The following is a 141,443-nucleotide window of genomic DNA, read 5'->3' as shown; positions in this document are numbered from 1 at the left end:
ACTCCTGCAGCCTCAGCTGTTGTTCCTTTCAATATGAGTAACTACAGCTGTGCATGAATATAATAATACTGTAGCTTAAAGGATAATTTTAATGCACACTGAACTGAATGTATTTATTAACTGGAGAACTAGGGGAATTATAATAAACCGATAAACAGCTGCTTATATACTGTAATGTCGCTAATCTCTTCAGTAATAACACACTTAAAATTGATATTAAACTTGTGTTTCACTTGTGAAATAGAGCTTTTGAAAAAATATTTTTTGTGTTAAGTGTTTATGGAACCATTTAAGATATTTAGTTTTGTAAAGGAAGCCGTGTTAAATTTGTTGGAGGGTCTCTCTTTAAAGTCTATTGTTTTCAATTCTTCAGCTGTTTTTCTTTTAATAAAGTCTGATATATTGTGTATTGTGTAATTATATGAGACAAAGTAAACCCAATAGTAATCAAAGCCTTAATTTAAAGCCTTAATATTTGATATTATATTTACTCCAGTTCGGTAGGTCACAAAGCAATATTTAAGCATAGTCATACAAAAAAAACTATAAATAAATAATAAAAAATACTGTGATATACTGTAAAACCATCAGAATCTTGCATAATACGGTAATATGCATTTTTGGTCATACTGCCCAGCACTATTTGGGTCCTATGTTACACTCTGCGCAAGGCGCGTCACGATGCGCATTGCTATCTTACACCCCACAAACAGTCTATTTTCACACCTTGCACCTGCGACATTAAAATAGCAACGAAGTTTAGGAATATATCTATGTCGACAGGCAAGGTCTGGAAGTGAGGGTGTTCAGTAAAATTTCTGGCGTATTGCTATTTTGGTAATAGAAAATACAAGTACACAACTGACTGATTAAAACTAAATCTTAGCTACACAAGTGCTCAGCACATACACCCCTGCTCGTTACACAAATTGATGTTCTGTTGCACAGAATGTAGAAGCACAGAAGTGCAGCGTCGTTAAAATACCAATCCGCCAAAGTCAAAGCACACCTGGCTTCTAAAGGGAATGGCAAGTGACACGCTGATTGGTTTATTACGTAATGTCTTAAACACACCCACGATTAATTAAGAGAATTACTACATGCCTTTTGCATGTTTCAAGCCGTGCAAGGCATATTTATCAAACATACACTGACACACCCTAAATCAAGCTGCATGGTTGACAACTCACCTATAGATTGCTAAAATAGAGCCTTTTGAGTTTAAAATGATCTAGGCATGCAGTTAGCACAAGCACCAGCAAGTACTGGTTGATCCACTACATTTAACTTAAAGAGGAAGAGAGGTGCACTTATGATTTTTTCACAAAATGCAATAAAGTCATACCTGTGTGAGCTGAAGGACCTGCGGAGCAGCATTTGGGGGCCTATGTGATTGGAGCATTTCTGGAGCAGTGCTAAATGATGGTGACAGAGTCGTAGCTGAAAACACACAAAGAAAGACTGCTATTAAAAATCAGATAAAAAAGCTTTAGTGCAGTAGTTATGAAGCGTCACCCAAACTTTTTGCCCTTCTGGTGTTAAATAAATACAATAAACAAATTGTGCATTTCTAAATAAAGGATTTATTTATAAATATGGGGACTGTCAGATGTTCCTCTGAAAAACTACACTACCAAGTTTCCTCACTTTAGGTTTCTTAGCAGATCAGTGCATCATTAGTTTTATCAGGCAAATCTCACATTTACATCAGCAATGACATGATTTTTATAGTTTCTTTTCTGGATGGAGTGTCTCTTCTAACACAATCTAATGAGTGTTTGCTAGTAAGTCAGGAAACCAGTGTTCTGTATCTTAGCGTTTGGGTGTTCTCTAACTTTCGTTCTGCATGACTCAGAATGTCTCCAACACTGCTGAGTTCAAGGGCGATGTGGGAACGCTGTTACAGGACGAAAAGTCTGTTCATGTACAAGAAAAACAATAACAACCGTCTGCTCGCTAAAAAAAACAGCTCATCCACAAATCAGGCGTAGGTGTTTTCACAAACCCCCAAAGAGGGGTGGGGGGTTCACACCAAGGCCACAGAGATTAGTCAATTTGAGATACTATCAGTATCAACTGAGGAACTGACTGTCTATAGTTACATGAAGGGGTCCAGTGTCAAGGCCACATCTTTAACCACAGTCAGCCTTCAGCTTCTAACCTGATCATACAGCTGTGGTCAGATGTTTCTGCATATTCAATTTAAATAACATTGATGTGTACAGAGCTTTTTACAGTGAATGCCATCACAAAGAAGCTTTGTAAAGATCTGGGTCAGAGCCTCCTTTAAATTAGCAACAGTGGGAAGAATGCATCATGGTTATAATGGGTTTACAGCATAGACTGTGTATAGCTAGCTGGACAGAGCATCGTCTCTCAAAAGTGAAGCCATCACAGGTCGGGCGCCCCCTGCTGTTCGGTTTCAGAAAGCTGTGTAACCCCACCCATCCCCATAGGTTTCAATGGCAAAACAGACAACTTTCAATTACGTTTTTTTCTAATATACTGTAATTTTACCTTCTTTATTTAAATGCAACAGCTAACTTAGTGTAACCTCTGCTTATACTGTCAAATTTTTATATCCCCACAGAATTCGTTTTTTAAAAACGTTATTCAGCTCTATTCAAAAAGGTGTGGTTATTGTAAAAGGGCTGGTTATGGGCGGGACCAATAACAGACCGTCAGCTCTGCTCCGCAGCCTGTGACCTCGAGGCAGTCCTCAGGGGCGGAGTTATTCAAATGAGCAGGCTGTCTCTCCACAGTCTTTCTCCCTCCTCTGGTCTCTACTGCGCAGACTCGGGTTTCAGGATCGCCAACATGGCGGAAGATTTTGACTTCATTTTCATTGAACATAATATAATATAATATATAATTATATAATATATTTCATAATATTTTTCTTAGAATTTTCTAAGCCCCCACTATTGAATACAGTCCAACGTCTGCTATTAGAACATACAGTTGTTTAGAAAAGGCTTTAAAAACATTTCTAAATTTAAGTTCCTTGGATTGCTTTGTTGCACCACAGAAACCGCTGAACCCCCAGAGCTGACACTGTCTGGTCAGCTAAAGAGCTAACAGCTTCTGTTTACACCAGCTAGTTAACGGTAGCTATCTTGAGTAAGTAACTATAGGTTTAAATCGGATCTCTGGTGGACTCACGTTTTACCAAGAACTTACAGTCATATGAAAAAGTTTGGGCACCCCTATTAATCTTAATCATTTTTAGTTCTAAATATTTGGGGTTTTTGCAACAGCCATTTCAGTTTGATATATCTAATAACTGATGGACACAGTAATATTTCAGGATTGAAATGAGGTTTATTGTACTAACAGAAAATGTGCAATATGCATTAAACCAAAATTTGACCAGTGCAAAAGTATGGGCACCCTTATCATTTTATTGATTGGAATACTCCTAACTACTTTTTACTGACTTACTGAAGCACAACATTGTTTTGGTAACCTCATTGAGCTTTGAACTTCATAGCAAGTTTAGGCTCCTACTCCTACTAATCTCCTCTGAAGAGTGGCATCATGGGCTCATCAAAACAACTCTCAAATGATCTAAAAACAAAGATTGTTCAACATAGTTGTTCAGGGGAAGGATACAAAAAGTTCAGAGATTTAACCTGTCAGTTTCCACTGTGAGGAACATAGTAAAGAAATGGAAGACCACAGGGACAGTTATTGTTAAGCCCAGAAGTGGCAGGCCAAGAAAAATATCAGAAAGGCAGAGAAGAAGAATGGTGAGAACAGTCAAGGACAATCCACAAATCACCTCCAAAGAGCTGCAGCATCATCTTGCTGCAGATGGTGTCACTTTTTAATTTTTAAATGACTATGAACTTACTTTTGGTCCCTTTTCCAATGGAAACTTCTAATCACTGCCAAATGATTATTTCTACACTTGTCTTAAGTTCATACATTATGCATCTTTATCTCCTTTGCATAACATTTAACACATTAATCACCTGTAATGTTACTATCACTATTACTATCGATATTAATATACATCTGTCTTTTTTACTGTCAGGCTGTGTGTGATATACAGAAATTATTTACTTATTTAGGAGTCCCACATTTGTCTTCACTCTTAGATTAGATTAGACTCTTAGATTTTTATAAGCTAAAAATCAGCATCACAACTATACTAGCAACTATACCTGCGTTCATTATAATTTATTTCTTTATACCTTACTGCAGTTACTGCAGGAAATCCGCTCTCGTAAATGTCAAATTGACCAAAATAACTTTTCTTTTAATTCTGGGGTGGCAGCAGGGGCGACAATGCTTTATTTTAGTGCAGCAGCCGCCACCCTATGTCACCCCAGTAGATCTGCACATGGTTGGTATTAAATGACTAAAATGCAATAAATATTAGCTCTTTAAATTATACTCTATATAATACAGTAAACAGTGTACAGAAGATGCTTACTGGTTGATGATCTACAAACATTTTTTCTCACCTCATGAGCTGTTACCCTGGAACAATAAATATATTATCCATAAGGGCAAATTCTTGTTAATGGATATTTGGTTTAACAGTAATGTTTATTTTTTTTCAACAGTTACGTAATTACAGTTTTAGATTTTACTCTGAATTCTGCAACAAATTTGGTTTTAAAATCGGTTCAATTACTGATTTTAAAAGGGTATGTTATTCTATTCCGAATGGTTCTCTTTGCTTGCTCGAAGGAAATTGCATGTTTTTAGATTCTTTTTCTTTAAATAAATATATCATTTCTTTAAATGGGGTTGATATACTTAAAACGAAATTTAATAGCATTTTGTTAGGAAAATATTATCTCTTAAATCTATACCTTTAGTAACCTTTAAATGGTCAGCTCAACAAAGGATAAACAGTGGTATGTTCTCAATAACAAAATAAAAGAACTGCTATATGAAATCTTGTATAGATGCTACTCAGTTTATACTATTTTGTGTTTATTTTTTTTATATAAGTCATGCATGTGTTTTCTGTAAAGGAGCCACAGAGTCCTTTGAAAAGGAAGCTAGGCAAGGAATTTCAATCAAACTCCAACATATATTGTAGATTTTTGATGACCGTTCATTTGACCACAAGGAAAAATGAATAGTTTATTTAATTATAATTTTAGGTGAATTTTATATTCACAAAATATATTATTTTTTTTTTAAAAAGATAACTTACTAATAGAATAACAATGAAATGCAAGTAATATCCACACAATAATTGCTATGAATTAATTATTAATTGTAATAGACAGTGTAATAGACACACATATTTGCTATTATAATATTGTTTAAAATAAAAAATATATACATCACTATTCTGAATGAGTCTTATTAAAAGAGACCTGAGACACGTGTTTCACTCATTGGCTCAGCAGAGTAAGCACCTATGATGGTACAGTGGCTGGATGGAAGCCTAGTTTAAATTCCAGTCGTGGTTCTACTTTCTTAGGACCATTATTATTTACATTATATATGCTCCCACTGGGCAAAGTTATTAGAAAACATGACGTAAATTTTCATTGTTATGCGGATGACACGCAGCTCTTCATATCAGCCAAACCTGACGACAGAGTGAGATTAAAGAAAATCGAGGATTGTGTAAAAGATGTGAAATTGTGGATGTCGCACAACTTCCTCCTATTAAATAGTGAAAAAACAGAAGTTCTCCTATTAGGCCCCAAAGCTGCTAGAAATAAATTATCAGACTTAATGCTAAATCTAGCCGACTTCTCAGTCACACCTGGTTCAGCAGCTAAAAACCTTGGAGTTATTATAGATTCAGATCTAGCATTCGATAAACACATATCTAATGTTACTAGAACAGCTTTTCTACACCTCCGTAATATTGCCAAGCTAAGAAATGCCCTATCACTGCATGATGCAGAAAAAATAGTCCATGCCTTCATTACCTCAAGGCTAGATTATTGTAATGCGCTACTGTCTGGATGTTCCTGCCGTAACTTAAATAAACTTCAGCTAGTTCAAAATGCTGCAGCCAGGGTCCTTACTAAAACTAGAAAATTTGACCATATTAGTCCAGTCCTGTCAGCACTGCACTGGCTTCCAGTCAAATTCCGCATAGACTATAAAATTCTCCTGTTAACGTATAACACTCCTGAGTATTTACGAGACCTCATCTCCTATTATGAACCACCACGATCACTTAGATCTCAGGGTGCTGGTTTCTTAGTAGTTCCTAAAATTCAGAGGAGCTCTGCAGGAGGAAGAGCTTTCTCTTATAAAGCGCCTCAACTCTGGAACAATCTCCCCGAATATGTTCGGGACTCAGACACAGTCTCAATCTTTAAGTCTAGACTGAAAACTTACTTGTTTAGTTTAGCTTTTGGTAATTAATGTTTTTTTCCTTTAGATAAGGCTGCAGATCCAGGGGTTCATGGACAGAGGGAATTGTGGGTAAACTGAGATGCTGGTGCTGTTGTTCTCCCACTGCACACGGTCACTCAGGTTTGTGGACGGTGGAGTGGGTGGATGCCAGTGTTTCAGGGAGCCTCCATGTCTATGTTACCTTCTGGCTCTCTGCCTTTAGTTAGACTGTTTTATTCAGATCTGCCGGAGTCATTTGCCACACTCTGATAATGTTTTAATATTCTCAGTTTTGCATAAATCCAGTCAAAACTAATTCCATCTCTCTGCCTTCCTCCGAGTTATTGACTGCCCACCTGTCTGACCCGATACCGATGTTGGACCCTCAGGCTCTCGCGTCTCCTGTCCGGCCAGACTGATGGAAGTTTCTGAAGTCAGCTCTTCTCCACCACCACCACAGATCAGCTGCTCATCGTCCATCTTATTCTCCACTACAGTTTACATCCAAGCCATTAGTGGCGCTATTACACTCCTGAGTACATAAAACCTATATGGATGTATAAAAGACTTTTTAAATTTTAATTTAAAAGCTGTTTGACCAGTGGTAGGATGGTCCCCCCTTAAATGTGAGTCTTGGTCCTCCCAAGGTTTCTTCCTCCTCCTGCAGCTCTGAGGGAGTTTTTCCTTGCCTCCGCACTCACGGGGGGTTCTGTATTCTGTATTTTCTATGTTTAATGTTTTGCCTGATTCTTTGTCCTGTAATCATGTTTCTGTAAAGCTGCTTTGTGCCAACACCTGTTGTAAAAAGCGCTATACAAAAAAATTTGATTTGATTTGATTAATGTTTTTTCATAATGGCAATTAATGTTCTCATTTTAAAAATATCTATTTAGTTAGCCAATATTTTCTACTTATTTCCTGTAATATGTATTATTTATAAAGACTTATTGATAACATTTGTACAGGCTACTTGACAATATTTTTGGACTGTAAAATGTTTCACTTTTTCTTTTCTTTTCTTGTATTAATTATTACATGTCTCTATACTTTTCACTTTTGTTTTAAGACACTTTCTTGTTATATTATTAAAAGACACAATCATGCCTACATCATGGATCATGGATACATTTGTTTTGCTGGGTACAACCAATGCAAAGATATGTATTGAAGTATATACGTATAGTGGTGTATTTATTCTATATTGTTTAATAGTTTAAACTATACATATTTTTAAAAATGTAAAATAAAACTTTTTAAATTTTTGCTTTTCTATTCTAAGAAAAAATTTAATGAAATTAGATTTAGCTGTATGGGCTATTAAGGCTATTCATCATGCTTAAGTTTTTGCTTTAAGTTTATTTAACATTAGTGTGCGCGCACACACACACACACACACACTCTAATTATAGGTATATGTTTCAGTAAAATTAACATTGTTGTTTTATTCTATAAACTACGGACAACATTTCTAAATATTGTCCTTTTGAGCATTTGCAGAAAATGAGAAATGGCTGAAATAACAAAAATGATGCAGAGCTTTCAGAACTCAAATAATGCAAAGAAAACAAGTTATAAAGTTTTAAGTGTTCAGAAATCAATATTTGTTGGAATAACCCTGGTTTTTAATCACAGTTTTCATGTTTCTTGGCATGTTCTCCTGTGCAAAGGTTTTAGGCACTTTGAATAAACAATGTAATGGTGGCTGGGGTGGCAGTGTGATGCCCTCAGTGATGTCATAGAATTCTAGAACAGGCAGCTCAGCAGCGTCTCCATGGTAACCGGCAGGTTCTAAAGGGAGGTGTTTAGAACCCTGAGCCTCAGTCAGCAGAACGTTCTGAAGGCAAGGTGAGTGTCTTTGATTCTCTCTCTAAGGCTACATTCACACAGCAACTAAAAGTGGTCCAAATTACATATTTTGCCTCATATACAGAGAGCGATATGAAACAGTTTGGGCACCACTGATCATTTTTATGATTTTCCTTTATAGATCATTGGTTGTTCGGATTAGCAATTTTTCAGTTAAATATATCATTTAGCAGATGAACACAGTGATATTTGAGAAGTGAAATGAAGTTTATAGGATTTACAGAAAGTCTACAATAATCCTTTAAACTAAATTAGCCAAATGGTTTTGTGTTTGAATAAACAGGTTTAATAGACTTAAGACTTAAGAAGCAGAAGTCATTATTGAAAAATGACATTTTCAGTCACCTCTGCTTTTTTTACATGTATTTTCTTGTATATTTTCTTCGGTATATTTAATTACAGTTTGTTTGATTGGAATTGCTATCTAATAGCTTTGACATATCTCGAAAAAATATGATCTATTTATTCTATTTATCAAGATTATCATAAAATCACCACCCATTTTATATTAACAATGTATTTTAATCATTTTAATATACATTTACAGAGAAAGTACTATAATTTCTGCATTGTGTTCATTAATGCATTATTTTTTCAATGAGAGGATATACACTTTTGTTATGTACAGAATTATTCCTGTAGACACAGCCGTTATAGATAATACTTTTTAAACACATTTCTGAGAAAATGTTCTCATTACATTTGTTTAAAAGTCCAGTCTGTGGCTGTGGGCAAATGAATGTATATCTATTAGTGCATTAGTGTTTCATTCAAATCAGCAGAGATGTTTAATCACATTATAGCCCTTTTTATAACTCAATTATTAGCCTCAATTATTCCATTTCATCCAGTGCAACATCTCTCAATCAGTCAGAAAAGTTTTTAATCTGCATTACACTAAGTTCGAGTAAGTTAGATGAGTTGTAGTCTAGTTATCAGATAGCTAACTGGCTAGTAAATCAATAATAATATTATTAACCATGTATTGCTGTGCTCTTGTGTCACAGTTTTCTTCAACATGGAAGAGAAAATAAGGCAGCTGCTCGACACGAGAGTGACCACAGATCAGATCCGCACTTACTTCAACAGGCAGGAATTATTCCAAAGATGCTCCTTCTACATCGAAATCAAAGGCAAGGATTTGGAAACACAAACCACCATATCTGTCCCTGTACAGAATCTCGACACACAGAGGTTTATGCGGGTGAAATATGACGCCAAGACCCAAGTGAGAGTGCAACTGGCCTATCAGACAGAGCTCCTCAAAAAGCTTGTCAGGAGCAGGGAAGATATTGCAGTCATTGCTGACAAAATCCATCATGGATACGTTGTTCATGAAGAAGACGACATTGACCGTAAAATATCAGAACTTGAGGACACTGCTGCAGAGTTTGAAAACTCCCTGTTGCTTGGTCCTGTCCACAACCGCCACAAGCTCATCTTCGAGGCCACCGGGGCTGTAGTAGTTCCGCGGCTTACTTTGGAGCTAAAACTCAAGAAGCCAGTGACCTTTGAGAGAGGCCGCTGTGTCGTGTTATCGAAATTAGCCTACCTGTACTGGAGAATTGAGGAGGAGGAGGAAGAGAAGCAGGACGAGCCAGGCGAAGAGTTTGAGATCCAATACAAGGTCCAAGATTCAGAAAACCACGATGCAAGCAACCAGTTGATCTACTGTGGGCTTTACAGAGCATATGTTGTAAGTAATTTGATTCCGGGCAAATTATATGAATTTACCATCAATAGGGTGAACTCCTGCAACCTGGTCTACAGCAATTGGACTGATACCATCTGGCGTACAACCTCACCTGATTGCTAAAGGTGGCGGTGTTTGTAACACCCAGCTGATCAAATGTATTCTGTCAATTCTATATAAAGTTTAACACTGCAGAAATATGTATAGAAGTATTATTTTTACTTCACTACTGTACTTATGAACAATAAGACTGTATCTGTATCTACTGGAGTATTATTTTTTCTCTTCAACACTTTTGCTCAGATAATTTTTTATCAGTTGCATCAATACTCGTTAGAAATTGTAAAGGGGTGGGTAACAATAATAATAATAATAATGATAAGTATAATTATTATTATTATAACAAGAATAGATATAATTATTACATGTAGTATTATAAAGATAATTATAATCATATATGTATTATATATTAAATATATATATACACACAACAAAAGAAAAAAAAAAAGGACAACAAAACCCGAAAACGGGCGCAAAACAAAACCCGAAAACGGGAGGACAAAAAAAAAATAAATGGCGCCGAGCGCGAGTAAGGGAGAAACAGAGGATCGCCTGGGAAGCGAGGCTGCCCCTTATTTACAGGGAAATAAAGGGAACAACTTCCCAACTAAAACAAAGGTAGGACTCTTGGTGCTTGTGGGGGAACTGTGGTTCCACCGGGCGGAGGAAGGAGGAACCAAACAAATAGAGCGGCCGCGTCACGGCGCTGCTACACACACACGCACACTAGGGGTGGGCGATATGGGCAAAAAAAAAATATCTCGATATTTTTTTGGATTTTTGCGATAACGATATTTTGACGATATTTTCCAAAAAATACAAAACTATTCTAAAAAAAGTATTCAATTGAACATGTAAGGTTCAAAATATGGTAAAAAACAGGAAGTTTTTTGGCGCTTTTCAGATTTTCTATTTCTATTTTTTATTTTTAGATCCATAAAATGATATATTTATGTGGATGAAGTGTTTTAGTAGCTCTATATTCTGCTATTAGAAGTTTTAAAATCACCATGTAAAATTATAAACTGCTCCCTAGATATGATAGAGATCTGAACCTGGGATGGTCCTTTCTTTCTGAAAAGGACTGGAAACTTTAGAAGAATAAAAACTATTAATTTTATAACTTATTTCGCAATAAAGAAGGTCTCTCAGCCTGTTCTCTCCCTATAGAATAGACCCGCTGAAGCAGATTTTCCAGAGGGAGGGGGGAGCGCTCTCAGAGTGTCCGGTTTCAGAGCGGGCTTCAACTCTGTCCCACATAACTCGCCACCTGATTGGCTGACAGAATGTAGGGGGGCAGAGGGGGGCTCTCAGTCTGCCCAACTACCATGGTAACACGCATGCGCAGTTTGATCGCTCCAGAACAAAGGGAAAGTCTCAGAACACAGCGCTGGAGTTTCCAATAGTTTTAATCTGCGTCGGATTTATAAGAGCGCTTCTCAGACATAAAGGGGGATTATTGGGGACTGGATTGATGGATTTTCTGATGGTTGGGTGGATTCTGAAGCCAGTGCTCTCAGGTAGGTGCTGATTCGCTCTGTTTGGGTGTGGGGGGTGTTCTGCAGGTACCCCGGGCGGATCAAAGAGCGTGTTTTTATCACAAACCGGACCGTCTAGCGCACGCTTTCAGCTCTAAAACGAAATACAGCTAAATGTGACTGAAAAGTAGAGATCCTTAGCTTTAAAATGGCATATTGGGTGTCTATATTGAGCCTATACTTACTCAAACACAGCCAGATATGAATTATGATATTTTTCTGGCCCGCCGGCGGGACAGGGCGTGTTAATACTAGAGACCTGCGCGGGACAGCATTTCTAGTCCTGCTCCCGCAAAAAAATATGATTTTCAGTCCCACTCCCGCCCGCAATTCCCGCATGATTCCGACGTTCGCGTTACTGCTCAAGGCAGTTCTTGTCATTGGCTTGAGGAATTAAAAGTGATGTACTTAGCTGAACACATCACTAAGCTAGCTGCAATGACAAAATATTCAAATAAACAGAAATATTTAACCAAAATAACAAATAAATTCTTACACAAAACAAACTAAAAAGTATACAATTAGAACAAAAAAAAAGAAGTAACTAAACAAAACCCACCTACAGACCCAAACAAATAAACGCCACAATAAAGCAAACACAACTGAAAGCAAACACAACTGAAAGCAAACAGGGCCTGCAGGCCAAGACACAAGACACAGGCCAAGGCCCTCTCTTTAAGGAAAATAAATGAATAATAAATCGCAAAAACAAATAAAATTAGAAAACAAACAAACTAAACTAAACCCAAAATACTAACGAAACTATAATCTAACGAATTGCAAAAGATGAAAAATAAAAAAGTTCACACAAAAGTAGGAAAACAATAAATAAGTAAATAATAAAGAAAATAAACTGCGTCTGGACGACGACACCAAATACAATAAATCACCCAGAAACAAAGAAATAAACAAACAACAATGTAAGGACTGGCAAAGCACCAGCTTAACCAGAACCAGCACAACGTAAGGAAGAGCAGCTAAGGTTAGCTTTCCGAGACTTTCCGTCTGCCTCACCCGCCCGCAATGAGCTTTCAAAATTTGCCCTGCGCTGCACTACTATGCATTGGGTCCAGCGGGTGCAGGTCTCTACTTTATACACAACGCACTCTGAGTTTAGTTAATCAGTTGTTTTAACTTACATTATGTATATGTATAAATATATAAATAACAGCCTTAAAATACGATGCAGTTTATTAATTTTTGGCGATTTAAAAAAACAACAAAAAAAACTCGATATTACAAAATTGCACATCGTCAAATCAACATTCACGATAATTTCGCAAACGATACATATCGCCCACGACTAACGCACACAGACAGAGACTCGAGGGAGGGGCGGCGGAGGAGAGCACACCGCTCTGCTCCACAAGACTCGAGAGAGAGATAACAGAGAATTTAAAGAGTAGTCGAGGAGACAGCTATGCTGCACGCCCTCGCTTACAGAAAAGTGGGAAGCGGCACTTGCCGTAAATAGAGCAGAAAGGAAGAGAAAAAGAGCCGAGGCTCGCTCGAAAAACAGGCTTAGATTCGCTCTCACGAGCTTCAAAGATCCAGTGCTGAGTGGCTGGTTGGCGTTTGCACGTGGTGCATTTTAGAATAATCTACTTGTGATACTTACGTATAAAAATGTTGAATACTTTAGTACTTCTACTGAAGTATGATGCCTTAAGAACACTGCAACTTCCACTAAAGTCACTTTTTTGATAAAGCATTGTACTTTTACTTAAGTTTGGATCTCTAGAACCTTATGCATGTCTGGTAATTGGTATATAATTGGGACACACCTTGAGTTTGGTAATGAATTTTAAGGTTTACTAGTTTTGGAGAACTCCGGTGTAAAATGTACTTTTGGTGTAGTAAAACATGATAAAGTACTTACCTTTGATGAATAGCACACCTCTTTTCTCTAGGGGTGGGAATCGTTTACTATCTCACGATTCGATTCGATTCCGATTTTGGGGGCCACGATTCGATTCAAAATCGATTTTTGATTCAAAACGATTTGAATTATAAAAATTTCTGCTTCTGGCTTATGAATCTTATTGAAAAAAAACCCTCCATAATATACACTGGTCCTGGAGCAAGTAATGTGTTACAAAAACAATAAAATGTGCAGGAATGTGGGTCCTCAGTGACAGAGGAATCACTGGGATATCACAATGACGTTAATGAACAATAAATAAATAATAAATAACACTGCTTTATTACCAGGCTACTAGCGGTGGTGTGTAGGTGACGCTGCTGGGCTGATGTGATGATAGCAGTGGAGCGCTAAAGTTCAGGAGCAGCTGCTGATTAACTAGTTAATTTAAGGTCGTTGTATTTCTTCAGAAAGGGGGCAGGAGGTGGAGAAATTAATTCATATGGTCCATTCCTTAATTCCTCTGTGATGAGGAGCTGAAATTAGCTCTGATTAGCTTATTGTATTTTTCCGTTCCGCCTTAAATGCTGCAGCCCGCTGCCACCTGTAGCGTTATTTAAGGTGGAACTGGAAAGTTAGCTAGTTAGCTAGCTAACAGTTACTGAAACTAACTACTAGCGATCTTTTTTATGCTTGTTATGAAGCATTCTGCCATAAAACATTGAAACTACACGTTAATCTAATGTAATATAGTGCTTGTTCTGCCATCTTACCGGTGATTCTCAAACACCTACGCTCTGTGTGTGTCTGGAAGATCTCCGTTTGAAAGGACAAGCGCTATCCCCAGGGTTGCCAGGTCCAACAAAAATACCCAGCCCAAAATCAGTCTAAAACCCGCCCCTCAGAATCGATTTTGGGACATTTTAAATCGATTCTGAATCGTAGTAAATGAGAATCAAGATTCTTATGTGAATCGATTTTTTGGCACACCTCTACTTTTCTCCCACAGCATTCTGAGACCCAAAAATTTTAACAGTTTGCCCAAACACCCTTCAGACTGGGTGACATGGGGCATAATTTGGCCCGATAAATTGCCTTTTCCACCGTTATTTAGCCTCAAAGTAGCTCCACACCTCCTTGCTACAATCAGGAAAGCCCTGACATTTAAAACGATTAAACAATTAGGCATTAATAACTTAAAAAGTGCACAAGAAGCTGTATAGACTCCACATAGCATTGCAGCTGGCGTCAGGAGTAATGCCTGCGCTCGTAGCTGAAGCTAGCGTTATAGGATTTAAACAGTGGTTTTTAATAAGCTTATTGTGCACTTTTTAAGTTGTTAATGCCTTATTTTAAATGTAGGGCTCTCTGGATTCTAGCAACAAGGTGTGGAGCTACTTTAAGCTAGATAACGGTGTGAAAAGCGAAGTGTCACCCAGTCTGAAGGGTGTTTGGACAAACTGTTAAAATTTCTGGATCTCCGAACGCTGTGGAAGAACGGAGGTGTGCTATCCATCAAAGGTAAGTACTTTTAATCATGTTTTACAACCCCCAAAAAACAACATGACAGGTTGATATAGCCACCAAATAGACATTTATTGTTGAGAATGAGAGCCCACGCTCCAGCAACTCCTGAAGGAACGTCAAAACATCAACAATGGAACATTGGAAGGGAATCGAATTTCTTCCCTGACACCAGTGCTTAAATGCGCGCCATTTATAAGCATACAAACCTCTTGTAGAAGAGGCCCTAGCACACTGAATGGTAGCCACAACATTAGAGGGCAAACCACTGGCCATCAAGTCAGACCTTTCTGCGGGAAGGCATGGAGACACCACAGCTTTGGCCGGGGGTGAACAAAATCTACGCTGGCCCTGCCAAACCGATCACAGATCTGTTCTACCACCTGGGGACTGAGTCTCCATTCTCGATTTGGAGGAACTCCCCTGGAGAGGAGATCCGCCCCCAAGTTCAGGCGGCCTGGCACATGTGTCGCCCTGAGTCAAAGTAGGTGAAAACTGCTCCACATTAGAAGGGAGTGGGACAGCTTCAGAAGCGTGAGTGACCGCGTGCCCCCCTGCCTGTTTATGTAAGACACCACAGTGGTGTTGTCTGTTCTGACTAGCAGACTGTGCGCCAGCTGAAACTGCGCAAGGCAGTCACGGAACGCACATATTCTGCGCTCTGACAAACGTGCTTGGCTGGTGAGAGAGCATATTTCCAACCCCAGAAACGACAGCTTTTGGCTGGAAATCAGAGAGATCTTTTTTAAATTGACCGAGAAGCCCAGCCGCTGAATATGGGATTACACAGCTCCCGTGTGCGCTAAAGCTTCGTCCTTGGACCGCCCAATTAGAGCCAGGTCGTCTAGATAAGAAAGCACTCGCACTCCTCGCATCCGCAGAGGAGCGTGAGATGCTTCCACACACTTTGTAAAAGTGCGCAGGGCCAGAGAAAGCCAGAACGGGAGAACGAGCCACTCATAAGCCACGGCCTCGAAGACGAATCTGAGATACTATCTGTGATCTGGATGGACTGCAATGTGAAAATATGCATCCGTGAGATCTAAACACGTGAACCAATCCCCCGGGCCGACCACGCGAAGAAACTAGCGAAGTGTTAGCATTTTGAATTTGAAAACTCTTAAATGCTTGTTTAACATTCTTAAATCCATAATTGGACGTGAACCCCCTCCCCTCTTTGGCACCACAAAATAACAGCTGTACCAGAGTTTTTATCTCCTCTCTGAGCACCGCTGCAGCATTTAGTGACACCTGCGTGTACACCATGCTGTAAAAGGGGGGGGCTTTCGAAACTGCAAACGGTAATGCATGGCAACAGTCCGATCTACCCAGGGCGAGACTGCGCATGCGCGCCAATCTGCTGCATGTGCAGCGAGCCGGCTGAGATGCCGTGCCACTCGTGGGGGGGACGGAGCCCTCCTGTGGCTGAATTTGGGATTGCAACACATTTTTTTGTGGACTGTACACTTTTATTTCGCCCTGAGTTACAGAATGTAACTTTATTAATGCACTTTTTGCACTTTCAAAAGCATGTAAGAAAGCACTCACATTGTGGGCTTGAGAACATTGGGCACTGGGAACATACCCCTCCCACCCCTGAGTACTGTGACTGGGCTGTGAGAATGCTTGAACACACCTACTTACAGAGAACAGCTGCTTTGTGAACATGCCCTTTTTGAACTCGGCCCCGGAACAAGGGAAAAACTGCACCTCTTTGGTGGCTTTAGGGGAGAAACTGTGATGTCTCCGACCAGCGGAGACCTCACCCCCCCTTCTCTGTGAGCTAGGATGAGTCAGGCTTCGTCTTCCTCACTGTGGAGTCTTTTAGGTGTCCGGGAGGAGGACCTTTGCTCCAGGCTGTGTGGTGTGGAGTTTGTTTAGGCTGCTGCTGCTTAGGCGGGGATTCCCCGGGCTTGCGGGCAGTCGGCTGCGGCTTTTGCTTCAGCTCCCATCTGGGCAGAATAGATCGCAAAGCCTCCGTCTGCTTTTTCCTCAGCTCGAACTTAGCTTGAATGGCTTCGAGTGACTGGCCAAACAGACCTGCCGAGGAGACCGGCTCGTCCAAATAAGTCGCCCGGTCCCTATCTGGCATGTCGGACAGCGTTAGCCACAAGTGGCGCTGTGCCACAATAGTTGATGCCATTCCTCTGCCCAGCGAAAGAGCCGCACAGCGAGACATGCACAGGATGTAATCCGAGGCAATTCTAACCTCATTCAGCAGAGCTGTTAGCGGGCTGTCCGCGGGTAGCTGGTCTCCGAGTTTGGCTAGACACATCGCCTGGTAAGTCTGGTGGAGAATAAATGAACTCATCGCTCTGGCCGTGCCCACCTGTGTGCGGTAAACCTTGTCCAGCTGGGAGAAGGAGAAGCGGCAGTGCTTGGAGGGAAAGCACGGCTGGTCCCGCAACTCCCTGATTATGAGATTGAGCCAGGTACGCTGCCAGCGAAGGCTCCATAGGAGGGGGGTTTTGCAGCCCCGCCTCACCTGCCCCTTCCAGCTCGAGAAACTGCGCATAACCAGGCACCGCGGTGCGGGTTGACAGCAGTTTAGCCCATAACGACGTGAGCTTGGTCATGAAGTCGGGGAAAAGTGGGAGACCACCACTTGTGGTGCTGGGGGAAGGAAGAATCCCACAAATCTGGTTGCTTTTTTGGACATATGAGGGGCAGGCCACTCCACATCCAGCTTTTGCACCGCATGCCTGTTTACCATCCGCAGCCGTTGGGGCTGGCAGACCCTGCAGCTCCTCCTGCTCGTCTTCTGAGAAATCGAGCTCGTCTACACCGAGACCGAACGGGTCGTCGTCCTCTAGCTCGGCTGCAGGCTCGGAGAGCTGCGGCTGACACGGGAGAGTCAGCGACGGCAAATCCACTCACACATCTCCAGACTCTCCATGTGCTCAGCCCAGTTAAGGCAAGGTTCCCCTTCGTACTCGGCTTTCTCGACGTCCAAACTGGACGGCCCAGTCTTTCCGGAGATCAGGGGATACTCGCGTGCCACCGCTGCTTGTCTGAGAACTTTCTGAATTAACATCACACGGCGTTTGAGGGTTGATCGCCTGAGCTGGCGACAGAGCGCACATGCATCAGGTTGGACCAGGGCCCTCCTAGCATGGACGATTCCCAGGCAGACTGAACATGCGTCATGTTGGTCCTTCTCGTTAATGGCAAAACCACATCCTTGAGGACAAGGACAGGAGGCTTTCTTTCCAGGCTGAGAGGTAATGTTAGCTTGCGAGCTAATTTTAGGCAGCCGTTAGAGAGGCTAAACAGGCTAGTCCCAAGAATTTGCAAAGCAAATTTTACATCTATGTATTGCTGCAGACCAGAGCCCCCAGTGGGCACGGCTAAAAGGTGGAGCCTGTGTCAATCATTTTCGACTGCAGCCAATCAGATACTACACTTTCGCTGTCAATCACTTTTTATTAAGCCAATCATCAGCCAGACCAAGCTGTCCATCATTTTTTACTGCAGCCAATCACCTTAACAGATCTGTCAAAAGAAGGTGGAAACTGCGTTGCTACCGGTTAAACGTAGCATGATTTAAACTTGAACAGCGGTGAAGCTGAATGTGTATAAGTATTTTACAAAATACTACATTAACAGTTTAAACACATATGTGCTATTGTAGTTAGTCCTGCCTATATGCCCCTCTTAAACAGAAGTAACTGAATGAAAACGTTAGAAAAGCCCTGACTTTAGATACTTTTAAATCAAAGATTAAAATACTCGTTTTTCTGGAATGGCACCTTCATGTTTTTTTTTTCCTTTATTGCAGTAATTGCATTAAATCGTGTATGTGGGTCAATGACGTGACGCCTAAATTTTGTCTCATCTCATCTCATTGTCAACCGCTTTATCCGTGAAGGGTCGCAGGGGGGGCTGGAGCCTATCCCAGCAGGCATCGGGCGGAAGGCAGGATACACCCTGGACAGGCCTCCAATCCATCGCAGGGCAGACAGACACAGACAGAAAAACAGACACATTCACTCACACACTCACACCTAAGGGGCAATTTCAATCAAGTTCTAATTCTGAACGTGCCGTCTTTGGACAGTGGGAGGAAACCGGAGAACCCGGAGGAAACCCACGCAGACACGGGGAGAACGTGCAAACTCCACACAGAAAGACCAGGGTTGCCCCAGCCGAGAATCAAACCCAGGCCGTCTTGCTGTGAGGCGGAAGTGCTACCCACTGCGCCACTGTCCCGCCCCCGCCTAAATTTTGTGTCCAACTATTTTTTTTTTCAATTAAAAAAAGGTTTAAATGCATAAAAAGTTGTCATAGATATGTTGTCTCTCTCGCATTTGTACTTACTTTTACTTATTAAAAATAATTAGTTCATCAGAAAGTTTTGGTTATTTAAAGTGTCAAAATATCATGTGGTGCGACCGTCCCACCATGACTATTGTTTTGATAACTTCTTTAAAATTACTCCTAACCTATATATTTTATATTTTTGCCCTTTTCGGCATGATTTTCAAAGTGTTTATTAGTCCTGTACAAAATTGCAAAGCATTTTATAAATTTTATTTCCACCGTAATATACACACAAAATTTGTCCGTTAATCTCCATTTTATAGAATATTGTGTGGTGCGACCATCAAGAAACTACTACTTTGAGACCTTTATGTTAAAATCAATTTAAATATAGGAAGCATCAGTGACACCATCTGCAGCAAGACAATTCTGCAGCTCTTTGGAGGTGGTCTGTGTATTGTCCTTGACTGTTCTCACCATTCTTCTTCTCTGCCTTTCTGATATTTTTCTTGGCCTGCCACTTCTGGGCTTAACAAGAACTGTCCCTGTGGTCTTCCATTTCCTTACTATGTTCCTCACAGTGGAAACTGACAGGTTAAATCTCTGAGACAACTTTTTGTATCCTTCCCCTGAACAACTATGTTGAACAATCTTTGTTTTTAGATCATTTGAGAGTTGTTTTGATGAGCCCATGATGCCACTCTTTAGAAGAGACTCAAATAGGAGAACAACTTGCAATTGGCCACCTTAAATACCTTTTCTGATGATTGGATACACCTGGCTATGAAGTTCAAAGCTCAAAGAGGTTACCAAACCAATTTTGTGCTTCAGTAAGTCAGTAAAAAGTAGTTAGGAGTATTCAATCAATACAATGATAAGGGTGCCCATACTTTTGCACCGGTCAAATTTTGGTTTAATGCATATTGCACATTTTCTGTTAGTACAATAAACCTCATTTTAATCCTGAAATATTACGGTGTCCATCAGTTACTAGATATATCAAACTGAAATGGCTGTTGCAAACACCCAAATATTTAGAACTAAAAATGATTAAGATTAATAGGGGTGCCCAAACTTTTTCATATGACTGTAAATATACACTAGGAAAGCACAGTTTGACAAGTTACCATACGCTTCTGGGTCTTCAGTGTGATTAATTTGACCAAGCACTGAATCACCAAGTCTGAGGTAGGAGTTTAGTAGCGTTATTTTAGCTAAAAGAAATGTTGTCAATGCTGGGGGGTTCACGGCTCCGCTCGGCCGTGGGATTAGTTTAAAATTAACTAGTGTACCTTAAGGACATAATAAAGATCTCACACACACACACACACACACACACATTTAAGGAGGAACTTATTTAAAACTGTTGTAACCCAGCCCTGATTTATGACTTGCTCTGGCTACTGCATTTGCACAGATCTCCAAATCAGGGGGAGCTTTTTAGATTGGCTCTGTGCTCGTGGCACAACCAGCAGACTAATGGGCTGTTTTTGTTATCCATAAAAAGATTTTGTTTTAAATTATGTGTTATGTTAACATTTTGTATTCATTTTTCCCATATTTAATATTTGACTGATTTCTTCATTTACAAAACCTTACTCTTGGCTTTTTTCCTCAAGAAAGTAGGTTACTGTTTCAAAGTAGGTTCCCAAAAAGTGGAACAATTTGTCATTCAGCATCAGCACACAGGAGTACTGCCCTACCTATTTAGGCTAAAGTTATACTGTAGGTAATGTCACACCGCACTGCTTCACAAATAAGGCAGCAAATCAGAATAGTGCTCATTTGAATATGTCAGTCTTAAAGCCACAGTAACAAAAACTTGCTTGATTGTAGTGGAAAAACAGAGGGCTATGTCCTGAAGCTCAGAAGAAAATCTCAGTAAAACCTTGGTAAAATGAAGAACAGTGGTCCATTAATGATCCTGAGCTTCTAAATTAGATCAGTTCAGCTGCTTTAATCACATCATCTGCTTTGCTGCTTGTGCAATCGTTCCTCGCTGGGTCTTAAACATGGGGATAAACACCACACGCGGGCTAACAGGGGAACAGGGTAAATTTATATAAACCAGTCTATTTTAAATCAGCCGGAGGGAAGGTCACTCTACTGTAGGTTAGGTTCTATAGAGTTAACCCAGGTTAGTTAGCTTAGCCTAGCCCGCTGGACAGAGTGCTCAGTGGACTCTCTTTAAACTAAGTGAATAAAACCTAATTAAACTCGCGGTTTTATAAAGTCAGAGCTTTACCGTGCGGATCGTCTCTCCTGCCATCCTTCCTCTTCACGCGGCGGACTGCTGTCCTCACCTGGATGACCTCCTGCCGCGGGCTGGAGCTGATTCTTGGCGTTAGCCTGGTAACGGTGTTATGTCAAAAATCGCAAACGACAAGAAGCACTTTCCGGCGGCGACATACTCTGACGGAACACCGAGGCGGAGCCGCGTTCAAGAGCTGCACGGAGGGAGTGAGTGAGTGAGGGGGGGAACGTTCACACCTGCGCCATCTATCGGTTACAGTTAAAAAAAAAATTAAATCCACATTCATATCGGCATAAAGGATTTAACATGTAAAACAGGTAGAAAACAATGATGTTTTAACACCTTCATGACTTTTCTTGTTATTTATTATTAGTATGAATATCCATTAAAAAGAGATCAGATTTGGATGATAAAAAATGAAAAAGACAATAATAAACACAAAAGCACATTTTGTAAAAAAAAAAAAAAAAAAAAAAAAAAAACAGCTATGATGTTCAATACAAAAAGATCTGTTTCTTCTTATTCGGAACAGATCCTGTGTCTGAGCTCGGTGTATTATCTAGCTCTACAGGTGATGGCACATTATACAACACGCTTTTGTAATTCAATACATTTATCACAGTGCATTTAGTGGCGTTATGCATCTTTTTAACAATAGCTACTTTTTCTGAGTGGTGAATTATAGCACTATATACTGGCACTAAAATTATATCCTAGTCATTAAAGCTTAGTGTAAAGTAGAGCTGCCACTCAAAATTATTTTGGTAGTCGATTAATCTGTCAATTATTTTTTAGTTTAGTCTATAAGTTTAGGCCTTCCTGTGGGTACAACATAACAACAGAAACGGAGTGTGAACACTGCAAAAACTGGCAAAAACTATACAATGCTTATTTCAAGCAACAAAAAAAAACTGCCAATGGGCTAGTAATTGTTTTTAGTAACATTTCTTAAAATAATCTCAAAGTCATTAAAGTAAGACGTGAATCAAGAAAAACAATCTCTGATTTCATATTGTATACTTGGACACAATGATCAGAAAAAAAACATTTGGAGCTTATTTTAAGTTTAAATGACCCAAAAATATAAAAATATTATTTATTATATTGACTTATTACTGCAACTCTGCTGTACAGTCTACAACTAACGTACTGTACATTTTTCATTTTAATGCTCATCTAAATCAGACCATTTAAAGATTCACACAAACAATCCTTACTGTGCAGAAATTTACCATACATATTGGTCATTTTAAATGCCACTAATTCCTGTTTCTGTAAAGGCAGATCATTATTTTTTGCTGCCCAGTTACATAATTGTAATGAGTATGACTGTTACTACTCACTTAATAATATCTAACTGGAAACATCTTTTTATACCTTTCTATAGGTAGTATTTTTGGGTGACATGTATACTTGTGACCTGATGTGCTGCTGTAAAGAAAAAATCCTCCTGGAATCAATAAATGTAAGTTATTTAAGATAACTGAAATGTCTTTTAGTTAATGTATGTAATCTAACTTGTTCTGGGATGGTTTAGCCCGCTAGTAAAACTGCCGGTAAAACTAAAATTCTGGAGGGAGTTGAACGCGGCACTGGTGTAAAAATCTGGCGCCTTCTATCGGCCGACAGAGAGAACTCAGACACCAACCCTCAACCTAATTTCAGTGATACTGTTGTGTTTCCGTTACTTTGTCCACCCCCTATAACCCCAGTGTGTCAATGCGGTGTTTGTGTGGTTTGTAATTCATCTATTGTTTCTTTTATCTGTTAATGATTTAATTCACCACAAAATGAAAATGTACTGTAGATATTTATTCTCCTCATAAACAAAAATGTTTTGCAGTATGTTAGCACATACTGTTGTTGGTAATCACATCCACGGCAATAAGTTTGTGGACTTATGGTGGGAGATATGGCCCTAAAATAATATCACGATACTCCATGGTATTTTTGCGATAACAATACGCTTGGTGATATGACAAAACGCTGATTATTTTTTTCAAGAATACACTACTGGAACAAAAAAATAAATGCTATTATTGCATACGATATGATATGGCACATCCCTTACTGAGATATTAAGAAATACAAAAAAAAAAAAAAAAAATCTGATTTGTAACAGAAGTCAATGATCCAGAATAACCTGATACTAATAATGCACTCCAAATATCTATATATATCCAGGACTGAAGTAAAATAAATGATATTGGACAGATATAATCTGTCTCTAGTTGACACAGTGTACATTTTTTAAAATAAAAACAGCAAAAAAACAGTACCCTGATGTGATAATCAGGAGTGGGTAATATGACACAATATTTCAAGGTATATCGTTCACGATATTCAAAACTTTTGGTGATATTATTGCATACAATATAACACACCGCTGTTTTGGACAGAGAAAAATATGTAAGAATATGTCCTTTCTTTAGCATAAGAAACGGTATGCGTTATGCTTTTGCAGTGCATAAAAACATAATTAGCTTGATTGAACGATATGAACGAGTACAAGACAAAGTACAACACTATACCACAATTATGTATTCTGGGTTCTTCTTCTTTAGTGGTCTTTTGTAGTCTCCCAGGATTTTGCAGTGCTTTCCAGTGCACTCCTTCTTTTTAAAAATGTTGATCCCACCTAATGTTTAATTTCACCTCTTTGTGCAACACAGAGAGAGTTGTTTTGAGTGCGGACAAAACTTTTTTTTTGCAGACCTGAAATCCTGCCACATTAACTATGAAATGATAGGATCTCTTTTGTAAAGTGGACCAAATCTTATTATTGACTCATAAAGGTTTAAATGAAGAACAGAAAATGCAACAGTACAAGCACATTATTGTAAAAAAAGTTTATTAAAGAATATAAATCTACAAAGTGGATAGTTGAAATCACTCATAAAACTGTCATATAAAACAAAATGGCTGTTATACAAATTGAATAGATAATGTTGTATAAAAGGCTTTACATGCACTAATGACATTCAGAGCAGCTACTTCACTGCTGAATTCAACAATACTCTTCTCCACCTGTCCGAACACACACCACTGCAGAGCTCCAACTGCAGCTGTCTGGACTAAATTAAATCCATTACACAAAAAACATGAGTAATACAAATACAATAAACAAAACACAAAAATAAACAGTTTACAAAAAATATTAAAAGAAAACTTCACAAGATTGTTCATGTTTACACATTCATACCACCATCCAAAAGTCTGGAATCACTTCTCATATTAATACACTTTTTGAATTATAAACATTAATAACTAATATAGGGAACATTCAAATAAAATATACAAAAGTATCTTTCTGAGCAATAATGTAATTATAACTTCAATTAGGTTAGAGAATCATCTTCAGCTCTAATCGTCATTCTGGACTCTTCTAAGGTGTATACTGGTCTTGCTGATGATCTGAGCTGTAAATTTATATGAAAGGTGATCAGGAGGCATTCCAGTCATTTTATAGAATTATTAAAGGTATTTTTATTCTACTGATAAAAAAGGTTCCAGACTTCTGAACGGTAGAGAATGTCACCACAAAGGTATTGGATATTTGGGAGATTACAGATTGCACTTTTGTTTTTAATGGCTACTCAACTTTCCACACAACATAAAGAGACATAATGAGGCTTAATGATAAGGGACCTCTTACAGCACCAGATAAACAAACACAGAGCCTGGTCACATAAAACATCTAAGTAAAGCTTCCTTAAGAAAACCCTTACAGAATAATTAAGAGGCTATATTCTACATTTTTCTTCTCCCCTGAGCTTCCATAGAGTTCGTGTTGGCTTATTGACCGAAGTCACATCATTTAATTATTTCCCAGCCTCTCTTAATCCTTTAGAATTAAACAGACTGTGCTGCAAAATCTAATGTATTTAAATGACTTGTTCTAATTGGCAGCGTAGGTTGAGCATCAGTCAGGAACATACCATCTTTGTATGACCGCATAAACCAGCACAACCCAGCTCAGACACTTTAAATTTAAATAGGTTCCACAAGCATACCATTAGGTCTTAAGTAAGATTTAAGTCAACAAAAATATTAAACAATATTGTTTTTTTTTTGTTCACTTTAGTTATTGGCACAAAGGGCTAGCTTGTTAGCTAGCTATTTTGAAAAGTATTCAGAGCAATGACTTAAGTTGTTGTATGCAACCAGGCACAGACATTAACAACCCTATACAACCTTATAGATGTACAATACAAGACTGCATATATATTTGGAATGATTTCTCAACAACCTCTCAGAGTGCAGTGTTGCTATTTTTTGCTTAGAAAACAGAAATACGTTTACTTCAGTTGTTTTGATGTTTAGCATGTGGCTAGTTTGCATTTTGTTAGCACAACCACAGCTTTAATTTCAGCTTTTTGGAATGAATAAAGGCTCAGAGATGTCAATGACTGCACTCACAATATGATTTTTTTGTTTCATAAAGAGAAGGTGTTCGTGAGCTGTAGGCGCAATGACTGCTTTTCAAAGCTCACATATATGTCTTACATCTTATAAAGGAAAATTAACTATAAACTGAAATACATTTGTTTGTTGTTTTCCATGGTCGTCATGGTTTATATGAAGCTTGTTTTTTTATGTAGCGGGTTTTTCATCACTGAGGTAAATCAGAATCCACAGAAAACTAAAAAGCTACTTTGTTGACCAGAACAGCACTCAGTGTGAAAAATATCCATACTGTCTTTGTAAAGACAGCTTTCTTTTGTAACATTTTTTATGAACTGACAAACCCAAAACTTCAATTTCGATTTCCAGACAGGGCTACAGGTAACAAAAGTCAGACTGCATAAAAAAAAGAACCCAATACTGGGCTAGGGCTGGCCCTATCAACTACAAAAATACTTGAGCACTTGTTTGTTACATGGGCATTGTTTTACTATTTAAGTGTTTTAGTATTTTTTATGTTTAATGCCTGAGGAATTCGTACCAGGTGACCCCATCACCTCAATTCAGAGCGCCTTTTATCCTAACAATGTGGCCATTAAAGCTCATAGAGAACAGAGATGCTCTTTTGTGGATGTTTTATATACAAGACAAGATGATAAGAAAAATGTCCAGTCCAGAATGTGAAATAAAGAGGCTCGTTACCAAAGAGGCACAACAGGTTTGATTTTGAAGTACAGTTAACTCAGCAGACTGCATTTCTTACACATAACATTTGGCCTGCATTTCAAGATAAGCACTCACATTCTAAATTTGCTCACAGCTGATTTCAGTTCATTTGCACTCTCAAAAAAACACACTCTCAATAAATCGTCTCATTCACTGAATATATTTTTAACAGCTGTACTGAACTGCTAATTATTAAATGTGAATATGTGAATGTGTTATGAATGTAAAACACTGTTTGGGCCAGCCCTGCATTACAGAAAGCAGATAAAAAGATATAAGAATAATTGCATTCAAATATAAAAAAAGCTGTAGAAGAAATAGAAACTTGATCAAATATAAAATGAGATGATGCTGGAAAGTAAAAAAGGCCCCCAGAAACCAGTCTGTATACAGTCAATAGTGTCAATGTTTAAGCCATAAACAGAAGGCGTTGTGAATGAAGCTGAATTTGCATAATCAATTATGTAATACTGAATGAAATCTGTGTAAAAACAAATACAAATCGGCAATAAAATGAATCTTATAATGTGTTTCCAGCCCTAAACCTATGCTGCACCTTGATGAATATCAATTACACATGGATACACAAAGAGCATTTAGAGTCTTATTTTAGACATTTTCAGAACATTAAACAAGCCATAAAGGCCATCCTTAAAACAGAATTATGTCGTTATTAAAAAAAAACAATTATAATATAATTTAGCTTCTAATCTGCATATTTATTTCAAGCCTCCTCACTATTCAAATTTCTTTTCCAGTTGAAGACCTGAAGTCAATTAATTATATTTTAGAATTTAACCAGCTCTGGTTTAATAAGTTGTAATAATTATCAAGCAATACTGAGGTCTCTCTGCATAGGAATGTGTTCCTTTTTTATATGGATTTGTACTAAAAGCAATAGCTGAAGAAAATAAAAATAAAAAATAAAAACATAATATATGCACCAAGTGCAAAAATGTAGTGGTCTTGGAGAAATAAAGGCCATACCTGGTCATATATAATATTCACATACACCATCCTGGTCCTGTCATCCTGACAAGCCCTGCAGATTGTTTTCTGCAGCCATTAGTAGACAAACATCACAGTCTACCGTTAGTAGACAAACATCACAGAACATTGGTTAACATCCTATTCAACCCTAAAGACTCTAGATAAAATAGTAAATAAACGTATAATACATGAAATTTATAAATAAATGTATAAAAATAGGTTGGTGTTTAGAGTTGCAGCCTAAAGGTCAGGCTGCATGATGTATACTAAGATGTGAGCTACAGTCATTCATGTAGGGTTTAATAGGATTGTTTACCAGTGTTCTGTAAAAGCTGTCCAGCATAGCAACAGGAGCTGCAAAAGAACACATGAAAGGGCAAAGCCTGCAGAGGAAACCTTGTAACTGTAATGTGTGAATAAATCTGTGAGGAGTTTCAGTTGAAACTGGCAGGAAATCTGTACATCTGAATAAAATGTGTTTATATAAAAACAATCGCCTCGGTTCAGATATAAATGATCCCAGATGCTTAAATGGCTTAAATCATGGAACAAGAGCGTCTCTCACAGCTGCGTTACCAGCAAAAGGAACATAAATCAAGGAGAAAATCTGATTCTCCTCCTCCACTCATGTAAAAAAACGTGCGCATGGATAAAGCATGTGCGTACGGTACATTCAAATCAGTGGTGAGGTCAATACTGCAATGATATATAATACTGATGTGGGATTCATAAAACAGCACTTCCATTAGCTGAAAAATGTGCACCGAATTTAATTCAAATGTGTATAATTTCCTTACTATATTAATAAAATATATATTACATAACATGTTATGCTAGCATAATGTTTTACAAAGATCAATTACTAATAAACAATAACAGTAAATATTACTGTTTAATATATTTTTTACAATATTAGCCGTAGTAAAACTATTAATTACTATTACTATTATGAATAGCAATACTACTGTTATAAACAGTATATTGTGTTGCTGTTTAATACAACATTTTTCTTAGTGTGGAAATGTACACATTTGAATTAGCAAATTTAGGTGCACCTTTTTCAGTGTTCTGCTCAGAAAGCTTTAGCATTTGTTGCACTCGCAATTGTTGAACTAATCAGTAAATCTGACTTTTGGTCAATGATGGATATTATATATATGAATAATCCATAGGTGTGTAAAAATTATGAATTTAACACTGTTTATGAGTTTTGGTAAATTGTCTCTGACCACATTATGACGTCCTTCACAATCTGATCACAGCCTGAACTGCTGTGGATTGTTCAGCATGAGCAGGGCAGTGTGGTGGTGTTTGACCCACCTAGCTGCCCCAAGGCCATTATCAGAATGTCCTTCTTTTCTTTGTAGAAGCGAAGTTCACGTCCAGCCAGCCTCGCATCCTCGAGCTCACGCTCAGTGGCTGCCAGCTCTCTGCTGATTGTTCCAGAAATGCCGTGCTCTCGACTCACCCAGTCTGCCGCCATCTGCGTCCGCATGTCGTCGTCTAGTGCTCGGTGGGAGTAATGAGCTAGCACCTCCTTTACAGAAAACAAAAAACAAATACATAAGATGAGTCAGTTAGAATGTACTTATTACAACTTGTAAATCATTTTTACTTTACATTTACTTTACTTTACATTACATTAGGCAGACGGTTTTGTCCAAAGCGACTAACAATAGTCAAGTACAAAAGTAACAGAAGTTAAGATAAAACATTTTTAGATAGAGCTTAAAGGAAGTCGAAGGGAAATAATGGGATATTATTTATATATTAAAACCATTTTATTTCCTTTAATACATTAAAATAATTATTGTTTTTAACTGTTTCAGATCAGCTTTCCTCAGATACGGGGAATTAAGGATAATTGTGACTTTTGTTTTTGCCATTAATAGAACAAAATACCCAAACCAATAATTATTTTTTGTACTGAAGCTGGTTTTACAGCTAGGGCTCAGAAAAAAACATTTTTTTTTTAAACCTTCTACAACTTAACTGTCCTTTTTTATTTTATATACCAGTCACCCTTAATTGTAATACCATACATTTAATTTAATTATAACTGGCCACATTATTTTAAAAAATCCTCTCTTACAGCTCCGCCCTGCTGATATTAGAGACTTTTAATTCATTGCTGTGTTTTATATCCTCTACTTCTTCCTCAGTGGCCCATTACTGACCTTTGTTTGAATATTTTTTGGGTGGTGGACCCATTCTAAAGACAACGGTGACTCTAAAAGTGTAAAAATCTAGTTGCACCACTATGCCCGATACATTTGTACCAGCACTTCACACACTACCATAAACACAATCATGCCAAGGGGATACAATCTGATGCAGTACACATATACAGTGCAACTACCTAATATGTGTTTTTGGTGTGTGTGTGTGTGTGTGTGTGTGTGTGTGTGTAACTAGAATATACAATTTTACCTGACGAGAACACTGCCTCTCTCTCATGGCTTTAAGGCTTCCATTCCAGTGCAGCAACTGGAAAACAGTCATCAGCTCCTATGAAAGAGAGCACATTAATACAATAATTATACTTTTATCATTAATAACGATAAGGTGAGGACATACACAACTGTGCCACAACATATATACCAAAACAACCTTTTGGACCTGCTATCCCCAAAGTCTGAACTGTGTGGTTTGCAGTTTGAGATTATAACAGGGTCACCACAATGCGATTTGGTGTTGCAGAAATATGTGAGTGTATGTATCAGCATTCCAGGAGAAAGTGGAATTACAGAGAGGGCCGCATGCATTGATGCCATTGTTCTACCAGACAACCTTAATGGGAACAATCTGCCCAATCCGAATGTTATTGCGGACCATTATTATTTTTTTTAAATATAATTTAATTTCTCATTTGTTCCCCCATTTTCTCCCCAATTTACACAGCCAATTACCCAACCCACTCATTAAGACTGCCCCTATCACTAGTGATACCACAACACCAGGAGGGTGAAGACTAGCACATGCCTCCTCCAATACATGTGAAGTCAGCCACCGCCTCTTTTTTTAAACTGCTGCTGATGCAACATTAAGTAGCATGTTAAGTAGCATCACAGCTAGCTTGGAGGAAAGTGCAGTGACTCGGTTCTAATACATCAGCTCACAGATGCCTTGTGCTGAATGACATCACCCTTTGGAGTGATGTGGGGCGAGAGCACCATCTACCCACCCAGAGAGAGCAAGGCCAACTGTGCTCCATCAGGGCTCTGGTAGCTGATAGCTTAGGCCATAAATCATTATTAAAATAAATCAAACGTATACTATGTAGAATATAAAACAAGAATCTTTCCTCCCATATTAGCACTTTTTTCTGCTGGTCAGGTTGTACTGTACATGGAAACCAAGACAGTATAATGATATTATATATTTAAAAGATTTTACAATTCCATACCTGGAACTCCAGCATGGATTTGCCTTTGTTGGACTCTAGCATGAAGCGGAATGCTCCAATACCTGTATTAGGATTGTCTGCTTCTTCTCTGTTTCCCTGCAACAGATAATAACAGAACATGGCTCACTGCATTCACAGTTGCTGAAATAATACATGTGATGAGAAAGGAAACAATGCTCATGATTGACATTAATATCAATTAATTTTATTCCTCTTTAGAGTCAAAGAAAGTAAAATCTGACCATCACATCATGATGAATATAAGACTCATTTCACTAGTGACCTAAAAAATAATACTGCATTGTCTCTTACTGTCATTTTAGCTTAAGGACAACAAGAAAAGATGTGAAAATATGACTAAAGAAAGACAAAGATTCTTAAAAGGATTGAGCACTCACATTGAAGGAAGCCAGGGCCTCACACACACTTTTCTCAATGAATTCGTCTGTGATGCGCCGGGATGGATGCTCATTGAAGACAGAGTTCATCAGTGCTATTTTGGCAGCACTTCGCCGTGCTTCAGCTTTTGTCGGACAAAACTAGGGAGATTGAAAAAACAAGTCAAATTACTGTACAACATATTTTAGTATCGGGCAACTTAACTCCATGGCCACTTTATCTTCTAGTATGTCTAAACATTTACATACACATGTTTGCAGTTCATGTGTGCTGCCAGGCTGCCATTGTAAATAAGAAAGTGTTCTTAATGTTTTGCCTGGTTAAATAAAGAATAAATAAAAAATATATATATATATTTTTTCTTCATTTTAACACATTGCAAAAGTGCTCAATTTTTATGGTATTGTGTTAAACCAGTTTTCAAATAACTGTGAAGATAAGCAACTCTCAAGTCACCACAGGGAGGCAATTCCCCAGGCCCGGACATACTTTCTCTGAAAGTTCAGTATGTTCGAAGGAGCTCCTGCACAGAGAAATGCCATGCACTCCAAAAGAACTTGTCCTCTCAGTTTTGAGTCCAAATGGTCCAAACCTTTTCACACGCAGAAACTTGTGTAACTGCAGAATAGATCTGTGATTTAGACTTAGTTCTTGTATTTTAAAACAGATTTAAAGGGCTCATTATTAATTAACTCATTATTTAATATTGGTATTGTGCAAAACAGTTTGGTTTACTAAATAGCATTTTTTGACAAACACACTTTGTGAAGTCTCAAATGCTTGATTGTACCTGAAAGCTCCCAAAGCAGCTTCCTCCGGGCAGGCTCACGTAGCAGACATATGGAGGGTTATTGGACGGAACCATTTCATACACCACCAGAGCTCCATTTTTCAGGTCAGCACCACGAGATTGCTTCATCTGCCAAAACTCCTGCAGGGCCTCCACCACGTTTACTGAAACAAAAATGCAAAAGCTGATTACATTAAACATGTTCCACACTGCCATATTTTCAGCAGGATTTTTTTGAATGGGCTTGGCTTTCAGTACCACACAAGTGTAGCCGGTAATTTGGTAAAGCCTCTTGAGTTTTCTCTTGGGCGTCTTTCCACTCTTTTTTTTTTCTATGCCAATCCTAGCAATCCCTCAAGAGCTGTTCTGGCTCTCCTTTGGCTTATTTGGAGTCCTTTTAACATTTCCCAAAAAGAAACAAACATAAATAGGATTTCTCCTAAAGATTCTTTGTTGCTGCTTTGAGTTGTTAGCTCTCTCTTTTACCCTACATGCCAGAGAGTGCTGTTTGGCCACCTTGCTTTACTATCTGCCTTCTCCCTTTGTTTGGATAGCTTGTTTGTGCTTCCATTTTCACTTGCTTTGTAAACTGGTCAGTCTTCCAACCATACTGGGTTTGTAAGTGGGGAGAGAATGGGGGCAAATGAAGGGGAAAAATAACAAAATAATTACCCTTCCAGTTTATAAATCCATTGAATTTTAGCTTTGTTTCAAAAAATATATATATTTATACATATATAGGTGTTGACCTGAGATAAACATTAAAGTAGACCAGTCACTATAACTAGTTTTCAATTTGCATTGTTTCCTAGAACTAGCTGCAATATTCGATTATGTAATTTTTAAACATCGTAATGGTAATGATATGATGATAACACAACAGGATAATAATGCAATTACACCCTTTTAAACGACAAGCTTCAAGTTAATAAAAATGTGTAAGTATTATTTCCCTCCTATGTCTGTACAGTGTGTATTTGTAAATTGTTAATTGTAAATGTGAATACACAAGAAAAGGTTGCCTGGGGGGCAAAACTAAACACTGATGGTGAGTGAAGAGGAAAGGGAGACACTTCCACCTATGAAAATAAATTGTTGCAGGAGCCAATGGGACAGGTGTGAGCTATATTTAAAAGAAAATCACTTAATTAAACTAACTTAAAACCCTGAGTTAAAGGGCTGATAACCCAAACTCTGAAAATCACAAAACTTAATTTATTGAGTTATCTCAAATGGCTCAAATGTTTTTTACAGTGTGTAACGAATGTCAGTCAGTAACAGAAGATGTAAATATGTGTACTGATATATTGCAAGATCTTGAAAAATGTTTGAAAAAAAAATGAAAACTTCTGGAATATAATCAAGATGAAGATGGATGATCACAAGCCATCAAACCAAGCTGAACTGAAAATTGTCATTAAAAACCAGTGTTATTCCACCAAATACTGATTTCTGAAATTTCTTAAAACATTATTAATATGAACATGTTTTCTTTGCATTATTTGAGGTCCGAAAGCTCTCCATCTTTTTGTTATTTCAGACATTTCTCATTTTCGGAAAATAAATGCTCTAAATGTCTATGAATATTTTTATTTGGAACATGGGAGAATATTGTCCGTAGTTTATAGAATAATACAACAATGTTCATTTTACTCAAACATATGTCTATAAATAGCAAAATCAGAGAAACTGATTCATTTGTATCTGCTGTATCTTTCGATCCATATATCTGTCTGTTTACTGTCTCTCTATATGCAGAACTCTTGTCTCAGTAAGAGATAAGGACAGGTTTGTTCTCAGGGTTTTAAGTGTGATAAACTTGTGTATATCTGTTGTGTCAGTTGTGTTACAGTGCGGATATGTGCAGTTTCTGAACGCAGCTGGTCGTTTTTCTCACCCCTGCCGTATCCTTGAGTGTGTTTGGCGAAGCTCCGGACCACCGCGTCCACGGCCTCCCTCAGTACGGCGGGGTTGGTGGGGTTGGCCGGGTTACAGATCCCGAAGCCCATCCCCGACATGTCCATGGAGCCCAGGCCCATGGCCCCGAGGGTGGAGAGCGGCGGCAGCGGGGGCGGAGGCCCAGAACACCCGAGCAAAGGGCCCGGAGGAGCCTGGGGGGACATGCGGGATCCCGGGGAGACTCCAGGCCGCAGGGAGGCGCGCAGAGTCCCGCTAACCCCGGGCTGGAGGCGCTGATGGCGGAGGGACTCCATTGTGTAGCGGGCGGAGAATCGAGCAGCAGCCTGGAGCTCAGATAAAGGACGACACGGACTGGACCCGCAGACTGCCTCGTGTGGGCGGTGTTGTGTTTAATAATTCCTCCTGCGGTTTGTAGCAGATAAATAAAGTCGCTGCAGATTCTCCGTTCCTGATGGATTATGCATGTAGGCTGGATTTCCTGTGTTTCAGGAAAAGTCGTTTCGGGATAATGATGGCCGCGTCCCAAATCCACTTCTGCGGCCGTGCTTCAAATCGAGTCTCTGTTCCCTGTGTAGTGAAGAAACTGAGTGCACTAAAGAAAAAAAGGGAACACATACATGTTACGAATAATAAATCCTCTTTCGACATTTGTTTAAATACATTCAAATTGTTGTCATTTTAATAGTCTTTGATGTAGCTAAGTAAGCTGTCAGACTAGTTAGTTTATTACAGTGCCCTCCATTTGTTTTAGGGCAAATGCATTTGTTCTAAGATTGTTTCTTAATATGCCTCCCTGCTGCACAGTTTAAATTGTTAGACCATCCAGGTGTGATCAAAAGGAAATATTACAGACTTTAATTTTTTGCACCCAGGTGTATGTAGCATTGTGTATTATTTCTAAAAATATTTTTATGGAACTCAATGTGTTTGTTCCAAGTTTTCTCATGTCTTGTGGTCCACTCATCATGACATTTTGACACAATTTAAAGAACTGCCAGATTCAAATAATGTAAAAAATAAAAACCAACAAAAATTGAGTTACAAGATGTTTGTTTGATGGTGAAAATATTGGCATTTTACATTTTTAAAACTGCTTTGGGCCATTTTAAACATCCAAGAACCTATTTACCAATATGATTAATCAGTTAAGAGGCTAAAAGAAGCTTGACATTGCTTAGCTACCACAGTGATATTTAAATCCTGGGCTCTAAAGCTATCTATATTTTACCAAGTTAGATGTTCCTAGTAATTATGGTATAGTGCACTGCAGCGTTTTCAATTAAGGGAAGAAATTAGCCACCCTTGAAAACTGCTACTTAAAACCAGGTGCAACAATTAATTCCCAGTTACAACATTTTTACACAGTACCTCTAATTTCTGGTCACCATAAAATTTGGAACATTTGGCTTTTTGGTTGTTTATAAAGACACTTTTAAACACCATTGGAGTCTGTGGTTGGTATTATTTAACACAAGGACATGAGCTGTGGAAATGAAAATCAAAGAAACTAATTTGAGACTAGAAGAAATTAATACAACCATTAGTCAAACCCTGAGATTGACAAAGCAAGTTTGATAAATATAATTCAAAAATGAAGGGTGCAATGGTGATCTTATTAATCAACAAGGGACAGCCAGGTCATGAAGGCCCCCAATGCTGATGGTAAAAGACTCTTCAATAATCCTCAGAAACGTTATATTGTCTGTCGAACAAATCAGAAACAGCTTTCAGAAGACATACTATTTGCAGAGGACTTGAAAAGAGGCTACCATGCAAGATGCAAACCACAAACACAGACTGGCCAGATAATAGTTTACAAAAAAAGTAATTAAAAGAGCCTGCAGGATTATGTGGACAGATAAGACGACGACCAGGATTAACCATATGCTGTAGAGAAAACTTGAGGGATCAAGTAACAAGCAAGATTTGAAGAAAACTGTATTGGAGGCTTGGCAAAACATCACAAGAGAAGATACTCAACACCTAGCAAGTTCTATGATTCAAAGATTTTAAGCAGATATTGCATGCAAGAGATATATAACAAAGTCCTTAACATGACTGCTTTAATGTAGCTATCATTGCTATGTCTCAAATGTTATGGATGCCTGCAATGAGGGTACTGTGTGAGTGGTGTCATTTATAATTTAAATATATATATAGTCAAATTGAATCAAACTGGTTTGATGAGAGTGTGATGGTGTAGAGCAGGGGTGTCAAACTCATTTTGGCCGAGGGCCACATTGGCATATTGGCTGTCCTCCGAGGGCCAGATGTAACTTATAAATGTAATAAAATGTAACCAAATGTAATATATGTAAATGAATGTAATTACTCCTTAATGTTAAATAACTCTCAATATATTATTTATTCAATCAAATATTACAGTTGCATGGAAAAAATGTTTGCTTGTTGCTCTATTAACATAAATCCTTTTAATTTGTCATGTCATGAAATCCAAAAACTCCATCAATCAAGAACCAAACTATTCAAGTGAATAGAAATGACATCAAGTTATATTAACTTTGAAATTATTAACTGAAATAAGGCTTAATAAATATAAAATCAAAAATTGTGAGCTGTTAAGAACATAGCATTTCCTCAGATTTAGCAGTTCCTCATCCAACCACTAGTGGGAGCTGCAGCAGCAGCACCACAAGTCCGCAGTCTTTACTGAGTCAGAGCTACAGCCCAGCCACGGGCTACAGGGCTCAGCTCAGCCAGTCTGGAGCGTTTTTACAATTTTTAAGTTCTTCTGTGTATGAAATAAAGATTTTTGTAACCGAATAATACAGCTCTCTACAGTTCATCTTTCAGCCCAATCAGCTAACAGCAGCCGTTTAGAGCATGAGTCACTGCTGGGATTACATTATAAACAGGTCAGTTATCGCGCTGCTAACCTCAGGATGTTTATAACTACGGAGTTTAGTGGACACACCACGGCTGCAAGGTTAGACTGTTGAAGGCTACTGAAGACTATTAAAGGCTATTGGAGGTTATTGAAAGGGTTATTGAGGGCAGAAATCAGTAAAGGCTGGTTAGATAAGTGATTCACGTCCTCGTACTTTGCTGCGGTGAAACTGCGACTAGCGCTGTCACAGTGATGTTTATTAACGTCATTAAAACAGATTTTGTCAGCTATTGTCTTATAAATGTTTACACAGAACTTATATCTCTCCTAAAAAGCGTTTATTTTGGTCAGTAACACTCTTCGTAACACAAAAGGCATACCATTCTTTCGCCTTGAAGCACAGCCGTCCGTCTGAATCAGCTTCTCTTTTTCTGGACATTATGGGATAAACATTTATATGTCTCAATTCCACCCGCGAAGTTACACCTTCCCTCCGGCAGGGTTTCCACATCAATGACTACACTGCCGTGTAGTGGCAGTAAGCCGTAACTTTGCGGGTAATACAATCGACAAGCATTGTGGGAAATGTATTTTTTGGTCAAAGAACGCTTCTGACTTATTTATTATAGACACTAAGATCTTACAAGCTCTCGCGGGCCACATAAAAAGACGTGGCGGGCCACATTTGGCCCGCGGGCCTTGTGTTTGACACATGTGGTGTAGAGGGAGATGAGGGAAGAGACAGAAAAAGCAGGGAAAAATAACAGGCTGTTGAAACTGGATGGTGTTCTGTTGGGTGCTGCTGCAGTTCAATATGCTGTGCTGTTCTGAGCAGGTGGGAGTCAGATGGACTGGACTATAGAGAAAGAGGTAGAGAAGAGAGTGAAGTTTTAATATCACCAATTCTTTGTTGTGGTTCTGTTCTGTGCTGATGCTTGTCCCTGGTGCAATCTCATCACACCTCTCTCATGATGCATGCATTCAAAAGAGCTTGGATGTTGGCAAGGAAGCAGATTTCGGCACAACATTTCGAAGTGCATTTGCAGACATCCCAAGTTGTAAAAATTAATTTCATGGAGGTACCCCCAGACCTGGACTCGGTCTTAATGTGCCTCACCATGCTAAAGGTTCTTTCAACGTCACATTTGGAGTTTGGCAGCACCAGTAGCAGTTTCATCAACTTGCACAGCTCCACACAAATTTTATTTGCCCAGAGAAATTAGTCTTATTGGGGAAAAAAGTCTGTGCCACCTGTGTGCTCGTTTGTGTTCACTCTTGGACCACTCGTTCTAGATTCCGTGAGATTTTATCTGATTTGCAGGCATCGGGGAGCTGTTATTGCTATGTGGTAGACTCCTGCAACTTCTAGGAGACTTGGGAGTTCTGCATTTGGCAGAATTCACAAAGTTTTACAAACCAATCAAAATCAAGTATAGAAGGAGCAATGGGGTAGTCCTCCTTGGGAATGTATGGATATTACGGAGATATTTTTAATTGCAAGTGGGCGGTGCCTGGAGAACTACACCCCAAGTTCATTTCACACTCAAGTTCTCCTTTAATAAAAGGCACCAGTTTTAGAGAATACCTCAAATACAGTGTCCTCTAGGGGCGGTAATCACAGCACCAGCTCTCAGTTACCCGGAGAGTAAACACAGAAGGAGAGGCCAGGGTTTGAGTTCACATGGTGGTGAAGTAAAGTGTGTATTGTAGTTTATGGTATTATATTATAAACATGTTAAAGGGTTAAAGGTATTATAGTATTGCAGGCAGTCTCTAATATATAACCGGTCCGGCCGCTGCTGCGTTTGCTTTGTCTCCAGGATAATGTCGCTGGTGTTTGGTCGGTTTGCCCTTCAGTCCTCTGGAGCTGTGTCTAATCTGAACTCCTGCTTATCCCGGGCTCTCTCCCTCACAGCACAGCAGGTAAACTCTCACTTACATCAGCATTACCTTATATTATAAAGTGTATGTCGCCCTGCTTATCATCAGGTTGCTGTTGGCATCGTATCGGAACTTGTCATTCCACCTTAAATAGCGCTGCAGAAGCGGCACAATTTAAGGTGGACCAAACGAGAAGCCTCTTCAAACCTCGTTTACTTAAGCGTATTGACATAAAAGGCTAGGGTTTATTTAGGATTTACGAGAAAAATAAGAACACTTACTGAGTTTACTGAACTTTAATGTTATGTGGTTACAGCTGTCTTAAAATTGAACCATTAAACATTTGAAAAGAAATAAAAAGACTTGTACTTTGTAGAGGATATGTCACAGATGTTATCTGTGGTGCTGTCTTCCTAAAAGCATTGGGAACCTTTTAAAAAGCATTACAATTTTAAAGCACCTAACAGAAAATAAGCTAAATATGATTTTGTTTCCCATAATATACCATAGTATCTAAGACACAACCAAGCAAGCTTGGTCAGCCCTTCAGGAGCAGAGGTGAAGACTAAATGTGTTGGAATAACCACCAACGTAATTAGGATCTTAAAGCTGGTGTACACAGTTCTGGACAGTAACAAATACATTCTCCTTTTCAGTGCTGTTACAGAAGCTCCACGCCTCTCAAATGATGGGTTAGCACACTTTTGCTACTTTTACTGCTGCTAAACCAGTTGTGATGATGGCACAATCAGTGCAAATGGGACAAATCAGTGGTGTTCTATTTAATAATCGATAAAAACGTGTCAGCAATCATTCCATATTTCTCATACCAAAGAAGAAATGGTAAAAAGTGCTCAGTCCTAATTTATATAAATATTATACCACAGTTAGTTCCAACCCTGCAATGTGATTGGCTGAGAGGCGTTCTTTGATGCCCTGTAACCGAAGCTCTCCATGTTTTACTCCGCCACATAAGGTAACCTAGCAACGATGTAGCGCTTACAAACCAAACAGAGCAGCAATAGAACTATTTTATCTTGAGGAGTTTTTATAATCAAACAGATCATATTTTCTTGTCCCCTTTAACTCAAAATCTTTCAATAAACAGCGTTAATGCAACTGTGGTATAATCGCAAATATACATTTGAGGTTTGTGCTATAACATGTTATATTGGCACTGCTGTTCTGCTCTACGGAACTCTTTATAACACTCCCTTTTGGGTATTATTACTTAATTATTAATAATAATGTTCCAAGAATTATGCACCTGAATCTCTGCCTTTAGATGAATAACAATATACTGATGCATTTCAAACCTTTAGAAATTAATGTAACATTCTTAACTTTAGTGTAAAGAATGAAACTGTAAAGATGAAGATCTGAAGAAAAATCTGATTAAAGTTTGTGTATCTGATTTTGTTTGTGTATTTTCTTGTCAGAACACAGTTGTTGTGGAGAGATGGTGGCAGGTTCCCCTGTCCAAGGAGGGCAGTCCTCCCAGACTGTATGGCCGGCGGCATAGAATCTACCGCATGGTTGAAGACACAAAACACAAATCTCAGGAGAAAATGGAGCTTCTGCTTACACAGACTGTGCCCAGTAAGTATCAGAAATCCTTTTATCAACCTTATAGTATTTTTTGAAAGAACTTGATTGGAGTTTTAAATAGCACTCTATTTGTCCACTCTATTTTAAAATGAGGGGCAAAAAGTGTGTCAAATTGCACCATTATTTAATGTACATTATGGTACAATGAAAATTACAGAAAGAGATAAAATCTATTATGCTCTATAATACAAGTATTGCATTAAGCCATCAATCTATACCAATATGCCATACTGCTTGATATCAAAGCAATAATACGGTACAGAATTAAAAATGCGTATGCTCATTTTGTGGTCTGAAATTAAATCATATACATATTTTATCTTTTGAAAAATAAACAAGAAATGATTTATGACTTAACAGTTTGTTTGTTTCTGACCTGGCAGAGCTTGGTGGACGGGGGGACACAGTGACTGTGAAAAAATCAGTCGGTCGAAACAAGCTGCTGCCACAGGGCCTGGCTGTTTATCCATCTCCCGAAAACAAAGAGATGTTCAATGAGGAGAGAAGGGTTGGTAAATTCTGTAAATCATGTAATTAAATACATTCATCTGTGTTCATTATCTGCTTTTATTTACTCTGGCCCTACATGCTCCCAGGCTCTGCGAGAAGGAAAACAAGAGGACCGACTCCAGACCCGGACTGGAGAGCTGGTGAGGAGCTTTACTCAACTGTTATACTTGAACTGATATGATAAAGAGGAGAGATTTGTTTTAATTACTTATGATAGACTATTATAACAGTATTGCCTTTTTCCTTTCTCCATGTTTATCTGCAGACTGTGGAGTTTCTAAAGAAAGCTAAACTTGAAATCGGAATGCCCACCTCCATTCAGTATGAACTCACAAAAGAAATAGTTTGCCGGAATTTTTTGCGAACAGTAAGATTTACATCCATCAACACATTGAATAAACACACTGTAAACATAACATGCACATAATTGGTCGTATAGAGGTAGTTTGGTGTGAAATTGTTATTTGTAGAGAAATTGTCTATACCAATTTATGTCTAAACCCAGCAGTAAACCTACACAAGTCTTCTGAGTTTCATATGTGGTGGAAAATCCTAAATACAAATTTGAATTTTTAGAAGAAAAAAAATTACTGCTGTTAAATATTTAATATATTAATGCAATATATACTTATTTGGAGATTTTTTTCAAAGTTAGTGGTTTTAACATTTTTTTTTAAAGGTAGTATGTAAACATGTCTTCCTAAATTTCTTTTTTCTTTTAACCCACAAAGCTTGGTGTGGTTGTGCCAACTCATGCTCTGACACTACCAGAAGAGCCAATTACAGGGCTGGGAGATTACTGGTGTGAAGTCAGGGTAAGTTGTTTGTTTTAAAATCAGAATCATTGTTTGACTAACAGAGTCATCCGTGCACGTTCTTTAGCAGTGTTGTTTTAAACTTGCACTCTATATTATTTATATTATATTATATAGTATTTCCTGTGTAAGGAAAGTAAAAAACTGAATGGAAATACCAGATTTACTATATTATGCACAGCTATTTTAAATAGTACAGGCAAAGCATGCTGTAAGATTATTTTTACTTTAATATTTGTTGCAGGTGAATGGACTGGATGCAGTACGAATTCCGATGTCTGTGGTGCCATTTGTGGAGCCAAGGCAAAGGAAGCTTCTAAAGAAAATGCAAGAAGAACAGCAAACCAACCCAGAATAATCAACTTGCTTAGATTAGTTTGTTAGTGTCTGCATGTCTGATTTCTGTCTGTTTCAATAAATGTTAATACATGGGGTGCCGAAGTAAACAAAACTTTAATTCTTAAAAAAAAAAAATGTCTTTCAGTCAAACGAGTACTGGACTTTAATCTAAAATGTATCTCCTGAAAACCGTTTATTTGGGTGAGACAAGCACCCTTACATTTATTTACATTAAGCTTAGATTTCTAAAATTTGACTGAAATGGCCGAAAAATAGAGGCTGCCATGCTAACCTAGCAACAATGCAGTGCTTACAGCACACAGAGTTTTTATAACCAAACAGATCGTACATTTCTCATCCTCTTTAACGCAAAATCTATCAATAAACTGCGATAATGGAACTGTGGTATAATCTCAATAATACCTTTGAGGCCTGTGGCCTCGTGCCTGCGACTGCAGCACAGCAGTGCCAATATTACACGTTATAGCACTCCCTCTCGTGTATTATTGCTTAAATATGCTGTATTTGCTACTGACATACAGTGATGGGGCATGCACTGACAAGTCACAATAACCTAGTATGTGAATTTATCATGATGTGTTACCTCATGAAACTATTTTCTTTCCCATTCTACGTGGCATGTTGGTGTTTTACACAAATTGAGCCTTATTTTGCTACCAAAACTGCCTCTTATATTTATGGTATAATTTTTACAAGATGCTAAAATAATTACTGAGAATCATGTTGACCTAATGAAGAAGTGATTCCTGAAGATTTAGTGCTTTAATATTATGTTATATTCCTAACCAAGTTAATCTCAAAATGAGTTTGTGATAACTGGTAATAACTGTTGTTTTGTGACATGGTGAAGTATTATTCTGAGAGTAAAATCCTGGCCATGCAGGGATTCATATGGTCAAAAGTAATACTCACACTTTCAATAAGTGAGGATTTTCTTGGGCCAAGAAACAAGTCCACAAGCCTGGACTGCTGACACAAGGCAGTTTGGCTTCATGGTTTCGAGCTGTTGCCACCAATAAAGTCCATTAGTTGTGTGTTTGTCAGATTTCTCTCAGCTGAACTCAGTCTGTTTGTTCTCTTTTGACCTTTCAAAGACTTTTGGCCACAGAACTGACACAAACTTGTGCTAGTGCTGAAAATCTCTGGAGAAAATAACTTCTCCAGGACTTGGGCATTTTAATAATAATAATAATAAAATGCATAGTAGGTTGTAAAATGTATTCACTTACCTATAGTACTAATACCTTTTGCTTTATTTCAGACACAGAGTTCATAAAATTTCTGACAAAAAAAGTAAAATTTTTTAGACATGTTTTTATTATTATCTGCAGCTTCACATTAAAAGCCTGCCTTTCTTACTCTGCTGTTTCTGGCAGTGAGTAGATGAGCTCTTTAAACACACTTTGCCAACTGTCCTTCCGGGTTCTGTTAATGTTCATGCAGATCAGACTAACAGGCTGGATCAGAACACAGATACAGGAGTGTGTGTTATCAGGTTCAAACTTTATATACGGTTACTTTTACAGGATCCCGACATGTACCAAAAATCCTTTAACATTACAACCCACTGGTGGTTTACTAGTTATCCATAGAAAAAAGTAATATATTGAAAATATATTACCTGCTCTATTTATATTCTGCTATTTATTTAATATGTTCAGGGTAGTACACTTTTAGCCTGATCCAAACCAGGCTAATACAGTTATGGAGATGGGTCAGCAAGCAAAAGGATGACGCTGGTATACATTTATAAGCTGGGAAGATTTTAAATTCATCCAAATACCCCTGGTCTAATATTTATTTTAATCAGTAACAAAATAAATACTGTGCTGAAATTCACAGACTCCAAAATAGTGTAGTGAGCTTCAGAATTTTTCCTTTTTTACATATAACCCTGATAAAAGGCCAGTCTCCCAGACAGGAATTATGCCTATTCCTGCATTATAAAGCATTTTGAAAGATTTCCTATTAAATTAAAAATCCAAAGCTAAGCCCTGTCCAGGTGACCAGCCTGTTGTGCTATAGAGGCATCTAACTACACGATTCATAAAGTCAATTAGCAATCCGGGTTCTTCATACACAAGGAAAAGGGTATTTTGATTATATAGTACAATAAAAAAGTGTTCCACTACTGTTATGAGTTAAATAACTGATTTTTAGTCTTTTGCAGAAGCCTTTATGCTAAGATTGAAAAGCAGAGAACCCAGTAATACAAAACTCACAACAGAAGTCAATAGACACTTCCAGAAGTATGTTTCTATTGGCTTCTTCTCTAGATCTGTTCTTTAAGACAAATTACAGTTTATTTTAACTAGAAAGTAAAGGAAAAGTATCTTCTTTAACTAAGGAATCATTCAAAATACTTATTTTGGGAAGACTAATTTAAAAAGTTCTAATTTACAGATCATCAGATAATGTTTTACATTTTACTCAACGTGAACCTGGACCTGACTGGGCCGAAACAATTTACAGAGTTACAGGGAATATTTTATGAGATGGTACAAGTTTATAATGGTTACAAAACAAAAGTAAAACATTCAACATACAACATTCAACAACACAGACGGGAAGATGGGGGAAGTAAGGGGTTGACTAGTATGACTTTTTTGGGTTCCATCGAGCAGCACACACAATGCCCACTGATATATCTGTTAATGTGCAGCAGGACTAAAGTGGACAATGAGAGTGTGTCTTCAGATCCCTCACTTAGATGGGTTATTACGTGCAGGCCCGGCAGTGATGAAAGAATTCTAATGGTGTCCAGATGTCCACTTTGTCTACAGAGTCTCTGTAAACCCAGACTCACATTTTAGTTAGCAAAGCTAACAAGCCTATAAGCCAGACATCCGCTAGAATCCATACTTGGCCTGTGTCTGTCGCCGAGAGACTTTGTTATCTGCCCAGTTATTTTTCAGCTCCAGCTCACGCTCCTTAGCCTGTGGAGAGAAAGACGTCATTAGTCAACAAAAAAAAAAAAAGTTTGACTCCCCCCCCCCCCCCCCCATTTCACCACACACTCACCTGATGAATCAGATATGTGATCTGATGTTTGCGTCTCTGCTGCCCTGTTGGCTGATCTCCTTTTTTCTAGAAACACAAAAGAATTAGCATGAATTAGCGATAATAATAATAATAATTAAATGAACACTAATAACATGTTATGACTTAAAAATATTTCTTCCAGTTTCTAGGTATGATTTTGTGGTTTACACAACTAATTTATTTAAAAATTGTACTTCTTTATTTTATAGAATTTGGTCAGTAGATTTTTCATATCCTGTCACTTGCTGACAAAGAAAATATCATGAAAATGTGTCAGAGAATTAGCTCTTTTTTCCTCATTAAGTGCTGCAATATTGTCACAGTTCTGACCTTATTGAGGGATTTGTGTTTCGGTTCTGACATAAAGAAGGATGTGGGCTGCAGTTCCCACCTTGCTGAAGAACATGTGCTGCAGTACTGACCCTACAAGAATGATTTGTGTTGCAGTACTGACCTTACTGAAGGATTTGCGAGGCTCTGTTTCTGCGCTCATGTTCTTGGTCATCCACTGCTGATTCCCACTCAGCTGGTCATCACCTTTAATTTCCAAAAACTTAATTTCTTCTTTCCCTCGATTCTGTTTGCCCTGTAGCCTACGGAACTGAAGAGAACATTTACAGACATGAGGTTTAAATCCGTGTGCTTTTAATAATGTTACATCCTTGACAAAATTACACTGTAGAGAAATTAATCTGTTTTTATACATTTCATGGGAAGCACTTGCACAGAAAGACACATTTTGGTTCTCTTTTCAGTGTAAACTGTACTTCTAAATCAAAACTTTATTTAAACAATATATATATATATTTTTTTTTTTCTGTAATATATAGATAATATTAAATATACATTATATTCAAGTTAAAATCACTCACTGCTTCATCATTGAACAGAGTGGAGGATCCTGGCTCTTCTTCAATAAACTCAGCACCCTGGTCCTGGTAGTACCCTTCGCTATAATAGTCCTGCAAAAAAAAAAACACATCAGCAACAGGATCTGCAATTGATACTTACTGTACACAGCAGACAGACAGGGAGTTCTCCCATATCCCAAATTTAACATGAGTTCAAAGAGAAATTCCAGCAAGGCCTTATAGTGTGTGGCAGATGGATCTGACATTGTACTACTGCATGTACGATCATAGAAGGCATTACCACACACACTAGACAGTAACATATGGCTAGAACTGTCTGTGTGTATAGACAAGAGAATCCAAATTAAATGCAGGAGGCCCCATTTTCATATCGCACAGGTCAGTGCAGCATTCTTCAGCTTTCATGAGACATGGAAAGCTGAAGAACAGGACATAATACTAGTGCCTATTCCATAAATGTAAGTGTATTGTCAGTACTTAAAGAACACTGTCTAACTGCATGTTTCATTTAAAAAGCATTAATAGCCCTGTTAAATCAGACGGGGTGTTGCTCTTTCTAAATCACAAAAAAAAATCTTAAAAAATCACTAGAAATTTTAAGAGCAGTTTCTGCGTTTCACAATATTGATGCATAGTGTGCATGAGGATTTCTGCCATACTGTCTTCCTTAATTTAAGCACACAGTTAGCACTGTGCTAAGTGGTTTACATATGTTTACAATACTTGTTAGCTACATACGCCTTGTAGCTTTTCAGACTACAACTTAGACTAATGAGCTGTTCAAATTAGATATTTAACCAAACCATGACTTTAATGTTTTAACCAAGATGTTATTTTGTTCATACCTGAGCACAAAGTTCTGATGATGCATCCTGTTGTTCCTGACTTTGGGTTTGGTAGTCACCTCTCTGAAAGTCATGTGCAGCCCATGTAGGTTTGTTTTGTGGCTCCGCTTTAGAGCCGAAGTCGAGGGGGGCGTCCTCTATGCTGGGTGGAGAGTTTAGGGAAGGGGTGTACAGCTGAGTATCTGGGTAAGCAGCAGCCAGGGGTTGTGTGGAGCTCTCAGCCAAGGAGAAATAGTTTTCTGGCGCAAGTTCATCATCACTTCCCTCTTCATCTGCTGCCATCTGCCGGGCCAGCTGCAGTGCAGCAGATTTTGCTGCAGCTTTAATCGCAGACGGTGAAGGGCTCGTTCCAGATTGAGCCTGAGAGCCTGGTTTGGTCCCTTTTGACTGCGGTGCTGGTGCTGGCCGTTTAGTGAGGGTATGAGGCACCAGTGGGCGCTGTGTTTCTTTCAACACTAGGTTTTTAGGTTGTGGTAGCATAGACGACAGACCGCCACCCTGCAAAACAAAACAAAGCATTGAACATTGAAATTTTGCTAAGCAGTTTATATGATATTCCAGGTCATTAACAGGAGATTGCTATGGTCATGAGGTGTTTGCTACAGTGTTGCTATGCGACAGTGAAAATGTTAAATGGTTGGTGTGGCATTTGCAGACGTTGCTATGGCATGATAGGTGGAAACAAGCTACAGGGGTTGGACAATGAAACTGAAACACTTGTCATTTTATTGTGGGAGGTTTCATGGCTAAATTGGAGCAGCCTGGTGGCCAATCTTCATTAATTGCACATTGCACTAGTAAGAGCAGAGTGTGAAGGTTCAATTAGCAGGGTAAAAACAGAGTTTTGCTCAAAATACTGCAATGCACACAACATTATGGGTGACATACCAGAGTTCAAAAGAGGACAAATTGTTGGTGCAAATCTTGCTGGCGCATCTGTGACCAAGACAGCAAGTCTTTGTGATGTTTTAAGAGCCACAATATCCAGGGTAATGTCAACATACCACCAAGAAGGAAGAACCACATCCAACAGGATTAACTGTGGACGCAAGAGGAAACTGTCCAAAAGGGATTTTCAGGTGATAACCCGGATTGTGTCCAAAAAACATAAAACCACGGCTGCCCAAATCATGGCAGAATTCAATTCAACGCACCTCAGCTCTCCTGTTTCCACCAGAACTGTCCGTCGGGACAATAAATTATTGTGGTCTAAAACCAGATGTCTCAGTTTCATTGTCCAACCCCTGTATATGAGCCATTTCAATCTAGCTTTTGTAACCTACATAGCACAGAATCAGCACTTTTAAAAATTGTTACTTATCTTTTGTCCACTGCTGCTGGCTTTCTCAACATTCTCATCCTGCTTGATCTCACCTCTGCATTTAATACTGTCAACTGTGATATTCTCATTCACAGACTTTCAACTATAGGCATTTCAGGTTTAGCCCTTGATTGGTTCCGGTTTTACCTTACCAACAGTCATCCACTGCTTATTGTCAACAATGAGCTTATTAAATCACTACAGGTTGTTAAAAAAACTTGGATTTTTCTTAATTTATCACTTTAATTCGAGCCCCAGATCCAGTCGATCACGAAGACTGCCTACTTCTATCTTAGGAACATTGCCAACTTCCACCCCCTGCTTAACACTACTGATTCTAAAATACTAGTTAATGCTTTCACATTTTCTTGCAGTGACTTCTGCAACTCACTTATCAATGGTCTCCCTCTTAAACTGCTTAAAAGGCTCCAGTACATACAGAATTCAGCAGCCAGAGTCCTCGCTTTTACAAAGTGCTCTGCACATATCACCCCCATTCTCCATCAGCTTCTCTGGTTACCAGTATCCTCCCATATCAAATACAAACTTTTCCTGTGATGTTGCTAGTTCGGAAACAATTTAAACACAAAGTCTAAAAACAAGCTGCAGTTCAAAATCACAGTGGATGAGGCCATTTCTCTGCAGCACAAGTAGTACAAATCCATGGAGGCACAGAAGCTGATACATTAATGGGAAAAAGAATGAGGCTTAAGCAATAGATAAAGCACTAGAACATGATCCATGCCCGTTTAAACCATACAGTTTACAAGTCAGATGTAATGTATCTCGGTAAGGTCCCATATTTAGAGTGTGAAAGGGGCTTATGAGGCTTTGCTTTGACAGCAGTGACAGCAGTGTAGGAGATAAAGACATTAAACCATGACTCACCGAAATTCCTGCCTTCTTCCTCACTGGTTCATCTTCATCTGAATCTGACTGATCAAAGAATAAAGAAAGGCATTATATTATTATATCATAAAAACACTAGGTACGTATTTTTAATTTTCAAATCAGTGTCTGCAGCTACTGAATAATTGACATGTTGTACAGCTGCTAAACAAGAGTTTTACCAAGAAAGTTCAATAGTTTTCTTCTGTGTGTAAATTGTATTAGTTTTTTTTATTAAGGTTGTAAAATAACTTTAAACATTGTGATATTTCACAATAGGAAGTCGTGGGTTTTCCAGATGGGTGTGAGATAAAAATAAATAGTAACATTTTCAACTGGACAGAGCGGGCAATTTTCTGTTCCACCTTAAATGCTGGCGCCTTAAGTGAACGTAACAGCATTACCATTTAAGGTGGAACGGAAAACTGTGTGTATTCTGCAGGCAGAGCTGAATTGAAGCTCAAAAATGGTATTAGAACTGGATTTCAGTAGCAGTACACACTTACACTCGCTGCGTTAATCTCTGGGACGGAGATTTTCACCGGCTCTCCGCGCTTTTTCGGCTTCGGCAGGTCTAACACGAGCTTCCTCTCGGCGGGAGGAGGAGCAGGAGGACCCCGGCTCTGCTCGGGTCGTGCGGCCGCTGGACTCGGAGCTTCGTCCCGGTCACTCTCATCACTGCTGTCGTAGCAAACCAGAGACATCGCAGAGCGCAGGGGCTGCGGACTCCACTCAGACTGTTCACCTAGATAACTCACTAACTAACTAACTAACGGCTTTACTAACGATTTAACCCCCTCTCCCCTCAGACCTTTCTCTCGCGGTCGCTGAGTGAGTGTATTACTGTGTAATAATCTTAGGCTGTTCATGTGGCTGTAATAGAGAAGGGAAACGTTGACCGGTTCAGACAGTAGTGATCAGTTATCGGTCTTTACTGTGGATTATTATTAGATCCTGTAGCTCTGAAGACTGACACACACGCTCTCTTTGCGGGCTCGCTGCGGTCACCCTACTCAGACACTGTAACTACAGCTTATGTCTAATAATAACTTATAAAGCTCGCATTCTCTCTTCTACTGTGAAAATATGACGATAATCCGCCGGCGCTCGGGTTTAAAAGAGCAGTTAGCCTGCTAGCAGCTAAAGCATCTGTAAACAAAACGAAGCCTTGCTCCCTCCTCCGTTTACAGGCTTGGGGTGTGAGCGCCGCTGCGCGGTGTGGAGGAGAATAGCAGCGCCTCGCTAGAGCTAGATCCGGTGTTCTGTCGAGCTGTGCCATCTATCGATTTGTGCTACTTAGCGGCTCTGCGCATTACTCTCATTTTTACAGTTTTCGAAGTTTTTCTAATATTTTCGGTTGCATTGTACAATCTGGGCTCATTGTTATCGTTTGCTTGAGTGTTACAACCGTGTAAAATAATAATTATAATTAAAATAGGATAAAACATACAAACAACAAAATATAAAAACGGGTTGTAATTACCTAATATATTGCCTTAACTTTAACCTGACACAGCGATATAGGCTATTCAAATATCACACCGAGACTTATACTGCGAGCATGTACTAATATTTTGTATTTTACCTTTAAATATACACTAGAGTAGCAGTTTGACAAGGTTGCTAAAATCGACAGAACACCGGTCTGCAGAGATACCTACTGTTTTTAATATTACTTCATTTGCTGTTTTCCTTCTTTGTAAATTTATGCTTTATGGGTTCACAGAGTGGCTTACCTGATATTTAAATACAAGTACATTTGAATAATTTCCCTTAAAAAATAAATAATATTACCACAAGGACAACGATATTGAGCATTATTTGACATTTACTAAAACAAAGTTTAGAAAATGTACAAAGAATTACCCAAACAACATTAATCTTAGATTTTTGTATTAAGCAGATTAATTTGAAGCAATTATGTTTCCTAAATAGAGATAATAACTAGGCCTGTCACAATAATTGCAATATTGATTTGATTTATCATACAATAAATGAACATGACCTCAATCGTTTTTGATAATCATGATATCGCCAATTGTGTTTATTTGTATGTTTGTTCACATATATGACAGTGAACAGAATTTTAGCCAGTTTAGCCAGCTTCAATAACTGACTCCATACACACAGTGTGGACTAAAGTAGGTGAAGAAATAAGTATATAATTCCCAAACTAATTATAATAAATGATTCATTCAAATTTTGTTGTCTTTAAAAAGTGTATAATTGCTTTTTTATGCTATCCTGTTATAATTATGTCAGCAGCATTTAATAGTTTTAAAATTACAAAAATATTGTGTATCGCAGGAATCCCATTTGCAGGAATGGAGAGAAGGTGCAGTAATCAGAGAAATGGGACAGCTGAGCACTTTTAATAGGATGTTGACTAATGGTGAACTGAGCCAATCTCAACACTCACTTCAGCTCACCCCTAAAACTGCCCAGCCAATCACAGCAACTGCAAGCAGCCATCCTTTTTAACTGTGTTAATCGATGTTTAAACTCCATAAAATAAAATGAAAACATGAAAGCCTTGTGTTATTTATTTTATTATATCACTTTTTTATTTGCTACTTTGCTATGTTCTACTGTTATGTATTTTTTTTAAATAACCTTTTAATTAAAAAACATGTGTACATGTCCTTTGTGGACATGTCCACATAAATTGTCTCCATGGTGTATTGTAGACTGGACCTTTTAGAGAGAAGTCGTTATACTACAATCGCTTGAGACACATTCACTGCAGTTCATTAATTGTGAGACTACTAACATTTTTTAAAATTATATAAATTATTTATAATATATATTTTAATTCTTATTACTTTGAGAAAAAAAATGTTTTTACTTTGACATTATTTTCTTATAAAGTCTTGTATTTTTTTTTTTTTACGTTTGCATACCATATACTTGATGCCACACATTGTTTTTCAAATACTAAGTATATTACCAAAAAGCGACGGCAAAGCAACATCGCGGCTATAACTGGCTCTCTATATTACCTAAAAAAATAACTGTCCTAGTTTGCTGAGCTGGCTATATATTTATAACTGGATAAATAAGACTTTAACATTGTGTTAAATGAGTCTTCAGAGCAAACATTACATCTTTAGAAAAAACATTATAGTGGATTCCCTTGTACACTGGACAATATATGATATGATCCATATGTAAAGTCTCATCTCCAAGATTATTGAGATGATCAACAGTGGACCAAATTTCTGTATAAATAGCTTTTTTAAAAACAAAACAAATTTGGGTAGCAATGGTTTTATTTTTCGAACATTCAAATACATGTGGAAATAAACTTATTTCTATTTAAATAATAAAAAAAACATTCTGGTATTATATTTTAATACCAGTAGCTTCTTTTCTGCCTTCTGTTTTCCTGAATGTTCATCTTCTCCATCACCTCCTCCTCTAGAGTCTTCAGTATAGGTGTGTATGTTTTCTGAAGAGTGTCTTTAGAAGACGTGTCCTTTGGCCCATCTGTAATGGTGGAGGGAACACAAGTAAATTTAATCTGTATACTGATGATATTCAGTGTTTGATTATTTTTTTAGTGGTTTTACTCTTTGTATTCTCAAAAATCACAGTTCTCTCCAGTAGACTCACCTTTCCACTGCTCAGGAATGATGCCATCTTTCCTCTGGAAGAGCGGTTTGGGGATAACTCTCCCTGTTCTGACTGAAACACGCACCCTCTCTCCCTCCTCAGTAAACCTCCACTGAGTCTCTGTGGGCTTCCTGGTAACAAATACACAAAACATTATAATAAACCACACAGCCTATGTTTCATTAGGAGATTGTAGTTTGCTTCATAGTAATACCACATCTATCCAGGAGACTCTGGGAGACTCAGAGAGCATGATGGGCTTTGATCTCTCCCCCATTGCCCAATGTGCACATAAGTAGCAGCTAGTGTACTTTTCCAAGCATGTTCAGCTGTCCAATTGTATTAGCTGCAGTTTGGAAAGATATGGTGGAGCATCATGTGAATGAGAGGTGGCATATACAATACATACATGTGCACCCTTTAATCATTGGTAACACTTTGTTCTAGCTAGTGGGTGTGTAGTGAACATAACAATAATGAAGGTAAAAAAAAAAAAAAAAAGAAAAAAAAAAAAAAAAGAAAATTTTGAAAATCCTGATTTTCTCCCCAGTTTTAAACAACACACAATAGTTATACAAGTACATAATGCATTTTCACATGTATATTTACTAATCTGCCTTCAACCTTTAGAATTATATTTACAAGCAAATATACAGGTTACTGTGCCTTTAAGACTGATATGTGTTTGCGTGGATTAACAGGCACCTTTTTGTGGTTGAATTAACACACAATTAGCATGTGAACTGTATGCTTTGAATCAATGTTTAAATTGTGCCAAAACGTGACTGCTGTTTTTTTTTAAATAAAAATAAGGCCTGCAATAAAGCTTTGAAACCTGAGATTTTCCAGAATATAGTCTACTACGAAGTTTCCCTAAAGTGTCCACATAGTCCTGAAAAATGTGGATCCAATTTTAATCACATCAGCCTGGCAATGTGAACTAGTCTTAGACAGCATTTTAAAATGTTATCAAGCTGACGTGATGTTTGTCACCTGTCTGTGGGGTCGATAAGGGAGATGTTGTTCAGGAGTAAAGGAGCTTCATTGGCGATGTACGTCCCTCTGTAATCTCCAGCTTTACCAACATATCTGTAATGCTGCAAAAAATCAAAACAGCGAGTAAAGTGATTTATTCTTGACTGATTAATATTTTTTTTACATATTACATCCTTTATACCTGCTAAACAGAATTACACTATATTATGACTTTTCCATGCATACAGCTGTATGTGAATGTGTGTATACCTCTTGTCCACAGTGAAAAAGTTCTAAAACATTATTCCTGTTTATTTGATAAATGTAACAAATTGGAATTAAATTATTAACCCCACACTAGGCATTTTAAATGTAACTGTCTACTGATAAATTATGTCAGAAATGTTCCTTGAGTGTTACTGGTACGTTCATGCATGTGTTCTAGTAGTGTCCTCCAGTCAAAAATTCTGGGTTTTTGTAACAAATTTTCTATTCTTCGTTGAAATTTTTGCTTCTTTCTTTTTTCCAGCTCTATTTTAACACTGAGAGGATACTGCTCCGGAAGAAATCAAAGAATTAATGACTGCTGGCACAGCAGCCAAGAAAATCTTAAAATTTAGGATTAAAAAGGTGTACTTCTGAAATTATAATGGAGTCACAATGTTTTTTTTTTTTAATTATTATTTCACAATTATTATTTCTTTAAATTTATTTTTTCAACATAAGACATAATGACTATACTCTTTAAATAGTTCATACTAAATACATCATTTACAGCTTGTTTTACTTATTCAATTGCATATATATTTGTTTTTTATTATGTTACTATTATTATTATTATTATTATTATTATTATTATTGTCATAATTTTTACTATTTGTTAAAGACCTTATTGTGGTGAATCATTGTACATATATATTTATTTTTTAAAAATACGAAAATACATTCACAAAAAATATATATAAATAAACATTTCATTTGATTGGAAACTTTTAATGTGAATATGTACATATGAAGTAAAAAGTATATATTTACCGTGTTCAGACCTTCAACGATAACCCAGTTCCGGTGCCGGAAGACCTGAGTGACCTTCCCCTGTTTTCCTTTATCTTTACCAGAAAGAATTTCCACCTAAACAAAAAGAAATATTTTTTACAATACAAATTTTTTTAATGATCCAACATGCCATTTTATTAATTGCTTTTTTATATAAATTATTCTGGGCAGATATAATAAGAAAATGCCCACTATGTGGATTCTCCTTTTGCATAAAGCAGACAATATCTGTAACCTTTAATTTAATTTGCCTTAAATGGCTATTGTACATCCTGCAATGTGACCACTGTATATGACTACATTGCAGTGGTGATGCTGAAACAATATATTGTGCAGCCCTGTATTATATGGAAATGAATTAGTGCAATATTGAAAAGCAAACAATACCATAAACAATGGAAACACAATTCACAAGATGCAGTGCTTTTCCTCACTAACATGCAGAATACATGCCAAAATGAAATGCAAAACCACTATATTCAAATGTAACCATTACATTCCATTTCACTGCACTTGATATCTTTAGTGAAAAACAATACAGAATAGTTGACATTTTCAAAACCAATCGCAGATTTTGTTTCGGAATTGCACACAAACCAGCAATCAGCTCAACTATTCCACTGTATTTGCATCTCCATTTTTTCACAGTAGCGTTTGCCTTTTTACTTTGACACAAATTCCTTTTCATAAATGTAAGTTTATAGTTACTAATCTAGTACACCCAGAGAAACAACCCTTTAAATGCCTACATAGTATGAATGTAGAGTTATGAGTGTGTTTCTTACCACGTCACCCCTAAAAACAGACCAGTCTTCCTTTGCAATAGGTTCAACATGCACCACTCTTCTATTCTTGCCTGGTGGGTTGAGTCGCTTGGCTGCTAAAGTCCATGGGCGGTTTGTTCCATATCGATAATCATGAGGAAAAGCAGCCCTTGCTGCCATCGAGAGCAACGTGGTCAGACGCATGGCTTATGCTCGATGTACTCTATCATTGATAAAAGAAAAACAAATAACAAAACCACAGTAAATACCTGCCAGAAACTTTATTTATTGAAAATCTATGCAATCCTATTGTATCTTCTAATTATTTTGTAAAATGGCACATATAGAGTGTATTTCAACAGAGTTCCATCCATCCATCCATCCATAAAATAAGCAGGATGTAAAATGTGATGTTGATGATGACTGGCTACCCTGTATGGGGACTATGTGGGAACATAGAATGACCATAAACCACAAGGGGAAATTCAGTTTAACATTGAACTACTTAATGTACAGTCTAATTAAATTATTTTCCACAGCTGGACTTTAAAGTTCTTACATAAATTATGGACACATCATTTCTCTGTAATTTTTTTTCTGAGCAGAAAAACACAAAACAACAGGTGCAGCACTGAAGCTGAAATCACTGCTACAGAGTATAAGAGGAATAAGCTAAATTATAACTTATATAAAATATTTTGTACCTTTTACAAAAAGTCATCATGTCTTATAGGCTGTAATCGTGTGTGTAGCATGTCTTTCTACTTATAGAACAATAAAACCGTGTTATTTGATTATTAACTAAAAAAAAGACTATACGTTTGAACTAATACTGAAGGTAATCACATTAATTTATACAGCAGCGTTAGCGCTGATTTTAATGTTGATTTGACCACAGTAGCTGGAACCTTTGGTTCACCGATCAATGGTTCTTTTTTTTTTATTTTTACAATAAGTGTTTTTTTTTTTTTATCACTGATGGATACATACTTTAATGGCCAAAATAACGCTAACAATTCAGAGCTATAAAAGTTGATAAGTAAACAACATTACATGATTACAGTTAGCTAGTGAGGTAGGTTAGCTATTTAGCTGGTGAGCTACTCGCGTAGTGTCGTCGCTGTGTCCTCTCGCTTTATGCTCGGTTTGGTTTAGCTCCGGTTGCTAACTTAACTAGCTGTCTCGCTAACATTGGGTTTATTTATACGCACCTGTATTACAGTCGTTTAGCCTGGCTGACACAGAAAAGCCAGTGTTATAAGCTAAACTGATAAAACAGCATTTAAAGTCACACATCCATGCTTACATCCATTAGGGTCAAACTCATACACGGCCTGTGCTGGGGCGTGACGTTCCAAACGGCGGCTGCGCTGCAATACGCACACTCGTGCCCTAACTAGAACACTGAGCCTAGGACTCGAGCGTTGTTTAAGTCTTTGAGCTCTTCCTTCCAACGTACTTAAAAAAAAAAAAAAAAAAAAAAAAAAAAAAAATATATATATATATATATATATATATATATATATATATATATATATATATATATATATATATATATATATATATATATATATGTACTTTTATAAATGTAAATATATATATATAAAATAAAAGTCATATCTTTGGCATGTGTAATTTTATTTTACCAGTACTAAAAGAAAATGGACATTTTATTTTTCTGCAATTAATCATACTGAGACTCTTTAAAGGCCATGTTTTCTCCTTGTAAATGTTTAAAGCCAATAATAAGAAACTTCACATCCAGTTAAATCTAGGGCGTGCTTTTTACTTCCTAAGGTGGTGCTAAAGAACAAACCGAGTGGACGCTTTAAGGGTTCAACGGTTAGAACGAAAGCAGTTCAATAAAGATGAATATTGGAACTCAGCCGGTCTCGACCGTTTCTGACCCTGCGCGGCGATCATATTTTTTAAAATAAAAGTGTGTAGCCTAGATAATAAGTTTTAAGTCATATAAATTATTGCTGGCAGGATTCATTTTATACATAAACTATGTTAGCCACATAAACCATATCTTAGCTGTCACATGCTAGATACTATCAAATGGAACTACCTGTAATAACTTTGAAATATTTTTTATGACCCCACTCCCTTGCAATTTGCAATTAAGACGCTAGTAAAGCCATAGATATATATCTTAGCTTACATATTATATATTCATAATTGTGAATAGCACATTATTTGGTCAAAATTTAAACAGCTGAAAAGCAATGTAACATCGGAAGGGAGTGCGTTTATTTAAAAGCTTTATGAAAATAATAATTCGTTAATTGATACAATCCCGTTTCTCATACTGATAAAACTAAGCGTGAGAACGCTGTAATTTTATTACATGTTTATTAGTATTGGCGTAACTGCAGAGACAAATGAAACCACCTTTGGAAGAACATGGTACAACGAAAATAAATAAATCAGCCAATCAAAAGAGGCGTACATTCTGTATCCAAGAGAGATCACAGCGGCGAGCCAATCGGAGCGAGTTTTGCTTTGTAGTTAGGCAGACATAACGCTGCGCGGCCAATCACAAAATAAAGCCAGCAGATTTTTTGCTGTTTATTTGACTCAGGTACTTTCTTTTTTCGTTTTTTGAAATAAATAAATTGTGGGCATTATTTTGCGTTCTCGGTGAAAAATGTTATGTTAGTTTAAATGAACGAGACTGTTTCAGCCTGAAGCTGTAGGGTTTCGATTGGTAGGGAGGCTGCTGTGTGTGAATTGTTAGCGTAGCTAGCTTAGCCAGCTAGCTAGCAGTGTGTCGTTAGCGGAGAGCTAACTAACGTATTACCTAGCGAGCTAACAACAGGGCAGATCCAGACTTGCTTTAAGTGAAATAAACGAATCATCCGAATCCCAAATGTGGGGTAATAACAAACCGAGGACTGTAAGAGTGGGAGCAGGGGATACGTTGGCTTTAGCCGGCTAGCTAGCAGAGTTAGCCATGTGTTTAGGCCTTTGCTGTTAGCTGTGCTTAACATAGTAAAAAGATACTTGTGCATTTTCTGCGTTTGTATAAAAATAAAATGAGTTGGGGCGAGGGAGGAGTGTACGTTAATCATCCTGCCGTATACACACAGGAGGTAGGGATGGGATACTTTTTGAAAAGAGGTTGTCTTGGTTGGGGCAGTCGTGTGTGTTTGTGTGTGTATACGAGTATGTAACTGGACTGCATTTGCAGGAGATCTGTGTGGGGAACGAGCCTTGCACATCTGGACTGATATTTGGACTAGACTTGTCTGGTTCTTGTAGCACTGTGCGTTCTCTCTGACTCACTAATCCGACTCGGACCGTGGGTGGTTGTGTCTGTATCTGATATCCGCTGGGTGTGGGTGTGTGTGCGTGTTTGGTAAAAGCATGCTTTGCTTTCTCCAGCCCTTTGGCACAGTAGTTGCTTGGCGATTGATCTGCCAGCAGCTCCATGTGCCTGTGTGTTTTTTTGTGAATGGGAAACCGGGCGCCCTAATTAGGCCCTCATTAACTGTAACTCGCTTTTTCCATGTCTGGAGTTGTTTCCTTGTTCTGTCCACTTTCTGCTCCTGGCTGGTGTTAAACTTAAAATACATTTAGGCTGTGGTCCCAAAAAGGTCATATAGATCATATCAGTGAAGCTGAGATCTATAAAGAAAAGTTTTGTTTTTTATTATCCAATATCGACTAATAAACCTAAGATCAGTCTTTAAAATGAGCCTATTTAGGAAAAAGCCAAAGCTGTAAAAGTAAGGAAAACATTAAGGGAACCATAGTGAATTAATTATTATTTTAAACACTATTTTTGTTTAATATTGGTAATTTCAGTGTTCTTTGTACATTTACATTAGTTCCATAAAAACCTTATCCACCAAAGACTTATTGGTACATTATTATCCATAAATGATTCAAGTTTGAATAAAATCAAATTAGAACCGTGTGAAACAAAGTTGAATCAGTTCAGGAAATCTGTGTTCATACTCAGCTTTACTTAATTTAACTGTACTTCATGTACAGCAGTGTGATACATTCTCACACTGCAGAATTGTACTACATATATGGATATATTTTATATACAGTTTCTAGTCAAAAGTTTGGAAACACTTTTTCTCATTTAAGGTGTGTGTTTTTTTTACATTGTATATTTAATATTGAAGACTAAATTAAAGCTATACAGGAACATGTGCAGTTTTTTTGTAAATAAACTAGAATATGTTTTGTACTTAAGATTCTTCTAAGTACCACATTTATCTTTGAGGACCGATCTGAACACTTTTGGTACTTTAATCTTCATGAGGTAGAGTCACCTGGAATAGTTTTCTCAGTGTCTTGAAGGAGTTCATGGGGGTGCTGAACAATAGTTGCTGCTTTTCCTTCACTCTGTGCTGCAGCTCATCTCAAATCACCCATGACAGTTGGGTTTAGATCAGAGGATTGTGGAGGACAAACACTTTTTAATTTACTATGTAATTCTCTATGTGTCTACATTATTTGGATGCATATGGCACTTATACATAGATACTCAATATTTCATCTTATTACAGAGGCAGTAGAATTAGTGGGTTTTCCCATTTTATTAATAAAACAATCCACAGGCCTGACTAAGGAACTGAGCACCAGTGTGTCACACAGGTCAACGGTGTGAAGCCCTTTTATATTTTAAGATTTAATATATTTTAATAAAAAAAGTAATAATTATAAGATTATCTCACTACAAACCATACTTTGGTCTCCAAAATAAAACATCTGAGCTTCCTGCAGAAGCTATTTTAAAATTCTATTATATCCAGAAAATTAACTAGACTTTTGATCTCACAGTTTCAAGTCCAGAAGGTCCTGAATGCATTTTGTGGCTCCACTGTGGTTAATCCATGATGGAAGATCGAATAAAGACCGACACCTCATCTGGGGAGGGCGACACCGAGCCCAGTATGCTCCTCCAGAAACTCAAGAGCAACATTTCGTAAGTTGAATCCCATTGTTCTAAATAGTTTATTCTGTGTAAATTATTTTTGCATCGTCTAATTGTTTAAATCTGAAGTGTTCTTTATATTTCTTTATTATTGTGATAAATCAGAAAAGTTTTTCTATGCTTAATCATAAATTAACATAAAATAACAAATTAAGCGATTTTGAATCTTGAATCTAAGCTGTTCTTTGAAAACAAGAAAGACATTTTTTTTAGGAATGCTCTAGTTTATCAGGAATTTTCTCATGAGAAGAATTTTAAGATTTCTTATATTTAAGAAGATTTTTTAAAAGACACTTTTGTAAATCTGGCCTCAGATCAGTGGAGCTGCTAGGGTGTAAATAAAAAAACTCTTTATTGCCTGTTGTCTTGAAGGTGAGATAGAAGATATGATAGCTGTTTTTTATTTATGAACAACTCTAACATTTGTGCACTAACTGCTGGCTTGTTCTTCCACAGTAAGTCTGTGCAAAATAAAGTAGACACTATTTTGGTGAGTATCTGCTATAAACATCCAATTGCTCCTTTAAACATAACATGATGTTTGTCTGCATTGGTCAATTTCTCCTCTTTTTCACTATCTCTTCTCAGAGAGATGTACAGCAGTTCTCAGACAACGACAAGCTCTACCTGTATTTACAGCTACCCTCAGGTCCAAGTGCAGGAGAGAAGAGGTGGGTTGTAAATTAAAATGGGGTTTTCCAAGATGTTGGGTGTTGTCAAATCTTTTGGAGTGTTGCTCTAGATATTTCTGTAGTATTTGCTAGTATGTTGCAGGTGTCCTTGGTAAATTTTCCCAACCCAAACCTTTTGTGCCTGTGCAATCCTATAGAGGCATATGGACATCCACTATTTAACTCTGACACTATTTAAGTCTGCTGTTAATAAATGTTAAAACAACTATTCAGCTTTTGTACGTTTTGAAAAACTGTAAATATTGCAAAAAAAGGTAGAATATTACTAAAGCCAAATTTCAAGAAGGAGTGATTATAAATGTTTTTTTGTTTGTTTGTTGTTGTTTTTTTGTTGTTTGTTTTTTTATCCCTGAATTGAACATGACAACATGACATCATGTTGTGAACGTCCGGCTTGTCCAGAAATATGTCATACAATTTATTTCATTTATTTCTAAGTTATGCTTGACCTACAGCAAATACACAATGATGAACTGTTTTTTAATTACTCTATAATCCACACACGTGCCCAGCTTTTATAAAACAACAGCAATTTTCCTATTATTTGGCATGGGTGGCTGGTAACAACTGGCCCAATGGATGATTCATCTCACTGGCACACAGCTTTTCAAAATTTGCTTTCATCATTCTGAAATTCTTCTGAAAATGTCTCTGCATTGCTCTCCCAGGACTATCTGGTGTGTTGTTGCACCCAGGTGTAAACTACAGAGTTTGCTGTCTCTCGGTGGGTAGATGGCACTCTCCCCCATATCACTCTTTAATGTGATGTCAGTCAGCAGAGGTGGTTGTTAGCTGATGTATCAGAGATGGGTCACATCGCGTTCCTGGAAGCGCTCTGGCTAACCGTTTAAAAGGAGGGGGAGGGGGGGGCGGTTATTATTGTGTTATTGTGTAAGTGTAAGCTTATTTATTATATCAGTATGAACTTCTTTTTGAAATGTGTTCAAATGGGCTTTCGTTCATGTCTGGCCAAAGAGTAGGAAACACTGGAACTATTCCAAATGCAGCGAAGCGTCTTGAGCAGCTTGAGAGTAGTTGCTAGGTAACAAGAGACTGGCAGTACATTTTGGTGCACATTCAGCAGCTAATGTGGCTGTTTCTGAAATAGATCTTTACTCTCTCATTAGTGTTGCACTGTATGTGAAAGGGATCTAGTTTATTAATTAGCAGTCAAAAAACATTAATTAATAATTATTTTGATACATACTTTAAACTGCATCAGTATTTATCAGTCATAAAAAGAAACCAACAGTAGGTAGAGTAACGTCAAAATAAGGGGCTTCTTATTCATGTAACATTCTCACAATGAGACAAATATACTAATGACAAGTATGTTCTATGGTGCAAGTAAGTGGATACTGGGTGGTTGCTAGGGTATTGCTAAGGTACAGCTTCTGGTTGCTGTGGTTTTCCTAGCTGGTTGCTACTAGGGGGATACTGTAGAGTATTGTTGGTTGCTATGGTGTTTGCCAGGTGATTGCAAGGATATTAGTTGGTTGCTAAGGTGTTGCTAGTTAGTGCTCTTTTTAGCTGTTGTTTGCAAAGGTGTTGCTGTAAAACAAACAACTTTTTCCATTCTCTGTAACCTGAGGTCTGTTTTAAAGCTTCTGTAGCTTGCTTTAAAAATCTATTATTCTTATACTCTACCGTATTTACTACAGTGATTATGTATTTTAAATTGGTTGCACTTCTCCAATTAAACATGACCTCCTCTTGTAACAAAATGTGTAGTTAGTAAGAGTTCTTTGAGCACTGATAATATGCCCCGCAATATGCTCAGAAAATATTTCACGTGTGTTACAATAATAAAATGTGTCATTATATGATGAAACATTGTATAATACAATATTGTATGATATAATAAAGCAGTAATGAACAAGAGAGTCTGCAGGGCCAATATCACACGTTATAGCGTAAACCTTGAGTGTATTATTGCGATTAACGTATACCACAGTTCCATTCCTGCTGTTCATTGAAAGATTTCGAGTCAAACAGGACGAGAAAATACGATCTGTTTGGTCATAAACACTCCGCGAGTTAAAATAGTTCGTTCCATTACTGCTCTGCTTTAGCTGCACTGTAAGTAAGCTCTGCATTATCGGTCATTTCAGTCAAATTGTGGATATCTAAGCTTACTGTAAATAAACAGAAGTGCTTTTACTTTAGGAGAGAAATCTGTGTAGATTAAAGTCCAGCGATCGTTTGATTGAAAGAAAATGTTCTTTTTTTTATTCAAGTTTTGGTTACTTCTGTAGGATCTAGCGCCTCTCAGCGGTGTATAATGACATCGCATTTGATTTGTATATGACTGTTAAGCGCTTCATCGTTGCTAGGTTACCTGTATGTGGCGGAGTAATACATGGAGGGCTTCGGTTACAGTGCGTTATCGCCTAATAATGTGTCACTCATAAAACGCCTCTCAGCCAAGCACATTGCAGGGTCGGAACTAACTGTGATATAATATTGTATAATATCCTGGAATATATACAGATCTGGAAAAAATAAGAGACCACTTAAAAATTATGAGTTTCTTTGATTTTACCAAATTGAAAACCTCTGGAATATAATCAGTAGGAAGATCACAAGCCATTAAACCAAGCTGAACAGGAGTGGCATAAAGTTATCCAAAAGCAGTGTGTAAGATTGGTGGAGGAGAACATGTCAAGATGCATGAAAATTGTGATTAAAAAACAGCATTATTCAACCAAATATTGATTTCTGAACTCTTAAAGCTTTATGAATATGAACTTGTTTTCTTTGCATTATTTGAAGGCTAAACGCATCTTTATTGTTATTTCAACCATTTCTCATTTTCTGCAAATAAATGCTTTAAATGACAATATTTGTATTTGGAATTTGGGAGAAATGTTGTCCGTAGTTTATAGAATAAAACAACAATGTTCATTTTACCCAAACATATACCTATAAATAGCAAAATCTGAGAAACAGATTTAGAAACTGAAGTGGTCTCTTAATTTTTTTCAGAGGTGCATATCGTTGTTTTTAGCTGAATTTGGCTTGTATTCTGTTCCACCTTAAATGTTGCTGATGTTGGCTAACTACATACGTAACACCTGTACAGGCCTGATACGGCGTCCGGCGGGTAACCGCTGCTAAATATAAGGTGGACCGAAAAAATCCAATAAGGGAGACATTCAGCTTTTTCCGTTGAAGTACATAAAGCATCTTTGAGCTGTTTCACACTAAGCTTTTCACAATGTCCGTGATTAGCTTTGTGTTTGAGGCTCAACAGCCTTCTCTAACGTTAGCCCGCCTTCCCCTGTCTGTTGCTTAGTAACAGGAGAGGCTCGCAGTGCACTTTGGTTACTGGTTTAGTTGATGGTAGCTAGTGATCAGTTGTATTCTCTAGACATCACGAGTGCTCGGTTTTACGATCGCTGTGCCGTTTAAACCCCCGGAACACTGTTTTAATTATCCGGACGCCCGACGTGCGTACTAGTGGGGTAAGGCGCAGGTAGGGATCTGTTTGGGTCACAGCCCGGGTGTGGAGACGCCGCGGCGCGGGGCTCGGTGGGTGTAGCTGCGCGCTCTTTCTCTTTGTTCAGATTAGTGAGGTCCGCTCTGTCCTCCGCTTCGCTTATCCGGCTGAACTGGTGTAGACTCCAGGTTTATCCTGCAGTTTTTACGCTGACAGAAACAACTTGAGCGGCTCAGCTAGCTTTGCGAGAGGGCGCATGTGTGAAACCGCCGTTAAGACACATATTATTTATTATATACGGTACAGTTCTCCTCCACACTGGTTGTGTGTTTTTTAAACCGCATGTTTACTACGTGACTGTGGTGTAGCGTTAGCTAGGTTAGTTAACGTCCACATTAACAAGAAACACGTAGGTTAACTAGCTAGTTCGCTACACAACGCTTTATCTTCTCTGTATCTTTCTCTCTAACGCTCGGTCCTAAAAAAATACGCGTTCTAGCTAACAATTTGTTCAGTCAACTTTTAAGTTTAGCTCAGTCTAAACCTGGGTTTTCTGCCTGACAACGGCGGAGGACTACACTTAACTGCATGGCAACTTGTGCCGCACACTAACCAGCGTTAGGTGTGGGTGGATTGATACACCTGAAAATATCGTTTTTTTCTATGAGGTGTAATTTTTATAACTACCTTTTTATAGTGTGTCTGTAATACAGTGAAATTGATTAATTGATTGATTAATAAATCAAACATAAATGTTAAAGCTTAAAGGTTAACTGTTTTGTAGCAAATGTATGTGTAGCACAGGAACTACTTTTCCTTCCGCCGTCTCCCTTCGATTTAAACTTACACAGCCACTTGAGGCGCAGTGAACTCTCCATCAGGGCAAATTCTTGGGAGTTATTTTGCTCAACAGTCAATTTGTGTGACACTGTAGTCACTATTAAACTACAATAGAGCTTTCACAATTAAAGAATTCAACCTTTTAGGACTTTGAAACCTTTTCATAAAAAGTAAAATTAATAGGTTGGGGATACTAACTGATGTGTTAAGTTCAAACCCGTTTCTAAACACGGCTATTTTGGTCCTCTGGTCATTTTTTTGTAAAGAAAGCTGTTGTAAACACCAAACTTTTATATGCTCTTGTGGTTTAGTCAGCCATTGGTAAATAGCAGGTTGGTTATGGCCTCTAAATGAAACGGAGATCTGCTAAAGCATAGTAGATATCAGTCACTTGTACATGTACACCTGTGGGTGGAGCTTGAGGCTAAACTATTGCTAATGCCCTATAACTTAACAAGAGTTACTATAGCTAGCCTATAGTCCTTTGTAGTATTTTTAAAAGAGTACTGGAATACTCCTTCTCAAAATCACACTTAAGAAAATTTGTGTTTCTAAAGACAACAATCTGTATTTATTTACTTGCAAGTTAAATTAGTTAAGCTTGTAGTGTAGTTTATATTGGGCTAATAAAATCTGCGATTATAGCTTGTCTCGTTTAGTTTTGTTGTAGTTCTACTTTTTTTTCTGTGTTGGTTGTTTTGGTGGACTATCCATATATTGTTAAGTTATTTTCTTGCTTAGTTTTACTTTTCAAATAACCATGGAGAGTAGCATTGAGCGTGAGATGCAGGCTGAGTTGCTCTCAGTCGTAGCTGAGCTGGAGTGTGTAGAGCAGAGTATAGAGGAGCTTTTAGAGCTACAGGTTTATCTAAATGACAAGAGGTCCGCTTTGGAAGCTGCGCATCAGGCTCCCTGCTCTTCTGGTGCAAGCAGTACTAGTCGTACTGGGACTGCTGAAGCAGTAACCACATCTACAGCCAAGTCCACCCGCCCTATATCCAAGTTCACCCCTCATAAGGTGGCTTTTAAGCGCTCTAAGGTCTCAGCTAAAGTGGAAATCACACCTGATCCGGACTCCTCAGCCTGCGATCGCCCACGACGGCACCAGCAGCCATGTTCCACTTCTCCGTCAGTGCCAGAAGTCACCACAACAAACAGGTTTGAGGCTTTGAGTTCCAGGGTTTTAGAACTGCTCTCACCAGAGCGACCAGACACTCTCACCATCATCAGGGAGTACTGAGATCAGGCATGTGTAACTGATTTAGTGATATTTGGATAACTGTTCTAGAAAAAGACTGTTCATGCTGAGATATGTTGTGGTTATAAAGGGTTGAAAAAGAAGCTTCATAAAAATCCGTAAAAAATAGATACCAACATAACGCAATCCTAATAATTAACAACAAGTAGTTTTTGTTTCTTTGTTTGTTTCCTTTCACAGTGGTGACTCCAATTCGGTCAATACAGCTGACCAGCTACACACCTGCAACTGGATTCGAAGTCACTTAGAGGAACATGCTGACACCTGCCTACCCAAGCAAGATGTTTACGAGACATATCGGTGAGTTACCACAGATCAGTTTTACATTGTTATTTGCCAAAGGATACCCTATAGAATCTAAAAAACACTCCACTGACCTGTGGTATTTGTGTATAGGGCCTCCTGTATTAAATTGTCTGCAAAATTGACAATGTTGACCATAAAGAAAATTGTTGCAAAATTTCATTGTTGACGCATTGTTAAGTGTGATTGAGCGAGAGAGAGAGAAAAAAGGGGCAAGAGAGAAACACACACTTAGTGAGAGAGTGGCAAATCCTAAGCATCCTGATTGGCTTCTCCTCATGTTTAGTTGGCCAGTGAGGTTTCAGTGTGTTCATTATCAGTGCTAACATTAGTTAAACTATTGTTTGCTGGCTATGTGTTAGGGAGATACTGTACTCTGTCCACTCAATTGATGGTATATGATTCAGTATCTACAGACTTTATTAACAAAAAAAAATGTATTTTCTTTGACAAACAATAATTTCAGGGAAGTATCTACTTGGAAAAAATACACACAAGTATCCTAGAATCTCCTGAAAATAACATCCAGCATGTGTTAATGTTTACTATAAGATACTTTGTAATTTTTAGTTTAATAAAGTTACATTAAACTAACAAAATTGGTCTTGGGGCCTAAATGTTTAGTTGTTCACCAGTTGGAAGTACAAATAAAGGGCATGATAAAAAATAATCCTTACTAATCGAACACATTTTTGGCAGATTAGTTGACTATTAAAATAGTCATTAGTTGCAGCCCTAGCACCCTATGGGTGTTAATATCGTTTAAGATGTATTCCTGGTACACTGTGAATTGTGGAATGTTAAATGCTCTTAAAATTTCACAAAATAAATGTCCCATCCATCTTGCAACCACTATCAGACTCTTATCACTGTAGATTGCTAATTTATTGAAGTATTCTATAACAGGGAGATTGTTTTGTCAAATGGGTCAGATATGTTTTAGTGCATGGGTAGTTACATTGCATGTGGCAATGTAAACAGAAATAGAGTGAATAGAGTGGGATTACAGAGGAGCAGCACTCTGGTAGCATGTGAAAGTATAACTGCCCCAATGTGTGTATCACAGTAATTGCATACAATGATACAACAACAGGCCACCCAACTCCTGGTGCAAGTGGTCGTCATCTCACGCCTCGACTACTGCAATGCCCTGCTAACTGGCCTCCCGGCCTGTGTAGTAAAACCACTCCAGATGATCCAGAACGCAGCAGCACGTCTGGTCTTCAACCAGCCAAAACGGGCACATGTCACCCCGCTGCTCATTGAGCTCCATTGGCTACCAGTTGATGCTCGCATCAAATTCAAAGCTCTTACTATCGCCTACAAGGTGATGACAGAACAGGCTCCTTCCTACCTGCACTCACTCCTGAAGGCTTACGCTACCTCCCGGCCGCTGCGCTCCTCCAATGAACGTCGCCTCGCTTTGCCAAACACTCACACAAAGCAATCCAGACTGTTCTCATACAGAGTTCCCCAATGGTGGAACAAACTACCTTCCACTACCAGATCAGGAGAATCTCTCGCTATCTTTAAAGGGATAGTTCGGGATTTTTGACATGAATCTGTATGGCATCAACATGACCAGTGTCGTGCATTCTCACTGACTTACCCCCGACCATGTCCGGTGAGCGGAGTTCTTGTCCAGTATTGTCCGAGCCGAAAGTAGTCCGGCATGTTTGCTGGGGTCACGAAACGAAAGCGTTTTTCTTCCCAAAACAGTACGAGTGCAAAAGAGTGATTTATTTGCATAACAAAAAACGGTGTCTGCAAAAGTCACGCCTCATTATCACTGGGGCACTACTTTCATTTTGGATCAGTGCGCGCGATTGCGCAACCTGGCAGCTAGCCTACGGTTTCAATTTCACTGTTTACTGTTCGGGAACATGTCGGACTACGAGAGCGACGAGGAATATATTGATTTCCGCTCAGAGCCAAGGGGGTATCTTTATGAGCCTGAGTATACTGAGGAGGAACTTGCCCAAATCGAATTGGATCGTGCAGAAAGAGAGAGGGTGGACAGAGAAATGATTGAGACCGAAGCTGGAGCCGCTGCTGCTGCTGCTGCGATACCAAGGGTGGCCGACAAATCCTGGTGCACTTGTTTGAAGTGCGAACTAATGCCGACAGAGGTGGAATGTTACTGCTGCCACGAGTGGGATTTAGTTATGCCCGAGATACAGAACCTGTCCATTGATGAGGACGTCGGCGGGCCAGCTGCTGCCTGAATCACAAACAACAGCGGGCATGGAGAAACATAGTCATCCTCGCTGAAGTGCGCACCGCAAACACGAAGCTTCTTCATTTTCACCACTTTGGTGTCCACATGGAAGCCCATTGCAAGTATCCAAAGTTGCCTGAGAGCAATGTCAGTCACGGGGATACGATGGAAACTGTGCGGAGAATCAGCCACATCTTTGTTGCTACAGCCTGGATAATCACAAGTCCGCACCATTTTAACACACACACATACAAATGTATAAATCTGTGTTCAAGAAGCTTATAAAAGCCGATAAACTTCTCTCTAAAGCTTGCTCTTTGCGTTGCTGGTTGAAGCTGAGCGCAGCCAATGATCTGAAAGACTAGTGCGCTGCTCGCAGTTAGAATGACATGCGCACTGATCCAAAATGAAAGTAGTGCCCCAGTGATAATGAGGCGTGACTTTTGCAGACACCGTTTTTTGTTATGCAAATAAATCACTCTTTTGCACTCGTACTGTTTTGGGAAGAAAAACGCTTTCGTTTCGTGACCCCAGCAAACATGCCGGACTACTTTCGGCTCGGACAATACTGGACAAGAACTCCGCTCACCGGACATGGTCGGGGGTAAGTCAGTGAGAATGCACGACACTGGTCATGTTGATGCCATACAGATTCATGTCAAAAATCCCGAACTATCCCTTTAAGAAACTCCTGAAGACAGAGCTCTTCAAAGAGCACTTACTCTCTTAACACCTCTAACACACTAACTACTTCTAACCTCATTTCCTTCTTCCCCTCCTTCACTCCTCTATCCTATTATTCCCCTTTGACCTCCTTTTATCCCTATCCAAAGATGTTTTACCTTTAAAATTATTTTACATTGTACTTGACTATTGTAAGTCGCTTTGGACAAAAGCGTCTGCCAAATGTAATGTAATGTAATGTAATGTAAAATATCACAGTGTACTTGGGGGGCCAATAATCTGTTTGGTCTTATTAATTGTTGTTTTAAACCATCCAGGAAACACTGTGAAAACCTGCAACAGCGGCCTCTGAGTGCAGCAAACTTTGGCAAGATCATCAGAGATATCTTCCCAAACATCAAGGCCCGGAGGCTGGGTGGCAGAGGACAGTCCAAATATCCTTCATCAGCCTCTGATTATCACTGCTTAGACAATTTAAAACAATACTTGCTAGCTTTGATTTTATTCACACCAATATTGGTACTACTGGTACTGATACTACTGGTAATAATATTGTAACTCTGTTATTATGACTCTTGTTTACATATCATCGTTTTTCCCTTGCTGGAATGGTAATGCTGTTTAATGTATTTTTTATGTTGAAACCTTTTAATTCGAGAAATTATTAAGTGAACATTGTTAAACTGCATTTTTTCTTGACCCTACACACATACTGCTACAGCGGCATCCGAAGAAAGACAGTGCTGAATATGCCCTTACTACCTAATTTAGACCTCAAGAATGACCCGGTATGATGCTCTGTTAAATTATCACAGTTTTGTATGTGAGGATACCAATGCTACAAATGTAATACCAAAGTTTCTGTAATGAGTTTGTATGTGCAGAGCGCAGAGACTTTATTGGGATTATTCTGACGCTCGTTAAGCTTGAGCTTAGTCTACCTGAATAACTTAATAATAATATAAAATGTTTATGGCATAGTTATGTCAGTGTTATAGTTACCAATATGTGTAAATGATTTATTGCTGTGTAGAATTCTAGGAGCTGTTTAAGAATGCTTAATTTAAGGATATGTGAGTGTTATATAGTAGTGGGCGCACATTTGTTTACAACAGGTATTCTGTCATGGAGAAGGACTGTTTATTTTGGCATTATTTAGTTCTTATGTACAGTACTGTGCAACTGTCAGTTTGAGAAAATTATCTGTTATTATCTGATTATCTAAAAAGTAAGTTTGTTTAGAAATACTTTAACATTACATTTAGAATATATACTATTAATTGTAACTAGTGTTTTTCCATTGCTTTTGAATGCATGTGTTTTCCCTGCAGTCGGAGCTGACGGAACTAGTGCAGACGTATAAACAGGAGGTCACAGAAGCAGCGTGTGAGCTGATCTGTGGCTGGGCACAAAAGATTCTTAAACGCTCCTTTGACACAGTGGTAGAAATTGCTCGCTTTCTCGTCCAAGAGCACATTGTTAACCCGCGCTGTAGCCAAGCTGAGCTGGTGACCTCTGCTGCATTGGCAGGTAAATGGACAGAATCTGTAGCTTTCTGTGCATATCTGTGTTTTTCTCTGTGAAAAATGCAGTCACTGAAATTATTCTGTCCTAAAATGCTAAGACTCTGATTCTGTGGACTAATTAATGTGTCATATATTCTGATCTTCCTCTGTAAATGTAATCAAATAGTGCCTTGTTTTGCTCTGACAGGAGGCCCTTCGAAGCCACACAAGGTGATAAAAAAGATCCCAGCAACACCCAAAGGAACTGGGGGGGAGGAAGATGGTAATAGCCAAGACCCTAAGGTATTGCATGTTATTCCAAACAACGACAACAACAATAACACACTCAGTATTTACCTTAGCATTGTCCTCCTCTGGTGGACAAAGACTTAATATTTGTAATGAATTTTGTTATGATATGTTCATTTAAGTTTACACTTGAATTTTTTTTTTAACACAACCCTTAAGCACCAGATTTTCAGAAACACTACTATACATGTTAGCACTTAGCACCATCTACAGTCATGAAAGGTGCTAAAGCATTAGCCTCATAAAGGCAAGGGCTCCTACTAAGGTTAAAATTTAACGGAAGTGTATTATATGTTAAAAAACAAAAGTAAACCTTTAGTAAACTTAAAACAGCAGTTAAATCAATGCCAGTTTTAATATTCTTTAAAAAGCTTCAGTTCTCCCATCTATTAAAAGTATATTGCATGTTATGTCTCAAAAAGCTTTTACTTTTCAATTGACTTGTATAATTGAGTTAATGTTAGATGCTAAATTATTGTGATGGGGAAGTACTAGATTAGTAACATAATTAATGTACTCAAAACAAACTATTTATTTAAAAAAAATAATCAAATTAATCACAATAGAATTCTGTGATTAATCACGATTAGTCACACTTTTTCTTTCTTAAGGCAAAGCTTTTGATAATGGGTATTTAAATGGAAATAAAAGAATGAGTAAAAATAATAATTACAATATTTTCATTAAATTTAATTTAAAATGCTGGTACCTATGTTGTAATGGTGTTACAAATAAGTTTGGACCTGCAGACTAGATCTTTTTTTTACTGCATTATAATATCTCAGCATAATTTTGGTGATTTATAATAGAGCATTATAATGTGCTGAGTTAATGAGTTTAACTGAGAGTTTTCATGAAAAGAAAATAAACACTATTCTAGCTCCATATTCCACCTTTAACAGCTTAAAAATAGGAAACATGCCATCAGTTTGTTGTGTTTGTGTGTGCAATACCATTCAAATGTATTAGAGCGAGAAAAAGAGCATAAACTTCAGCATAACCCAAAGGTAATTTAACTTTCTGAGCGTTGCTTTGTTATATTGCTTAATTAAACTGCTAAAGCACTAAAATCTGTCAATTTTGTCGCAGATTTGTAAAATGTTCACTTTGCTTTCTGCAAACACATTCCCAACAAAGAGGGTTAAAGAGTTAGAAGACATTTTGAATTGTTTTCCCCACTGCAATACTGAAAGTATCCGCTGGATATTTCTCTAACAGAAAGACAAAGACGGTGTGGAGCAGGTGTCCTCTGGTAAACAGCAGGTGAGCGAAAAACCAGCCAAAGCACCAGAGTCCTCCCGCTCTGGAGGGCGAGACTTGCAGGTGGAGGCGCTGATGAAGATGAAGAAGTTCCCTCAGATCCTCCCGAGAGGTTCTATTCCAGACAAGTCCCCGCTCTCTGTGCACTCCTCACCTCCTGCTTTCACGGCCAATGACTCGAGCAGTGTTAAAGTAACACTTCCCATCACTGTGACGACGATCCCACCCCAACAGGGGGCACCACCGCTCCCTGTGGTCATCCTGCCCTCAGCGTTGAGCCTTTCTTACCCTGATCAAGAGAAAAGCACTTCAGTCACTGTTTCCACATCTGCTGCCCCGACACCTGTGGTTCAGAGACCGCGGGCAACAGCACCGAAACGGGGTCCAGATCCCAGCACTATGATCACAGGTAAGAATGGAAAATGTTGCAGATATATCGTATAACAGTCCATAAATACATTCATGACGTACATCACAATATTTATTGAAAAAAACAAACAAAAAAAGCAAAACATCTGACACACTTTATCTCTTTAAAATGTAATCATTTCTTGTAAAACTCTAGAACACATGTATTGGAAGGTGAATACAGATTCAGGGTATCTATCTAAACGACTGCCAGCACAGCACTCCTGGATCCCAACAAGCTTGGAAAAAAGTGCCAAGCTATAGGCCAATAAATGTTTCTGTATCAAATGTTTACCATACATACAGCATAGATTTCCAGACACTCTTTGACATTTCCTTTATCATAATTTATACCTTAGCTCGACATGCATTTTCCTAGAAATTAAGTAAGTACATTCCATGGTAGCACAGACCACGACAACTACGATTAGACTGCTTGGTATCATCAAATTTTCCTGTTTATATTTAGGTGGATGAAATGGTAACTATTTCAACAGCTGTTTACTTTGTCTTCAACATAGCCGTAAATGTTTGTACAGTTATTTAAAAAGAATAATTGAATGGGATGAGTAACTATAATTGTAGCAGGCCGTTCACCTGATTTTAACAGGCCTTGGCCCCCATACGGTCAATAACTTTTTTATATTCTCTGAAGACTTTGAGGGCTTTGAAGATTCCTTGAAGGAGCTGTTTGTTCACTCTCTACTCCACTTAATTCAGTAACAGGAATCAACTCAAATTCTGCACGTTTGAAAATAAACAATGTAAAGGCACAAATACACACAGTTTAGAAGTTAAGAAAAGTGCAATTTTTTTTAATTATATTTTGATCATTGCAGATTTACCTCAATCATTTTTTTTATCACAATAATGATTTTTGGTAACTTGAAACATGAAACTTTTTTATGTAATGCTTGAAAAGACAGCCTAAAGATAATGCCATGTAATATTGGGCAGAAAAATGACAAAGATTCATGCCTGTTAGGGGGTTAGGAAACACATTCTTTGTGTAACTTTTATTTATTATTTTTATTAACATATTTTATTTCATACTTTAGTTGCAGGGCCTGGGGCTGTTCCTCCAAAACGAAAAAGAGGTCGCCCCAGGAAGCCGAGACCGGAAGATATGACGGCACATCCAGTGGCAGCAGCAGCAGCCCCAAGCCTTAACCCAAATCTGGTTAGCAGAGGGGTCATTCAGAAAGCTCTCTCCTCTGCTGCGTCCGGCCAGTCCTCACAGGTGATGGAGATTGTGCTCCAGGACCAGCAGGGCCTTATGGTGAGCCAGGAGGTGAGGGACTCTGAGCAAAAAGGAGTGGTGGTGAAGAGCCAGACTGGTCCGGAGCCTGACGCTCCGGCTGTTCTGCTGGTTCAGGATGCTCATCAGCCTGCTTGTGAGCCAAGTCGGGCTATGGTCATACAGCGGGCGCCAATATCCCAGGCTGTGACTCAGACTGGCGCTATTCACCTTCCGCCAGCCTCAGTAGATGAAAAAAACAAAGAAGTACATCTCACCCTCGTTGAAGCTCCGCCCACCTCTTCTGAAAAATCAGGACCGGAGAAACCGTCGTCTACAAAGGCTCCTTAGCAGCAGCAGCACTAGTCTAGTCTAGTGTTTTTTCCCTCCACAAGTCTTTGAGCCCTTTGAGTAAGACATTGATGTACGTTGCCTTTTCGCTGTCCCTCCAGTTACTCGGATGCCAGCATGTCAAACTCGCCCGCTATGTTACAGCTGGGTTTGAAGTGTGGTTTCTCCACTGTGTCGTTAGCATTAGGCACGTGCAGCCTTCTGAAAACTCTGGAGCGTTCACTCTGTTTGGCTTGGGTTCAGTCTGGCACTGGTGGGTATATGGAGACGTTTGTACTCTCAAGGCCAGTAAGCATCCTGTTCTGAACCATGAGGACAGTGAATTAATAATCATAGGGCTGCACAAAATGGACAAAATACTAATATTGTGGTTTATATTGTTGCTTATTGCAATACTGATTCTTCTAGAATTGAGTAAAAGACAAAAAATATTAATGTTATTTTGGTCAAAATATTTGGCTTTACATTAATTAGAGATGGGCAGTATGCTTTGACATACATTTAAAGTGAGACACTAATATATAAAATTTAAAAATATTACTATTTTAAAAATAATTTTATGCAACATTCGATTAAATTCAGTTTTAAATATACAAAACTGCCTAGTCTCTCTTTTAAATGTTTTGAAAAAAATGTACTGTTGCAGATATGATCCTATTAACAGTAATGCATACATCTTACATTGCCTACATTATCATAAACCTTGCTTTATCGGAACACCCAATGAAACGTATTATAAGCAGTGTAACGCACGGTTTGTTTAGAGGGTTCATTTGCTCTCTATTATCAGGATTGCAAATGCAAGTATCACAGTATTGGTTGATGAACAATATATTGTGCAGCCCTGGATAACATAAGAGACAGCATAAAGTATGGAACACAAATAACAGAACAGTTACAGTAGTTTTTTGGTAACTTTCATTCACCATCCACTGCCAGAAGCCTCATGCCTTTACGTTTTTTGAACAGACTGAAGCAAAGCAAAACAAAGAGAAAGCACTGGAGGTCAGGTTGTACAAGGCAAATGTCAAAAGAACTTTAGTTCAGCAGACTAAGGGCTCTGCTGGGCCTCGATAAACATGATGAAGTCCTCTGTTAACTACTAAGTCTTTTACGTTATAAAAGACATTGGCACAATACTGGACAGGACCCAACTGAATATGAAATGATGAATTCAAGTTTGATGAAAAGTGAAATATTTAAGCAGCGTAGTCACAAATAATGACCCAGTTCTGTTAAGTGAGGAAAGTAAACAAAGCAAAGCAAAGCTAACTAGATAACTAGGAGTTTACAAACGTTGACTCGGAAACTAACGCCACGTTTTCCATGTGTTTTCAGGGCCACAGGAGGACACTTGGCCTGGTGTCACCATAACTGTCTTTGCATGTTTGTCTTGGTAATAGAAAACAATGATATTCTGGGGGCTGCTGAGAGTTTTCCTAGACGTTTAGCTGACAATGAGTGGTATTACGGGTTTGTAACTTCAGGGTTTATAGTTTTTCACCCCCTTTTCTTCTCCTCTCAGTGGCTGCACAAGCCCTGTGTTGTGTTTTAAAATGTTCTTTCTTCAAATGGCAGTTGCAAAACTTTTAACAAGAAAAAAAACAGTGATCTCTAGATCAGAGGATGTAATGTTAATCGACTTCAGAAGTCAGCAGGTTAACATAGCTCATATTGAATGAATGTGAACGTCCACCACTTAATGCTAATTGGTGGCTTCTAGCTTTCAGTCATTGTTTAGCTATGTTAGCCTGCTTGGTGGCATTTGTTGTTTCTTTACATTATTTGGTGATGTAAGGACTCCCTCAGCTTTTACAGTCTAACTGAACACTTGTCTGCAAACATTAGCACTTACTATGTAAATAGTTCACCTCTGATTGGTCAATTGCAGCAAACATGGAACAGAGTCTCTGTAACACATAAACAATGCTGATTACCTTCTTTCTAACAAGATAATCTCCATTGCAATGGACTTGACATTCAGGTAGAAGAAATGAAGAGGTTTACTCCATTTACACTTGGTTCTTTCTTGTGAATAGTATCTGGATTGTATCCTGATAGGATTTAATTGCTGTGGGGGTGGAATATGCAGATTTGCTCGTTATGCATCAAGCAGTACTTTGCTAAAGATTTTTTTTGCTCAGAATTTTACATGGTTATGGTCATGTATTTCTTCAAATGTAGTAACTGCGAACCACTATGGGAGTCCATAGCAATGTGTCTGAGAGATTGATATGTTTAGACTCTTATAACATATGCGTCCACCTCCTGAAGTGGATCTCAGTTTTTTTTTCTCAGGCCACCTTGAGAAGGGCGTCTCAAATATGTGTTAGACTACTTCCTGAAGGGTGGCTCAGTTTGGTCTTAAACCACCTCTAGAATACCTTTCAAGTTTGTCTCAGACCACCTTCTGAAATGTGTCTCAAATTATTCTCAGACCACCTCCTGTAGGGTGGCTTAAATTTCTCTCAGGTCACCTTCTGAAATGGTTTTAAATGCATATTTACACTTTATTTACACTTTTTTTATTATTCAATTTTTGTGTGGCTTATCCAGATATAATCCTAGTACACTTCATACATGAAGAAACCAGATGTAAATGGGGTCTTTGGATTCTTGGATTTGGATTCAGCTACAATTGGCTAGATTAGTTCTACATAAAAAGTTACTTGTTGCTTAATGTCTAGGTGTGCAGATAGAAAGTATCTGATCTGTAGTTTCTCCACAAACAAAACAAAAAGTGTGACTTATTAAAATCAGTAAATAAAAAATGGTTAGAAAATAGGGTTTAGATATCAAGGTTTAGTATAGTTTATTTTAATGAAAATACTAATTTATTTTTTTTACCAGTACAGCTATTTTAAGATTAAAAGTAGTTAAAAAATTTAATTTGAAATGTCTTGAAATTTAAATTGTTTCAGATATTATTCAAATTAAAAGCTAAATAAATTAAACAAAAAAATAAAGTTAGCTAGTGGTCTTAGCTAGCTAAATAAATTAGATGCTAATTGGGCTAATTTATTCATTTATTTATTTATTGTTAAGTTCACACTGCTAGATTAGTCTAAAAATCAAAATTATTTTTCTTAAATTATTCTGATTGTTCTCTTTTAGTTCCTTATAGGATACGTTAGAAAATAATATGTAGCTCACACTGCCTATTTTAATTACTGTAGCACTGTATTTATTCACTTAATTAATGAGAACTATTTATTAACATATTAATATATACATATAGGTAATATATTTGTAGTTTTGTGCCATTTCACATGTGGTATATTTTTTGGTAATGTAAGAGAAAAGCAGGTATTGTAATGATTCAGGCTGTAATTGAGCCTAAACGAGGATCATGTGTGCAAGTTTGTTGCAGTTGCGGTAAAAAATTCAGCTAGAGGATTAATCAGCAGTCGAAGGGTTCAGTGTTTGCTGCAGTCGACCACAGAGGATTTATCCATTCAAATCATTGTAAATGGATCTACCATTTTAATTCAAGTTTCAAAATGACCACAATGTTAATATATTAAAGATCCTACCAGTCTGTGCAATGTTATTCTGAAATGAGTCCAAATAATGTTTGGAAAACCTGCGTGATTTGTCATTTTGAGAGATTATTTTTTTTCTTTGATATGAAATATGTAACGTGGGGCGGTTAATTAAATGCGCCGATCATCACCATCATTTATCAGTACAGTGAAAAAAAAATACACTGATTGACTGAAGACTATTAATAAGAAGTGGATGCTGTGTAATAAGTAATGAAGTCATGCACATGGTGCAGCAACACTGGATCATACTCAGAAACAGAAATATGCAACTGAGAACTAAAATAAATTATTATTATTTAGTTACAAATTACTTTGGAAGAGCTCATATAAGAGTTTGGTTTTAAAGAGAAATTTAATGGTCACATATATCTAGCAAAAAAAAAAATATTGATTAAAAAATCATTTAAGAATTTTAAGCACCAATTACAGATGAAGTTACTTGTTTTAAAAATGTTTACAGACTATGTAGGGACATGCTTAAATTATAAGTTTCTGACAGATTGTAATTTATTCAAGTTCACCGTTGACCCTTGGTGCTTTAAAAAAAAGAAAGTACAAAAGAAAAAGGGTGCAACTATCAAAGAATATGATTGTAGTGTGCATCACTCTGACTCAGTCAGCAGTTCAGCTGTGTTTACCCTTCACTCCTTCATGGTGCTAATTCATAGTAATGTCATTGAGGTGTTCTAGATATCTGCAGAGTAGCAGTGCGATGTGTAATGTGAACCGCAATCCAAAGCCATTTGTTTAAACTTTACCAAGATCTTTCACACATGTTCTGTGATGGTTCATGAAGCTCTGGCAAGCTGGTCTCTTCTTTAAAACTCAGTTTTCATTAGTCCGGGTTGGTAATCATTTCAAGTCATTAATGTCTGCTTTTATTCATCAAAATCACTGTGAACAATTTTCAGCTACTTTCTTTAGATTTCTTTAGGTTTCACTTCACACCAACACTGAATTGCTTTATTCACATCACAAACTATTAATTATGCAGGGAACTTTGAAAATGAAATCCATAGTCAAGAGATTGTGTATAAGTACAAGGGCGTAGGAGCAGGTTTGATATTGGGGGGGACACATTTGCCAATATGAACCCAAGCCCACCCTATAGTTTCTTGGAACAACATTTGTGGAAATTACTTTTAATCACAAATAATAATTTTGTAAAACCAGCAAGCTGATTGGCTGTTTGTGCTGAGAGGCGGGACTTAATACCTGAACCGGCTCCGTGATTGGTCCGGTCTGTCTCCTCATTAATAGTACAGCTGATCTGAGCGAAACGATATAATTTTTGGGGGGGACAAATCCACCTGTTTCCAATATTGGGTGGGACATGTCCCACCCATCCCCCCCGGTTCCTACGCCAATGTATAAGTATATAGTTAAGTTAGGTACAACGAAGGAAAATAAATGTGGGTAGAGGTTATGTTGCTCTGGATCGTGGAGGCATAATTGGCCTGTTCCAAAGTCTACAAGTCTTCACATATTATCTACTGGTATTATCAATGTAGTCTCTAATGCATTAAGCTATGGGGATTTGTTTAGAACTTGTTTTACTAAATTCCTAATCCCAAGTCTCCTGTTTATACATCTTCCAAATTCCCGTTTTGGCCCATTTTAACAAATTCTAATTTGTCTTTTTCAACAGAGTTGATTTCCCATTTTCTTCTTTTTTAAATAAATATCTAAACCCATTTGGCCCAGTTTCAACTACAAGTGATGATTTTGGCCCATTTTAACAACGTTTTAAATTGCCATTTTTGGTTCATTTGAACAAATTCCAGTTCTTATTTTTGTCCAGTTTTAGTTTAGTAGTTTTTTTTTATTATAAACAAACAAACAAAAGCCCTCAGTGCCACAGTAACAACAGAACATCATTCTTATTTCCTGTTTGTTTTCCCCATTTTTCCTGTTATATTTCACCAATTAAACCAATTCTTAAATAAAACACTGCTGAGCTTTGTGATTGGAGGAGAAATGGACCACACTTTGAGAGTTACCAGAACACCTGTGAACATATACACAAGTAAACAAAGCAGTGAGCATGGACTTTGGGACAGGCCGCAGGTCTGGGTGGACCAGAGGTCAGTTGTACATAGGGCAGGCAGAGAGCTCAGTGGTTAGAATGTGGTCAGAAAGTGAATGCTGAATCAGTGAAGGGAGATAGAGATGATGCGATATGACTCGGCTAGATTAGCCTAATTATGAGTAATGGAGGTGGGAGTAGAGCAGTGAGATCAGAAACAGACAGGCAGAAGTGGGAGAGGTTTTCCACACCCTTTAATAAATAACACAAGATTGCTTTATTAATCTTATAAAACCAAATGTGAACCAAACTCTTAGCAAAAAGGGTGCAATATAGAGCCTCCTACTAGGTAGCTGTATAAACAACCATCTACACAAGTTTTTTCTAGTATTTCATGAAAGTTTTAACCAGGAAAAGAACCTTTTAAACATTCAAATAATTAATAACATTTGAAGAACCTCCTTTTTAGGAGTGTGGAATCAGTTTTATTTTTTATTTGTTTGAAAAGCTTTTTATATTATGTCAGGTGGTTTAACATAACATAAAGATCCACAATATGGTCAAGGGGAAGTGTTCTGCCAATAAAAGATTAGAGAAAGTGTAAAAAATGAGATATCAGAGTATGGTTGAGTGATTATGATAATTATCAACGTCTGTAAGGATATTTTATTGCAGTGCAATACTAAAATCAAAGGTGAGCTTTAAGTGTGTTTATGTACCTCGATACAGCTGTAGCCACATCTGATCAGTTAATGGAGTAAAATGTGATCTGATTTCCAAAAGACAGAATGTTAAAAATTACCTTTCTTTGCCATCTCAGATTATTTGTTTGTATCCATTCATCATTGCAAAAGTCTTCTGTTTCTGTGAGATTTCTTGGGCCATCTCTTTTGAAGTTTATCTATTTTAATATTAATCTAAATCTATTCTTTCATTCTGTCTTCTCTGAAATGTTCCAAAATAATTCCAAAGCATGATTCTTCCACCCCCATGCTTAACAGACAGAGACCTTTTTATTTTAATGAAATTCTGCACCCCTTTTTCTCCAAACCTACCGTATCATTGCTCATTTTGGAAAAAAAAAATATTTTACCCTCATCAGTCCACAAGACTTGTTTCTAAAATGCACAGCTAATAAATCTTCCAGAAAGTCTTCTGCAGCCAAACGGGGGTTTTGGTTCGCATTTTTCTTTGCAGTCCTGGCAAAATTTCTATAAAAGTTTTTACTGCTAATTGTCAAGCAAATTGCTCCTTTTACGTTTTCACTCAAAAAAAAATAAACAAATAAGTGTATATATTTTTTTTCTTTTTAGGTTTTATCTTCTAATTTGCTGCCTTTTGGAGATCAATTCATGTTCTACTCACTGATCTTATTTTTAAACAGCAGCAGTGTATGGTGCAATTATTTCACTAATCTGATGTCTAAAGTTTAATCATTTTATGTCAGCTTGCTCTTATAAAACACCCTTTAACTCTGTGGATAACTTACAAGATTATGATTAAACCCGAGAATTGTTTTTTCTAGTTGTGCATTTCATACAAACACTCTTTCCTTGCCAGAGTTTCATGACCTTTCCTGCTGCCATGTTCTATTCAGCTTTGGGATAAGCTTTTCCCCTGTGCTAGTTGTCCCCCTTTTGGGACAGTTTTATCGTTTTCTCTGCAGTAAATGTTGATTTGTTGAAATTTGTGAGCTGTACGTTATGTTTGGTGCAGTTACATCATCAAAAATCATCCCTTTTTTGCCACACTTACACACCCCAGACATGTTTAGTGTGAGAACTAAGCTTTAAACTGTAGGCTGATTCAGTATTTATTTGTGAGTTTGAAGTCTCTCTCTCTGCCCGTCGCTGCGAGTCTCGCACTTTAATGTTCTGACAGGTGTGGACTGGAAGTGATCATCTGAACCCATACATTTGATTGATTACAGCACCTTATGTTTGTATTTTTTACAGCCTGCGCTTTTTTCACACTTTTTTATACATCATAGAGCTCTGCAGATTTTAACATACTTCCATAAGAGACGGAACATGATGACATGACATCTACAACCAATGTGAGGAATACTTTCAGAAATTGGTACTAATAAATGTACATTTCTTCACAAGCACATGGTGTCCAAGACTGCTTTTTATTTTTTGCTTGATGTGTTTACTTTATTAATCCAGGTTTAACCCTCAGAAGAAGCTGATATTGCTGACAATAAAATTAAACTATTAGACTAATTAGAATATTAGTGTTTTTAATACTGAAAATCAAATTGTTGATAATTACACCAATATATAATCAAAGCATTTTACATTTCTTAACATGTGGGAACTATTCATTTGTTGCATATAATTCATTAGTGATGACACTTTAATCTTTAGTACATACAGTATTTTATACTTAATAACTCAAGCAGTTGGGACAAACACACTGAGAAATGGCATATTTAAGTCTGTTTTCTGTAAAGGATTTGTCCAGTCCTGTTATAGATTTATACAGATTTAATATTTTATTTTTCTATATTACTAGCCAAAGAAAGACATCAGATTCATCAATATGTCAGTATCATTTACTGTGAAGTTTTGACAACTTAAATAGAAAGCAAAAAATTGATTAAGACGTGGAATCAAGTGACACAGAAAGCCCTTCACTAGAGAGTTAACATACTGGTTGTTTATGAGGGAAGTTTGAGCATAGATTACTGTTTTCAGGGAAAAGGGCAGTTTTTATTACCTTTAGGGAACAATTCAGCAAAAAAATAAATAAATCAAATTACCATAATCGATCACTAACCCCAGATACAGCCAATCAGCCAATAGACTTCTCTGGCTAATTTACAGCAAAACATACTACGCTAACAAATGTCTTTCAACTTGTCTATTAAAACACACCCAGACGTTTATTAGTTTGATGCAGACAAAAAGAATGTGTTTTAGAACACCCATTACTTAATCTACTCTATAAACACACAAATAAACCATTACTTGAAACAACTTTATCTCAGCACAGGATTTCAATCCACACACACTGTGGTCCAGTTATTTCAAAAGTACATGTACTCTTATACAATCAAACTGGATGTGATATAATTCCAGTTTTAGCTTTAATATATAAATATGTCCTGTTCATGCTGTTTTACTATTGACTTGGACTGGTTTAAGGGCCATTCCACCGAATGGGTGCCATTTGCTTGATGTAATTTTTTCAATCTTTTTTTTACTCTGAATCTAATAACACATGTATTTAACACTTCAAAACATGTACTGGTCAAACTCAGGCAGCTTTACTTTTATTTACAAGGTTTCTAAACCGAAAATGGTTACAAACCTCATGTGGTATTTAAAAAATAAAAAGCAAGATCTCTAATTCCTTTGATTTTCTCTCAAGAAAGTCTTATTTTGAAGAAATAGTTGACTGTATCCTTAAAAAAAACGCTCATGTTCATGGCACTCAGCCTTGTTACTGGAATTCACTCTTGTTCATGGCACTCATTCCTGTTACAATAATGAGTTTTTAGCATAGAATTAGCAAAAACAGGAAAAATAGCTAAATGGCGGCTATGCTAATATCACAAGGACACTGAGCACATTCTAGGGATTTTTCTAAGAATTCACCAGATTCTAAGAATTAATTTAGGTGACAGGAATGAGTGTTAAGCTTGACCTTTTTAGTCAAATTTAAAATAAAATCAAATACACAGAAAAATAAATGGGGGAACTTAATTTTGGTTTTACCATGGTCTTCAGAAGAACCAGCTGATGTGTAACTTGTCGTAGAATGTTCCAGATATTTCAGATGGGGTAATGTGTTAGGGTAACAGGAAACTAAAATGTGTATTTTAACTTAAATATTATGGATTTATTTTGAAAAAATATATATTTTAAAAGCATAGATAGGATTTGGGCTTGCACAAAAAAGCAAAAAAAATATCTGAAGGCCTTGAATAATTATATTTCATAGTAACGGTTATAGTTAAGAGTGTGGGAACATGTAACAAATGCTATTTTCTCATTTTTTATTACATATTTAATTACATATCTTACTTTTGCAATTAGGTCAATGTACAAAATACTGTGCCTAATAATAAAATGTATTTTAACAATTATTTTGTGTGCACATTTATATATGCAATTTCCTGGGAATAGAAATGGCACATATTCTATGGAATGGCCCTTAAATAGATTTGATAGTTTTAAGCAAAAAAATAAAAGATTTTGGGGACCCTGCAAAATGTGAACACGACCCTGATTAAATAAAATGGGATCTCACCTATTGTTTATTCACAATGTCCATGCAATAAGTTGTTAGCCAAGACAAAAAACTTGTTTTAATATAAATAATAATAATAATAATAATATACTCATCACCTTGACCATAATACACCAAACAATTAAGATGACAGGAACACTACAAGTCTAGCAAGACTCAACTCATTTTATTTAGACATTGAAAATATGTCAGTTTGGTGAAAGCCAGGATAAGTACAATTTTGATAGCAAATATGTCCTGGCAGATTAACTGCATGTAGGGTCAGTGATTATTCAGATTTATTAAATTTTTGTGCAGAACTATTTAAAGTATTTAAATACGATCTTCATACGTATGTGCATGCATATTGCATGTACACCAAAATACTCCTAAACTCCCAAAGCAAATATTTCATCAGACCAAAAACAAAATCACTGGCTATGTATAACATCTTAGCTTCTGGCGCTAAACCTAAGCCAAAGTAAGCTTGCTTTGTCATCTGATAGACTTCTGTCTGTCTGTTTTTAGAAGTTAAATATTTATTCAAATCATTTCAGTCAAAAAAAAAAAAAAATCAAAACTTTGAAAATTCTAGTTTAATTTGAAACTGTTCACTTTAACATCCTGGCTGGTAATATACAATGCTTTGGAACAGTGAGTAAAAAGACATAGTCTGATCATTTTAAAGGTATATGCTATATAATAATACACTTAGATCTGATTAGTTTTGAATATGCAAACACTGCTCGTACCACAAATTAAGAAACAACAGGTATTTTGGCAGCCTTCTTGTTTGTCATGCAGTAAATGTGTACAAACCTTTTGGTAAATTAATTTTTTTTTTTTCTGGCTATCTGGATTGGGTTATAAGTGGTATCAGGAATATGAAATTATTGGCTTTAAAACTGTATCAGTATAAATGAGACAGATACGCCATGCCTCAGGACAGAAACACACCAATCTTACCCACATAACTTTTGCGCAATTATTTGAGAAAACTTGAAACAACAGGTAACTGACATTTGCATTAAAAAGAGCAAACTTGCAGTAGTAATATATTACATTAAGACATATTGTCAACACAGTGACAGTGATAGCTGTGCTAGTAGTTTTTTCTTTTGTTTTTTAATCCAGCCAATATTCATTGTAACCTGACTAATTTACAACCTTTTTTTCTTTGTTAATGTGCCTTTCAGACTTTATGCTCCGTTCCTATTGGCTGCTCTTTGTTGTGTCTCTCCTGGCAGCTTATTATTAGTATAAATGGGTGGGACTAAACTGCTGTATGCTGAATGTGAGCAGTTTTATGTAGATATATTGGTTTGTATTACATTTTCAGCATAGTTTTCATGTACAGATTGTTTGTGCTGGGGAGTGAACAGTGCGTTTAAGAATGTTTCTGCAGCATATCAAACAAAAATGAGGAAAGGGTGCAGTTTTCCATATTAGATCTTTACGTTTTTGCATTATAAACAGCAAAAGACAAATTTGCTTTGCTACATGTTTTCACAGAACAGTCTATATTCTTCAGAAATTCAATGAATGTCTATGTGACACTTTAGGCATTTAATTGGCCATTATAAAACAACTATACTGTGTCACACAAAAGATCTATCAATACCACCTATGCAGCGTTAAGCAGCACTGATTTAGAGCATATATAGTTAAACAAATTATTTTCAATCTTTCAAAGCCAGGCTAGCTATATTTCTCAAAACAAGTCTTAAGAACTTGGAATGCCACTGATCTGTGCATAATTAAACGGTTAAGATGTAAACAAAATCACTCAATGTGATTTGGTGGGAAATGCTCCATTTTAGAGAAACCTATGTCAAACTCAGTATTGTTTATGGTATATGGATACACTGATAAATTGCTGATGCATTTCTTTTTTTTTTCTAATTTTCTCCCATTTTTCTCCCAATTTAATTGGTCAATTGTCCCACCCATTCAGCTGCTACTCAGCTGTATATCCCCCATCACCAGTGATGCCTCAACACAAAAGGTGAAGGTGAACACTAGCACACAAACTTATTATTAGTGATGAAGAGTTATTATACAAATGATGCTTCTGCTGATGCACCATTGCTGAGTAACCAGCGTGCTTAGAGGAAAACGCAATGACTCGTTTCTAATACATTAGCTCACAGACGCCTTGTGCTGATCGGTATCACCCTTTGGAAAGAGATCTCCAGATCATAGTGGCAGCACCTGAGTTCGCTGGACCACCCAAAGCCCTGCTGACAGTGTTTTAAGGAGATTTGGGGTCTAAAACATATTTTCAATTTATTTCTAGTAAAGGGAAACCATGCAGAGTTTGGTTAAGATTTTCTTCATTTTTTTTCCCCATCAAATATATAAATATAAAATATAAAATTCAGACAACACGTCTAGATTCACTGTTGTGTTTGGATACAACATGAAATGCCTATATTTGTGTTGTAGTCATGACTACAGCTGGTTCTTATATCATCACTATAAAAAAAACAAAGAATTTCTAATGAACCATTTCACACCAAACTTACACTCAATATGTATATCTTAACCGCAATATTATAGAGAAATTGTTTTTTTGTTTTTATTTTTAATCTGTAGAATTTTTTTCTTCTATGAGTCTATGTTCTGGCTACTGGAAAGCCTCTTTCTATGTGGGCTGGTAGCGAGGTATCAGATAGCAGGGATCAGTATTTGTCTTAGCTGTAAGAAGCAGCAAAACCAAAGAGGACATGTTCAGGGTAAAAGGCAAGCTTTCACTAGAGTGATGATGGACCAGGTCAGAATGAATGAGACATTCTGTTGCAGGGGAAGTTGTACATGACTGTTAGTTTAGTCCTTTGGCAGGCCTCAGAGAAAGAGAGAAAGAGAGAGAGAAACAAAGAGAGACAGAGACAGGATTTGGTGTTTGAAGGCCCTGATTCATAAAATGGAACAATCAGTGTCATCCTTCTTTTCTCCCCGTCTCCTTCCTCCATGCTGTGATGCTGCTGGACTTCGTGTCTGTCGAAAGAAACACAACCAAATCGTAAAGCATATTCGAATTAAATCTTATATTTATATTAACACAAGCAGGATTGTCCACAGTGGTGGTGAATGGAAATAGATGACTGGGGAGTTTAATGCCTCGAGAAGCTCCTTCACAAAAAAGTTACACACCTAATAGTTATAAATACACAGCCTGATACCCCAAATACTGATACCACGGTTTTGAGAGGTCTAAAGTGTAAATTAAAGTACGTTTATTGTAAAAGGGTAAGAAAATATGTGCTAATTTTCACCAAGATCTTGCAGCATTAATGATGGTAGAGCCTGACCACTGCACATAGTCTTCTCCAGCACATCCCAAAGATTCTCAATAAGGTTAAGGTCTGAACTCTGAAATGAACAATCCATGTGTGAAAATGATAATCTCATGCTCCCTGAACCACTCTTTTACAATTCCAGCCCCATGAATCCTGACATTATCATCTTGGAATATGGCCATGTCATCAGGGAAGAAAAAATCCATTGATTGAATGACCTGGTCTATATTCACTATATTCAGCTAGTCAGCTGACCTCATTCTTTCAGCACATACTGTTGCTGAACCTAGACCTGACCAACTGCAGCAACTCCAGATCATTTGCTTAGTTAAATCCAGGTAGAGACTTTTTTTTGGCCAGGCAGTGTATGTTGTAGCCACAAAGACCCCTGGTCCCAATCACCACCATTGTAAAAAAATCTGTACAAATTCAGCAAGTTTCTCTACAGTTTACCATTCACACCAAACCCACGGTGAATGTGTTGTGCTCAAGTTATGCAGAGAATAAGGAAAAGTCTGTTAAATGTAACCATAAAGCCATATCTCTGACAGCATTGTTACCTGTTCAGAGGGTTGCTGCGGTTGCTGAGGCTGCTGGTACTCCTCCTGCTGAAGCTGTCTGGCCAGCTCCAGATCACTTAAAGGACCAGGAGCTTCACCCTGATCCCTCTGCAGAGACATTGCCACCAGATAGTCCTAAAACAGCCCAAAAATAGGAAATTAGTATAAGAAACATTTTTACAATTTCACAATTTCCCAATTTATTTCAAAATCAGCCAAGATATGTTTTTTTTTTACATGTAGTTAATGTAGATAATGTAATAAAAACTTTTCCCACACTGAATAGTGAACACAGTGCTAATCACGTCTAATTTTTCCACACACTCCTAAAATCATATGTGGTTCACTTATCTTTAGTAAACTTGCTTATGTATTTTTTTGCAATAAAAATTTCATTCACTTGTTTGTCAAATTAATACTCTGCCTTACTAAACCATATTACTATATATTAATTATTTATACAAAGTAGATTTTAAATTTATTGGAACTTCCTTCTGGATGTAAACGTTAGTAGGTTTTTAAATACATTTTTTATTATTATGATGATAATGATGATGATTATATTAATTAGTCATTGCAACTTAATTCTGTTCTACAGTTTCATAGTCTATAGACTGTTTTTAGCAAAACAACATCAGAGAGAGATCTTGCATTAATCTGATCTAAATACAGATTTTTGTTTTTTAATGCAATATATGTAATGTCTTCATCCATTTAAACAATGAGCACAATCTTACACACTACTCAAAAGGCAGGTATCTGACCTGGTCGATCTGCATCTGCTGCTGCTGTGGTGTGTTTTGGCTGACAGTGGGGGTTTTCTGCGATGGGTGGCACAGTCTAAAATCGGAGTCGCAGAAGTTGCCGTCTCCCTCCACGTTGTGTAAACTCTCCCACACAAGGCCGTCCTCATGCAGAAAGCCCTGGTCTGTGACCAGCAGGTACAGATGACCCTATAATTCACAACATATCTTTATAATAAAATACAATAACATATCTTTTACAATAAACTTACAAAAGAAATTTTGACAAATCTAGCCAAAAATATAATGTTTTTACCTGAAAAAAACTAAAAAACTTTACCACATGGAAACACAATGGAGCAGTTTCCCTATGATTAAGCCTAGTCCTCGACTACACAGCATTTTAAATGAAGATTGTCGTTTGAAAGCAGTCTACAGCCAGGCTTATTCCCTGTCCAGGAAACTGCCCCTTGTCTTTTTACTCTAGTTCTGTGACCCTTGGGCTGTCTTACATGGACTAATCTTTTGAGGTCTATCCAAAGATTTTCAATGATGTTTATTCATCAGGGGTCTGTAAGAGCCATGATTAACACATGGATAGGGGTACTTTTCAATTCTCTACTTTTAATGTTTCTAAATAAATATACCTTCTGACACCGAAGTTTATCTTCTGACTCTTCTGCTGTGAAACTGGGGTTTGGTTTGCCTTTTTAACAGTTCTCTATGAACATTTTCTTGGTCTTACAGAACTTGACTGCCATTATTCATTAATTTTCTAACCTATTCATTAACCTTCCTGTTTAGTGTGAACCAATTCAGTCAAAACCTTTGCATGCCACTGTGTATAAATACCCATAAGCACCTTGTGCTTTATCATAGTGCTGAAGTGGTTGTTCCTGAAGAACACAGACAATTCTCCCTCTTTAGCTGTTGTGTTAAGCTCACACAAGCCATGGTAAGACAGCTGGGTGGCCGTGGACTCCAAAAACTGCTCTGCTATCAAACCTGGCAGAAAACAAAAACAGAGAGGTAGGATCTGGGTCACAATCAGCAGGATTCAGCGAAAGAGAGTCTGTTACTGTTCAAATAAAGGAATTTAATGTAAAAAAACAAATCTAATCTGTATCATCTGTACACTTTCATTCCTCTAAATGTTGACATGTTAAACAGTTCTTAGTTCCTGCAGCGATGACGAGGACAGATGAACTGTTGTGATAAATACAGCTTACCTTCACTGACTCGGCTGCTATCTGACGAGTGTTTATACTCTATAATCTTCTCCACCAGCTGGTTGTAGCTGAGTTTTCCCACTGCGGACACAATTTCTGGACTCTGGAAAGATGATGCAATAACAATTTATCAACTGCACCTTTTCTACTAGCTCAGAATCACATATCATATTCATAATAACTGAAAAACTGTTCATGTTCAATAACTAATCTCAAAAGGACATACAGCAAAAAACAAAAGAATAATAATTTTAACCCTTTTTAAATCTATTTCTGACCTGTGGGTCTACCAGCCAGCCATGGTAAAGTGGAATGTCGAGTAGATCAAAGACGATACATTCTGGTGTGTACTCAAAGTCCGTCACTCCAGTAAAGCGAACGTTTACATCGAGACCAGTGGACAACTTTGGCAAAACAGCCATGGCATCACTCATATTCTGAGGAGGGAGGTAAAAATAGATTAATATACAAGAGTTTGGGAGAGTAAAGAGCATTTGCTTTAAAACATTTTAAGTGTTACATATTAGTTCAATCTTTTAATTATAATAGTAAGTATGTACTTTACATATTGTAATATTTAATGTTTATGGTGATGTGCAATATCACATAAGGCAAAATAAATCATAATGGTCTTGATACAACTTGGTTGATATAAAAAGAGCATTTACACTGTTCTCATTTTCCATGATATTTCTACCAGAGGCACATTATAATATATAATTCTAATAACATTTATAGGTAACATTAAGGTATTGGCCCTTAAGGCATCATACACTTATTTGCTAGGGTTAATGTACTGAATAAAAACGGGACCTAAAATGTGCCATGTGCCCCAAAAAAATTCAAAGTTCTCTTTTCAATTATATGATCTCTATAAAACTTACATATATAGAATTGGAAAAACAAGCTCAGTGAAAGAAGTGTGATGTTTATGGCAGGTTTGGGACTGTCCCATATTTGAAGATTGGACTGACAGTTACAGCAGTACAACAAGTTCCCAAATGTGATCCACCCATGCACAAGATCTTGCCTTCACACTCCAGAGATCTGTTCCAGAACGCAGCAACACAATGATACAAAACACCCAAAAGTGCCACCCAAAACTACAACAGAAAGACTTGCCAAGTTACTCAAGTTATAGCATGAATTTCAGAATGAATTGACACGTTTGGCCAAGTCATCCACCACAGACTAAAGCTCAAAGGCAAGATCTAAAATGAGCCCCACCCTGATGATTAAAAACGTATCATTGAATTCACTTGTGGTCATAATTTCTATACCAACATTTATCTTTGTTTCATTTATTTTTGGCTATAGCTGTGTGTAATAGATAATTAAAATTTTTATTCTTTATATTTAAAATACAAATAAATGGAAACAATGATCCTATAGTCGAGTGGCTCCACCAAAGTTTGATACTGCAGTAGCAGTATTCTAGCTGGATGGATAATGCCTAAATGCCTTTTTCCTTTTTACAAGACAGGGGAGCATTACAATAATTTTGAGGCTGTTATTTTAAGGAAAACATGCTAAAAATATGTTCCTTTAAAGCTGCATTATTATATTTAATAATAATTTCAAAAAGTTTTAGGTAATAAAGGTTGGTGTAGTGGGTAACAACCCACCATTTCCCATGGCAGGCAAGGGTTAATCCTACTGGCTGTAGCATAACACAATACACCAATTAGAATCCGCGGGCAACATTCCTAATATTACACTATATTATATGTATAAAATTTCACAATACTTTTGTTCATATAAAGAATTAGATAAGTAGATAAACAGAAAAAGGAAAAAAAAATCACCAAATTATGATACTACAATAAATGCAAACTTAATATACTATTTTTAACATACTGACTATAGACTGATAAATACCTCCTCCCACTGCATTTGTGTGACTAGTGTACTTTTAGTCATTGTGGTTTGATCACGATGCAGTGCATCATTTGTGAAATAAGAGATTTACGTATTACATAAGCATTCAGTCTTGCTAATCCAATATAAAAAAACAACTCCATTTATGCATTTTTGTCATTTTGATATTAAACATTACTGAACTGAAGATGCCACATAATCACTATCCGTGTAATCAGAATTTGGAAAGGGGTTCAATAACATGCGTCTCCTTCTCTTGTTCTTACCTGCTGAAAATTGAGCTCCATGCCCTCTGCTTTCTCTCTCGGCTTAATGGATAGCACACACTCTCCTACAGTGAGAGAAGCAGAAAAAAAAAATCAATGCAGAAACATTAGGTCCTTTTAGACCATTATATTCACGGGATAGGCCTGTTAATTTATGATGCGAAGCTAAAGCAATACAAAGCTTTAAAATATGCTCCCACGAAAACACAATCAGCTATGTAAAACATACATAGCTAAAAATTGGGATGGACAATTTCCAGTTTGCGATGGCTTGCAGACTGGAGCCCTGTTGTAAGGTGCAATATTTTTTTAAACAAAATTAGACAGGTGCATATATATGGGCCTCCTTTTCGTTTTGTTGATTTGAATACCTTTAGCACCAATTTTTGGAACACAAAATTTGTTTGGTAAGTTCACTGACCCTTGACCTACATACACAGGTAAATCTTACTATGAGAAAGGGTTAAGGTTGCCAATTGCAAGTTATCTCCTCTTTCATCTTCTCTAAAGAGTGGCAACAAGGGAAACTCAAAACACAACTCATAAATGACCTGAAAATAAAGATTGTTCAACATCATGGTTTAAGGGAAGGATACTTTTTTTTTTTTTTTTTAGAGATTTCCGCTGTCAGTTTCCACCATGATGAACATAGTAAGGAAATGAAAGACCACAGTCACAGTTCTAGTTAAGGATTGAAATGGCAGAACAAGAAAAATCTCAGAGAAGGATGGTGAGAACAGTCTCAGTGAACCCACAGACCAGATTCACAAATCTACAGCATCTTGCTGCAGATGGTGTCACTGTGCATCCTTCAGCAATTCAACGCACTTTACACAAGGAGAGGCTGTATGGGAGAGTGATGCAGAAGAAGCCTTTTCTGCCCCAAACAGAGTTACTTAAGGTATGCTAAAGCACATTCAGACAAGACAGCTTCATTTTGGAATAAGGTGCTGTGGACTGATGGAACTAAAATTGAGTTATTTGAAGGGAGGTATGTATGGTGGAAAAAGAACACAGCATTCCAAGACATACACTTAAAGTTCCCCACAGTAAAATTTGGTGGTGGTTCCATCACACTGTATGGCTGTGTGGTTAGGTACTGGGAATCTTGTTTAAGTTGAGAGTTGCATGGATTTTAGTCAATATCAGCAGATTCTTGAGAACAACATTCAAGAATCAGTGAGAAAGTTAAAGTTGCACCGGGGCTGGATACTTCAACAAGACAACGACCCTAAATACTGCTCAACATCTACTAAAGCATTAATGCAGAGGAACAAGTATAACGTTCTGGAATGATCATCTCAGTCCCCAGACCTGAATATTATTAAAACCATCAAACCTGACTGAACTGGAGATGTTTTATAAAGAAGAATGGTCTATAATACTTTCAACCAGAAGCCAGACTATCATTGGAAACTATAATACGTGTTTAGAGGCTGTTATTTCTGCAAAAAGAGGATCTACTTAATACTGATGTACTTTTTCTGTTGGAATGCCCATATTTATGCACCTCATTTCACTTATTAAATATCACTGTGTACATCTGCTCTATGATATACTTAACTGAAATTGCTGATCCGAACAACGAATTATATAAATGGTATAAAGGAAAATCATGAAAATTATCAGGGGTGCCCAAACTTTTTTATACCACTGTAAATGAGTAAAATGCAATCTTACTTGAAGAAAAAAAAAAAAAAAAAATATATATATATATATATATATATATATATAATAAAAAAACAGGATCTTACCAAGGTGAGCCATCAGGTCCTCTATGGTAACGACTTCTGTTTGTGCAGGTAACTTGGCCTATGGACAAACCACAAACAAATTACATCATTACACCCGTCTACTAACAAAGTAAACATGCAATGCTCATAAACAAGAATTTTAGTTTAGAAAGAGCCTAAAATGGTTACATGGAGGAACCAAATTTAGTTCCTTATAAAAAAAATTAACTATCATTTATATAACAAGGAAGTAAAGAACCTTGCTAAATTGAAATGATTCTAATATCAGATACTTAATGTGAGCGTTATTTCTTGACATGATGACCTGCTGAAAGAATGGAATAATCTCAACAAGACACTAAATATCAGTATGGCCATGTACTGATATCACCAGATATTACCAAATACCAAATACTGAAAAATATATAAGATGTGATCTATGCTAAAACAACACACACTCTGTGTGATGTGATGTTATCTCTCTATGTCTTCCTGTGGGGTAACAAAATGTGTGAGCAGGTTCATTTTAATTGCCTGCTTTTTAATGCTCATACTAAGCAATGAGTTTAAATTAAAACAGTTCATTTTAAAGGCCAGAATTCTATAAAAATATCTAAAATTTTATTATAAAATAAATAAATAAATAAATAAAAGTATTGTTCTGTTTTAGTGGAAGTTCACACAGAAACACCAAGGTGTATCAAAGTGCCAAATATCAACAGAAGAAAAGAAAGTGTTCCATAAACACACAAATGCAACATTCCTTGTTTGAAAAGCATTTTACAATGTAAATAAGAAGCGTCTAAATAAAAGTAGTATAATGCTATCCTGTTTAATAGATAATATGTTTCCTCTTACATGCAATAATTCAACAATGATTCAATATCAGTGTCAGCCGTCTTACCTTCCATCGTAAGAAGAGGATGTTCATGATGGCCAGTAAAGGGCATGGGCCGTTTTCACTCTGCGTGATGATGGGCGTCTTCTTCTCCTTCCAGGTGATCCACTTCACCAGGTAATATGACTGCACTGCCTGTGATGGCCCTGGACCTGCAGCCTCAGCCATTTCAGCACCACCCACATCATCAGTCAATGAAGGAAGAGCAGCTTCAGCTAATTCAACACTCTGAACATCGTCGCTCAGAGACAGAGCCTGGTCAGACTTTGTGGATTCGTCCATGGACAGACCGTTTTCTTCAGAAACATTCATTGTGGTCGTTGAAACGGAAGGTGTTTCATCCAGCAGGCTGGTCACTGAGTACTGGCTATTGGTCACCTCCGAATCCTCCCTTTCAGAAAGGCTCTCGGTGGCAACAGGACTAGCACTGATCTGGCTGTGGTCGGAAGAAGTTGTGGAGGTCACACTTGATAGAATTTGCTGGCATTGTAGTGTTTTGTTGTCCTTTTCTACAGGTGGGGTCATCTCTTGCATGGCCTGTTTGGCAGCTGCCAATATTTCTTCTGGTTGGCTGCTTTCTACGTCCTTGTGCACGACTGACTCGTCCATTTTGTCTTCCTGAAGTTTAGACGTTTTAATCTGTTCTCGTTCACAGACTGATTCGACCTCACCATCAACTGTGTCTGAACAACAATCTGCCATGGCCTGACAGGAGTCTAATATTACACTTGTACAAATAAAAAAATTAAATAAGGCAATAATAAATACTCTTAACAGACAATTGCTGCTTATAATCTGTCTTTTGAAATAAGCCCTTGAATCTTTTGAGATTACTTACTTGTATCTGGCAGTGTATGTTGAGTTTCCTTCACATTCCTGAGACTGAACGCATAAAGCTAGTGTTGTGACATGCTGTTAGCACTGTTAGCATAAATAACAATTACACAAGCCACTTCATCTTATCTCCCAGCATCTAATCCACTGTAATGTCACCCTGACACCGTGTCCATCCTCCATCCATTCAAATAAAGCAAATATGTACTTCTTTCAAACACCTTTTAAAGTGTAATACTGAGTTATGTGGCAACCTCTTTATACACTTCCTTGGAAGAAAAACGATAAATAAACGTCAGCAAGTCAAAGCCATTTTCTGCGTCATGGGGAAAAAGACCAGACGAGTCATCATGAGTATAAAAGAGCACACAGGCTTAGCCTTTTACAGTACCAACACAAAAGCTGACACATTTAAAAAGCCATACATCAAAATACAAAAATACTAAGGCTGTTTTTAACCAAAAAGCAACTGGCAAAACAAACGCATTTGGTTCATGGCCACAGCTTGCGCATGTACGGTGAACAGAAACCCCAGTTGTGTTGGGCAGCACGGCTGAGCGAGGTGGGCCGAGGCCAAACTGGGGAACGAAGAGGCTCTATGCAGGCATTAGTTTCTGAAACAAAGGAAACATAGACGAACAATTACACAACAGCCCTGGGGATTTAGACAAAGCAGGACGGTGTTTCACAATGTTAGCCAGATAAGCTAAGCTAAAAGTCAAGCCTGCCCAATGAGATGAAAGGTAGAGACATTCATACAGGGCAGGACTTCAAGTTGAACATTGAAAACTTGTGTGTTGTGAAATATAACCTAAGGGCTTCTAAGCAATCTGAATACCTTAACACGGAATGAGGAATTTCACTGATTCATTAACATTTCTGCATAAATAAATAGTTAAAATGTAAACAAAGATTACAGTTTGATGTTCCACACTCAGTTCAGGGGAAAAAAATGGTTTCACAGTGCTCGTAAATGAAATAAGATAATGTTAACAAAAGATGTTTTTAGAGAATGTTATGAATAATCTGTCTGATGTCAGAGATACAGTTTTACCATAGTTTTGAAAAGATAGTGTGTTTAAAATATTTTTTATCATTCACTAATGTTTAAGGGGTACATACAGGGCATTAACATATAAAACTCAAAACCTATAAGTTCTTTTGTGGAGTTAGACTGGTTTAAATGGTTTCTTTTACTACAACTGTAAAGAAATCAGGGTCATCCAATTTCTAAGCTATTAACTGTTTTACAACAAACCGCACTATATAGGACTTAAAAGGCTTACCCATTAAACTAATTTAAATTGTGTGTTTTTATAGAAGAGACCAGCTTGCCAAAGATCTGTCACAGGATCAAATTACATTTTACGACACCCTGCTAAAAATAATTATTTTATGGCAGACAAGTATATTCAGGACATTGTGTAGCAAACAGAATTCAGTTTATTACCACGGTCATCATTACATATTTACCTTAGAAAATGTGAAGATTTACTAGTGGTTTGAGTAGTAAATAAAATGAAAATTTGTACATTTAATTTATAGTTCTTTAAATGCATGAGCATGAATAACAGTTTGCATCTCGATCTCTGAATTATGCTGAGTTTTTGGTGGAACTCTTTACACTAACACTATTGAGGAGTGTCCAACAGAAATAGTCAGCTTAGCTAACTAGCTAACATATCTTTTTCAAGAGTTAAGATTTTATTGTCACGTCACAGAGTACAGGTGTACATGTGAGTGAAAAATCTGGGTGCAGGATCCCACAAGGTGCAGAGAACAATATTTACAACAAGTACAGTTATAAAATAAAATAGAATATAATATATAGATAACTTTACAGTATACATTATATACACAATACACACATTAACAATACATACAACAACTTCCAGCAACATTTAGCGCAACAAGAGTGACAAACACACAAACATTAAAAACTGAAAAAGTAAGTGGTAGCTCGCAACACGGCAGCCATACTCGGCGCCATTTTATACCAAACAGAACTGACTTTGGGTTTAGATAGATTAAAGTGACAGTCCATAGATCTTTGGCAAGAATGTGTAATTGCACACAGCATGCTTAAAGAATTTTTAAAACGTGCATTGTGGTGCAGGCTCTTTTAGGAGTCAATGAATTTAGTGATTTTATTCTATAGCACTCATTTTTTTGCTTGCCTCATTTATTTAGTTATAATTATATTTTGTTTCTTTGGTTTATCTACGTGTAAATGAGTAGATGAAGACTGTGAAGATTTTGCTGATCTGATATCTCCATGTTCGCAGTCGATCTTGTAGCAGAACCATGGTTGCTCTAGTAACCATGAAAAGCTGTTATAGTTATGTTTTTAAATGGATATAACTTATATGGAGTTTTTTTCTCCATTTAATATTTCTCCTGTTTTCATTTAAAATAAATATTTTCAAGGACTGCTGTTTTAAATATCTGGTTAACTAAAAATAGTCAAGGAGGTTTCATAAAGCAGAGCTTCTCAGTAAAATTGAGGGGTGTACAGTTGAGGTGTCCCTACCCTTGCCTTTTACTGGTCAAACATGACTAAACCACTTATATCTAGTTAGCTAATTCACAATCTTAAATTATTCAAGCACTTAATTCCTTAACTGCCAGTTTTAGATTAAACTACTTAGCTACACTAGCTAGTACAGCCTGGCTTTTGAGGTGACGTTACCCTTCAGCTTCTGTAAAGCTCAACTCACTAAACCCTAACCAACAGATCTGTACAGTGCAGCACTTTTAGCGAACAGTTTTTCTAAAACTAGCCAGTTAAATATACAACTAGGTAGCTAACCTGACTCCCATTACTGTGAACTGAAAGAGCTCTAGAGTCAGTAACATGTAACAAGTCAAGCTAATTGTTAGGTTAGCCTGGTCACATATTAAACCAAGCGTTCTGAAAAACAACAATTTTACATGTGGCTTTTGTTTCTTTTCACTGACATAACCAAAACGATCCAATTCCCCGTGAATAAACAACAATGAACCGGTTTGTTCAACTTATTTACAACTCACCTCTCCTTAGCCAGCTATGCTAAGCTAACTGAGCTTACACAGCACTTACACTTACAGCGATAAAAACTCAGAAACTCACCCTCATGCTGAAGCTCCTGCTAAACGCCCGTCTCCACAGCCCGTAGATCAGTGTCCAGCTGGACAGAAGACTTTATTTGGGTGAATATCTAAGCTCGAGATGTCTAAAATAATCAGGACAGGCTAAACAGTGACGACACACTCCTCAGCTTGTTTTTGTTTGTCTCATTTCCGGTGAGCCTGTTTGTAAACAATGACGCAATTGTGTGTTTAATGGTAAACAGTGGCGTCACTCAATGAGGAGAAACGTCAAGAAAATAGACAAAAATAGTACAAGAGAGTTTTCTTTATCAATAATAAACAGTTTAAAAAAGTGCATGACTTCTAGTCAAAACATAAAGAAATTCGCCTGTGGCGACATCTCGTGTTTAATGGGTGGAAATGCAGCCCAAAGAAATTCAATATAATAAAAGTAATAAAATGAATATAAAATGAAATAAAAATCTTTGTTATAATAGAATCATAATATTCTGCTGAGTTCTATAACTCAAATTAGTCTCTTTATGGTGCATGTATAACATTAATGAGAAAAAAAAGTATGACAGAAGAAGGGGGAACTATCTGTTTGTGGATCAGTGATGTTGTGTCTCTAAAATTATGAAGATCCACCCAATGTCTTTGGACTGAGTTGGACTGATAAAATAATTTTAATATTTAATTATTAATACATGGCCTCTCAGAGGACGATACTGGCTCAGTGGTTAGAGCACCTCTTTACTGATAACAGCATTGTCGGTTTAGCAAGGCCCTCAACCCTCACTGCTGCCTGGGCACTGCAGTGATGGATGCCCACTGTTCAAAAATGTGTGTGTTTGTGTGTGTTTTAATTAATAAGTAATCAAATGAAGTAATAAGTAAATTTACTCTGCTCCCCCTCCTAATTTTTTTCTATCCCAATATTATCCTTTTGGCCTCCTTCAGGCCCTGCTAAATGTTTTACTTTTTGCCTTGAATTTTTATGCCCTATTGCTTGTGTATCTTATAACAATGTAAATAATATATATTTGGTTTCAGAAGAACTGTTTGAAGAGCAGATATCCACATACTTTTGTAGGTAGAAAATGTATTTTAGAGGTCTTTATTATTATACACCATTCTCTGGTGATCTCTCTCATCAGCAAGGGGTTTCCATCTGCAAAAATGCCTTTCCTTGGATGTTTTTTTTTTTTTTAATCATAATCTAGAGACATTTAGTCTACAAAACCAAGGCCACAGTGCAGAAGGCAGCAACACATTTAATGGTAGGAATGCAAACTGTATTATACAGTAAGACTGTGGTTTTAATCCAGATTTTCCTTTAATGCATTTGAACTGGCCCAGTTAAAAAAAATCTCAGTCAGTAATACACATGTTGCTCTGAGTGAATTAAATCATATTAATTGATGACAACTATTTTCTGTTTCACATAAGTATGTTTGCTTAAGTAAGTTATTTCTATAAGATAAAACTGAGTTTTAGAGTAAACTAAAATAATGTAAGGTGTACATATTTCAAATTAAGACTAGTTACAATTAGAATTTGCAGTTATGCTCTTCTGCATCCAACCATATTTTACTGATATAACTTAAGAACAGAAAAATATTCCATACTGGTCTAGTATAAAATATTATTACTGTTTATGCTTTTAGACAAGCATTTAATCAGGGGTTTTGAATTATATATTTAATACATTATTTATTTAATACAAGTCAGCTAATATTTTTCACACAAATGTTAGCCTCAGCTAAAGCAATTCAATATATGTACTATATATATTAAAATATTGTTAAAGCTAAGTATACTAAATATTAGCTCATGTTGTATTTTTTTTTTGTTTGACCAGTATACTCCAAAATTGTAACTATCCTCAACAAATGCTTTACCTGGAAGTACAAAAGTAATAGCATAATTTCGTTTTTTCATGTATATGTCTAGCATGTACATGTAAAGCTATACATTCAAGTATTTATGGTTAGCTACATGCTAACATGGGGCATCCTGCCATGTTTGGAGCCAACAGCGCCCCCTTCCATCATGGATGATTGTGCACCTGTCACCAGACTGGAGGAGGAGGAGGAGAAGGAGGAGGAGGACCCAGAGAGAGAGAGAGAGAGGAGAGAGAGAGAGAATAGACCCTTTACTTCATTATCTGGGTGTGGTAACCGGCAAGACCACCATCACAAAGACCCATCTCTGTTTTATTCACTCATTGTAAGAGCTGCTCTTCACAAGGATCCCTAAAAGGGTAACGAGCTCATTATTCTCTTAATATTGTAGAATACCGTTTAATTCTATGATATTTGGATGTATTTGATATATTATAACCTGTGTTAAAGGATGCGTTTCTTGATGATGTAGATTTAAAAAATCATTAATTAGCCTGCTTTCTATATATGTGTGGATGCTGATGTTAGCCTCATAGTTCTGCTTTAGAAAATGTGAACATTTGATTATTTTAATTTGTTAAACGGGGCGTGTGTTAGCTGAAAGTGTTAGCTACTGTGTGAATGGTGATGAGCATCACCGTGTAACACAGCGAGAGCTTTCGGAGATTAAATCAGGCGCATAGTCCTCACTAAACCTATTTGGTAGCGTTAGGGTCTCTCTTTTAATAGACAGGTGGGTTATTTTTGCGCTGAATGCCTCAAACCGCCTGACTGACCCCCAACCAGTTATAATTAGCCCTGGCCGGTCACTGCGTATTTAAAGCACTCAGTGACACATATATATTATTAAGCCGTTTTTCTGAACGTTCTTAAAACTATAAAAAATATATTAAATTTAATCGAGTAAAAGCAGTGTATCTGTACCATGATCTGGTATTTTACTGAAAAAGGCTAACTGTGCAGCTAATCAAGACATTTTGCAAGCGATTTTTTAATCCACTTGACTTCGGGAATATCCCGCCTCTGCTGCTTTAGGATTGGGCATTCATATCTGGCGTCCTGGGTTGTGATTGGCTAGTAGTTAATACATACTAACAGTCCGCCAATCCTAACACTGGAGTTACAGGCCTTGTCTGAATACGGGTGGGATGAATAAGGGCTGCAGGATTTGTTCTGCCGCATTTTGCTGCTCTTGCCTAGATTCACTGATGCTGCTAACGACAAGACAAAACATTTTAAAAGCTGATTTATTGTTGGGTTTACCATTAGTCAGGCTGCACTAAGAAAAAAAAAACATTTACATTTAGTAATTTATATCTGGTAGTTGTTCTTTACATTGTGTCAGAAATACATGGTGAGTACTAATAGTAATAGTACCAATATTTCTAATACAGGACAGCAACACATATTGAGATACATTAATGAATTTACTTCACTGTTAATTTAAAAGAGTAATTGGTGGTGGGGGTCCAGTCAGAAGGATAAAATTAGGTTAAATTAGCAGGTTCTCATTAAAAAACAAACTTGGGTCTTTACTATACAAGTTGATCTTCACAACATGGGTTCAGCATTTATCATCATTGCACTCCAAATAAGTTTATGTCCAGCAGTAATGCTTATCAAAAACTTAAAACCCCATTTCAACATAAGAAGTGCATCCTAGCTGTGAAGCATGGGGGTGACAGTATCATGGGTGGGTCTGCTTTGTTGGGTTTATGAAAGTGTGCTATTAATTATGTACCTATGAATTCAGAATTGTATTATGTTTTGTAATTTGTTAAGTTGGTGGTATTTCCCTGATTCCCTTGCCATAGGACAACAAAGCCCTTCTGTGAGTTTCTTTGGATTAGGACATTTGCTACATGCTGTGAATTAAGTCCAACTCTTTTGTTATTTACACTGCAGAGTCATCGTCATCATGCTGGAAGTGATGAACAGCCAGTTTGATTCATTCCTCTTCTGGAGGCAGCCGATCCCATCGCTGGACCTGGCTGAGCTGGAGGACCTGGGGCTTTCAGTGCTGCCCAACAGCGGTCAAATGGGAAAGACCAATAAAGGCATGGGGAAAACTCTAGCAGATGAGGACGATGACCCGAACCTGTCAGAGTACTCCACCTTCAACTACTGGAAAGAGCCGATCGCCAGCATTGACACACTGGACTTTAATCTGCTGCTGTGAAGAAATGCACTGAAGCCCAGTTCATCTCCCACCACAAATGCACACACTTGCACATTGAACCCATCCTGGCAGTACAGCCTTTATGTCTCCTGTTGCCTATTATGTTGGTTTGTACTCTCCGAAAACCACATACAGCACACCACTCTGTGTCACGAGTTCCTGTTAAAAAATTAAAGGACAGTAAATGTGTGTGTTTCTGGAGATATATCATGTAAAAATAAAGTTTGCACTGAAATGATCTAATTTACACAAAATACAGTGTATTACATCAATAGTCAGATGTGCCAAACATAAAGTAAATGTAAACACTGTTGATTTAAATAGAAATCATGAGAACATTTGAATCACTAAACCCAGTGCTGTACTGTTACCAGTGTTCTGATCCGTCAGTCTGTTGATCTGTAAAGTGAAATGTCTCATTTTAAACAGGAAATAAACCCACTGATACAGAGATTCAGATCTGAGAGTGGAAGTCCGCTGTTCATTTGCCACGGTTACAATTCTGATAGTTCAAATGCTCAAAGTAAGCATCACATAAAACCATAAATTACAGATTGTTTTGTCAAAATGTATAATTTTCTGATGTATGGTTTATGATCACTGCCTTTTTTGTCCTTTTAACTTAATAAAAAAGCTTTACATCTTCCACACTATGTTAACTTCATTAATTCATTAATGCATTAATGGTTACTGTGAAAAAAAAAAACCTTTTTTTCTACATTCTTACTTTGGATTTTCGTTACAAGAGGGTATATTTTCTGAGAATATGTTTCTGGGGACATTTAAAAAATAGCACACAGGAAGTGATGTAAGAACTAGTAGTTGGGTGTGCATGGTTGTTGGAGGAGCCTGAGCAAAATGTCTTATTAGATGATTCAGGGTGATATTTGAATGTATGACAGTGGTTTGTAATTGTAGATGACATGTCGGGCTACCCATACAGACCCCACATTGGCACATAGAATGTCAATGTTGGGTACTACTTTACATTTTTATCTTTTATTAGAAAATTCTCCTTAGATGCACACTTTCAGCACTGTTACATTACAGTATATCCACTGGAGGGGAAGTTGTCTAATAGAGGATAGCCTAACTGTGCACCTCATCATGTACAACTGTATGACAAGTCTATTCAGCACCATCTACGAGTCACCAGGGTTGCCAGAAATTTACAATAAAGTTCCGGTAAAACCAAGGATAAAACCAAGTCTCTGAGTTAAACTAGGTCACTGATTAAATGTGTTTAATGTGCTAAAATGCAAAGAAATAAGTAAAAAAAAAGTGCCAAACAAAGTAACTAATATCTAATAGAATATCTAACAGTACCACTGCTCATTCAGGTTTCCATCAGCAGGACTAGTTTAGCTCTGTCTCTGCCAGTTTATATTTTTTATATCTTTGCCAGATATCCACATCAATAATGAGTAAAATATCCCCAACAGTCTTTGCATTTGGTATTTTGTCATGAAATTACCCCACCTGGCAACACTGCCGAAGCGTAACGTAACGGTCTTGTCTGATATCGTACGCAGTATCAAACACAGTTCAGCCATTCACATGTGTGTGTTTGAGCAACTGCAGCGGGAGCAAGTTAAAAATTAGGGAGTGTCCCAATTCGTCGTTCGAGATCGACTACTTAGTGAACTAAATAGTATATCTCTAAATAGTACAAAACTAATAAGAGAGGACAGACCCATTTCGGTCCCAGCCAAAGTCTTACATTTACATACAAGATATACAGCTCTGGAAAATAATAAGATAATAAGAGATCACTGAAAAATGATGAGTTTTTTTTTTATTTTACCAAATTAAAAACCTCTGGAATATAATCAAGAGAAAGATGCATGATCACAAACCACCAAACCAAGCTGAACTGCTTGAATTTTTGCACCAGGAGTGGCATAAAGTTATCCAAAAGCAGTGTGTAAAACTGGTGGAGGAGAACATGCCAAGTTGCGTGAAAACTGTAAATAAAAACCAGGGTTATTCCACCAAATATTGATTTCTGAACTCTTAAAACTTTCTGAATTTGAACTTGCTTTCTTTGCATTACTTGAGGTCAGAAAGCTCTGCATCTTTTTTTTATTATTTCAGCCATTTTTCATTTTCTGCAAATAAATGATCTGACTATTTTAGACATTTTAAGAATTTGGGAGAAATGTTTTCCGTAGTTTAAAGAACAACAATGTTAATTTTACTCAAACATATATCTATAAATAGCAACATCAGAGAAACTAATTCAGAAACTGAAGTGATCTCTTATTTTTTTATTTGTATAATCACACAAGAATCGAATCTTAAATGACCCATGTGATCAAAAAAGCGCGATGAACACTCTCTCACGAGTCTGTGCTGGTCGGGTCGGGGTGTGCGCTCTTATCTGTGGGATGTAGTCTCCCGCTCGGACTGCAGGGGGCGGTAACGCAGCTCTTCGGCAGTTGGTGAGCCGCGGAGTAAGAAGCAGAAGAAGAAGTAGCAGTAGTTTTCGGTGGTGAGTTTTTAAAACTCAGAAAATAAAAAATAAATAAATTTAAACACAAAACAGCGTTAAACTCTCAGATTTACCGCGCGGAGAAGGTGAGAGAGCTTTATTAAAATTATTATTTATCTCTGAAAATAACCAGAGTTTACTGCGAGTGATGCGCTTCTGAAGTTTTAGCAGCTAAAGCGAAGCAAACAGCAACCCTCAGCTCCACACACAGCGAACCAGCTAACTAACGAATTCATACCTTAACTCTGTACAAAGATATTCATACGGGGGTTATACCCTTAACTCAACACTGAGATATTCATACTGCAGTTTATACCCTGAACTCTATACACTGAGATATTCATACTGGAGTTTATACCATTAACTCTATACACTAAGATATTTATACTGGAGTCAATACCCTTAACTCTGTACAGAAATATTTATACTGGAGTTTATACCCTTAACTCTGCACTGGATATTCATACTGTAGTGTACATCCTTAACTCTGCACCGATATATTCATGCTGGAGTGTATACCCTTAACTTTACTTTGAGATATTCATACTGGAGTTTATACCATTAACTCTATACACTGATATATATTTATACTGGAGTTTATACATTTACTCTACACTGAGATATTCATACAGGAGTTTATATCCTTAATTCTAAACTATGGAGTTTAGAATTGTCTGCATTAATTTCAAGCTTGTTAAAAATAGTTTTGTAGTTTAGTAGTGCCTATATTAACATTTGTAAACTCACTGGCTGTATTGTTAATCTGCCCTGTTTGTTTTAGATGTCCCTGGTAGATCTGGGGAAGCGGCTTTTAGAAGCTGCACGAAATGGAGAGGATGAAGAAGTGCGTACACTGATGGCTAATGGAGCCCCTTTCACCACAGACTGGGTAAAAAAAAAAACAATCACCCCCTAGCAGAACTCCATAGTATGACATGTTAGTGCTTATAAAAAAAAAAATAAAAGCAATGGGAGGGAACAAAACATTTACTATTTATATTGTTATATAGTGTTTCTTTTGGACTCCATTCCTTTTTCACAGGTTGAAGCCTGCGTTATAGTGTAATATAAGTAGGTTTATTAAAGCTGCAGATGTGTTTGTGTACTGATGTGAAAATGTGTCCTCATACCCAGTGTGAATATATACCTTAATGTGCAGTACCAGATATATTCAGAATGAGTCACTAAGCTGTGGCTTAATGTTCTTCAGAAATGTTAGCTAGCATTGTTTTTTTTTAAAGGTACATCAGTAGGAAAAAACAGCAAGCGTGTGAAAAAGCTACAACAGTCCAGTTTCAAAACACCACAGAGTTGTCTGGCCTCCCCACCCCTCCCACAAAGCTCACTCGGGTTACCAAGTTGTGGAGGCTGAATCTACACAATCCAGTGCAAGACGAGTTCTGTAACTTCAACCATGACAAGCAACGATGAATCATATTATAAAAAAACAGCTCATGTGGACTTTAAGCCAATATTTACTCTTGTTTTATTTCTTTTTCGGTCACTGAACTTTTTTGAGACATGCTGAGGCTTTTTAGTAGGGGTGGGAATCGATTACTATCTCACGATTCGATTCGATTCCGATTTTGGGGGCCACGATTCGATTCAAAATCGATTTTTGATTCAAAACGATTTGAATTATAAATATTTCTGCTTCTGGCTTATGAATCGTATTGAAAAAAAACCCTCCATAATATACACTGGTCCTGGAGCAAGTAATGTGTTACAAAAACAATAAAATGTGCAGGAATGTGGGTCCTCAGTGACAGAGGAATCACTGGGATATCACAATGACGTTAATGAACAATAAATACATAAATAAATAACACTGCTTTATTACCAGGCTACTAGCGGTGGTGTGTAGGTGACGCTGCTGGGCTGATGTGATGATAGCAGTGGAGCGCTAAAGTTCAGGAGCAGCTGCTGATTAACTAGTTAATTTAAGGTGGTTGTATTTCTTCAGAAAGGGGGCAGGAGGTGGAGAAATTAATTCATATTGTCCATTCCTTAATTCCTCTGTGATGAGGAGCTGAAATTAGCTCTGATTAGCTTATTGTTATTTTTCCGTTCCGCCTTAAATGCTGCAGCCCGCTGCCACCTGTAGCGTTATTTAAGGTGGAACTGGAAAGTTAGCTAGTTAGCTAGCTAACAGTTACTGAAACTAACTACTAGCGATCTTTTTTATGCTTGTTATGAAGCATTCTGCCATAAAACATTGAAACTACACGTTAATCTAAGGTAATATAGTGCTTGTTCTGCCATCTTACCGGTGATTCTCAAACACCTACGCTCTGTGTGTGTCTGGAAGATCTCCAAAGGGACAAGCGCTATCCCCAGGGTTGCCAGGTCCAACAAAAATACCCAGCCCAAAATCAGTCTAAAACCCGCCCCTCAGAATCGATTTTGGGACATTTTAAATCGATTCTGAATCGTAGTAAATGAGAATCAAGATTCTTATGTGAATCGATTTTTTGGCACACCTCTACTTTTTAGGCTGTGTGGCATATATATATTGCATATTGGTCCTTTAAAACAAACATTGTATGTTTTGATCTTCGTTTAACCGTTGTGTTTGTGTGGTTCTCTGTCCAGCTCGGAACCTCACCACTGCATTTAGCGGCACAGTACGGTCACTGCTCCACAGCTGAAGTGCTGCTCAGAGCAGGTGTCAGCAAAGATGCCAGAACCAAAGTGGACAGGACTCCTCTGCATGTGGCAGCTACGGAGGGGCACGAGCTCATTGTGGATTTATTAATCAGGGTGAGTTTTCCAGATCTGAAATATCAGTGTTTAGCTTTCTGCTGCACAAATATTTAAAGCAGCTTGCACAGTTTATTTACAGAGATAAATTATGAGAAAGATTATAAAATAAAACACATCCTGGGGTATAATGGTACATAAAAGTAACTATTTAATTACACCCTGATTATTTACTGTGTAACATAAATGACCAGTGCATGCCTTGCAAGGTGCTACATAAGCTAATCATTATTTTTATGTATGTTTGATTCTTAATTGTATGACCATTTTCTAAATGTAGAGTGGTGCAGACATCAATGCTAAAGATATGCTGAAGATGACCGCACTACACTGGGCTACCCAGCATGGACACCACAATGTTGCACAGCTATTAATCAAACACGGTGCTGACGTTCACGCTCTCAGCAAGTTTGATAAGTCCCCATTTGACATTGCGATGGACATACAGCATGCTGGACTTGTCAATTTACTCCAGGTTAGTGCCATTGCATCCCTTATTGTTGTTCTGTAGGTCAGTATCAACCAGACATCAGGAAATTTTATTGTGCCTTTCAGGAGGGCATGCGGAAGCAGGTGAACCGAAATGCAGAAGCATCGATCTTAAATGGAAATGTCACACCACAGTTCATCATCCAGGGTGTTCCCAACATCCAGGGAGGAGTCATCAACATCGCCGACCTCATCAAACCCAATGCCGGTAATAAACTGAAAAAAGATTGCCTTTTTAATTTTCATATGTTTATTGTCCATTACATTAGCTTGTGGGTGTGGGCAATATTAAAAAAACTTTAACTGTGTAATGGAAATTAATATCTTTGACAGAATTAATAAAATATTTTTAAGGGTGTAGAAATGTAGAATTTCATTGTAGAATTGCACATTTCCATTTGTATGGGGGCTGTGAGGATAATTGTAGACAGACAAAAAATTGTCTCCTATGTTCTGCAGCATGTTGGGAATAACATAACCATGTCTATTAGAAATGACAGAATAACTGCACACGTTTGAGAAGAGTGTGTAATTATTTAGGAGTGCATTACATTACTGTGATAATAATTGGGTTATAAGTGTCCTTTTTTGTCTGTTACATTAGCCTTGTAGCTGTAAACTGTAAAACTAAAAAACAATTTCAGGCACCAAACATGTCTTAGATTTGGAGTGGGCAATATGACAATACTTTAATCATACTGTAAGTAATGTTATTGTAATTTTAAAATAGTATTTAAATATTGTGTACTGTGGAACAGTCTGTTATAAACCATGATCTTTAAGAGTAAAACAGGGTAAGTGGATAAATCTGTTTCTTCTTTGTTATCCAGGTGATACAGAGGAGGCCATTGCAGTCAGTGCTTTAGACACCGGCATCCAACAAGTGGTCAATGAAGTTGGTCAGAGGGTAATCACCATAATGACCGATGAACAAGGTCACCTCCAGACCAGACTGGGACAGCCCCTCTTTGTGACCATGCAGAACGGGCGTCAAGGTAGGATTTTATGCAGTAACGTGCAAATTTTTCTGAACTATTCATAGTTCTTTTGAAGCACAGTGAATTTAAAAAATGGGGTGGTAAGTGAGTGAAATATAATGTATTCAGGTTCATCTAAAAACATTAATGTATAAAAACTAGGGGTGGGAATCGATTACTATCTCACGATTCGATTCGATTCCGATTTTGGGGGCCACGATTCGATTCAAAATCGATTTTTGATTCAAAACGATTTGAATTATAAATATTTCTGCTTCTGGCTTATGAATCGTATTGAAAAAAAACCCTCCATAATATACACTGGTCCTGGAGCAAGTAATGTGTTACAAAAACAATAAAATGTGCAGGAATGTGGGTCCTCAGTGACAGAGGAATCACTGGGATATCACAATGACGTTAATGAACAATAAATACATAAATAAATAACACTGCTTTATTACCAGGCTACTAGCGGTGGTGTGTAGGTGACGCTGCTGGGCTGATGTGATGATAGCAGTGGAGCGCTAAAGTTCAGGAGCAGCTGCTGATTAACTAGTTAATTTAAGGTGGTTGTATTTCTTCAGAAAGGGGGCAGGAGGTGGAGAAATTAATTCATATTGTCCATTCCTTAATTCCTCTGTGATGAGGAGCTGAAATTAGCTCTGATTAGCTTATTGTTATTTTTCCGTTCCGCCTTAAATGCTGCAGCCCGCTGCCACCTGTAGCGTTATTTAAGGTGGAACTGGAAAGTTAGCTAGTTAGCTAGCTAACAGTTACTGAAACTAACTACTAGCGATCTTTTTTATGCTTGTTATGAAGCATTCTGCCATAAAACATTGAAACTACACGTTAATCTAAGGTAATATAGTGCTTGTTCTGCCATCTTACCGGTGATTCTCAAACACCTACGCTCTGTGTGTGTCTGGAAGATCTCCAAAGGGACAAGCGCTATCCCCAGGGTTGCCAGGTCCAACAAAAATACCCAGCCCAAAATCAGTCTAAAACCCGCCCCTCAGAATCGATTTTGGGACATTTTAAATCGATTCTGAATCGTAGTAAATGAGAATCAAGATTCTTATGTGAATCGATTTTTTGGCACACCTCTAATAAAAACATTGTTTAACTGTATGTTAGTAGTGGAGGACCTTTGGTTGCATTGTTTCATTTTCAGTTACGTTGTGAACATATAGATTTTCTAATTTCCAGTGTTGGCGGTTCCAGCCAGTCAGATAAAAGAAGAAATTGTAGAGGAGGAGGTTGAGCCTCCAACCCGGAGAAGAAAAATTGAAGTGGTGTCCAGTCCTCTGGAGCAGAGTGACACGGTCAGTCTGTTTATATATGCTGTGGTGCTAAAATCTGATTGTAGCAACCACTTAGCAACACTATACAACCACTCATTAACTACCTAGGGTAGCGTAAAGCTCCACGCTCCATATATTTTAAATTTTTTAAGTAATTTTAATCTTCCTCTGTTTCTCACTCTCCTCCCTTCCTCTCCATGCAGGAGCAACTGCAGAGGCAATTGCAGGAGGCCAACCGTGCGGCTGCAGCCTTTCACCAGCAGCTCCTGCAGAAGGAGAAGGAGGCTGAGGCATACCGCCGGCAGCTGGAAGCCATGGCCAACGGACAGGCCACGAATGGCACCCTAGGGGGGCAACAAGTCATCATTCAGGAGGAGGTGTGTGTGGATTCTGCGCAGATCGAGGGAGAGGAGGAGGTTCTGCTGCTTTCAGATGGTGATGTTGTGCTGAACACAGAAGAGGTTGATTCCACAGAGGAACCACAGAGCATAACCATCCACACCAAACTCATGTCCTAGCGAGATGGACTCATGGACTTGCTCAGGTGGTGAATATTTACATCAGCTGTGTTGTTTTTCTTTTTTTGCCGGATGTTTTTTCCCCTTTACGTTTGTCTTATTAGTTTTTGTACATTTTTTGTATTTGTCTTAATCAGATGAACTATGGGAAGAAGCAGCTTTAAATAGTGACACATTTTCTACACTCTTAAAGGATCAGTTCAGAGGTTTTCTAACTCTTACTCCAAATTTAGTCGATCAGTGAACAACTGTTTGTCTGTAGTTTGCCTCACTAGATTAATACTGGAGCTTACAGGCTAGTGTAATTGAAGTCTGTGTCAGCCAGGACGATTTTAGATTATGTACATTAGCGTTTAAAAATTTAAACAATGACTCCATGTTTTCAATCATAAAACGTGTTGCAGATAAATATTAAAAATTAACTCCATTGTTACGCTAGTGGTATATGACATTGTTTGCAAATAATCAATAGGAAAAACTAAAGCACATTGACAATGAAGTTGTAATAAGGTTAATATCTAGCATCTAAAAGATGATTTTGATGAGCGCTAAAAAAAAATCGCAATACAAATAGTTAAGGTAGTTAAAAGATAATTTTATATTTTTTAGTTCTTAAAATATAGAATAAGAAATTTAAAAACACAGTTTGGTTATATTAACATATAATTGCAAAACAGATGAACATAAGTAATTTCAAACCTCCAAGTACTGTACATTTAGCCTTATGGCTTCAGTTACTCCAAAACTAAGGAATGACACTAAACATGTCCTGGCTGATCGACTATGTTTAGGGTACGAGGGAGGAAATTTATTTCTGTAAACTGTTTCTTTAACAATAAAGATGCCAAACAGGGTTCTTCATAGCAACAGTAAAGAGTCATCTGTTTATTCTATGAATCTTTAAAGAACCAATTTTGTGACTGATGAACTTAATGTAAAGGTTCTATTACCAATTAGGTTCTTCCTAGAACTGTGTGCCTGAGCCAGAAACCGTTTGGGGACCTTTATTTGTGAGAGTGTATGCTGGTAATGGAAGGGACAGGCAGTGAGACAGACAAACTTAAAATACAACCGTGTCCATCATCTTTGTCCAAATCCTGCCCAAAGTCATCCTGGAATACTTTGTGGAAAAGTTTTTTTTTTTTAGTTCAGTACCTGTAAATAATGAGGGCCTCAATCCTCAGAGGCTGTTTGCTCAGGATAGGTTGTTCTGCACACGTCCTGTAATTATCTTCATTGTTTTATTTTTTTCTGTGAATTGATCTGTAAAACATCCCATCTCTTTCACTCTGCTTAATGAACTGCATTGCTTATGTATTTGTTTTTAGCCTTTTCCTTAATTTTGTTTCTGTTTCAGGCTATGGCCCAGTCTTATAATACGCTTTGGTATGTTTTCCAACAATTTCCAAATCTGTTATTTGTCATGTAGAGCTATTTAAATGAATTTCCCACTGTTTTCCACCTAATGTCTATATGCTTTTTTGCTTTTTCAAAATCTCTACTAACCTTTTTTGTTGTGGTAAATGTATGATTACCACATCCACAGAAACTCTTACATTGCTTTCAAAGTGGTTTTACATTAACATTTACAGGTTACAGTAGGTTTCACCTAATAAGTTGCTATTTTGGAGTCACAAAGTGCTGGGTTAAACCAACAAAAAACAAGTTTTGGTTTAAAACATTTTGTTCTTTGCTCATTACAGAAAAAAATGATTTATTTTAGCTTAAATTAAAGACTGACCAATAGTCAAAAGGATTTTTTTTGTAATGCAGATGTAGCCAGTCAGTTTAGATATGTTTATCTGACTGGAGCTCTTTTTTTTGTGAGATGCTAGGCTAATGTTGCTAACAAACATTGTACCGGTGTACTCCCCGGTATATACTTTGTAAACACAACATATTATCTTGCTTTATTTGTTTAAAAAAACAAAATGCTCCACAGATATAAAAGTTGCTTTGTTGAACATTTAAACTTAAATTAAATCTACATTTGCACTGTAACAATATGTTAAACAGATTCTCCTTTTTAAATTGGCCCGAATGTAGTGAATTAAGATTCTGAGGTAAAAGTGGTTCCAGTTACTACTGTGTTCAGCTATACTTGAAGACATTCAGAGAAAAAAAATTGTAGGTAAGTTTAAAGTTTATTTATTTGTTAGCAACATTAGCCTAGCTCTTTTAGACTAAAAAGACACATATCAGGTGCCACATGTTTTGGCTAATTGCCTGATGGGGTCAGTGATTAGACATGTTAATTTGCTGGATTAGTCTTTTGCTGAGCTAATCTTGTGGTGAACTTTATCTGCTTGTGTGCTGCATGTGTAATTTAAGGACAAGCTACGACAGGAAAAAATGGTTTTGTTTTTTTTTAAGAGCAAAAAACTCCATTGAAACAAGGCTGTAATAAATCCAGAAGGCAGTGCAGTCTGCAGTTTTATACTATCTGCTACATATTCAGCAGAAGGCGATTAGGTTGATTAAAATGAAGCATCCCTTTAATATGACAAAGTGACTTTCCTTCAGTGTTCCTTTCCCTGAAATGATCTTTATGCTTTGGTACTTTGGTTTGTACTAAGTTAATTTGACCAAACCAATGGAGTTACACATTTACCATTTCCAATTATTTTTTTTTTACATTTAAGTTAATCATAACTTAGCATTGTATAACTGGTTTATAAAGTAGTTTTGTCCTCCATTATTTCTTCCTCAATGCTCGTCAGTGCTGGCTCTTTTTAACTGACCTAGCTAACATAATTAGCAGTTAGCATTCTTCTTCAAGTGTGTTGGGCAGCAGTTTGAAAATATGGTAACATCATGTAATGGAGGAGCTCTAGATTTTGTTAGAAACTAGAAAATTGGGGGAAAAAAATTATGTGAAGAAATATGTGTTCTGAACTGCTTTTTGAATAGCTCTGCCACATTTCTCACTTTAACTTTAATCCACTCTGCATACAACCAACTGGGCTTTTTTAATCCACATATTTATTATTAATCATGATATAAATGCAGTTGTATTGTCGTGTATATGAATAAAAACAACCCATAGTGACTATTCTCACCTTTCTGTCTGCAAGCTCAATCCTCAAAAATAACTTGTAATAGTTTGTACAGTAGAAGTATTTCCCTTTTAGAAAAAGGAAATTTAACAGTATGTGCAAATGTTTAGGTTTCCCTGATCAAATAAGTCAGTTGACTTTCTAAAAGAAAGTAGTTAATACATCCACAATTATGCTTTTAAAATGTACAAACTCAGTATCTGAAGAGAATGTCAACTTATTTACCTAATCTCTAAACATGTAATGAGTCAGAGAGTTGTAATAAGACTGAGAAACCTCTTTTAGCTTTAACACATTTCTAGTTATTTCTATTACACTGTTTTAGTTTCCTCCCCTAAACTGTGTAACACTACCATTTTTTTTTATCCTGGTCCAGTTGTACCCCATGCACTGCACATTTTATTTTTTTATCATTTTCTCTACTTTAATACATAAGATACATATCTAAAAGGATTTTTTAATTAACTGATTAATAGAGTTCGGTGTGAAGCGAGGAGACTCCAGGAGCAGGTTTATGAAATACTGGTGCATCACCCTGCTAATTATTAATTCACATTATAAAAAAAGCAATATTGGGTTTTAAACAATGTCTTAGTCATGTGAAAACATTAACATTGTTTACAGATGACCTCATTTCTATAAAAAAATGTTTATTCCATTCTAAAGAAAGTACAGTGAGCAAAAATGAAAGGAAATTAAATTTCTTGTCGTCCATGAACTAATGAATATAAAAACGTGACACAATTCAAATAATAAAAAGTTAACACTCTTTTTAAGGAGGCATAGGTGCACGTATGGGTCCTCTGGGTGGTGCTGGGGGTCTTGGGGGCATGGGAGGTGCTCTCTGGAAACCAAACGGAGGCGGTCTGGGTGGTCCTCCGGCATAGCCCGGAGGTGGCATTGGGGGAGGGGGACCCCTCATGCCTGGATGCATAGGGGGACCTGCAAACAGGGGAGAAAAAAATTGGTAGTGTTTAGAAATTGAACAATGGCTCATCCAATCAGGCTTGAGAAGACTTTATTTTCCAATACTGAATTCGTGATTTACTGCTGACACAGACCAACATTAAAAAAAAAAAAAAAAACTATAAAATAATTTTTTTTTCATGACTTTAAACATACCCATGGGTGGTCCAAATGGTCCTCTGGGGGGCATGCCCATCTGTGGAGGAGGAGGCATGCCTGGTGGAGGCGGTGCCCGAGTGGTACCAGGGGGGCCAGGGGGTGGTGGCACCATACCTGGTGGTCCAGTAGGGGGCATTGGCATAGGTGGCATACCTGCCAAAATAAAGGTCATTAATACAAGATTTCAAACACAGCAGTGAACAGAAACATATACATCCTAAAATAAAAACGCGAGTAGTTGAATAAAAGTCTCGCCTAGTAAAGCAAAGTTTATAAATGGTGCTTTTACCTGGAGGGTGCATTCCAGCAGGTGGGAAGGGCGGTGGTCCTGGGGGAGGTCCTGTAGCACCGCCCTGAGGGGAAGGTGTCCCTGGAGCAAGGGGCATGGGCATGCCAGGGGGCATTCCAGGTGGCATTGAGCCTGGGGGTGGCACAGGGGGGAATGCGCCAGGAGGAGGCATGCCTGCATGAGTTAAATAAGGAGTTAGAGAAAGAGAACAAACAATCAGATCTACTTTCATAAGGTTTTTAATCCCCACAACATCCCTGTATCAGTGCAGGTGTGTGCTTAACATAAAGATGTTACAGGATCAGATCAGAATTATTATTATTATTTTTTTTTCCACTGAAATCCTTTACAGAATTTCTACTGATAAGTCAAACATCAATCCATACACACCCACTCCCACCGATATCTCTATTTCCCATTTTCTCATTCTTGCCCTACCATCCCCACCCTCCATACCTTTTATACCCATTACACCGAACCCAAGGTGCAGTGCTGCAATTTGTATCACATAACTCATTTGTTCATAAATTAAGAAAAATATATATTAGAAATCCAAGTAATAACTGACCTGGAATGGGAATGGCTGCTCCCAGTGTGGTCATTACAGGCGTAGGTGCAGTGGGAGGGGGCGGGGCATCTGCAAACAGCTGATGTGGCCTATCAGCCTGCGAGAGAGGGTTCTGTGCAGCCAGGAGACGCTCGGCTGCTGAGCCGTGCCTCTCACCTTTGGAATCCTTCTTAAAGGCGTAAGAGACTGTGATGGGTCGATTACAGAGGTACTGGCCATTCATGGCTTCAATTGCAGCATCAGAGGCATCAAAACTGGCAAAGTTGATAAAAGCGTAACCCTTGGAGTTGCCTGTGTCCGGGTCACGCATAATCTTGGGTGTCTGAAGGATGACGCCGAAAGCACTGAAAGTATCATAAAGCAGCTTCTCGTCGATTTCGGGGTCCAAGTTCCCGATGAAGATGTTGGCACCCACGTCTAAGTTCTTGTTGTGTGCTGAAGCTTTGTTGACTCGTATTGGTTTACCATACAGCTTGATCATGTTCATGATCTTTATGGCATAATCAGCATCTTCCTCACTGAGGAACTCCACAAAGCCATAACCTATTGAATATATCACAGAACATGTAAATGAACAAGTTTGACATCATTTGCATATGCAGGTTAAATGTGTGGTTAGACCACACATGAATATTAGCTCCAGAACAACACCTTCCAAAAAATAGTGCACAGGATGGCACTAAAAATTATTCAGGAGAGCAAATGTTTGCACTTTATAAATGGTTATAAACAGTTAATCGGGAGACCACTTGCTGGTTGAAATATGACTGGAAGTTTTCCTAAAGCTTAGAACAGATTTATAGATAAAGTCACACCTTTCAACATAGAACCAATCAGCTTGTTGGTAACACCAGGAGAGGCGTACTGTTAATAAATTTCAAACAACTGATGACATGGCTGTAGAAAATTACACAAATACATTCAAGTTTTGGACAGATGCCTTTCAGTTTGGGATGGTTGTGAAAGAAGTTCACAATAATAGGAATGCAGATATTTTATAATTTATTAGGCACAAAGCAAAAAAAAAAAAAAAAAAAAAGAGAGAGAATAATGAATAAGACAATGAGAATGCACCAGCATTAAGCATTTTGGAGTGGAGCAGTGTGGAGCTCCTTAAATCACTCACTGCAATACACTCATATACTAATATAATTAATAATTATAAAAATGCACATAAATCATTATAATAATGCAATACATGGTTAATATGTCACTGTCTTTGTAAAGAATATATTTTGACTTGAAGCAATAAACATGCTTTTTAATGTAGTTAAATTGTAATGTTCAAGTACAACTTTCCCAAAAGACAACCATATAATTAAATTAATGTGCTGACACTTGGGTGAATTACTTCTACAGCTGTAAAACATATATAGACAATATGGCAGTAATACAATTCGTAAAAGAAAAACCTAGTCTGTTTGCTGCTTACTGTGCCCTGTTAAGCAGCAATTTCTTTTGGGAGTGATTAAAATACCACCTACCACTAATTATTTACTACATAATCAATTTTTTGGCAGCCACGCATCAGTCTGGTGTAGTGTTTGACATTTTTTGTGCAACCCACAAGCTGTGTGTCAGAGTGCTGTACTCACCCTGATGTTGCCCTGTGACTCTGTCTTTGGGCATGTGTGTGTTGACCACTGGTCCAGCTTGCAGGAAGAGTTCCCACAACAGCGGCTCCGAAACCTTTTCATCCAGACCGCCTACATATACCGTAGCATCTATGACAACAAAAAACAGGAAAACCACTTGTTTAGAAAAAATATATTATTTACATTAATGAATGGATTGTAACTATGAGCTTAAACTGGCTTCTTTCAGAAGTTCTATTTTAAAGTAATGCACTGAAGAGACAAATCAAATAACCCAAAAAAATCTGATCATTTGTTTGCTAAGTTAAATATTTAACTAACGTTAAATAGTTTGCACGGAAACAAAACACAGCGTTAGCATTAGCTAGCTTTAGCGAAGAATCAATGAATGAACTGCTAAGCTTTCCCGAGAACCATCCAGCAGATCTAGCGGTTAATAAAATAAACCAGAACCCGTATGGCTATATAACCACAGAGTTACACATTTCCATTTCTATTTATTTTTATTTCCATTCTCATCAGTATACTTTACAGTATACAACTTTACCTGGTTAACGTTAGTCTGTTTAAGAGTGAGTAAAGAGCTGCACTGTGACATAAAGAGCACGAGCTCCGAGAGTGTGATCATCACTCAGAGACAGAACCCAGCAGTCAGTAAAGAACGCGTGTCCTGTATCTATTAAAACACATTCAGACCGATATTTAATAAGATCTCTAACATCAGTAAGAGTTTTTTATTCATTTTCTTACCCTGGTTTCTTTCTGATATCGGACCCGCCGCCATGATGAACGACGCGCTGGCGGAAAAACGGAAGTTTGCGGGTGATCCTCTTCCGCTGCTAACACGTTTAAAAGTCCTTTTACTTTATAGATGTTCATCGTTTTAAAATAATTTACTAAATATAATTACAATAAATAGTTTCACCACACGAACAGGACTTTCTGACAGACATACACAAAAATAAATTTTAGTAAACAAAAGCTTTAATAAATATAATATTTTTACAGTGCTGCAATAAACATGGCTGCTGCAAACAGTGAGAATTAAGTTTATATTTTATTATACACAATGCACATTAGTAAAATCTGCCATTTCGTAAAATTATTTCTTTTTAAGCAGCTAATTATATTATTATATTGCCTGCTAGGAAAAAATACAGCATTTTTATTATAATAAAAAAGACACATATATTTGTTTATATACAGTTATATATATATATATATATATATATATATATATATATATATATATATATATATATATATATATATATATATATATATTTCATTTTTTTTGATGTCTCAAGCTTTGGTTCAAAGGGCTAAATATAGTTACTTTTACTTAAATCAAAGTTTATTAAATTAGTATTTTGCCTGTGTAAATGAAACTGTAACACAGATGGAATGCATTAGCATTGCCCACAGGGGACTAAATGATAGGCATGTTGAGGTGAGTAAATACGACTATATATGTATATGTTCCAAGTCCAGGTCCGGGGGTACCTTCCTGAAATAAATTTTTGCAACTTGGGAAGTCTGGGAATGTGGCCTTTATATATAACAATCAGTAAACACACTCATACACACTACCAAGCAAACACACACAGTAAACACTGAGATTACATAGCCAGAGTAAATGGCAGCAGTTTAGAGGCCAAACCTGCCCTAAAGATTTTTCTTACACCCTCATTAGATCCAGTGCTAAAGCAGTCCACATCCAAAGAGCATGTGACAGTAATAGTAACCATGCTTTTAACTGAGCAACTGCACTGTCAAAGTTTTTTTTTTTTTTTCGAAAGACACACTCAAAAAAAAAAAAATCAGCCTTCAAGGTAATAAAAAAATAAGAACAAATTCACATTTGACCTGTGATTGCAAATACTATTGCTTGTATCTTAGCTTGATCTGAACCTTTTATTAGTGGACAGATATTTTTTTTTTTACCAAATGCCAACTTTGGTCAAAAGTGTCTCTTTATAGAATTGTTTTTAATTTTATGTCAGTTTCATAATTCACAACTTACCTCTAGAGCCCTCTATTACAACCTTAGCCCCCTTGGCTAAAAAAAATCTACACAAAATAAATAAATAGTTCTCACTTCTCTGTAGACTGCAATGCAGTTTATAGAAACATCTAGATTTGCATGTGCATCAACCTGTGGTGAATTACATTATACAATTAATATTTATGTTCAATATTGTGATGAACCTAGTGTACCTCTAACTTTTCAGTGGGTAATTATACAGTCTGAGGACACACCTACATGTACTGATAAAAACAGAGCAAGGGCTGAATGGATGTGATTTTGTCACTCCCATAGACATTGTGTGGCGGCTGGTTTAACCTGTTTCTCCAGCTGCTCCACTATCTAAGTTTTGGAACTCAAGGAAGCCACTGCTAGTATGGAATATAACCTGTGACCAGAAAACTGATGGTTTAACCAGCCTGGAGATTCTATACATTTACAGGCACTGATAACTAACATTAGTTTACTGTGAATAGTACAAATGGGGACAGATTTAGGCTACAACTTTGTTTTTAAAGGTAAGACAGCTGATTCTGAGCTTGAACTCTAAATATTTTATCCAGAACTGCATCACTGCTTTTAGTTTAAAGATTTGTTTTGTTAGTTTATTTTGGGTTTATGTTTAGTTTACTATTATTACCTAAGGGATGGGGTTTTCCTCTTTTGGATTTTCTTTTATTGTCTTTAAAATAAATGCTACATTTGAACACTTTTCAGTTTAAAGAAATTGCAATTGTGATTATCCATAAATATTGTTTTTATAATTAATTTCTTCTTTCTCTCTCTCACTCTTTAGTGGTGTTAATTGGGGAATCTGGGGTGGGAAAGAGCAATCTGCTGTCCAGATTCACCAAAAATGAGTTTAATCATGACAGTCGCACCACCATTGGAGTGGAATTCAGTACGCGTACTATTCAGCTGGACACAGTGACCATCAAAGCACAGATTTGGGACACAGCTGGGCTGGAGCGGTACCGGGCCATCACATCAGCGTAAGTACACAACGGTCACAAAAGGCACATTTCCTCTCAATCTTAGAAAATAAATAAATTGGACTGTCTAAGCAATCTCTGAAGCAAACTGTGTGTACAAAAAATATGTTTTATTAACTAAAAATGTAACTAACTAACTGCAAACATGCCAACAGGTCCAAACTCTTATAACATAATAACATTATTCATTCATTCATTCATTCATTTATCTCTTTATCTAGATTGAATGCCCAGCATTGCAATATTGCTTGTGATATAATGACTGTAAACATTTCATTTGCAAATAATTCCTGACAGTTTGTCAGTATATTACCCAAAAAATACACACTTGCAAACATGTATTCATAAAGAGTATAAACACTACACAATAAAGTCTACACAATCTTTTTTTACGTAAATACCATTTATATATTTGTACTTGCTGTCCTGGCATTAATAACAATTTAACCTACATTAGGCTATAAAGGGACTGACATTAAAACTCAGTAATAATCTAGATCTCCAAAACACTAGGTCCTCAGTAATTTAACATGTAACATTTTATCTCCAGTAATCCAACTCTAGGTTCTTAGTAATATACCGTAGGTTTACAGCAATAACTATAGGTTCTCAGTAATCTAACATGTTATTTCTCAGTAATAACACCAGGTCTTTGGTAATCTAACATGTTGCACAGTAGTCTAACATAGTTTTACAGCAGTGACACTATAGGTACTATAGGTAGTAATCTACCACTGGGTCTTTAGTTGTACGTTTTCTCTATCATAATGCATCATAAGACTAAATAACTTTACACTATGATTTAGTTACCTGGAATTAAGATCTGAACAGGCTCTTTGGTAGTAATCTATTGTGGTCTCACAAGCAAGACACTTTATTTATTTCTGCTCCAGCACCACATGCTTTAGCGTAGGTGTAAAGCTGTAATATTTTGTATGTATAGGTATTACAGGGGAGCAGTGGGGGCACTCCTGGTTTACGACATTACCAAGCACCTCACATACGAGTATGTAGAGCGATGGCTAAAGGAACTATATGACCATGCAGATCCACACATGGTGGTCATGCTGGTGGGCAACAAGAGTGACCTGGATATGCAGCGCACCATTCCAACAGAAGAAGCTAAAAGTTTTGCAGGTGAATAAACTCTCAGTTCTATAGAAAACAAAGCATAGCTATTTTGATTGCGTATATACATGTATTTGCAATAGAGGAAATATAGATATTGCACAGTTCCCTTTTTTACAAAGTGTCTGTGAGAGATACAAGGTTTTTTCAGAGCTATACAATAGTGATGTACAGCTCTGGAAAAAATAAGAGACCCCTTAAAAATTATGATTTTTTTTAGATTTTACCAAATTGAAAATCTCTGTAATATAATCAAGAGAATATGGATGATCACAAGCCATCAAACCAAACTGAACTGCTTGAATTTTTGCACCAGGAGTGGCATAAAGTTATCAAAAAGCAGTGTGTAAGACTGGTGGAGGAGAACATGCTAAGATGCATGAATCCTTAGTTTATAGAATAAAACAACAATGTTCATTTTACTCAAACATAAACCTATAAATAGCACAATCAGAGAAACTGATTTAGAAACTGAAGTGATCTCTTATTTTTTCCAGATCTGTATTTAACATATTTAACATTTCATGTTATTTACTAAATAATACTGAACAATTAATAAAGGGCACTACATAATTTATAGTAGATGCTGAATACTTCACTTTGGATACTGGATAATTTGTAATCTATTATAAATATTCAATGTAATACATATTATTGCAATAATAATTCATAGTGGATAGTGAATAAATCATAGAAGATCATTTATAGTGAATAATAAATTGTTTATTAAAGATGCAGAATAATTCATAGTGGACATAAAAAAAATCACAGTACTAAGTACTAACATATATCAGATTTGTGAAGTACTTATATGACAGGAAATAATTGTAGACTAATTTGAGGTGTTTCTTTTAATGCAGAGAGTAAAGACCTGCTGTTTATGGAGACGTCAGCACTCGAATCAACCAATGTGGAAAATGCCTTCCTTCAGGTTCTAACAGGTGGGGTTATCTAGTACTGCTTAATATGAAGGTTTTGACTAGTTTAGAGTGAATAATGTAATTAGCATCATATGTAGCTGCTGTAAAGTAAAAATATATCTCTCTGCACTCATTCAAAATTGTTTAATAATTAAATATACAACCATAACCATAACCAATTACATTCAAAGTACTCCAGATTAAAAAATTAGACTAAAGGTTTAAAATCACCCTTGACAAAGATAGTATGCTAATACCTTTGATGGTATTAAATGTATTGTGAATTGCATTTATATTGTGTTCTAAAAATCCCACAGGTGCTAAAATGTAAAGTTAATTAGTGTGCAAATACAGGCTAATTTATGTTGAATAACAAGCGGGCAGATGTTCAGATGATGGGCTAGCTATTTAGACAGTCTGCAGTTAGCTTTTGTAGAAATGACTATGTACTTGCAAATTGTACACTTGGCTCAATAGCAATATAATGTACCATTTGAGTCTGGAGCATAGTTGTTCAAATTTAATACAAACACTGTATAACCATTCATTGTTTAAGATTTATTCTGAATAAACACTTTATTAAAAATAAAGCAATGTTAACCTTTCCTTTCATTTTTTTTATTCTATACAGTTTCTTATAATTTGGGGTTGACAGGTGGAATTATTGTCATGTCTGCAGTTCTGCCTGGTTAAGCTGAATAATAATAATGAATAAGTTAAATAACAATTTATTTTTATCAAGGTTTAAAGATGCTTTTCATATTTATTTCAACATTTCAATTATTCATAAAAATTTCAAGCTATTAAATGTGTCTAAGAATTCCCTTTTCACTCTGTCATCTTGGGATAAACACCCCTTAAAGAACATCAGTTTTTTTTTATTCAGGGACTGAAGATTAATAATATCAATTTCACTTACATTTTCAATTTATCACATCATCATCGTAATTAGGGTATATATTAATGAAGACTGTTATGTTTGCTTTTTTCTCAGCAATCCATAAGAAGGTGGCGAGCCGAGAAGTAACCCGTGGCTCTATCAGCGCAGTGACCCTGGGCCAGATGGGGTCTATGGGCCCGACTGCCGAGGTTAAAGAAGGTAGAACCTGCTGTAAAAGCCAGTAACATGCAGGGGAACAGTGTCTTTGTTATTAGATGGAAAAGAAGTCAAACAAAAAAAACATCCACAGCATTATGAGCTTGTACTGACAGTGGTAAAGTTAATTTAGGTGTTTAATCTGTGCTGATACACTGTGACTATGAATTAATCTGGAGTTTGTTGGTGGAAAATGTTTACAAGTATAGCACTGCTGTTATTTTGTTTAGTGATTTTTTTTATTATATTTTTATTGTATTAAGGCAATTTAATGCACATGAACCAATCCTTTTTCGTAATTTGATTGCATACATTTTTTAAAAGCCACCTTTACATCTGTATTGTTGAACTGAAATTATTTATTGGACAACAGATGTAGTTGAATAACAGTTTTTTATGATAATGTATCTGCTGACCTGCTTTTTGTATTAGAAAAAATGTTCTTTGTTTAATTTGTCATTCAATATTAAGTTGGTTTAAGGTTGGGATTCTGCATGGTCTGCTTTAGGCTACTCAGTTTTTCTGTTTTTTGACCAAATGGACAGTTATATTGAAATTTACATTTATGTTTAAGGTATTTAGCAGATGCTTTTATCCAGAGCGACTTACAACAGTGCTACGGTGTTTACATCAGAATATCCATAGCAAGTTTGCAGAGACTTTTATCAAGAGATACAAAGTATAAAGATACAAGATAAGAAAATGTTTAGAACCCCAATTTTTTTTTAATTAGCTTAAGAACTCTTAAAAAAATAAAGAGTCTTCAGTCAGCGTTTAAAGGCCAGAAGTGACTTGGTTGTTCTGACACCCAGTGGAAGTTTGTTCCACCACCTTGGTCCTAGCACAGGGAAGAGTCGGGATGTTTGTTTTCTGTGGATCTTAAATGGTGAAAAATATTGTGTATTACTGAATATTGTGGATATCGTCAGAACTTATAAAACACAGACCAACTTTATATGTTATTTTAAAAAGAGAAATAAATTCTGGAATGTGGATGCCTGAAACTACAGTTTGCTGCCTTAATACCTTGCTATCTCTTAAGTCAGTGAACAAAAATACTTGAGAAAAAAAGCATTGTGATAATGGTGCCTATAATATAGTGTCTGTAATATATTTAGACATATTTACATATTACCTCTTATCCATTGAATAAAAACATTTATACTCAGATTTTGATTGGTGGAATGTTTTGGAATTGGTATCAGTATTAAATACAAAAAAACATGTTAATACCTGGTCACTTCACACATAACTAAGATGGTCTAGAGGACTGTCTTTAACTAAAAAAACTTGCCAAAGTCTGCAGTCGTATTCAATACTCTCCAAATACTGAGCCATTTGTTCAATCTCTCTGGTTTATGTAATGTGTTTTGTTCCCCAAATAATGCTAAAACAATAGATTATTAAAGAACTTTATGCAACAATTAATGTTTTTTAATTAATCACTTACAGTAAATTTGATCCTTAATTAATTAATTAATTAATTAATTAAACAATTTCAAAAAAGCCCTATGTATCACTTACAGGATTTTGTTCTGAAACAATGATTAAGGGCAATATTAATAATAAAAAGGCAATTTGTTTCTTTTTTTGGCCTGGAAAAACAAAAAAAAATGCAGCAGCTATGGGCTCCTCTAGGCAGCTGTCTAGTACTTTTAAAAATAAAATAAAAAAGAGAAGAAGGATGTCTTTTCTATTAGCCATTTCCTACAGGAACAGCACAAATAACTAGTACTGTGTACCATGACTTTTGCCATGTATATTTAAATGTGTTGCTAGTTTCTTTGCCCAAACAGTTCTTGCCAGACTCTGCTGGTCATGATCATAACCATCTACTGCTCTGTAGAGTGTGGGTGATAATGTCTTCTTTGGCCGATTTCCTGGTACAGACATCACACCGTGGATTGGGGAAAGTCAGTTGTCTTCAGAAATTGTATGGTAGGTTTTATTCGAACTCTGATAATTCACATAATCTTGCCATAAGTATACCAGTCAGCATTCAACCTCACTCACTTACGATAATTCCCTACAACTTACACAAGCTGTCCCCTAATGCTGACTCTACACCTAACAATTTTCAATCGATTTCTCTGTCGAAGACAAATCTCCTGAGTCGGGATAAAATCACGAGTCGTTCAGTGTAAGGTGGTTAGAATTGATCTTGTCTTGGCATTCAGAAAAAAATAAACTGTGATTAATATTATCGTAAGTCTTGAGACTTGGCTCACGCAAGTAGTGGCGAGAACAATGTCAACAACCAATAGGAGAGCTACGGGAAGCCGCAAGGCAAGAATATATTTCACGTGACTGTTTACAAACAATAAAAAAAAAAAAAAACACATTTTGTTGTTAATGCCTTATATGGTTCTTACTTTAATATGTACAGTACATTAAATACAGGTAGCACTTTAAAGTCATTATATTTAAAATGATTTAATTTTGGACTACTTTGTCTTATTGTGCAGTGTTATTTTTGATATAAACAAGTTTAATAAATACACATGTACAGCAGTGAAACTATGATTCTTTGCTATACAAGGTTGTAGCAAAAAAGAGGGGGGAAAGAAGTTTATAGGACGAGTTGAACACAAATGTATTCGAATAAAAAAAAAATCAAGGACTGCAGTGTGGCAGAAAAATAAACTGTGGATAGAGTTGAAAGTTGTGAGTCTTTAGATGTGAGAGGGTGTCAGACTTTAGTCTGTTAAAAGTCTTTTAGAGTCCTTTTTTTAGGTTGTGTAGTGTATGGACAGCATAAGTTAACAACTTACAATTTATTTCACAGTGCTATCTAGTGAAATCTGGCATGTTGTTGTATATTCAATGTCAAACGTAGTGATTATCATTTATCTGTATTATAGTATGCAGGACTGTTGTAAAAAACACGCACACAATTAATGCTCAGAACAGTCTGTGACATTTAATTACATTCGATCAAAAATAAACTCTCCTTTGAAAATATTTATACATCAGACTAACTTTCAATCCTTCCAACACAACAATTATTGTTTAACATTTAAACATCCTTCTGTTCAAATTCCAAAAGTGCTCAGACTACTAGTTCACCCAATACAGTAATGTTTTTTAATGCTGTTAAAGGTACATTAATGTTTCACACTCCTCCTCCCCCTCAGTTGAGCTGGTACACACACTCAGTGCCAGGGTACTCAGGCAACCTCAGGCTGTATTTCTTCTCCAGAGCTGGAGGGACAAACCGCCCTCCCAGGTAATGGTAGCGTCCTTTAAAGTGCTCCGCTGCTTTCTTCGGGGCAGTGAGCGAGATCAGCATGTCCGGCTGGATCCCATCACGCCCGCCCAGTTCCACATCCCAACCTAGAGAAACAAAAACATAAGCGCAGCTTACTGAGTGTGCATGCTGTGGACAGGTCACAGGTGAGCATTTTAATCAAATATAAGGAGGCGTAAGTTTGCTTGAATTGACTTGAACACTGCAGGACTAACTGACCTGATGGGATGTCCACACTAGCGATTGGAATGCTGATCTTTTTTAGTGTGGATAAAATGTCTCCAAAGGGCTCTCGCACTGCACCCTTAAAGCTGAAGCCAAAGACGGCGTCGACCACCACATTATAAACTTCATCGATTTCATCTGCCTAAAGGATGAACAAAAAGATCTTTTCCGCATCATCAGCTTCCCCCTCAGCAATTAGGAAGTTTTTTTTCACATAACAATTTAATTGAAAACTGGAACACTTAGTTAATATTCATTACAACATTGAAAAGTCTTATTGAAAAATATGCTTAACAAATTTTACATACATGCAGCCTGTGCAAAAATTAGAGGACCCATCATTTCACTTCACGTCAAAACATACATTAAGTTATTTATCTTTTAAAACGTACTGCTGAATACTGAATGCTGAATACTAAAAAGTTTGAATGATGTTTTGACTGGCAATTAAATTGTAATAAATTGCAAATTTACTTGTGCAGAATTGTATGTAGTGTTGGAATTAAAAAGTGAGCCTTTTGGAAGCACCTGGATTTCTGCATTAATTAGACCACTAATAAATTGTGATCTGGTCATTATGTAAGAAAAGTAAGTGAACTATTAAATTTAATAATCTAATCCTTCTTTAGCAGCAATCACACACCTTAACACACCTTTAACAGATGTCTTTGCCACAGACGTTCACTTTACTTTTTTTATACTGCACTGCACATCTTTACTCAATGGGCTCAATGAAAGGCATGAACAGTATAACTGTTTGTGTTGTTAGTTTAGAGTTAGATTATGTTGGTTTATAAATGTCTGATATTTCCAAAACGGTTTGCTTTTTTTTTTCTTTCTTAATTTTTTCCCATTTTTCTCCCAATTTGGTTATCCAATTGTCCCACCCCTTTGTGCGTCCCCATCACCAGCGGCACCTGTGACCCTTGGAGGATGTGGACGAGCACATGCCTCCTCTGACACGTCGATCACGTCAATCACCCCTTTTTTCGAGCTGCTGCTGATGACTCATTGCCTGAGCAGCCAGTGCGCTCGGAGGAAAGCACAGAGGCTATGTTACGATACATCTGCTCACCGACCTCTCGTGCCGCTTGGCGCCACCTTTAAGCGTGATGGGGAGAAAGCACCGTCTACCCACCCGAGGGAGCAAGGCCAACTGTGCTCTCTCTGAGCGTCGGCAGCTGATGGCAAAGCTGCATGAGCAGGGGTTCGAACCTGCAACCTCCCGCTCATAGTGGCAGCGACATACAAGTGCAAAATCTCTTAAGAATACTGCATGTTAAAGAATATTTTTTTGCTTTACGACTGTGAGGATGTGTTGGATGTGACTATGATATGATTCCTTAAGGATCCTAATGTGGTACCTCAGGCAACCCAGACAGGAGCGGTATCTCCATCTTCTCACACTGAGTGGTCAAATTCTGGAAGAGCTGTTTGTTTGGCCTCTTTGGATATAAAACAGAAGGCTCATAGCCCTGTGGATTGAACAAACACAGAATTGTATTATGTATGTATACTTGGAACTTATATAGTATGCAAACAGATAAACAATCCAATTTTCAATTTAAACATTCTCCTCTGTTTTAGCTGTTTTAGTTTGGTGAAGGATTGGGCGAGGAAGAACTACAGGAATTAGGCCCTTACTAATAATTAGTCATGACATGCAAACGCCTCGTCTCTGATTGGCTAACAGCACAGTGACGCTCCCTGCACAGCTCTGCAGTGGGTGTTTGCGAAGCAAGGTTAGGGAGGCTATGAATCCTAATTTACGGGTTTCATGAACAGTTTCATGTACAACATGCATTTGTATTTAGAGTAATCTATTGTACTTAAAAAAAAAAAACAATTACTAAAAGGTTTTTAGCAAAATGACACCTGTAAAAAAAAAAGGAAAAAAGAAAACACTCACAAACAGTTTGAGATGACGAGCACACACCAACCCATCTCCTCCATTATTGCCTGGGCCACAAATCACCAGAACTCTCGGTGGACTCTTGATCAGAGACTGCAAGGGATAACCCTGAGAGACAGACAGGAAGGGAACAACTGAAACAATGACACAACATTTGCAGTACACTATATGAAGTGTAGAGGGCGATATGGCTTCTGTTCATTCATTTGTAAAGTGCTGTTTCAAAGATGGAACTTTAAATAATGCCAAAGATAAAGAAAAAATCTGAATATGTAGAACTGAAGTAATTTACAATCAATTACTAAAAAGTAATGTAACTTCCAGACTGCTTTACCTTAAATTAAATAATTATATAGACAGCACCAAAAAGAGTTAGAACTATTTTGCTAATAGAAACCAGAGTCTTTACCTTTGTAACGGCGGTAGCACAACTTAGTCCTGCAAGTTCCATTAACTGATCCACACTGAAGCTGTACTCTGAAAAAAGCTCCTCGTCAATTCGCTGAGCTTCTTCCTGCCTATACATACACACAGATACACACACAGACTTAACAAAAAGTCTATGACAGTCTATAAATCGTTTTCACAGGCACAGCTGTTTCAGGAGACTACAGATACTTTAGAATTTATATTCCTATACATCCAGCATGTAGCCTCCAAAAGAATTGCAAACAATATTCAACAAAACAGTTAATAAAATATAGATTTTTAGACACTACATGGACAAAAATATATATAAAAAAAGTTTTTACAGCTTTTGTCTGAATAACTGTCTGTACTGTCCAGGAAAGTGTTTCTGCTACTTTTTGATGATTTGATTTAGTGAGTATTAATGAGTATTAATCAGGATGTTGGATAATCACCAACCTATCACATCCCAGTCTTCATAATTAATGGTCAAACCAGTGTAAATAGTTCCCTCTTATTATGCCCCAGGTTAGCATTATTAGCAATAATGTCCTGTTTTGTTCATGTTTTAATATATGAAAAGTTAAGTGCTAGTGTTATCATTCTGTCACACATACCCTAAGTATTTGATGGAGTTGGCCATGGTGCAGGCCTGTCTAGCCGAGGACGCTCTGTAGGTATTCTCACACACATGTGCATGTGCTACTCTGTGGGCGAGGACAGATACCCCCCGTGAAGTCACGAGGAGACCAAGGCCAAACAGGGCTCTCAACCCCAACATCCACCCGCGCACTGCACCTGGAGTAAGAGCAGAAAGGTTGTCTTTACTTATGTTCACACATGTTCATTTTAAAGAAGTAAATGCTGTCAGCTGTATTCGTGTATCTTAAGCAATATCACAACACACACATTGCACACAACTTATTATCTTATCCTCTAATAATTTTCAGGCTTTAGTTTTAACTAAGACATCTTTAATTAGGTACATGAGAGAGCAGCCAATCCGAACAGAAGTCATTCATTATTTTTCCCTACATTGTAAATTAATACTGAAGTCATCCAGACTATAAAGAAACACATAAGGAATTATGTAGAACCTTAAAAGGTGTTAAACAAACCAAAATACTCTGTTAAGCATTTAAGTGGCACTTATCTGGTTGTTCACAGTTGCTGGTAACTCTGACAAACTCATCCTGTGCAATAGAGGTAATTCTTTTTCTTCCTGTCCTGATGAGAGCCAGTTTCATCATAACATTTTTTATATGGTTTGCGACTGCACTTGAGGATACTCTCAGTTCTTCTTTTTTTTTTTGATTGACTGACCTTCATTTCTTAAAAGTCATTTTTTCCTTACTTAGTTGAGAAGTTCTTGCCATAATATGGATAAGAACTTTAATCGAATAGGGCTATTCACTGTATACCAAAGCTACCTCTTCAAAAACACATTAGGAGGGCAAAAAAATCAAGTATTTAACTCTTGACCAGCCAGAGCTGTTAACTAAAGCCATATTAGGTAAGTGTAGCTCATAAAGCTGACTGAGAAAATGCCAAGATGTGTAAAGCTGTCATCCTAGCAAGAGGTGCCTACTTCAAAAATATAAACTATTCTGGTTTTGGTTGTATATCCTGTTTTACCTGAACCCAACCAACCTTCCTTTATCCTCCAGACACTGCAACACCCAGCTATTTATATATGTCTGGTATATTTTACTGACCTGCACACTAATTAGGTGTGTATATACATTTATTAATATGCGACTACTTCATATAGTATGGACAAGTGCCTTTTAATCCTGATCCTGGCGAACATTTATCCAGTACATTTTAGTGATCTAATTAAAGAGTGATTAATTTTATTGAGTACCACTGTTAAATTATATTAAAATTAACTCGTAGGCCACATCATGCTGGGGAGCATAACCTAGGCTTTATATTTCTGTAATAAAACAATAACAGGTATTATTCAAAATCAGCAGAGAGGAATGCAACGAGAAATTAACATGTGAATCATATGCAACATAAAGTAGCTTACCCTAAAGAGAACTGATCATATTACTTCACTAGAACATGCAAATATAATGGAACTAGCTAACGTTACATGTAATAAAACTCTCTAAACAAAACTGTCACCGTGTCAGAGTCTCACTGTCCACAGCTCAAACCAACTACAGCATTTATTATTCTAACAGCCTCACCTCCGCTGTGTTCGGTCTGTATAATAATCAGAGAAGAGTTATTTACAATTTAATCCAGCAGCTGTTTTCGCCTGAATACTTAAATAAAATGTAAGCTCTGTAGAAACAGTGACCCTGTTGGTTCTTCACAATGGCGGAGAAGCCTTTCAAAATAAAAGTCACATAAATTCTGAGCAATAAATTACAAGTGTTATCAGTTCAGATCAGAGCTGGGAGGGAGCCACACCTGCAAGCCTTTACCTAACCGGCCCTAAAGATATTCACCTCAAAAACTGAACAGTCTTCAAGCACAAAACATTCTAGATTCCTCTCACTAAACAAGATTAAAGTACTGAAAACAGCACATGTGTTAATTGGACTACAATAGCATTAGTACTTTTAATTTATTTTTTACTGTAAACACAAACATTTTGTAACATTTTGCAAATTAGTTTTTTTTATGCTTCACATTTTTATTGCCTAATTATGACATCTACTCTTACCTCTAACAAATAATCAAAACCATACAATTACTGCATTTGTTACAGAGATTAAATTAACATTGAGCCAAATTTAAATCTGTTTTTCTGACACTTTTAAAACAATCTCAGTAATACCTTGGTACAATTAAATGCCCACCTCAACTTTAGATTTATCATTTATTTACTTATTTTATTATTTTTTACATACATTGCCTAAAATGTCATTGACCAAATACTGTGCTTTTTTCAAGTAAATAAAAAAGAATTCAAGTAAAATTTAAATTTAGTTTTTTCTTTTGACTATTTATCATATTTAAAAGACTACACTTATATCATATTGTCACTGCCATAAATTTACTGAATGTACATACTGAATTTCCAGAAATTAATAATACACGGCTCACCCTTTCATTGCACTAAAATTGTCCATGCTGTTATTGCTATTAGACAATTTTAGTGAAAACTAATATTGTATATTAATGAACATTATTAATTTCTGAACATTCAGCATGTCTTCAGTCCCTTGAAAAGAAAAACATTATGAAAGTGGTGATGTCACTGATATCAAAGGTTAAGAGCATTGATTCCAAGATGACAGGGTGAACAGGGAATAAATTGGATGCATTTAAATAGCTTGATATGTTATAAAAATGGATAAATAAATCTTTACAATGCCTAAACAATAAAAAAAAACTCTACACTTTTAAAATATATACTTTGTGTTCGTATCCCGGTCATGCAGCTTCATCAGCATCAGCAGCCGGAGTCTAAGAGAGCACAATTGTCCTTGCTCTTTCTGGGTGGTTAGATAGCGCTCTCTCCTCTCATCACTCCAAAGGGTTATGTCAGTTGAAACATGGCGTCTGTGAGCTGATGTATCAGAACCGAGTCGCTGCACTTTCCTCCTTTCCGGTAAAGCTGCATCAGCAGCCGTTTGAAAAGAGGCGGTGGCTGACTTCACATGTAGCGAAGAAGGCATGTGCTAGTCTTCACCCTCCTGGTGTTGGGGCATTGCTAGGTGTAGGGGGAGTGCCGCTTAGTGGGAGGGGTCATTTTTTTTTAATGTATTGTTACACAGTGTTATACAAAATTCTCATGTACTCAAAACTGCTTTCTTCCATTTACATAATATTGCAAAAAGCCTCTGATAAGCTGGTGCATGCACTCATAACCTCATGGCTGGATTGTCTGTAATGAAACTGAAAGTCTTAATACACACAAAGCATTGAGGACCCAGCAACACAACACTCTAAAGAGAAAATACACTTGTTTCAAAATATTTGATTTATTGTCTCATTTAGGATTGAATTAGATGGCATATTTATTTGAATCATTCTGGCCCTTGATACAGAATGTTTGAGTTGAATAATTTACATGAAGTTAAATTAAGAATGAGTAATGTTGACCTTAGTAAACCACTCTGCTTAATAAACCTTCAAAAATAAACGTCAGCCTAGGCCTTAAGGATAGCTGAACATTTCACGCAAGCCATAAAACTAGCCATAAAAACTAGCCTAGTCTATAAGCCTTATACTGGCTTAAGGCGTAGTCTGCATTCCATTTGAGTTCCAAGGAGGACATTTTACCCAAAACAGTCCGAGTTGGATTTCCAACTCAGAAAGTTAAGAGAGCCTCACCAAGCTCACGTTTAGAATCCAATATGGCTGCACATCAAAAGAAGTAAAAATAATAGATTTATACTTTTTTATCACTTCTCTCAATTTGTGTCAAATTTTGGATAGATTTATCATAAAACACTGGTAAATTATTATCCTACCAGCAGTGTCATACCATACCAAAGTCTCACGTTAACTGTTTTTTTTTTTTTTGGCAAATGAATAGAAGTAGTGTACAAATAGTGTGTACAATAACATACCCTAAATGGTAATAAGCATTTGAATAGTAACCTCAACCACAGTCCTAATATTAACCTTAAAACTAGATTAAAACTTAACACTAGCCTTCAACAACTTGCCTTAACCTTATACCTCAGATCCAGCTTTAAACATAATATAAACATATACAAAACTAGTCCATACCTTAAAACTTGACATTTTCACTTAACACTTTAAAATAATTGTATCTCAACATTAGTCTTTGTTTAACTTGCCTCACCCCTTATGTCCTGTTGCAGATGTACAGTGCTAACAAAGTACAAAGTCAAATCAGTTTTTAAATCTTAGCTTTAATCTTAGTTTTTAATCGTGTCCGCTGCTCTCTCCTTCATCATCATCCTCTTCATCATCTCCTGCAGACATGTTCTGATTCAGCCGGGAAAGAAGGAGTGGCAGATTTATAGCCATAGGGTCTTCCTCTTCGTCATCATCATCATCTTTAGGAGGGTAAAAACGACGAGCCTTGGCCACAAAATCATCAGCTGCATCCAAATAGATCAACCGGTCCTGAGAAAGAGAAAACAGAGTGTGCAGTTTAAACACCTTCAGAGATCTTCAGATATTACATAATTATCTTTTTAGACTGGGCTTGGTGTAAAGTGTATATATATAGATATATGTATATGTAGTATCATGTTTATGTTGTTATATGTTTATAGTTTATAGATATATAAATACGTATATATTTATTTACATAAACGAAATAATATATATATATGTGTGTGTGTATTTATTAATGTATTATTTAGTTTATTTAAAAGTATTGTTTAGTTTATATATAGTATTTATATATATATATAAACTACATAATACTATATATATATATATATATATATATATATATATATATATATAAAAACTAAATAATACTTCATTCTAAGTTATTCTCTTTTTTCCAAGTTCATTTCAAACGCCCTCTATTTGTATATGTTCAGTTCCACCTGTTCCAATTTAAAACATTTAAGTAAGTGCACAGTTAATTAACCTGGACTTAATTAGTTTTGTATTTTGTGGTCTGAAGCAAAACTAGAATCAAAAATTGTATGGTACAGTAATAGTAGTCCTGATTTTATGAACAACAGTAGAATGTGTTGGGTAATATATCACAGCAGGACAGTCAGGACAATTTGGGGCAAACAGGGTCCATACAGTTTTACAGAGAGGGTTTAAGCCTTGTCAGAGTTAATGGAAAATCTCTATTCAAAATTCTGTGTAGTTCATCAAAAGGCCTAATCCCTGTCTAGACAACTGGCCCATAATGTTAATCATATGTCAGAACAAATGAAAGTGCATTAATTATAAGACCATTAACAAAAGAAGAGGCAGTAATGCCCTATTTGTTCTCCACTGCGTTCCTTCCTCCATTAACTCTCACCAGGGTGAAGAGATATCTCTCAGGCGGAGGCTCTTTGCTGTTAAAGATGGATGTCTCTGAGTGAAGTGTTTGGAGAAGCGATCGGGCAACTGCAGCATTTCGCATACGATCATATGACGTACTCGCAGACACATTCAACAATGAATCAGCCTCAGCCATGAAGCCTGCAGAGAGACACAAAATTATTATTGTATGACAATACTTTATTTAACACAGACATGTCAGTAAGACCATCTTCAACCGAGAGAGAGAAAAATCAATGAAAAGTGAGACAGAAAGATAGAGAGATGTGACACCAGTGACCTGGTGTCACACACTGTTATACCAATGATCTGCAACGCATGTCACACTGTTACACCACTGACCCATAACACACTCCAAACCATTAAACCACTGTGTCCAGTTAGACCATGTAACAACATACCAATTCAACTATTCAAAAGTTCTTTATCATCTTTATCATTCAGTGGCCACACACACCCTTTCAGCATGTAGTGCACTCACACACACACACACACACACACACACACACACACACACACACACACACACACATATAGCAACAACTGTTTGTTTACCTTACCTTATCTCTAAAACAATTCCCCTACTGTTGTGTAACTTATAAAAACTTACCCAGATTCTCCAGGATCATTTTCCATTTGTCCCGCACTTCTCTCCTCACCTCTCTCATAGCTTCAATATCCACACTCAGTCGCCGGTAACCCTGCATTACACAAAATATATATTTGATAATAGTGTTAGGATGAACTTATTTCAACACAGACATCCTAACATCAAGACTATGGAAATATGAGATGAATTTAAAGAAAAAAAGTTATGTAGTGTGTAAAATATGTTTATGGCTAGCAATCTATAACAGTAAATAATGCGTAGGGCTGCAAAGATAAGTCAACCGCCAAAATATGAAACTTTAGCAATCAGCAATGACACAGATAACACAGACACGGGGAGTAAATGAACTCAAATCATACCTTTTATTCGGCTTGAAAATGCCCTCCACCACACCCAAACCAAACTTAAAACATAATTCGGCCCAGTGGGGCTCTAGAGTCTGTAGAATTACTTAGTTTTACTTTTAAAGGTCCGGGCGGCCTCAGCCCTCAGCTCCCCAGTGAAAGTCCTCTCCAAATGAGGGCTGAGGCTGAGTTTATATGCCTTTCCCAGCTGGCGGCTCAATCAGTCCTCATGTGGACCAGCAGAGACAGGCATGGCTTTGCGCTCTGGCGTGGGGCGGACCCACAACTGCCCCGCCTCCTCACGCCACAATACTCAGCACCACAGAACATAGTAATTTGCTCTTATAGCCTTTAACACTGAGACCAGGCAGTTAATCATCTATAACACACATATATAAATCCCAATAGAAGGTAGCCTGTGGAAAATGATTACACTCTGAAGGTGAGTAAGAGGTGGGAGGACACATTCAAAATGTAAATAGATGTTGCCAGGAGCCAATGAAAAAGGTGTAAGTTTGCTCAAAATGGCTGTAGTGCACACAAAACGGACTGCTTTACCAACATCAGGTGAAAACCCCAGCAGAATTGCTCAGTAGGCCCCATTCAACTAAGGAGCAAAACTGAGCATGTGCAAAGTCGTTTGCCTGTCCTTAACTAGGGTTCGACTACAATTTTTACATTTTTCCAACACAGGTTATCTAGTCTGACCATCTTTTAAGAAACTTAAGTTTAGATTTTTACAGTATGTATGTTAGGATAAGAATAAGGATGAGGTCACATATTAAGCTACATTTATACATGATGTACAGTAAAGGTGTGTAATAAAGGTGTGTGTACCTGTGAGCCCATGCGTGTTTGTTCTCTGCTCTGCAGGAGGTTATAAAGGACCCGGTCATCATCTCTCTCAGAGTGGGATGGGTCTCCTGGTTCGCTCCACAGGTTGGTCTCCTGGTCCCGCCTCTTTTTGGCCTCACGGTCAAAATACTCTAATGTTTCATTACTGACACACACACACACACACACACACTTTATTAGAAACCTCTCTGCTGGGAAATCTGGCTTAAGACTAGCTTTTTTCTGGTTCCACATGGTCACAGACCATATTTAATGGACAAGGTTGTTTAAAAGCTAGTCTTCCAGGTAAAAAGGATACCCTAAACCAGTTGTTCTCAACTGGTCTCAGCCAAGGACACACATTTTCTCATGGTCAATAAGGGTACATTAACATTACAAGCCACATAGCTCAAATCTGATATTTTTGCTCAAATCGGATTTGGTTATCCTGATGGTTCACATTCACAAAATAAGTGACCTGTATCTGTGTGTAATGTGAAAGAATCTGTCCCTAAAACACCTCACATATTTAACGACGACTCGTAGCTTTATAAAAGGAAATAGATGAGTTAGCAGCTCATATGTGGAGCATCTTTTGCTCGAGTGGAGAACAAACAGCTGGTCTGAAGTACATGTTCAGATCGAGTAGGTGAAAAAAGGCCAGGTGTTTTGCTTCTGCTGTTTTTGCAGCTATAGCTGCACAGCTGTGGGTACGATAGAAAAGCGTGTAGCTCATGCGTAAAAGCAAAAAGAAGCATCAATTCCGACAATCAATTTGACTGTTCACATTCATGTCGCATGCCCACATATTCGATTTAAGACCACATATGGAAATGGCTCATATCTGATTTAAAAAATCTGATTTGTCCTGTGCACAAAGCCATGAAAAAAACAGATGTGAGCCACATTAGGCAAAAAAAAAAAGGTTTGAGTCACTTCAGCCTGGTAATGTGAACGTAGCCCACTTTTAGTCGTGCCTCACTTTTACAGAATACAAACCAAACAAATATTTTAGAAAAATAGCCTTAAACACATTTAAACATATATATGCATGCAAGGAGAATATAAGGAGGAATTTAATTTTTTAAGAAACTTGAGGAACATGACAACTTCATGTATAAAAGTTGCTACAATAAGATTCAATATCAAACTGCATAAAATAAATAAGGCCACAAAATAAGATCTCACTTCTCTGCATATCTCTGCATTCAGAGTACAGTAAGAAACGCTCGGTCTCTTCTTTTCCCCAATATAAAAGACGAGTACAAAATCAGATCTGTATTGATTATTTTTAATTTATAATTTTTTATAAGCTGACCTGGTTTAGAGAGACAAGTCATCCGCTGGTGTTGGTTCACTGTGTTATATCAAGTCCAAAATCAGAGCAGATGAAACCCGGAAAATCTTATCAAATCATCTTATTCATAATCATTAACAATAAAAGAAATAAACGCTTAAAATTGATAACTCTGTCTGTGTGTAAAACATCTATTTAATATAGACTTTCACATTTTGAACTGAATTTCTGAAATTTTCAATGATATTTTCAATGATATTCCAATTTTTTGAGATGTGCTAGTATGTGTACTTACAAACCAAATTAATACCAGAAAACCAACACATTTAAATGAAATCTAATAGTTCTAGCAAGAAGAGTGACAAATTAACCAACCAAAATTCTGCTATATAAAGCTGGATGAGTACCAAAAGCATCGGTAGTGAGCACTACTGTGTTTAATTAATTGTGTGGTGAGTGTGTGATATGTGTGTGCGCAGGATAAATACCCCAATAAAGGTCTCTTTTCATCTTCATCATCATCTTCACAGCAGCAGCAGCAGCACCACTTGGCACAGAAACTCCTGAAGGCCGCACCCATCCTTACCAGGAGCAAGTGAGACAGGAACGAAGAACAGAAACAGGCAAAAGAGAGCTGGAAGCATCAGCTAGTTTTGGATTAGAAGCCCCCTGAACGTGACATCTGATCTGGCGGTCGATCACTTTTTCACCAACTTTTTTCCCCCTATTTCTCCATTCAGATTTAGATTAAGGGTCAGACACAGCAGGCTGAAGGTTGCTCTGGATTAGGGCTGGTGATCCTTCTTTCTGGATCTGCTCAGGAGATCTGGAGCATCTTCTGACCTCTTTGAGGCCGCAATCGCCAAATGAAAGGAACAAACAGATGTTCCAGCTGCACAGAGCCCTAAAACACAGTCACAGCTTAGTCATGTGGACTCAACAATTCCCTCTGCAGCCCTGAGGCCAGCCGCACACAATCACACCAGTCACACTAGTAGGGCCCTATGAAATCTGTTTTATTTTTTGGCACATTCTGTTTTAATTTTTTTTGTTTTGTTTTTATTGTTTTTCCATTACATATGAGATGTTTTTGGTTTTTAATAATTCTGTCAGGTGAATAAAAAAATATCTAATTAATTATGATTAATTTAATTTAATCATAATAAATCACATTCATCATTTCATATTTTAAACTGTACAATTCTATATAATTTAAGTTGAGGAGCAAATGAATGAGTAAATAACTGGCACAGAGTTAAAAGCTCCCTGCAATGAACATCAGTGAGTAACAACTGCTGTAAATAATATATATATCTTTTACACCCCAGATCTGTTTATTATAGATGCAGCTTTATTCACCTGAAAATGATAAAACCATTATAAAAAACAGTCACAGTAAAATATGTCTTATAGAGTAACTACGCTCTAAGACGTTTTACATTAAAAGCTGAAGTTTTATTACGAAGTTCAAAATGGCGGACTAGCCACAATGGTTATTAGCTAACTATAGATGCTAACTATTTTCAAAGCTGGTGTTTGATAACAGATGGATTGTGCTGTGCTGGTTAGATTAGAAGGTTCTTGGGCCAGTTGTTCAAAAAATGTAATCCGGATCAAAATTATCCGGATTTGGTAATCACATTTTTTGCTATCCAGGATTAGGTGATCTGTCTTACTTTTAAGCCAGTTTTTCAAAGCAATATTGGATTGGATCAACCTGATCCAGAAACACAGTTTTCAGGATTACCTAATTCGGATTACCAGCTATGTAAAAAACAGATAGAAGAACCAACATGGGTTGATGACTCCTTTTCTTGCAGTAACAAGATACTGCTTATTGCAAAACAATACAAGCAATTGAGCATTCTGCAGAGACGCTTTGCATGACTTAACTATTTGCGAGTCGAACCACAGGGAGCATGCAACATAACACTTGCATGTATTGTCCTGCCCAATGTTGCTACCAGACGCAATATCCCTCTCTGTGATGTTCATGATGCACCTGAGCCTGTTGAAGAAC

General features: G+C 37.2%; 13 protein-coding genes across 22 annotated transcripts in view; 5 read left to right on the top strand and 8 right to left on the bottom strand.

Annotated features, from left to right (window-relative positions):
* adck5 (aarF domain containing kinase 5) overlaps positions 1 to 21,529 on the bottom strand; it is a 35,035-nt gene extending 13,506 nt beyond the window's left edge. For 2 of the 4 annotated variants that reach the window (XM_007230811.4, XM_022683050.2), the window contains exons 1-2: positions 21,369 to 21,516; positions 1,346 to 1,440 (exon numbers count right to left, since the gene is read on the bottom strand). In XM_007230811.4, the coding sequence (XP_007230873.2) occupies positions 1,346 to 1,440; positions 21,369 to 21,392 (119 nt within the window). In that variant the 5' untranslated portion in view covers positions 21,393 to 21,516. Of the gene's footprint in view, positions 1 to 1,345; positions 1,441 to 21,368 lie in introns of all 4 variants that reach the window. The other 2 variants (XR_007438481.1, XM_015608074.3) reach the window with 2 other exon arrangements.
* A 2,690-nt stretch (positions 21,530 to 24,219) lies between these two features.
* Positions 24,220 to 34,572, bottom strand: lix1l (limb and CNS expressed 1 like). Its single transcript, XM_007230810.4, has 6 exons — positions 33,990 to 34,572; positions 32,093 to 32,256; positions 31,302 to 31,442; positions 30,904 to 30,999; positions 29,928 to 30,005; positions 24,220 to 29,034 (listed from the first exon to the last, which is right to left on the bottom strand). The coding sequence occupies exons 1-6, from the start codon at positions 34,303 to 34,305 to the stop codon at positions 28,780 to 28,782; spliced, it is 1,050 nt and encodes a 349-aa protein (XP_007230872.3). The 5' UTR covers positions 34,306 to 34,572; the 3' UTR covers positions 24,220 to 28,779.
* Positions 34,573 to 38,450: 3,878 nt separating this feature from the next.
* mrpl9 (mitochondrial ribosomal protein L9) lies at positions 38,451 to 42,127 on the top strand. The gene is made up of 8 exons (XM_007230808.4): positions 38,451 to 38,557; positions 38,681 to 38,783; positions 40,181 to 40,340; positions 40,733 to 40,857; positions 40,946 to 40,999; positions 41,125 to 41,226; positions 41,591 to 41,674; positions 41,919 to 42,127. Exons 2-8 carry the CDS (start codon positions 38,685 to 38,687, stop codon positions 42,030 to 42,032), a joined length of 738 nt encoding a protein of 245 aa, XP_007230870.1. The 5' UTR covers positions 38,451 to 38,557; positions 38,681 to 38,684; the 3' UTR covers positions 42,033 to 42,127.
* A 1,201-nt stretch (positions 42,128 to 43,328) lies between these two features.
* Positions 43,329 to 50,211, bottom strand: prcc (proline rich mitotic checkpoint control factor). The gene is made up of 7 exons (XM_007230807.4): positions 49,509 to 50,211; positions 49,003 to 49,050; positions 46,794 to 47,291; positions 45,949 to 46,038; positions 45,531 to 45,677; positions 45,056 to 45,121; positions 43,329 to 44,970 (listed from the first exon to the last, which is right to left on the bottom strand). The coding sequence occupies exons 1-7, from the start codon at positions 49,704 to 49,706 to the stop codon at positions 44,884 to 44,886; spliced, it is 1,134 nt and encodes a 377-aa protein (XP_007230869.3). The 5' UTR covers positions 49,707 to 50,211; the 3' UTR covers positions 43,329 to 44,883.
* A 2,042-nt stretch (positions 50,212 to 52,253) lies between these two features.
* On the bottom strand, positions 52,254 to 56,807 carry mrpl24 (mitochondrial ribosomal protein L24). 2 transcript variants are annotated; one of them, XM_007230806.4, is made up of 6 exons: positions 56,716 to 56,807; positions 55,431 to 55,632; positions 54,625 to 54,720; positions 53,608 to 53,711; positions 52,615 to 52,745; positions 52,254 to 52,488 (listed from the first exon to the last, which is right to left on the bottom strand). In XM_007230806.4, exons 2-6 carry the CDS (start codon positions 55,611 to 55,613, stop codon positions 52,352 to 52,354), a joined length of 651 nt encoding a protein of 216 aa, XP_007230868.1. In that variant the 5' UTR covers positions 55,614 to 55,632; positions 56,716 to 56,807; the 3' UTR covers positions 52,254 to 52,351. The 2 variants fall into 2 exon arrangements, with proteins under 2 accessions (XP_007230868.1, XP_007230867.1); XM_007230805.4 differs by having other exon boundaries at positions 56,621 to 56,767.
* Positions 56,808 to 57,894: 1,087 nt separating this feature from the next.
* rfx5 (regulatory factor X, 5) lies at positions 57,895 to 82,546 on the top strand. 5 transcript variants are annotated; one of them, XM_049476374.1, is made up of 11 exons: positions 57,895 to 57,993; positions 60,210 to 60,354; positions 60,820 to 60,853; positions 60,952 to 61,034; positions 66,773 to 66,892; positions 70,115 to 70,234; positions 70,510 to 70,585; positions 71,129 to 71,327; positions 71,511 to 71,605; positions 72,830 to 73,280; positions 74,338 to 82,546. In XM_049476374.1, exons 2-11 carry the CDS (start codon positions 60,263 to 60,265, stop codon positions 74,865 to 74,867), a joined length of 1,800 nt encoding a protein of 599 aa, XP_049332331.1. In that variant the 5' UTR covers positions 57,895 to 57,993; positions 60,210 to 60,262; the 3' UTR covers positions 74,868 to 82,546. The 5 variants fall into 5 exon arrangements, 4 of the variants coding, with proteins under 4 accessions (XP_049332331.1, XP_049332333.1, XP_049332332.1 ...); XM_049476376.1 differs by lacking the exon at positions 57,895 to 57,993 and adding an exon at positions 58,094 to 58,504; XM_049476375.1 differs by lacking the exon at positions 57,895 to 57,993 and adding an exon at positions 58,094 to 60,030.
* Positions 82,547 to 82,979: 433 nt separating this feature from the next.
* mindy1 (MINDY lysine 48 deubiquitinase 1) lies at positions 82,980 to 99,455 on the bottom strand. The gene is made up of 10 exons (XM_007230799.4): positions 99,224 to 99,455; positions 95,287 to 96,728; positions 94,404 to 94,461; positions 92,650 to 92,714; positions 90,784 to 90,942; positions 90,506 to 90,608; positions 90,139 to 90,281; positions 89,298 to 89,486; positions 88,534 to 88,668; positions 82,980 to 87,671 (listed from the first exon to the last, which is right to left on the bottom strand). The coding sequence occupies exons 2-10, from the start codon at positions 95,980 to 95,982 to the stop codon at positions 87,591 to 87,593; spliced, it is 1,629 nt and encodes a 542-aa protein (XP_007230861.2). The 5' UTR covers positions 95,983 to 96,728; positions 99,224 to 99,455; the 3' UTR covers positions 82,980 to 87,590.
* A 1,850-nt stretch (positions 99,456 to 101,305) lies between these two features.
* mllt11 (MLLT11 transcription factor 7 cofactor) lies at positions 101,306 to 103,912 on the top strand. The gene is made up of 2 exons (XM_007230798.4): positions 101,306 to 101,446; positions 102,993 to 103,912. The coding sequence occupies exon 2, from the start codon at positions 103,006 to 103,008 to the stop codon at positions 103,264 to 103,266; it is 261 nt and encodes an 86-aa protein (XP_007230860.1). The 5' UTR covers positions 101,306 to 101,446; positions 102,993 to 103,005; the 3' UTR covers positions 103,267 to 103,912.
* Positions 103,913 to 105,654: 1,742 nt separating this feature from the next.
* On the top strand, positions 105,655 to 113,263 carry gabpb2a (GA binding protein transcription factor subunit beta 2a). Of its 2 annotated transcripts, none has more exons than XM_007230797.4 (8): positions 105,655 to 105,757; positions 106,539 to 106,646; positions 108,350 to 108,517; positions 108,798 to 108,992; positions 109,073 to 109,214; positions 109,837 to 110,001; positions 111,190 to 111,305; positions 111,488 to 113,263. In XM_007230797.4, the coding sequence occupies exons 2-8, from the start codon at positions 106,539 to 106,541 to the stop codon at positions 111,800 to 111,802; spliced, it is 1,209 nt and encodes a 402-aa protein (XP_007230859.1). In that variant the 5' UTR covers positions 105,655 to 105,757; the 3' UTR covers positions 111,803 to 113,263. The 2 variants fall into 2 exon arrangements, with proteins under 2 accessions (XP_007230859.1, XP_007230858.1); XM_007230796.4 differs by having other exon boundaries at positions 105,716 to 105,843.
* A 2,228-nt stretch (positions 113,264 to 115,491) lies between these two features.
* sf3b4 (splicing factor 3b, subunit 4) lies at positions 115,492 to 119,284 on the bottom strand. The gene is made up of 6 exons (XM_007230795.4): positions 119,186 to 119,284; positions 118,436 to 118,564; positions 116,841 to 117,383; positions 116,273 to 116,446; positions 115,981 to 116,136; positions 115,492 to 115,800 (listed from the first exon to the last, which is right to left on the bottom strand). Exons 1-6 carry the CDS (start codon positions 119,217 to 119,219, stop codon positions 115,631 to 115,633), a joined length of 1,206 nt encoding a protein of 401 aa, XP_007230857.1. The 5' UTR covers positions 119,220 to 119,284; the 3' UTR covers positions 115,492 to 115,630.
* Positions 119,285 to 120,787: 1,503 nt separating this feature from the next.
* Positions 120,788 to 125,767, top strand: rab25a (RAB25, member RAS oncogene family a). Its single transcript, XM_007230794.4, has 5 exons — positions 120,788 to 120,979; positions 121,258 to 121,453; positions 122,397 to 122,590; positions 123,442 to 123,522; positions 124,496 to 125,767. The coding sequence occupies exons 1-5, from the start codon at positions 120,943 to 120,945 to the stop codon at positions 124,624 to 124,626; spliced, it is 639 nt and encodes a 212-aa protein (XP_007230856.2). The 5' UTR covers positions 120,788 to 120,942; the 3' UTR covers positions 124,627 to 125,767.
* A 1,728-nt stretch (positions 125,768 to 127,495) lies between these two features.
* Positions 127,496 to 132,734, bottom strand: naxe (NAD(P)HX epimerase). The gene is made up of 7 exons (XM_007230793.4): positions 132,585 to 132,734; positions 131,007 to 131,187; positions 130,391 to 130,499; positions 129,979 to 130,089; positions 129,434 to 129,544; positions 128,064 to 128,211; positions 127,496 to 127,930 (listed from the first exon to the last, which is right to left on the bottom strand). Exons 2-7 carry the CDS (start codon positions 131,168 to 131,170, stop codon positions 127,728 to 127,730), a joined length of 846 nt encoding a protein of 281 aa, XP_007230855.1. The 5' UTR covers positions 131,171 to 131,187; positions 132,585 to 132,734; the 3' UTR covers positions 127,496 to 127,727.
* A 1,577-nt stretch (positions 132,735 to 134,311) lies between these two features.
* Positions 134,312 to 140,321, bottom strand: mreg (melanoregulin). Its single transcript, XM_007230792.4, has 5 exons — positions 139,912 to 140,321; positions 138,130 to 138,292; positions 136,949 to 137,039; positions 136,316 to 136,479; positions 134,312 to 135,447 (listed from the first exon to the last, which is right to left on the bottom strand). The coding sequence occupies exons 1-5, from the start codon at positions 140,001 to 140,003 to the stop codon at positions 135,244 to 135,246; spliced, it is 714 nt and encodes a 237-aa protein (XP_007230854.2). The 5' UTR covers positions 140,004 to 140,321; the 3' UTR covers positions 134,312 to 135,243.
* Positions 140,322 to 141,443: the final 1,122 nt, after the last annotated feature.

Source organism: Astyanax mexicanus, chromosome 3, assembly GCF_023375975.1.
Source record: "Astyanax mexicanus isolate ESR-SI-001 chromosome 3, AstMex3_surface, whole genome shotgun sequence".
In the NCBI taxonomy this organism is placed as follows: Eukaryota; Metazoa; Chordata; class Actinopteri; order Characiformes; family Acestrorhamphidae; genus Astyanax; species Astyanax mexicanus.
This window is presented reverse-complemented; position numbering and strand designations above follow the sequence as displayed.

What these genes read in the sequence shown, in the direction of transcription:
- lix1l (XM_007230810.4), bottom strand. Translation starts at nt 34,305, where the DNA reads ATGGAGTCCCTCCGCCATCAGCGCCTCCAGCCCGGGGTTAGCGGGACT. An exon ending in AGGCCCTGGCTTCCTTCAAT is followed by an intron (nt 31,000 to 31,301) that starts GTGAGTGCTCAA and finishes TATCTGTTGCAG; the next exon opens with GGAAACAGAGAAGAAGCAGA. An exon ending in AGAGGCAGTGTTCTCGTCAG is followed by an intron (nt 29,035 to 29,927) that starts GTAAAATTGTAT and finishes TTTTCTGTAAAG; the next exon opens with GAGGTGCTAGCTCATTACTC.
- mrpl9 (XM_007230808.4), top strand. Translation starts at nt 38,685, where the DNA reads ATGTCGCTGGTGTTTGGTCGGTTTGCCCTTCAGTCCTCTGGAGCTGTG. An exon ending in TGTTCAATGAGGAGAGAAGG is followed by an intron (nt 40,858 to 40,945) that starts GTTGGTAAATTC and finishes ACATGCTCCCAG; the next exon opens with GCTCTGCGAGAAGGAAAACA. An exon ending in ATTACTGGTGTGAAGTCAGG is followed by an intron (nt 41,675 to 41,918) that starts GTAAGTTGTTTG and finishes TATTTGTTGCAG; the next exon opens with GTGAATGGACTGGATGCAGT.
- prcc (XM_007230807.4), bottom strand. Translation starts at nt 49,706, where the DNA reads ATGTCTCTGGTTTGCTACGACAGCAGTGATGAGAGTGACCGGGACGAA. An exon ending in GGAAGAAGGCAGGAATTTCG is followed by an intron (nt 47,292 to 49,002) that starts GTGAGTCATGGT and finishes TTTGTTTTGCAG; the next exon opens with GGTGGCGGTCTGTCGTCTAT. An exon ending in CTCTGTTCAATGATGAAGCA is followed by an intron (nt 45,678 to 45,948) that starts GTGAGTGATTTT and finishes TGTTCTCTTCAG; the next exon opens with TTCCGTAGGCTACAGGGCAA.
- mrpl24 (XM_007230806.4), bottom strand. Translation starts at nt 55,613, where the DNA reads ATGCGTCTGACCACGTTGCTCTCGATGGCAGCAAGGGCTGCTTTTCCT. An exon ending in TCGTTGAAGGTCTGAACACG is followed by an intron (nt 53,712 to 54,624) that starts GTAAATATATAC and finishes GATTTTTTGCAG; the next exon opens with CATTACAGATATGTTGGTAA. An exon ending in CTTATCGACCCCACAGACAG is followed by an intron (nt 52,746 to 53,607) that starts GTGACAAACATC and finishes ATTTGTTACCAG; the next exon opens with GAAGCCCACAGAGACTCAGT.
- rfx5 (XM_049476372.1), top strand. Translation starts at nt 66,095, where the DNA reads ATGGAGAGTAGCATTGAGCGTGAGATGCAGGCTGAGTTGCTCTCAGTC. An exon ending in GGCAGAGGACAGTCCAAATA is followed by an intron (nt 70,235 to 70,509) that starts TCCTTCATCAGC and finishes CCTACACACATA; the next exon opens with CTGCTACAGCGGCATCCGAA. An exon ending in GACCTCTGCTGCATTGGCAG is followed by an intron (nt 71,328 to 71,510) that starts GTAAATGGACAG and finishes TTGCTCTGACAG; the next exon opens with GAGGCCCTTCGAAGCCACAC.
- mindy1 (XM_007230799.4), bottom strand. Translation starts at nt 95,982, where the DNA reads ATGGCAGATTGTTGTTCAGACACAGTTGATGGTGAGGTCGAATCAGTC. An exon ending in GGACCTGATGGCTCACCTTG is followed by an intron (nt 92,715 to 94,403) that starts GTAAGATCCTGT and finishes CTCTCACTGTAG; the next exon opens with GAGAGTGTGTGCTATCCATT. An exon ending in AGCAGATGCAGATCGACCAG is followed by an intron (nt 88,669 to 89,297) that starts GTCAGATACCTG and finishes GGGCTGTTTTAG; the next exon opens with GACTATCTGGTGGCAATGTC.
- mllt11 (XM_007230798.4), top strand. Translation starts at nt 103,006, where the DNA reads ATGCTGGAAGTGATGAACAGCCAGTTTGATTCATTCCTCTTCTGGAGG.
- gabpb2a (XM_007230797.4), top strand. Translation starts at nt 106,539, where the DNA reads ATGTCCCTGGTAGATCTGGGGAAGCGGCTTTTAGAAGCTGCACGAAAT. An exon ending in TTGTGGATTTATTAATCAGG is followed by an intron (nt 108,518 to 108,797) that starts GTGAGTTTTCCA and finishes TTCTAAATGTAG; the next exon opens with AGTGGTGCAGACATCAATGC. An exon ending in CCTCATCAAACCCAATGCCG is followed by an intron (nt 109,215 to 109,836) that starts GTAATAAACTGA and finishes TTTGTTATCCAG; the next exon opens with GTGATACAGAGGAGGCCATT.
- sf3b4 (XM_007230795.4), bottom strand. Translation starts at nt 119,219, where the DNA reads ATGGCGGCGGGTCCGATATCAGAAAGAAACCAGG. An exon ending in AGTCACAGGGCAACATCAGG is followed by an intron (nt 117,384 to 118,435) that starts GTGAGTACAGCA and finishes TATATTCAATAG; the next exon opens with GTTATGGCTTTGTGGAGTTC. An exon ending in TGCTGGAATGCACCCTCCAG is followed by an intron (nt 116,137 to 116,272) that starts GTAAAAGCACCA and finishes TTATTTTGGCAG; the next exon opens with GTATGCCACCTATGCCAATG.
- rab25a (XM_007230794.4), top strand. Translation starts at nt 120,943, where the DNA reads ATGGGGACAGATTTAGGCTACAACTTTGTTTTTAAAG. An exon ending in AGAAGCTAAAAGTTTTGCAG is followed by an intron (nt 122,591 to 123,441) that starts GTGAATAAACTC and finishes CTTTTAATGCAG; the next exon opens with AGAGTAAAGACCTGCTGTTT. An exon ending in CTTCCTTCAGGTTCTAACAG is followed by an intron (nt 123,523 to 124,495) that starts GTGGGGTTATCT and finishes CTTTTTTCTCAG; the next exon opens with CAATCCATAAGAAGGTGGCG.
- naxe (XM_007230793.4), bottom strand. Translation starts at nt 131,170, where the DNA reads ATGTTGGGGTTGAGAGCCCTGTTTGGCCTTGGTCTCCTCGTGACTTCA. An exon ending in GTGCTACCGCCGTTACAAAG is followed by an intron (nt 130,090 to 130,390) that starts GTAAAGACTCTG and finishes TCTGTCTCTCAG; the next exon opens with GGTTATCCCTTGCAGTCTCT. An exon ending in TCCTGTCTGGGTTGCCTGAG is followed by an intron (nt 128,212 to 129,433) that starts GTACCACATTAG and finishes TTCATCCTTTAG; the next exon opens with GCAGATGAAATCGATGAAGT.
- mreg (XM_007230792.4), bottom strand. Translation starts at nt 140,003, where the DNA reads ATGGGTGCGGCCTTCAGGAGTTTCTGTGCCAAGTGGTGCTGCTGCTGC. An exon ending in AAACACGCATGGGCTCACAG is followed by an intron (nt 137,040 to 138,129) that starts GTACACACACCT and finishes TGTGTAATGCAG; the next exon opens with GGTTACCGGCGACTGAGTGT. An exon ending in AGAGATATCTCTTCACCCTG is followed by an intron (nt 135,448 to 136,315) that starts GTGAGAGTTAAT and finishes TCTCTTTCTCAG; the next exon opens with GACCGGTTGATCTATTTGGA.